At 60.1% G+C, this 121896-nt stretch overlaps 2 protein-coding genes across 3 annotated transcripts; one reads left to right on the top strand and one right to left on the bottom strand.

The window, feature by feature from the left end:
* The first annotated feature begins 14395 nt into the window (after positions 1-14395).
* On the top strand, positions 14396-21728 carry ODC1 (ornithine decarboxylase 1). Its single transcript, XM_070428675.1, has 12 exons — positions 14396-14585; positions 16802-16910; positions 16998-17134; positions 17375-17548; positions 17681-17853; positions 18106-18240; positions 18360-18441; positions 18609-18692; positions 19627-19789; positions 19870-19982; positions 20069-20283; positions 21254-21728. The coding sequence occupies exons 3-12, from the start codon at positions 17033-17035 to the stop codon at positions 21393-21395; spliced, it is 1383 nt and encodes a 460-aa protein (XP_070284776.1). The 5' UTR covers positions 14396-14585; positions 16802-16910; positions 16998-17032; the 3' UTR covers positions 21396-21728.
* A 6482-nt stretch (positions 21729-28210) lies between these two features.
* Positions 28211-95213, bottom strand: HPCAL1 (hippocalcin like 1). Of its 2 annotated transcripts, XM_070428673.1 has the most exons (5): positions 94955-95213; positions 42772-42856; positions 32219-32614; positions 30292-30397; positions 28211-28943 (listed from the first exon to the last, which is right to left on the bottom strand). In XM_070428673.1, exons 3-5 carry the CDS (start codon positions 32594-32596, stop codon positions 28846-28848), a joined length of 582 nt encoding a protein of 193 aa, XP_070284774.1. In that variant the 5' UTR covers positions 32597-32614; positions 42772-42856; positions 94955-95213; the 3' UTR covers positions 28211-28845. The 2 variants fall into 2 exon arrangements, with proteins under 2 accessions (XP_070284774.1, XP_070284775.1); XM_070428674.1 differs by lacking the exons at positions 42772-42856; positions 94955-95213 and adding an exon at positions 40589-40726.
* Between the last annotated feature and the right edge of the window lie 26683 nt (positions 95214-121896).

The raw sequence follows: 121896 nt of genomic DNA, 5'->3' as shown, positions 1-121896 counted from the left end.
TGTAAAGGGTGTCCCAAAATTCACGCAAGATTTGAATTTTGCATGAGCATTAACAACAACAACAACAACAAATAAAAGCCTAATTTTACTTGGTTTATTGAATCAGTTTCTAATATCTGTTGCCCTTTGTTTTCAATCCCTTCAATTTGATAAGCATTACCAAATACCAATTATGGCCCAGGAGCAGGGACAATGAAGACTAATGAAGACCACAGCTTTGCGTATGTGCCAGCAAAGCTGTGGAGGCCATTTACCCAATGTGCTTTTCCATACATAACCCTATTCTGTATACTTTATGAATCAATAAAAAATTTATAATTTTTAATTATAAACCTGTGTTTTCTATCAAAATTACTTCTTGCGTGAATTTTGGGACACCTTTATAAAGAAACCAGCATGATTTCCCCCATTTTAGGAGCAAGGGTTTGTTGTGTGGCTCAGAGAGGCCAAGAGACGTGCCCACGGTCACCCAGCAGGAGAAGAACAGCCAAGGTGGGGCGCACCCCCGGCTTCCCCGCCCCAGGGGGGCCGCAGAGGGCCGCCTGCCAAGCAGCACCGTCCTGGGCTGCCGGGGCAGCAGGGACTTTAGATAAAATAAAATACTGTACTGTGGGTCGCTGCATGGAAAATACGTTTACCCAGGAAAGAAAACTCAGAATCAATTTTAAAAAATAAAGACAGATACGTTTGTCAATATTAAACTATTTAGAATTGTTTATGGCCAAAGATACCTTAAACAGCGTGTCAATCTACACTAATAAAAGACAAAGATGCTAATTGACCGTACCTTCGCGAAACCCACCAGCCAATCAGAGTGACTATATGCAAATTAACCCAACCAAGATAGCAGTTAATTTGCATATACCGGCTGGGAGCGAAGACTGAAGACAACGTGGAAGCAAAGCGCTACAGAAGGGAGCAAAGTAGAGGCGGCGGAGACAGGAACGGAGCTGGGCGGCCGAGGCGGGAGTGGGAGGAGAAACCCACCAGGCGCGCAGCAGAGCGGGAGGGAAGCCTGCCTCAGCAGGTTTCGCTCCCTTCTCTGCTTCGCTCCAGCCACAGGAAGCCCTATTCTTGCAGGAGTCTTCCTGCAATGGGCCTCTAGTTGTATATATTTACAACCCAGAGAAAGAGAACCGCTTAGTATCTGTTATGAACAAAGAGTTCTTACCAATTAATGAAAGACAATCACCCAATAAAAAACGGACCAGGGATCTAGGAAAGCAATTCACAGAAGAGCAAATTCAAGCGGCGGACAAATTACAATCGTAATTTCCTTACGATTCTCGAACACTCCAGTGGGATGGACATGCAATGTATAAAGAGAGGGAGACAATTCTTCACGACTATAAAATGAGCCAACTTTAAAAAGAGCAGTAACAGCCCAGCCAGTGTGGCTCAGTGGGGATGGGGTGGCATGTTCGGGCCTTTTTCCTTGGCCCAGACCCAGGGGAAGTGCAGTGACATCTGCCGTCCCCGCAATAAAGACACACAGCGAGGCTTCTTGTCTGCTACTTGGCGAGTGGGGACGGGAGGCCCGGCTGAGCACGCTCCGTGTGGCTCGGGAGGAGTCGGGAAAACTGCTCCTGGAGCTTCTTCGCCGGACGTGGCGGTCTCACCTGGTCCCTCCTCGGGTGCTGAAATGCGGCATCTCATTGCCTCCCCACCGGGAGCCCTTCCTCGGACAGCCGCCTCCCCACCAGGCTGCTGCCCCTCCCTGACTGGTCGGTGGGCCGCGCGCCCTGCCCCCTGGACTGTGGCCTCGAGGGCACAGGTGGCAGCTCCTTCCGCTGTGGCAGCCCCAGCACCTCTGGGTGGGCTCCTGCAGCCGGGCCGCGAAGGGGACGGACGAGATGGAAGCAAAGGCCGGCACCGGCTGAGCCCGCGGGGCGCCGTTTTGTTTGGCCCAGAAGCGGTTTCCTATCGTTTCTCTGCTCCAAGTCGCAGAAACAGCCGTGAAAACGGCAGCATTTCCAACCCAACTCTGAACCGCCAATGCCACCCCCCAAAACGGGCTCCGCTTCTCCTTTTTGGTCTAGAAATTAATGTCAAAGGAAGACGAATGGCAAGAACATCACACCCTTTGAAAATAATAAATTCTCTGATCAAAGAAGAATGTTTGGTAAACTTGCCCGGAGTTAAACTAATTGGTTGGTCAAGACGTTTGAAGTTCAGAGGAGAGCGGCTCTGGGGAGACGCCATGTGAGTAATTGGCATCACGCGGCTGCGTTCCGACCCTCCTGGGGAGATGAAAGAGCCCCCCCGATCCGGGTGGAAACCTCTGCAAACTCTTCCCCAGGGAAAGAAGAGAAGAAACCAGTGTGGAGGGGTGCCTTGTCCGGGGCTGGGCCGCACAGGGGCTGCTGCCCGGCAGTGCTGGCCCTGGGGGCCCGGTCATTCTTGGGGGGCTGCCCTAGCGTGGTGAGCTGTGTGCAGCATCCCCGGCCTCTCCTCCCCAGAGCCTGGAGCTCACACCCTCCCTGTGGCACAAAAATATCTCCAGGCCACCCCGCTGAGAGACCCTACGCCTGATCTCCGGCTCTTAGCAGAGATTGGCTGTGACCTTCCATCCCGAGCCTGACGGAGGCCGGGACGGCGATTCTCCACGACTTGTCTGTGGGTTGCACTGAGTCCCAGTCCCCTCGCTCCCGTGACCTGGAACGAGGCCTTTCTTCTCTCAGAGCCTCGGTTCCCCCCCACTCGGGTGCGGGGAATGCCTCCCATGGCATGGAGGGGACTCCGTGAGCCCCGCGGGCGTGGCTAGCACATGCAGGGCTTGCTGAGCGGTGGCTGCGCTCACTGTCCACACGTCTCCTTTTACACGCGCACGGCACACGCACCGCTGCTCGCTCTCGGCACAGCTCGGAGCTCTCTCCACGGCAGGAGGGGACATTCCTCACTCCTAACAGCCTCTTGCATCCTGACAGAAGGACACGGAGGCCTGAGTCCCGTCTGTCCACTGTGCCCAGCACATGAGCCGGGGGGGGCCACGGGTCAGGCGGGGCTTCTCTCCCCACCCCGTCACAGACAGGCCGATGCAGGTGGGGTCACGGCTGTGCAGCGCCCTCCCTGACCCAGGCAGAGGGTCAGAGCCCCACGGGGACCTGATCCAGACCCTGGGCCTCGGGCTAGAAACCCTTAGACCAGCGGTTCTCAACCTGTGGGTCGAGACCATCAGAAAACACATATAGCATATCAGATATTTACATTATGATCCATAACAGTAGCAAAATTACAGTTATGAAGTAGCAACGAAAAAATTTTATGGTTGGGGGTCACCACAACATGAGGAACTGTATGAAAGGGTCGCGGCGTTAGGAAGGTTGAGAACCACTGCCTTAGGCAACCCCTAAGCCTGCCTGCCCCACAGACAGCAGCCCCAGGCTGGGGATGAGCGTGCACAGCCTGGGCCAGGCCCCCACCTTCTGGGGCAGGAGGCAGGGGCTCTCTCGGAAGGGCTGCGGGGTGGGAGCGTGGAAGGTGGGGAGACGTGGGAGGGGAGCCCAGGGGACCAGGCTCTGCCGTCCATGCTGTGTGGCCTCAGACAAGCCGCCTGACAGCACTGGCCTCGGCCCTCCTCTGCCGCACGGCCCCCTTCTGCGGGGTTGGGTGGGTTGGGCTCTGTCACCTGTGGGAGCTGATGGCCAGGTGTCCTCGAAGCGTCCGGCTCAGAGCCTCACCAGGCGGCTCCGGGCACGCTGGGGGCCCGGGAGGGTCTCATCTCTGTGGGCCACTAGGCCACAGATTTCTCTTTCTCTCTTTTCCCGTAAGAAGGGAGTTCGGTGGGAAACGCTTTCTGGAAGGGAAAATGAAGGTCCTCACACTTTGCCTCAGAGGTTCCTTGTGGGGAATCAGTGACGTCTGATGGGACAAGCACGCTCAGCGAGGAGCTGGCCAGAGCCGGTGGCACAGGGCCCTGCAGGGCCAGGGGCCTCCCTGTGGGCACCTCGCCAAGCGCCAGGATGCTCCATGGGGGGAGGGGGGTCCCCATTTTCCAGAGAGAAAACGCCACTGCTCCTGAAGTCACAGAGCATGAGCGGCAAAGCTGAGATGTGACAAGAGCGACTAGGAATTGTTGGCTCTTCACTGTTGAGAAGAAGCAGCCTGTGGGGGTGTACCCCACGTCTCCTCCAGGACCCCACTCCAGGAGTCCTTCAGGCGCCTCCTCCTCCTCCATCAGAATGCTCCCCCCACTCCCAGACCCCTCCCCAGACACGTGCTATAATTTCCACGTCTAAATGTATTTTTTATTTTTATTTTAGAGAAAGAGGGAGGGAAAGACAGGGGGAAAAAACACATCGATTTGTTGTTCCACTTATTTATGCATTCATTGGTTGATTCGTGTGTGTTTTTTTTAATTGACTTCAGAAAGGAAGGGAGAGAGAGACAGAAACACCCATGATGAGAGAGAATCATGGATCGGCTGCCTCCTGCATGTCCCCCACTGGGGCTCGAGCCCACAACCCAGGCATGTGCCCTGATGGACGGGGAATGGAACCCTGACCTCCTGGTTCATACGTCGACGTTCAACCACTGAGCCCCACCGGCTGGGCAGGTTGTTTCGTGGCTGTGCCCTGACCAGGCAACGCTGGCGTATCAGAACGATGCTCAAACCGAACGAGTTACCTGGCCAGGGCCTCAATGTACTTTTAAAATTTGCCAAGTAAATTGGGAGATTGCATGACTCCTCTGCCCGCCTTGCACTCTCTGTGCATCTAATATAGAAAAGGAAAGTAACCATGGCCTTCTTTTTCAGTGTCGGTTGCTTTCATGCATGGACGAGGCGGCCCCAGGCTATAGCCTTCACCCCACATCTCACAGGTAATGGGGGCCCCAGCAGAGAACCATCCTGAGGCCTGGCCCGTTCTGCCCACTCCCTCGCAGGGCTCCCCAGCCTGGGACGTAGCTGCACGCACGGGCGGGCTTCCGGGAGAGATGAGAGTGATCGGCCGCCCAGAGCTTTTGCGCACACAGGCCTGGTCTGAGAGCTCCATCTCTCTATTATCATCTCACTTTTTATTTTTATTTTTTTAATATATTTGTATTGATTTCAGATAGGAAGGGAGAGGAGGAGAGAGAGAGAGAAACATCAGTGATGAGGAAGAATCATTGATCGGCTGCCTCCTGCACACCCTGCACTGGGGATCAAGCCCAGAACCCAGGCATGTGCCCTTGACCGGAATCGAACCTGGGACCCTTCAGTCCTCAGGCCAACGCTCTATCCACTGAGCCACACCATTAGGGCTGCACACTTTTTAAAAGAAGGTAACTGATTCGCCAGCACCGCTCAGGGCAGGTGGAGGCGTCTTTCCTTTTTTCTTATGAAGAAAGAAGCCTAGAGCCCGGTCGGCGTGGCTCCGTGGCTGAGCGTCAACCTATGAACCAGGAGGTCACGGTTCAATTCCCGGTCAAGGGCACATGCCTGGGCTGCAGGCTCCATTCCCAGTGTGGGGCATGCAGGAGGCTGATCAATGATTCTCTCTCATCATTGATGTTTCTCTTTCCCTCTCCCTTCCTCTCTGGAATCAATAAAAATATATATTATTTTTTAAAGAAAGAAAGAAGCTTAGAGACGTGAGCTGGACGGTTTTGGGGGGGAGGTGGGTGTTTGAACTTGAACTACAATGCAGGATGGCAACACCTCATTTCTCCTTTATTTTTAATTATTTTTTAATCCTCACCCGAGGATATTTTTCCATTTATTTTTTTAAAGAGAGTGGAAAGGAAGGAAGGAAGGAAGGAAGGAAGGAAGGAAGGAAGGAAGGGGAGAGAGAGAGAGAGGGAGAGAGAAACATCGATGTGAGAGAGACACATCAATTGCTTGCCTCCTGTACACACCCAGACCAGGGCTGGGGATCGAGCCTGCAACCGAGTTACATGCCCTTCACCGGGAATTGAACCCTCAACCCTTCCGTGGGCAGGCCGGCGTTCTAACCACAGACCCACACTGGCCAGGGAAGAACATATTATAATTTTAAAAAATTATATGAATTAACCTCTGGACTTTTTTGTTAAGCTTTCTGTGACTATATCTGCCCTTGTTTCTGCTTGCATAGAAATTACATTTTTGCCTTTTCCTGCAAAACGATCTTTTATAGCCTCCTGGGTCACGGTAATAATGCTGCTACTTCTGCAGCGCCTTTTATCCGGGCTCAAAGCACTTCATAAACTTTAATTAATTCTTGCAACAAGCCCCGTGAGGGAGGTAAGTATTATTATCCCCATTTTACAGATAAGGAGAGTGAGACATGGAGAAGTTAAGTAATTTGCCGAAGGCCCCAAAGCAGTTAGTAGCTAAGTCTGAACAAGACCACAGAACACAGAGCGCCCGTCTCAGGCCTCCCTGGGCCCCCAGGCGTGATGGATGGGGAGGCCTCAATCCCTGGCAGCGCCCGTGTTAAATACATGTTGTACCGCTCCCAGGCATTATGAGGAATTATTCGGGCTGACTCATATGTTTCTCCCGTGGGTACTGGCCTATGTTCAGGTGAGCTGTGCAAAGCCTGCAGACCCACTTCTCAGCTCCGAATGCTCCCGCTCCGACATTGTCTTGGCCAGTGGAGTCCCATCCCCTCATATTTGGACTCAACCAAGCATCTGCCGTGTGCCCGGCACTGTGCCTCGCCTCTAAACGAATCCTCACGGCAACCCCATTGTTACCCCATTTTACAGATGAGGACAACTGAGTCCGGAATGGCACTTATGAGGTCACACAGCGGAACCAGGATTCCAACCAAGTTCTGACTCAAAGATGAGTGATCTTGTAGCGCAGCCAGCCGACACCCGGTGCCCAGGCCTATCACCGAAAGGGTTATCGATCCTACGATGGCATTTCCAAGGGCAACGGTAGGCGAGTAAAGAGCTTTCATTGTTTTCGTGAGGCAGGGCAGGCTGGCGGCTCCTGGTCTTGGAAGCGTGATTGGCAGGGAACGCCCGAGGCAGGTCTGGTCATAGGCGAGGGGTCAGAGAGGGCCGTGTCCCCGCAGGGGCCCTTCCGGAGGTGCGGGCAGCAGGCTCTCCGTGCCTGCCCAGCGACCCCTCTCCCCTCCCTGGCCTCGCACCCAGACGGCAAAACTCCTTCCCTCAGGCCCAGACTTTGGGATGGCTCAGGGCGCTTCCCTTCCCTCCCTCCCAGGTGACCGCTGAAGCCGGACAGGCCTGGATTTCAATTCCGGTTCTGCACTCACTTTCGGTTAACCTGGGGCCAGCACCGACCTCTTCGCGAGCCCTGGCTCCTTATCAGCAGAAGGAGCTGTGGTGGAGAGGCCTGGCCGATAGCGAGGCCCAGTGCCCCTCCTCCTCGCCCACGGAGGCCCAGTTGTGATTTGCCCAAGGGCACACCACCATTCAGCGGAGGCCGGGATCTGACCCCAAGCTTATCTGCCCAAGCCCTTCTCAGAGGAGAAAGGCGCTCCCCACCCAGGTCATGGCGACCAGCAAACCTGTTCCTGCTGCCCTTCCCGGGAGGCGGGCGGTGAAGCTGGTGTGTGCCCTGCCGGGGGCACAGCTCTGCTCACACACCGAGGCCAGAGCTCTGCCCACGTCGCCACCGCCTCCCTGAGCAGATCTTTTCCTCCCTTTGCTCTCTTTTTCCTTTTTCTTTTTTAATGTTTTTATGAATTTTAGAGAGAGGAAGGGGGAGGAAGAGAGATAGAATCATCCATGATGAGAATCATGGATCGGCTGCCTCCTGCACACCCCACACTGGGGGTCGAGCCTACACCCCGGGCATGTGCCCTGACTGGGGATCAAACCTTCTGGTTCTTCTTCGTTTTTTAAAATCTATTTTTATGGATTTCAGAGAGGAAGGGAGACAGAGATAGAAACATCAGTGAGCCCTGGCTGGCTTGGTTCAGTGGAAAGAGCGTCGGCCTGCGGGCTGAAGGGTCCCGGGTTCGATTCCAGTCAAGGGCACGTACCTCGGTTGCAGGCTCCTCCCCAGCCGGGGCCCTGGTTGGGGATATGCAGGAGGCACCCAATCAATGTGTTTTTCTCACATCCATGTTTCTCTGTCTTTCCCTCTCTCTTTCACTCTCCCTAAAAAGCAATGGAAAAATCTCCTCGGGTGAGGATTAGAAAAAAAAGAGGAAGAATCATTGATTGGCTGCCTCCTGCACGCCTCCTGCTGGGGATCGAGCCTGCAACCCGGGCCTGTGCCCTGACTGGGAATCGAACCGTGACCTCCGGTTCCTAGGTGGACATTCAGCCCCGGAGCCACACTGGCCGGGCTCCCTTCCCTTCCTTGCAGAGCTGGAGAGTCCACATCGCAAGGACCCTGGAGCTCAGGTGGGCCACCCACCTCCCGTTTCATGGAAAAGCGAGGTTCGTGGCTAAAGGGACCCAGGCAGACGGGTGCAGAGCCAGGCCAGCCACCGGCCCCTGCCTGCAGCTGGTGGTGCGTGCGGCTGCTCCCGGGGTGCAGGTCCGGGCCCTGCTGTCCTCAGCCTCGGCCGTGCACACGTGCGATGAACCCCAGGAGCCGCCTCGCCCGCGGTCTGCGGCCACAAGGCCCCTCTGTGCGCTGCGTCAGTGATGTCACCGGGAGGTGTCCGCGTGTGACTCTGCGGAGGTGGGACGGTGGCGCGCACCTCCTCTGGCTTCAGCCCCGAGGCTCGGCACCTTCCCGGGCCTTCCTTCCTGCCGTCAGTGTGCGCCTCCCGAGAGCTAATGTGTGGGTGGAGTCCATTTAGTGTAACGAGGGGGTTGGTTTTACGAGCAGGAAGAATTGCTTTTGTCCAGCAGCATGAAAAAGTGGTTTTAAAGCTAAAATTATGTCACGGGTGGCGCTCAGACGGATCATTTATGGCACCTCGCCGGGCGCTTTCTTCCGAGGCCGGAGCCGAGGGGCTCAGCCGGCTTCCGGCGCCGTCCCCACCTGCTCTGAGGCTGAGTCCTCGGGCTTCCCAGGACATCCTGAAGGGGACGCGGGGACGTGGCCCTGGCAAGCTCAGGGGGCCTCCAGAATGCAGGTGCCGCTGGGCATGTTGCCATGTGTGCCCCGACATCAGCGTTTACGGCTGGGACTGAGCGGCAGGGTCCGGGGCGGTCACCACCAGCCGCACGGCGGCTTGAGCCTCCACGAGAATGAACACTAAACGCAGTGCCAGGCGGCTTCCCCATCACTCCAGCCACATCTCCGGTGCTCAGGAGCCGCACATCAGTGCCATACGGACAGCAAAAATACAGCCACCCGGCCGCTGGGGGCCAGTGGTAGAGCATCGCCCACACAGCAAAGGGTTGAGGGTTCGATTCTCGGTCAAGGGCACGTACCTGCGTTGCAGGTTCAATCCCTGGCCCGCTCAGGGTCAGGGCACGTGTGGGAGGCAACCAATCAATGCATCTCTCTCACATCAATGTTTCTCCTCTCTCTCTTTCTTTCTTTCTCTTTCCTTTTCTCCCTCCCGTCCTCCCTTCCACTCTCTCTAAAAATCAATGATATCCCGAGATAAGGACTAACAACCTAGGGACTCAGACAATATAGTAGTGAAGGCCTGGGGTGGGGGCGGGGTGGGCTAGAGGGATAAATGGAGGAAAAAGAGGACATATGTAATACTTTCAACAAGAAAGGTTTTTTAAAAATATATCACTTTATTTCCCTTCTCCCTAAAATCGCATCCATTCTCAAGAAGGATGGCTGTGTACATGGATGTGATTTTATGCAGATGGAAGCCATGTTCTCCTGTGTGGTCCTCATTTACCCGTCACTGTAACAACATGTTAGGAAACAGTATCTAATGACGTCAGCTGATGCCTCCACGGCCACCCTTCCCTTAAATACAATTCAGGTTGTTTCCATGATAATATTTCCATATATTTGCTCACATCTCATCTGTTACCTTTTAATAAGGGGTTAGGGGAGGAGGTGAGTCTCCCACAAGTTTATGAGATCGTTCCGAAATCAATCTTTATGGCTGGTTTTGTGAATTTACTAAGGGACTCCATGAAGCTGAAAATTAAAATACAACAACATCTCAGGTTGAGGTGTTCCAGAAGAGGGAGCCCCCTGCGCAGATGCAGAGGCAGATACGAGCACTGACAAGGTTTTTGTTTGTTTTTTTAATCCTCACCTGAGGATATACATATAATTTTATGTGTTCAACTCCCCCCCCCCATCTGCCTGCTCAGGCCTGAGTGACAGGGGCAGGACATGCCAACAGCAACGTTCCATGCTATTGCGTGCGGCTGACCGACTGCTGAGGTCTCCGGGGCTGTTGTCAGCGAGGATCTGGTTGGGCTGATGGAAATGCAGGTTGAGGCCGAGCTGATTGTCTGCACAACAGAGGAGTGACCCGCGGGGGGGGGGGATGCTGCCCCAGGGGGACCCCTCGGTCCTCTGCCTCTGAGCTGGACGTATGGATGGCCCACCGGGCTGTGCTTGCCCCGGTGCCTGGCCCCTCCCCAGCTCACCCTCGCCCTGCACAAGCCTTTCCCAGCCCAGGCTTCTCCAGGAGCTGTTTCTAATCGCAGAGCAGAGCGCACGGGCCACGGAAGCACCCTGCGCAGCCACTGTCCTGGTGACCAGAACACACCAGAGCCCCAGACTGGGCTCAGCGCCCCCTGGACTGTGAGCTCGTCTCCTTCTGCTTGGCAGCTGGAGGGCCCGGCCGGCCCAGGCGCTCACAGGCTGTTTGCAGGGAGACCACAGCATCCCCTCCAGGTGTGCAGCCTCTCGGAGCCCAGGCTGCCTCACTCCAGGCCCCTGTGGCTCTGCCCAACGTGACCTCACTGCAGGCCCTTCGGACTGGGCAGGAATGCGGAGCTCGTGCCACCCCGGGCAGGGCACACTCCTTCCAGCAGCCTGGGTTGTGCAAGGCCCACTGCGTGCGGTTTCCTAGCGCTGCAGACCTGGGGCTTCCCGAAGGTGGGGCCCGCTAGGGTGGGGCTCCAGCAAAAATGGGGCAGCGGCAAAGCCAGCAGAGGTGCTGCGACATGCCGGGTCAGAGGCGGGCACCCGGAGCCCAGGAGAAAATAAAACACAACGGCGGCTTCCTGAAGTAGGAGCCTTTGATCAAAATCGAACCCAGGACCCTTCAGCCTGCGGGCCTACACTCTATCCACTGACCCAAACTGGCTAGGGCTTGGGAAGAAATTTGGTGCAGAATATGACCACAGACAGTACAAAAACCCATTTTCCAGGAAGTTCTCCATGTTGAATATTCCAGTATACCTGGATACATAAATGCTTGCTATTTCTTTCTAAGCAAATATGACTCCTTAAATTTGTAACCACCATATACCTTTATAAGCCCTTTTGTGTAAATAAATTAAGAAAAACACCTTCTTCATTAGACGTGTGGCCTCATTTTCGGGTCAAAAAATGTGGTCGGAGCTCTCTTTGTGAAGAAGTCAGAGATTCTTAGATCAGACTGCCAGAGCCTCCGTTTTCAATCAGCCCTGTCAGGCGTGAGAGCATCTTACAGAAAGATCCTGAGACCCAGACAGGGGAGCGATGCCCGGGCTTCCTGGTGAGCTGGTGCCGAGAGTAGCTGACAAAATTGCAGTTGGTCCCAGAACTTAGGTGGGGTGACTAAGGATGCGGGTCCGATGGGCAAGGTCCATGTGCTTTTTGATGGTTTGATGGATGGTTTGATGGTCACTTCCTTTACTCCTGCAGCAAACACTAACATGTCATCTCCAGCCCTGGCCCGTGTCTCCCAGTGGTTAGAGCGCCAGCCCGTGCACTGAAGGGTCTCAGGTTTGGTCCCTGGCCCGGTGGGGGCACGTGTGGGAGACAACCAATTGATGTGTCTCTCTCACATGGAAGTTTCTCTCTCTCTCACCCTCCCTGCCACTACCTCTAAATATCAATGGAAAAATATCCTCGGGTGAGGATGAACAAAACAAATAAAACAAAAAGCTTATCTCCCCGTTGCGGCAACTTCTGGGAGTTAGGAGGCGTCACAGTTAACAAGGACGCGTTGATTCCTCTCAGGAAAAAGCAGTAGGGGAGGAGAGAGTCTGCTGAAAATATGCATCTGCGTGAGGCCAGGCTTAGTCACCACGGCTTTCCATTCTCAAATCCAGGTTAGTAACCCGACTTCATGACTCAGCCCAAGGCCAAGGCCTCCGAGAGCCTGCCTGCGGGCGGCAGGGCCAGCTTTTTGGGAGCAGCGATGCCTCTGTCTCCCCATCTGAGTCAGATGCGCCATCTGGGCACAGCCTGAACTTTCACGGCCCGGCCTGGCTCAGTGCTTGAGCATCAATCTATGAACTAGGGCAGTGGTCGGCAAACCTCGGCTCTCGAGCCACATGCGGCTCTTTGGCCCCTTGAGTGTGGCTCTTCCACAAAATACCACGTGCGGGCGCACACGTACAGTGCGAAGTTGACTTAAAACTTTAAGTAAAGTTTATGAAGTTAATTTTAGGGAACGTTGTGGAGTGAAAGAAGATGTAGTGTCGAGGATTGAGAAAGTATGTTGAGATGGTTTGGACATAGAGAGAGGATGAACGAAAGGAGATGGACGAAACAAGTATACAAGACGAGTGTGGATGGGAGAGTTGGAAGGGGTCGACCTCAGTGAACGTACCTCAATCAGATTGAGGACGTTTTTAGCAAAGGCCAGCTTAGGAGTACCCTAATTAAGTTAATAACAATGTACCTATATAGTTTAAGTTTAAAAAATTTGGCTCTCAAAAGAAATTTCAATCGTTGTACTGTTGATATTTGGCTCTGTTGACTAATGAGTTTGCCAACCACTGAACTAGGAGGTCATGGTTCGATTCCCAGTCATGGCACAGGCCCAGGTTGCGGGCTCGATCCCCAGTGTGGGGTGTGCAGGAGGCAGCCGATCCATGATTCTCTCTCATCACTGATGCTTCGCTCTCTCTCCCTCTCTCCCTTCCTCTCTCTCTGAAATCAATAAAAAAAAATTTTTTTAAGTTCCTTCAGCCCCTCCCTGGGGCCAGCAGTGGGGACCGTATGCACCCATAGGTGCTGTCCTCCAATGGCGTTACCAGCTCCAGGGGCCCACCACTTGGGGAGCTCAATTCAGAAACTAGAGGCGGCTGTCGCCAGGTAGTTTCATTTCCTTGTGGCAAATAAGGAGACGGGGACTCATGTCCCAAACTCTGCTCCCTAAAGGGCGGCTTGGCCCTGGCTTTTCCAGGGTGTCCCCCCAAAAATGTATGCACACTTTCACAGCCAACAGCTCCATTTTGAAAATGACGTGGATTTTAGGAAACACTGCCTTTCGAGTTATTCCAAGTGTGTCTACACATTTCTGGGAGGAACACCCTGTATGGACCACTCGGTCAATTGCATGTTGGTTTCTTCTTTGCAGTTGGCTACACACTCAGCTGACCCAGCTCACGGCTGATGTGCAGAACCCTGCGCTGCATTGTCACACTGAGCAAGACCCGCCCGGACCCAGAGACTCATGCTACTGACGCGGGCGCACCGGCTGCGTCTTCGGGACTGTCACTTCCTGCCCGGCCTCGGCACGTGCACTCGCTGCCGGGCCTCTGGGCCTCGGTGTGCGGGCGCTTAGGTAGCCCTCCACCGGCCAACCACCCACCGCGCCGTCCGCGGGGCAGAGGGCAGCGGCGCGCCTGGTGGCTGCGGCCCGTTACCTGCCACCTCCTCTCCGGACGCGGGGCCCAGCCTCGGGCTCGATGAAGCCCCGCGTGCGTCTTCGCGTGTCCACGGCTGCCGGCCACCGGGTCGGCGGGCACCTGGATGTGTGAGACGTGGTTTCGGGGCGCAGTGGCTGGCGGGGTGGTGTGGGGGGGGCCCTCGCAGAGGGGATTGGCCGGGTGCCCCCAGCACTCTTTCCCGTCAGCGTCCCTGTCCCTTCCGGGGGAGACAGTGGCGGTCGAGTCCTTCCCAGGCCCCTTCTGCGGGAATGGAGGCGGCGGGGTCCACGTGGCCCGCCCGCGTCCGATCTCCTTTCCCTGCCCAAGGGCAGGAGGCAGCGGCTCCCGGCCCGAGGCTGAAGGTCCAGCGAGCGGCGGGCAGTCAGCGCACCGCACCGACTGAAGCAGCGCCCCCGAGGTCCCTGCGGTTTGCTGCGCGTGCGCGGACCTGCCGCAGGGCCGGAGGGCGCGAGGCCGCCGGCGGGGGCGGGGCCTGCGGGGTGTGCGCGTGCGCAGACCTGGCAGAGGGCGCGAGGCCGCCGGCGGGGGCGGGGGCGTGGCCGGCGGGGGCGTGCGCGTGCGCGGACCTGCCGCAGGGCCCAGAGCGGCGCGAGGCCGGGGGCGGACCGGGCGGCGGTGACGTTTAGCCGTCTGCGCCCCCCGCCCCTCCTCCAGGCCCCGGTTGGCCGCCGCCGCCGCGCTCCGCCCCCTCCCTCGGAGGACGCCCGGACGGAACCGATCGCAGCTGGTTTGAGCTGGTGCGTCTCCATGACGACACGCGCGGTGCTATAAGTAGCGGAGCAGCGGCGCGTCGGGCTTTGTCAGTCCCCTCAGCCTCCGCCGCCGCCGCCGCCCCTCTGCCAGCGCTCCGGCGCCACTCGGGCCGGCGGTCTCCGCGGGAGGGAGCGAGGCGGCGGGCGGCCGGGAGGGCGGCTGACGGGGGCGGCCGGCGGTCCTGCGCGCTCGGCGGCGGCAGCTCCATGGGGTCGGCGTGAGGCGTCCGGCGCTCCGAGGTGAGAGGGGCGCCGGGGGTCGGGCGGGGGCGGCCACGTGTCCCTGCGCGCCGGGCCGGGCCGGCGGTCGGAGGCCGGGACAGACCCGCGCCCGGACCTGCGAGGGACACGTGGTCGCAGAGCCGGCCGCCGGCCCCTGACCTTGTGAGCGGCTCCCGCGGGGCCCGGGTTCCCGGGGGCGCGCGCCGGCCCGGGCCCTCCCCGCGGCGCGGCCGTCCTGGCCTGGGGCCCCGCCTCGCCCCGGGCCCCGCCGACGTGGGGTTCGGAGCCGGAAGCCGCGGGGAAGCCCGTTGCTTCCTTCAGCCGCTGTTTCTCTTTAAACCCACGTGGCCCGCGGGCGGCAGGTGCCGCAGGTGTGAGCGCCCGCGCGGTTCGGGCCCCGCTCGCCCGACGCCGCGGAGACCGGGCTGCCGTTCCGCCCCGCGTTCGACGCTTGCTTTGGGTGGATTTTGCTCGGTTGGTCGGTGTGTTTCGCTCTCTGTACGGGGCGGAGGGCCCGGCGGAGAACCAGAGCGTTGCTGGGGCTGAGGGTCAGCCCGCCAGCCTGGCCCGGGAGGAAGGTCCAGCCACGGAACCGGGAGGACCCGGGGGTTTAGGAGGAGCCCGGGGTGTTCGGCCCCAGTTCAGGGCCTTGGACGTGGGAGCCCCCCCGCCCCCCGAGGCTTCCGGGAGGGCCGATTGCATCCGGGAAGCCTAAGCCCTCGGTGCCATGGGGGAGCGAAACCTCTTAGAAAAGTGGGGGAACAGAGGGTGCGTGACTTGTTCAACCTAAGGTTGCGCCGCGTTTAGCTGACGGGGCTGTGTTTTCAGTTTCTGTTGGAATCAGCCCAGGCTTCCTAGCAGGTGCCGATGGGTCCGACCTGTAGGTCACTCGGCCACCGGAGCCCTGGAGGTGTCCCTGGTCAGCCCTCTCCATCGCCAGGTGCTCAGATGAGCTTCAAAGATGCAGGAGAGCAGCGACCTATGTCAGGAAAACGTTCCAGGTTTAAGCCTGAGCATCGCCTTAGCGATAGACACTTAACAAGACCGTAATTAACGCAGGTGCCCCCGCTGCCGCCCACGAGCTGTGATTTATGTACCAGAAGCAGAGGGGTTTGCCGGCCTCAGTCCCTTGCGTGGCCCGAGGGCTGAGTCGGGAGGTTGGCAGTGCCCAACAGTCACGTTAGAGGGAGCTGGAACGAGCTCTGCCTTCAGGGGTCGGGTGGGATGGATGGCAGGCCGTCCCCCTGGGTCTCAGATGCCCGCGGCCAGAGCGAGCTGCGGCCTCGGACCCTTGCCCGGCCTCTGCCCATGCGCTGCGGGCACGGAAGCAGGTTGCACGGGGAAGCAGGCTTTCCCCGGCAGGAAGCCGGTCAGTTTCAGTAATGGCGTTCACCACGGTCATGGTTTATCAAGTCCAAGGACGGTGGCTCTGATTGTTCCGAGCTTTTTGCTTACCCATAAGTCACTCATGTTCATTTACTTAAGCAAATATTGCAGATACTAGAATGCCTGTGGGGATTCCCAGAATTGCTAATTTAGTAGCCATACTAGCCTAAGAATGCTGACTTTTCTGATCAGATACAGCCAGTATGATATATTATGTTGATTTGAAGATGCAGTTTTAAAAATATATGCCCACCCTGCACATAAAATTAGCTCATAAAATTCCCAGGAAACTTGAGAGCACCCTGTAAGTTGAGCCCTGGATGGTTTCCATTATGCCTTTTAGTTACTGGAAATGATTCTGTGTAATTTAAAGTGCTTATGGAGATGCACAGTCCTGTGTATGGGACTTCCGTGTGCTGCTCGGAGGTGTTGAGTCTGCTGTCCACAGATGCTGTAGAGCAGCGGTTCTCAACCTGTGGGTCGAGACCCCTTTGGGGGTCGAATGACCCTTTCACAGGGGTCGCCTAAGACCATCAGAAAACACATATATAATTACATATTGTTTTTGTGATTAATCACTATGCTTTAATTATGTTCAACTTGTAACAATGAAATTGGGGGTCACCACAACATGAGGAACTGTATTAAAGGGTCGCGGCATTAGGAAGGTTGAGAACCGCTGGTCTAGAGGTTTGTGGGTTCATGACTTCTACCAGGAGTAATGGGATTCCCAAACCCAGAGAGTGAGCTGTGTGGTGTCTGAGCAGCCCTGCTTCCTGGGTGGGCGGGTTAGGGCCCAGTGTGTCCACTCGATGTGTCCTAAGGGGACAGCACATCTGTGTTACCAGGCATTCCCGCAGCTGCACAGAGAGGACCCGTGTCCCGTGGACTGGGAGTTCCTGGAGAGCCGCCTCTGAACAGCAATAATTTCCTAAGTCCCGTCTCTTCATTTTCCTTGTAAGTATTCTTGGCTGCTGCACGTTAATCTTGTTGAGAATGACTAAGTATCTAAGGCTTCTGAGTGAATGTCTCCACCCTTTGCAGTGTGTTGCGTTTCAGAACATCCAGAAACCGTGAACATGAACAACGTTAGTAATGAAGAGTTTGACTGCCATTTCCTCGATGAGGGCTTTACTGCCAAGGACATCCTGGACCAGAAAATTAATGAAGTCTCTTCTTCAGTAAGTGTCTGCAGTCCACGCTGGCAGCGTCGCTGGGCAGTGCGGCAGCCGGGGAACTTCAGTGGGGTCTGGGAAGTGTGATGGAACTTAGGGTCTTGTTGGGGAATTTAGAGTTTAATTGGCTGTGGATCGTCCCAAATAATAGTGATATTCATGTCGGTGAATGAATTGAGGTGACGGGAAAGGAGGCCGTGGGTGCACTGTTTACTGCTAAGGCCTGCGTGCCCACTCTTTCTGTAGGACGACAAGGATGCCTTCTACGTTGCGGACCTGGGAGACATTCTAAAGAAACATCTGCGGTGGCTCAAAGCTCTTCCTCGGGTCACCCCCTTTTATGCAGTCAAATGCAATGACAGCAGGACCATCGTGAAGACCCTGGCTGCCATCGGGACGGGGTTTGACTGCGCCAGCAAGGTGAGCGAGACAGACGCAGCGAAGTTGTTTGCTGGGCAGTAGTTGGGGGGCGGGGCTGTGATGTGACAACTTCCCATGTTTCTGTTTCACTATTAGCTACATACGTATAGTGTAACATCTCTTCCTTTTCAGACTGAAATACAGTTGGTGCAGAGTCTTGGGGTGCCTCCAGAGAGGATCATCTATGCAAACCCTTGTAAACAAGTGTCTCAGATTAAATACGCTGCCAATAACGGAGTCCAGATGATGACTTTCGATAGCGAAGTCGAGCTGATGAAAGTCGCCAGGGCACATCCAAAGGCAAAGTGAGTTCCTCCACGAGGGCAGGGTCGGAGATGGGATCTGTATGTTGCCAAACAAGCACAGATTTCCAGTTGCTGATTTTTGTACTCCAGTCAATTATCTGTGCTGGGTCAGGGGCAGCGTGGGAAAGAGCTTAAACCCTCTTGGTTAGGAAAGCCGTGTGAGACTCACCAGAGGACCAGAGCCCCGAGGGGTCTGTGGTTAGCGTGTCCGTGGGCCGCCCTGTAACGTCGGTGTGCTCCCCGTGCTTCTAGGCTGGTGTTGCGCATTGCCACCGATGACTCCAAAGCAGTCTGTCGTCTCAGTGTTAAATTTGGTGCCACACTCAGGACCAGCAGGCTTCTTTTGGAGCGGGCCCAGGAGCTGAACATCGATGTCATCGGGGTCAGGTGAGACCGTGGTGGGATGGTTAGAGCCTAAGACAATGCAGGTTTTACAGTTTGTTCCCCACTGTGAACAGTTACCTTCAGAAATAATCAGTGGCGTGTTCTCCTTTTTATCGCCTCAGCTTTCACGTGGGCAGTGGCTGTACTGACCCTGAGACCTTCGTGCAGGCCATCTCTGATGCCCGCTGTGTCTTTGACATGGGGGTGAGTATATGTAAACCCGCGGTGTGAGGTGGGCAGGGCCGGCAGAACTAGTCTCAATTCTAGAATCGGCCTTTGGAGGAGTCCTCTCATTGCAGAGGCTGAAGCCTCCTCCATTCTTCATGACTTGTTACAGATCTCGCTGTTTGACCTAATTTTCTTGCCTCCAGGCTGAGGTTGGTTTCAACATGTACCTGCTGGACATTGGCGGTGGCTTTCCTGGATCTGAGGATGCAAAGCTTAAATTTGAGGAGGTAATTCATAGCAAAGCTGATCAGCGGTAGCTGCTTTAGCAAGTCCCCTAGTGGAGTACTTTACAACGAAAGTGTTTTAGCTGATAACCAGAGGGACTATACAAACATGAAAATAAATGTCCTGAGCGACTTTTGTGCTATTTAAAATTGTACTTAATATTCTTTGGTTTTCTAAAATATGAGTCAATTCCTAAAATGTCTTGGGAAACAAGAAATGTTGCTGTGGTGATGTGAGAACACACTGACTTTAGTACAGCAAGTGCTCACTTATGTCATTAATAGGTTCTGTGACTTTAAATGAGACAACTTAGAACAAAACAGTTGTTTTATCCTGGGCTAATGGATATACATGAGGGTTCAGCTCCTATGGCTGCTCATGTGTTACAGCAAAATGACAACATTTGAACAAAGCGACGTAATTGGGGGACCTGCTGTTCATCTTTATACCAAATGTGCTTTGCTAGAACTTGTATTTCCTCTATTAAAACATTAAGTGTTTAGTCACTTAGGAAGTTAAGCCCCATTAAATGGTGTTGAAGTTTATAAACTATCCACATAGTTGTTTGTTAAAATTATGTGAGGTTGACAGAATAGAGTTTTATCTTGTTGGCATGTATTTGCTAGATAAAAATATTTGGGGGCACTCTGATCCCTGAGTAAGTAGTAATACATTTGTTTTATCGTTTGATAAAATGGTCCCTATAACATCTTGGAGGACAGAAGGATAGCTAGAGGGGGATCCAAGGGAAACCACGGGGTTCGCAGGCTGGTTCTGAGGGGCAGTGTTTTTGCTGTTGCCCGGTGATAAGAGCCTCTGCTGAGGCTGTGCAGACCTTTTATATCACATCACGGCACTGCGCTCTCTCCACCGCCTGGTTCCCCTGATGGCTGGCTGCTCTTGTCTGTCTGTCTGTCTGTCTGTCTCACTCTGTAGATCACCAGTGTAATCAACCCAGCCCTGGACAAGTATTTTCCATCAGACTCGGGAGTGACGGTCATAGCTGAGCCGGGCAGATACTATGTTGCATCAGCTTTCACGCTTGCGGTTAATATCATTGCCAAAAAGCTGGTCTTGAAGGAACAAACGGGCTCTGACGGTAGGTATAACGGGGAAGTTGATGCACATGTAAGTGGAAGCTGGTACAAAGGTGGTCACTGAGACTGATCTTCCTCCTAGATGAGGAGGAGTCGAGCGAGAAGACCTTCATGTATTACGTGAACGACGGAGTGTACGGGTCATTTAACTGCATCCTCTACGATCATGCGCACGTGAAGCCCCTGCTGCAGAAGGTACCTCCCGTCAGTGTACTGTGTGTGCGAGGGAAGATGCTTGGTCATAATGAGTGTAACTAGGTTCGTTTCTCTCTCGAATGCAGAGGCCCAAACCAGATGAGAAGTACTACTCATCCAGCATCTGGGGACCGACCTGTGACGGCCTCGATCGCATTGTGGAGCGCTGCGGCCTGCCCGAGATGCACGTGGGGGACTGGATGCTCTTTGAGAACATGGGTGCTTACACCGTGGCTGCTGCTTCTACTTTCAATGGGTTCCAGAGGCCGACGATCTACTATGTGATGTCAGGGCCGACATGGTTAGTGACAGTGCGTGTGTGTGGCCTGATAAGAGAGACCTTGGGCGCTCTCCCTTCCAGGAGCCCTGCACCTGTCCCTCTCCCCCCTTCTTCCCCTACCGCATGCAGCTCCTAAACTCAGTTCCCACGGGACTTACTACCAGGGCAGCAGTGGGCAGCTCGTCCTGGGCTAACCCCTGGACTGGTCTCCAAGGCCCTCTTTCTGCCTTCTCGGCCCCACCCAGTCCCTCTCCTTTTGCTGCTTCTGTTCTCAGCCCTTCCTTGTCCCCAGTCCTTCCTGGTGTCAGTGTCCCCAGCTTTAGTAAATGTACTTTTTAGGGGAAAAAAGGAATAGATATCTTCTTCGATTTATGCTCACTCATCTCTCTAATTGAAAGGAATTATGTTGCTTGATTAAATAGAACGTTTTTTACGTTTATTTTCTCCCTATTAAGGGAGATGCTCTAGAACAGCGGTTCTCAACCTGTGGGTCACAACTCCTTTGGGGGTCAAACAAGACCATCGGAAAACATATATAATTACATATTGTTTTTGTGATTAATCACTATGCTTTAATTATGTTCAATTTGTTACAATGAAATTGGGGGTCACCACAACATGAGGAACTGTATTAAAGAGTCACGGCCTTAGGAAGGTTGAGAACCACTGCTCTAGAAAATTTGGAGAATACAAATGGATGGAAAAATCTCTCCAGTAATTGTGATTTGGATTTTCAGATGGTCCCCGATCCATAACCATTTTAGAAAAGTCTGGTTAAGATATTTCTGTGTGGCAGGAATATTTTAATGGATGCATGTGACCTGTGGTTTCCTTATTGCCCAAAAGGGGTTCCGGAGAAATGCTAGCTTTAGAAATACTAGGTGCTTCCTCATGACAGGGACCGAGGAAGGAAGTGGCTCATGGATAAGTTACTGGGAGCTGCTCGGTGTGGTGACTCGGGTTCCTGAATGTGCCCTTCTCTCTCTCTCAGGCAACTGATGCAGCAAATCCAGAACCGCGACTTCCCATCCGAGGCGGAGGAGGACGCTGGCGCCCTGCCTGTGTCCTGCGCCTGGGAGAGCGGGATGGAGCTCCTCCCAGCAGCCTGCGCGTCAGCCCACGTGAACGTGTAGACACCATTCCTGTAGCTGTTACGCGAGTGTAGCTTGACTTAAGGGATTTGGGGGGACCACTTAACTTAATGATTGCTAGTTTGGAATGTCTTTGTAAGTGGGGGTGGCACAGATGGAACAAGGTGGAAGGCCTAGGCGACGGGGTCACACTTACGCGTTCCTATGGAAACTATTTGAATATTTGTTTTATATGGATTTTTATTCAATTCTCAAACATGCTACCACAGAGCGCCCCTCAGCTGCCAGGCAAGCATTTGTAGCTTGTGTGTTGGCAGAACCAACCCGAGGCTTAGTGTTGTGACCTGTTTTAACAATAAAGTACCTTGGAAATTAGGCCTTGGGAGATCTTCAGTGTGTCTGTTCCACACGGCTCGCCTTGCCTGTGTTTTTACAAGTGGGAATCCATGTTTTCATTTCCCCAGAAGACTTGAGAGTTGGTGAAACTCCTCGGACATGCCTTTTCTGTTGGGCATTTGTGTCAGCTCCATGAGTCCTGCACGAAGTTTGCTGGGGATTCTGGAAGGGAGTAGTTCTAGCCCAGCCGTGGGCAAACTACGGCCTGCGGGCCAGATCCAGCCCGTCTGAAATGAATAAAACTAAAAAAAAAAAAAAGACCGTACCCTTTTATGTAATGATGTTTACTTTGGATTTATATTAGTTCACACAAACACTCCATCCATGCTTTTGTTCCGGCCCTCCGGTCCAGTTTAAGAACCCATTGTGGCCCTCGAGTCAAAAAGTTTGCCCACCCCTGTTCTAGCCCCAGGCAGCTGGAATGAGCAGGATGGATGAGCAAGGCCATGTCTCTGCAGCTGGCAGTGGCCAACGTCTACCCTCGTGGCTCAGTCTGCCCGAAGGTCCACAGGTGCTGGGACTGCAATGCCCGAAGCCCCTGGTGACTGGCCCCATGCTCCCGCCCGTCCCAGCCAGTGCCCAGGGGAGGTACATGAGGCCTTGGAGATCTGCCTGTAGACCCTGTAGACCGGGGCGTTTCCTCCCCACCTGGGCAGGCTGCGTGGGTACAAGTCAGGGATGGAGTGCACTTGGCAGTCAACTTAATAAATCCAGCAACTCTCTCTTGTCGATCTTTGCCTTCTTCTCTGACCGCTACATCCCCCCCAAAAGTAGGCCCGTGCAGAGGCGGCTGCACCCACAGCCATGCACAGGCCGCTGCACTCCGAAACAGCAGCTTCTTCACCTTCCCACTGGCCATGTTTCTTGCCTCCACCCTTCTCCATGGGTTTGGCTGGGGTCTGGGTTCAGTGAGGCTGCCGGGTGGGCCCTAGTCCACTGTGACTGGTGTCTCTTACGAAAAGAAAGCGACCCCGGGTTGTTCCCCCCGTGTGGGCCCAGCGCTCCTACTGACTGTTACGAACGTCGGTTTCTTGGGTGTGGTTCCCTCACTTCGGGCTCAGATTTTTAAAAAGAAAACAAGAACACCATTCGCAGTGGCTTACCAAAACTCCCCAGGCGTGTGCTGTGCCAACCCTGCACTCGCCGAGGGAGGACCCGGCGCCCCGGGGAGGCTGGACTCCCTCTGCTGGGCTGTGGAGCCTCAGGTCTGCTCCATGGGCACCCCAGCAGCATCTGTGGCCGGATCAGATTGCTCAGCCATTTACGCCTGTGGCGCTCTCCCCGACTTCCCAGCCTCTCCGTTCTCAGGTGGTGTGGTGTGCAGGTGAGGGCGTCTGTGAGGAGGGAGACACGTATTGCTGCCCAAACTTACCAATAGATAGATGGCATGTGAGGTCAACGTAAAACCGCGTAACCCCGTTTTATGGCAGACGCCTGTGAACACCTGGCCCAGCTTCTGGGAACCGGGCTGGGAAACTAAAGTGCTCGAAAACGGTAAGCAGCTGCTCACATCGGAGACCCCGATGCCTGGATTTCTACAGAGCGTTTTTACAGAAGAGTAAACTCCAGTTTTAACTTGTAAGTTAAGAGCCAAAGATGAAATGCGAGTGTCGTGTGACTCAGGCCGGTGGAGGGCCCACTTTGGTTAGTGAGCGCTCCGTGAGCCGTTAGCAGGACCTACTCGGATTTCCCGATTTTCCAATGCCTGCTGTCTATTTTGTTGTTAATCCTCACCCAAGGATATTTTCGCCATTGATTTTTAGAGGGAATGGAAGGGAGGGAGGGAGACGTTGATGTGCGATACATCGATTGGCTGCCTCCCGTACGTGCCCCGCGGTGGGGGGAGGTAGGGTTGGAGCTTGCAACCCTTGACCAGAATCAAAACCTTCAATCCGCAAACCAACGCTCCAAGTACTGGGCCAACCGGCTAGGGCTGCCTGCTACCCATTTAAATGTTAGCTCTGGCCACACTAAAACTCGCCTGCATCTTCCTCGGTAACGATGAAGCTCTGAGAGGTGCCGGGGCGGGGGGGGGGGGGGGGGGGCAGGCGGGGGGGGGCATTACCAGAGTGGAGGGTGACACTGCCAGTCAGAACCCCCTGGGTGCCAGCCTGGACCAGCCACTCCCCAGCCCCTGGCACCGCCTGAGTCGGCAGACAGATACCATACGTGACTGAGCTTCAACCTGAAATGACAGAAATCCTGGAGCTGAGAGTTTGCTCTCTGCCGGGCAACGGGACCGGAGCTCAGTGGAGATGAAACTGGGACCCAGTAAAGACAGGTCCCTGGAGGCCATGGCCTGTGACTGGGATTGGACACTCCCCATGTTAGATGAGCTTTAGGGAGTCATTGTAACGTGAACCGAAACCTGCTGCGCTCGGCTGCCAGGCCCTGAGCGGAAGCCTTTCTGCGGGGAGCTCTCCAACCCCGCGGCAGCCCCGCAGGCGCCTGACTCATGTTTCACGGAGCCGGGAAAACCCATGGACTCGCAGACAGAACTCACATATGGGAAGCCACCTGGAAGCTGGCCAGTGGGGAGCTGGCTTCAGCGCCAAGACCCCCTGCTGTGGGTCGATGCCCTAACCCCTCAGCCCTATGTCCCCTAAACCCGTGGTCGGTAAACTGCGGCTCGCGAGCCACATGCGGCTCTTTGGCCCCTTGAGTGTGGCTCTTCCTAAGCCTTAGGAGCACCCTAATCAAGTTAATAACAATATACCTACCTATATAGTTTAAGTTTAAAAAACTTGGCTCTCAAAAGAAATGTCAGTTGTTGTACTGTTGATATTTGGCTCTGTTGACTGATGAGTTTGCCGACCACTGCCCTAAACCCATCACTTTTTTTAATCCTCACCCAAGGATATTTTTCCATTGATTTTTTTAGGGAGAGTAGAAGAGAGAGGGAAAGACAGAGAGAAATATCAATGTGAGAGAAACACATCCATTGGTTGCCTCCTGCATGAGCCCCAACCAGGGCCCAGGTTGGGGAGGAGCCTGCAACCAAGATACGTGCCCCTGACTGGAATCGAACCCGGGACCCTTTGGTCCGAAGTCCAATGCTCTATCCACTAAGCAAAACCGTCTAGGGCTAAATCCATCGCTTTTAAATATATATATATACATTTTTATTGATTTCAGAGAAGAAGGGAGAGGGAGAGATAGAAACACCAATGATGAAAGAGAATCATTGATCGGCTGCCTCCTGCACACCCCTCACTGGGGAGTCAAGCCCGCAACCCCGGGCCTGTGCTCTGATGCGGAATCGAACCCTGACCTCCTGGGTCATAGGTCGACGCTCACCACTGACCCACGCTGGCCAGCCCCTCAGCCTCTTGTTTTGCAGCTGGGATGCAGGCCAAAGAGGCCAAGTGATTCGAGTCAAGCAAGGCAGCTAATCAGGAGGGCCTGGGAGGAAATAGGTCCCCGCTGCCCTGGCCATTTGCTGAAGAAGAAAACCCGAGGCTGGAATGAGGCCCTTTCTGCGTCCCCCCCAGCGGGGACGGGGCTCCAGTCCTTGCCGTACCCCAGCCTCACCCCAGCCCAGGGCGGCGGCAGCGGGTGGCCAGGGCACCTGTGGCTCCCAGCCCTGTGGGGTTGGCACCGTGAGCTGTGGTCATGCGTGGGCTCGGGCTGCACTGACCCCGCTGAGTCCAGCCTGGCAGTGACCAGGCCCCCCACGGTCCCACCCCCGAGCTGGAGGCTGGTGCATGTGCACCTGGCGGGTCATTAGCGGGAGGTCAGGGATGCTCTGGGCTCCGGGCGGAGTGAGCACCTGGGAATCCCTGCTGCTGTCCTGGGCCCAGAAGGATTTTCCCATCCTGACTCCAGATGAGGAGGGTCAGGTCGTGAGGGGACAGTCTGTGCCTCTGGCCACAGGGGTCACCGAGGTGGAGCCTGAGTCCAGGTGACCTTCCTCGGGCTGTGGTCTCAGTGTGAGCAGGGGTCTCAGGGCCTCTGAGCCGGCCGAGCTCAGGGGGCCTGAGCTGGACTGAGGTCAGCCATTGGCATGACCCTCATGTGCCCTTGCCCTGGGGGTGCCTGGGAGCTGCCCCTCCAGTGTCTGACCGGCCCGGACTGTGCAGGCTCAGCCCCAAGGCTGACACGTGGGGCTGCCAGACCCAGCAAGTCAGCACGTGAAATATCACCAGACACGTGCACGCTGGAAGGTCATTTGTTGTTTCTCTGAAATTCAATTTATTCGGGCGCCTATTGCCCAGGCCTCTGAGTCCAGGGTACCAGGCGCCCAGCCTCACATTCCGGAGGCTGGGTCACTCCGGAAACACCAGGCTCTGGGAGGCCTTAGGGATGCAGACATCCTAGCCCGGGAGGCCCTCCCGGCCACAGCCACCAGGGGGCAGCAGCGCCCAGCGCCCGAGCTCCTCTGCAGGTGGGGCCCTGACCCAGTTCCCAGGTCACCCAGTCCCTCAGCAAACGCTGGCGGAGCCGATGGGGACAGGGCTGTGGGGACAGGGCTGTGGCCTGGCTCAGAGGGAGATCCAGGGCTTGAGGAAGGGGCTCCCGCAGCCTGTCCCCAAACCAGGCTGCTCCCAGAAACTCCTCCTGAGCCCGACAGGGGAAGACCCCCAGCCCAGCCCGTGAACAGCTCCTGGGGCCCTGCAGCCTGTGCCTGCGGCCCCTGCCTGTCGGGAGTGGGCGATGCCCCCAGTCACCTCCTGAAGTGCCCACAGGGCCCGCAGCCCTGGGCTCTGCTCACAGCCGCCCCGCCCTGGCGTGCACAGGTGGGTGCTGTGGGAAGGGAAGGGTGCTGCCTTCACCCATCCTCCCCACCCCCCACCCACGGAGCTGGCCCTGAGGCCAGGGTCCAGGTCCACCCCCATGACCAGTGTCGCCTGCTTCCCATCTCTGCACGTCTCCATCCGAGCACTTCCCACACTGGGACTGCCCCACCGGGTGCCGGGTCCTAACCCTGGCTCTGACCTCACATCCACAGGAGCAGGGGCCACCCCAATGCCAGGCCCAGGTCAGTGCCCCTGGCTCCCAGAGTCCTGTCTGGCTAGTGGGACAGGGAGGGCCTTGTCCAGGGTCAGGGAGCCAAGCTGGGACGTGTGTGCCAGGCCCATGTGGGTGCATTTCAGGCAGGGACAGTGGGTGGGCCACACACTGACTCACTGGTCCGTTCACTCACTCACCGCTGAGCAGCTGGTTCTGCCCGCCTGGCCCTGCGGAGCAGCGCATGGGCGGCTGGGAGAGTGTAGGGGTACCGAGGGAGGACGGGGACAGCTCCTGGAGGAAGGGCACTGCACGGAGTCTTAGGAATGACCCGGCGTGGAAGGGGGGTGGGAGGAGAAGAGGCTATGGGGGTAGAGATGGTGATGGAGAGAGACTTGGGTGGTGGACACATAACAATATACAGATGGTGTGTTACAGAATCATACACCTGAAACCTGTATAATTTCATTAACAATGTCACCCCAATAAATTCGGTAATAAAATAGTAATTTAAAAACAAAAGGAATGGCCTGGCATACGGGTGAGATGAAGTTCGAGGCCACGGTCAGCCGCCATTGGGGCCAGGGGCAGGGCGGTGCCCACAGCAGGGGCAAACCTGGGCTGGCTGATGGCTGGGGGGCAGAGGTGTGGGTTCCCCCACCCCACCCACCGGGAACGAGCTGCGAGGGCTGCCACTAAAGGCAGCCGCACACTCGTCCCCAGGAGCCACCCACCTGCCCACGACCCAGGCCACGTACGTCCTCTGGACCCTCCACGCCGATTCTCTGCACAGGATGTGCCTGGAGGTGCGTCTGCGACACCCCATGCAAGACAGACACACTTCACACTGGGCCCGTCCCACAGCCGCGCCCCACACTCAGCCACAGACCACATCTCCTGTCCCTCCAAACACAGACACCCCCAACCGCACAGACTGCACACGCCCAGGAAGGGGCGCTGCTGGGGCCGCAGATGGCCTGGCTGCCTTAGTCCTGATTCTGCCATCGACGTCCCGGGACCGAGTGAGCCCGGGGAGGGCCCGGCTGGAGCCGGTGATGGTCTGTGGGGCAGGGCCCGTCCCTCCCGGCTCCTCCACCTGCAGGAACCTCAGGCCCTTGTAAACTGAAGTGCGCGGGAGCCGGTCAGCCACGTGGGGGAGGAGTGCGCGGGCGGCCAGGGCAGCGGTGCCACGCGTGTGTGCGGGAGACAATGGCCTCCTCCTCTGGGTGCGCCCTCCGGCCACCTTGCTGATTACACCACAGGGTGGGGGAGGCGGGAGGCGGGGGGGCAGTGTCCCCGGCAAACCTGCCAAGAACAGGCCTCTCTTATTCCCACCAGCGCTTCTCGGACCAGGCGGAGGCTGAAGAGCAGGCTGTGCAGATTTGTAGACACAGCGACAACTACAGGGACACGAGGGGTGAGTTTTACCAACAGCGGTGGGGCGCTGGGCTCACCCTCCCGAGGGCGCGAGCGGGAGGGCAGCGGGCTGGGGCTCTCAGGGGCCAACACACGACTCGGAGGATTCTGTTTATTTGATCATTTTAATACAGGAAACGCCGGGCCGGCCACAGGACACCCCTGACACAGACCCTGCATTCCTGGGGGGGCCTCCCCGCAGCGGGCGCGCATGCATTCCTCGGACACGGGCGGGTTGGGCATAAATACCACAAGAGAACCGGCTCGGGAGGATCACAGGCCACGAGGGAACCACGCTCAGAGGCAATCGAGGCGTTAAATACGGGACCTACACGTGACACTTCACATCACAGTACGGGTAAGGACACACGACAGGGAAGGCGACCGCGGCACAGACGTGCGTGTGGCTTCGGCTGAGAGAAGACGAGCTGGGTGCTGCCATGCATGGAGGCCGCCTCCTCGCTGCTCCCGTCCTCCCTCCCCATCACCTGCCATCACAAACACACCCGGCCTGCGCCACCTTCAGAGTCCCACTGAGTCCTCGTGGGTCCCGGGCTCCCAGCGGCCATGCGAGCCCTGGACACGGGCGGGAGGGTGGGGGGAGGCCAGGCGGAGGGGGCGCGGCTGCAGGGGCCAGGTGAGTATGGGGCCACCTGGCCCGGCCGGGGTAGCAGGGATGATGGAGGAGGCATCCGCTGTTGCGAGCAAAGCTTAACCGGGGCGGGCGCCGGGCTCAGAACTGGCTGGCGCTGCTGGGGTCGCACTGCAGCAGCCGCACGATGGACGGGTCGCTCTTGGCACCTTTGATGAACTCCTCCAGGGACAGCTTGCCTGGGGGAGGGGGGGGGGCGGGAGTCAGCGGTGCTCGCGGGCTTTCCCTCCTGAGCACGGGGACCCCTCAGCCACCCCCTGGGCCGTGTGAGCCTCGCAAGGCCGGACGCCATCCCGGTGCCGCTTGCTTCGTGGGCGTTTCGGGAAAACCCTTTTGCTTCCCCTGCTCACGGCTGACGGGCACACCCAGTGTGGCCACATGCATGGCCCGTGGCGATTTCAATCCTTTAGAGTCGCCCCACGCTTTACCTAAGGAAGGTGTGACTTGTCCAGAAAACACAGGGCCTCTGCCTCTCACCCGTAACCGAGCCAGGGCTGGGGGGCCTGAAGCAGCGCCCCCAGGGTGACTGCCCACGGGGGGCGGCCTGGCCCAGGGTGACTGCCCACGGCAGGGCGGCCTGGCCCAGGGTGACTGCCCACGGGGGGGCGGCCTGGCCCAGGGTGACTGCCCACGGGGGCGGCCCGGCCCAGGGTGACTGTGCACGGGGTGGCCCGGCCCAGGGTGACCGCCCACGGGGGCGGCCCGGCCCAGGGTGACCGCCCACGGGGGCGGCCCGGCCCAGGGTGACTGCCCACGGGGTGGCATGGCCCAGATCACTGCCCACAGTAGGTGCTTCTGGCCCATCTGCCCCTGGGGTGGGTGGGGACTGGTGACACGTGCGCCGCCCCGCGCAGACGCAGACGTGGTGGGCAGGACAGGGTTTGAAGCAGACACTGTCGGAGCCTGTGCTGCGCTCTGCTGCCACCAGGGGGAGGAGACTGGGGGGGTCGAGGGAGAGGAGGGAGGTTCATGAGGGGCTTTAGGAGCTCGGCCCGTGCCCAGCGTGTGCCCAGCGCTGAGGAGCAGTCAGCCGCCAACCTCTCCGCCTCAGGGACTTCAGTGCATAGCGGGGCCAGGGGGACAGCCGTCGCAAGGCCCCTGGCAGGACTGACGGGAGGAGGCGCTGGAGGGGTTCGGCCCAGGCCTGGTCCGGGGGCCCATCTCAGTTAGGGGGCTTCTGCCAGGAAGCCAGAGCGGCTACAGTGACAGGTCCGGCTGTGGGCCGGGCGCCGCCTGTCCAGCGGAGAGGGCCCCCAGCAGGGGCAGGCCGGCCGGCCCCACAGAGACTAACAGCGTCAGGCTGGGGTGTGGGGGGGCGGGGATCCTTCAGCACGCGGGCCACGCCCACAAGGCTGCTCGTGTCCCCATTTTAGAAGCTCGGACACCAGGGCTCAGGGGTGCAGCCACAGGTGTGAGGACAGGGCGGGGCACAGCCCCACGACCCGGACCTGCCCCCGGCTCTCCCCCAGCCCAGCGGAGGGCGGGTGCCTGGGGGACACGCTGCAGGGGAGGGACCCGGCGCCTCACCGTCGTTGTTGGTGTCCATCTGCCTGAAGATCTTGTCCGTCCGTTTCTCCGGAGTGGACTCATCCTCCGGCATCTTCATCACCGAGGACACCATCTTGTAAATAGCCTGCAAGGGCACATGGGGGCGTGAGCTCAGATTCCGGAACATTCCTGGGCACTGGGGCAGGAGTGAGCTCCCGTCCAGCCCACACCTCGGCACGGAGAGGGGGGATGCTCGCCGGCCCCCGGGACCCCCAGCTGGAGGCACGGCCCCGCCACTCGCGGCACCCGGCTGGGGATCACGGGTGGGGAGTCGGGCAAAGGGAGCCGGACACGGTGATGGTCAGAAGAGGGGGGCCGCCTGGGGGGAGGTGCCCAGCAGGCGCATGAGGGAGCCTTCGGGGGGCTGGGAGCACCCGTAGCTCCCCGAGGGGGTGACGCAGGCCGGTCTGTACACACAGCTGGGAGCGTCTCACTGCGATGGCTGGACCTCAGTTCAGAATAGACTCCGCCCTGAGCCCCGGAGAACCACAGGGCCAGCCCAGCCGGGAGAGCTGGGGCGGGGGTGCACCAGTCGCCAGCAGGATGGAGGACCCCGCCTCAGGCACTGCCATCGAGGGCTCAGCCCCAGGGTCCCGCCGGGCAGGGGCCGTGCGTGTGAGTGTGTGTGTGTGTGTGTGTGAAGGGCCTCAATCAGGCCACTGACCAGACTCATCAGTCACGTGCCGGGGCGGGCACATGTGGGCTCGGTGCCTGTTCCTGAGCCTGCGCTGTGTGTTCTGTGTGGAACCAACTACAGGGGACCTGGGTGGCCACACCTTTGCTCACGGAGCCCTGAGGGCCGTGGGTGAAGAGCGCCTCTTCCGGGACGTCTAGACCTGAATCTGCGGGGGGGGGGGTCTGATGGCGGGCCTGGCCCTGAGGGCCCTCTGGCTGCACATGGCTAGGCACCGGGAAAGCCAGCACACGCGGTCCCTCCGGAACCGCCACGCCACAGAGCCCTCGACGGCGCGAACGCAGAGCTCGGCCTCTCACAGGTGCGGCCGCTGATGTCCGTCTACCTCACAAGTGCACGTTCCTGGGGGCACTGCCAGCTGCTGGGGCCCCTCAAACCGGGCTCACAACTGTCAAGGGTCCCCTGAATCACTCAACGCTCAGCTGCTGATTCTCAGGAAACCTCCTCCGGGCCTCAGCCTGTGGGGCGTGCAGGGAGTGGCCCTCCTAAGGGCTGTGGGACCCAGCTGATGGCCAGCACTGACTCGCCCTTAAAGTGACAGCTGCTCACTTTCAGGAGGGCACACCAGAGGGGCAGGCACCACCTGGACAAAAATGCCTGCACGCTGGGGCTGGGGCGGGGGGGGGGGGGGGGGGGGGCGCGGGACACACAGAGCCCTGCCTGATGGTGGGCCTGGCCCTGAGGACTCTCAGCCTCTCCCCAGGCCCCTCCTACCTGCACCATTTCCAGCATCTCCCCTGGCCCCTCCCACCTGCACCATCTCAGCATCTCCCCTGGCCGCTCCCACCTGCACCATCTCAGCATCTCCCCAGGCCGCTCCCACCTGCACCATCTCCAGCATCTCCCCTGGCCCCTCCCACCTGCACCATCTCAGCATATCCCCTGGCCCCTCCCACCTGCCCATCTCAGCATCTCCCCTGGCCCCTCCCACCTGCACCATCTCCAGCATCTCCCCTGGCCCCTCCCACCTGCCCATCTCAGCATCTCCCCTGGCCCCTCCCACCTGCACAATCTCCAGCATCTCCCCTGGCCCCTCCCACCTGCCCATCTCAGCATCCCCCCTGGTCCTCCCACCTGCCCATCTCAGCATCTCCCCTGGTCCTCCCACCTGCCCATCTCAGCATCTCCCCTGGCCCCTCCCACCTGCACCATCTCAGCATATCCCCTGGTCCTCCCACCTGCCCATCTCAGCATCCCCCCAACCCCTCCCACCTGCACGATCTCCAGCATCTCGCTGCGGCTGATGTAGCCGTTGCCGTCCAGGTCGTACATGCTGAAGGCCCACTTGAGCTTCTGCTCCAGTTTGCCCCGGGAGGTGACGCTCAGCGCGATGATGAACTCCCGGAAGTCGATGGTGCCGTCGCCGTTGGTGTCGAAGGTGCGGAAGACGTGCTCGGCGAACTTGGAGGCGTCGCCGTAGGGGAAGAAGTTGGCGTAGATCTTCTTGAACTCCTCCACGGTCAGGTGGCCGGTGGGGCAGTCCTTGAGGAAGCCCTTGTACCACTCCTGCAGCTCGTGGTCCGTGAACTCCGTGTTCTCCCGCAGGTCCTGCAGCACCTCGGGCCGCAGCTTGCTGTTCTGCTTGCCCATGGCGGCGGGCGGCTACACCTGCGGGACAGGGCTCTGCTGGGGACACCGGCAGGGCCTGGCTCCCCCCCCCTCCAGCCACCCAGCGGGCAGGGACTGTCCCCTGTGGGCCCTGCACCCAGGGCTGGAGGGGGCCTAGTCCAGGAGGCACTGTTCCTTCTCTTCCTGGCACACGCCGGACCACACTGCCCAGGCCCGGGCGGCCCGGTGGGCGGGGACTGTGTTCTGGCGATGGAGGGAGCATGGAGTGGTCCCTCCACTTCCGGGCCTGGCTCTCGGCCACTCTTCCAGGGAGGACAGGGGCCCCTGGGGCACAGGCCCGAGTCTTCCTCACACGGCTCAACCAGGCTTGTCACCTGACCACGCCCCTTTCTCCATCTCCTGAGAAGGCTCCGAATTACCCCGTTTGGGGTGCTCGGGGGGAGCCATGCTCTGCTCACAGCAAACACTCATTCTTCCCTGATCCCCCCTGAGCTGACGGAAGGGAGCCGCCTGAGCCCTGGATGACTGTGTGGAGAACGTGGCCCTGGAGCCTGGAAATGCCCTGGACTGTTAAGCAGGGAGATTTGGGCCGTCTGTGCCAGCAGTTAAGCAGCCCCTCAACCGGCAGTCGGGTGACTACGCCCCCATCTCCAAGGGGGGGCCTGTGGGGATCTGGGCAAGGGAACGACAGGCCCAGAGGAAGTGGGTGCAGAGCCAACATGGGAGTTACAGGGAGGCCTGCTCTCCTACAGAGCCCCAGCCTGCTTCCCGGCCCGCCAGCCTCAGCCCACATCACTGGAGGACCTTTCTCTGGAGAAACTGACCCACCCTTGTACCCCCTCCCACGATAAGACCTTTAACTACACTACATTTGGGGTCCTCCACAAAGCTGGCCACCCTATCAGCTGCTGCTCTTTTTGTTAAAAAAAATGATAAGGTATAGTCACAGAGCGTGAATGTGGATCATCTTTGGGCATCTCGAATAAACTGAACAAATCCTATATAATAAAAGGCTAATATGCAAATCAACTGAACAGCGGAACGACCAGTCGCTATGGCACGCGCTGACCACCAGGGGGCAGGCACTCAACACAGGAGCTGCCCCCTGGTGGTCAGTGTGCTCCCACAGGGGGAGCGCTGCTCAGCCACAAGCTGGGCTGACAGCTGGAGAGCACAGTGGCCCGCAGGGAGCGGGCCTAAGCCATCAGTTGGACATCCCCTGAGGGCTCCCGAACTGTGAGACACACACCTGCCCCGCCCCCCCCCAAGTGCATGAATGTCGTGCACCGGGCCTCTAGTATTTATTAAGAACATATTTCAAAACCACCACCATCCTGGGGTTGGGGGCGGGGGTGGGGAAGGGGGAACAGAGGCATCGGGCATGAGTCCTGTTTCAAAGCACTTATCAGGCTCGAGCACACAGCAAGTCTCACACTGGTCCATTCGGGCAGCAAATGAACTAACAGCAACTTACTAACCGCAGCCACCATTCGCCAAGCGCGCATGCTGTGCCGGGCGGTGAGGGCAGACCCTTTACAAACGGTGACACTGACGCCCAGGGGGCACTAGGCAACCTGCTCAGGGCCCCACAGCCCATGCCGCTGGGATGTGAACGCTGGTGCGTCTGAGCTTGACCACTGAGCTCCACCATGGGCCCTGGACCCTGGGCCCTGGGAGGCGGGCAGGGCAGGCCTGGCACGTCCGGCCATGAGAGCAGCAGCTGGGAGGCAATGAGTGATGTGCTCAGGAAACGAAAAAGATTAATTTTATTTTGGAGAAAAACTATCAAGAAATTATGGACGACGCGGAGACCCTGCTGCTCTGACCTCGGGCGCCCACCTCCGCCTGTGTGATGTCTGACCAGGCCCATGTAAAGCCATTTTTAAAGCCGGCAACTTTAATTCTATTAGAAAGTTCAAGCCCGCGGGTGTTCTCAGAGGTTGAGCATTGACCTATGAACCAGGAGGTCACGGTTCGATGCCCGGTCAGGGCACATGCCCGGGTTGTGGGCTCGATCCCCAGTAGGGGACGTGCAGGAAGCAGCTAATCAGTGATTCTCTCTTATCAATGATGTTTCTCTCTCTCCCTCTCCCTTCCTCTCTGAAATCAATAAAAATATATATTTTTTAAAAAAACAACAACTGGATGATGAGGACGTTAAAAGGCCTCTGGAGGTTTGACACCCCCCCCCCCCCCAAGGCCACCTCTAGGGGGCAGGGTACACTGAAGATTCCAGGCGCTGGGGAGGCAATGCCATCTCATCTCAGAGGCAAAGCGCTGAGGCCATTGTGGGCATGCGCTGTGCGCAGCAGGTGGGCTGTGAAGTGTGAGGGTCCCTGGGCGGAGGGAAGGCACCAGGGCGCCCCCGGCCGGTGTCCACCTTGCTCCCTGGCCATCCACCCTGCTCCCAGGACAGGTCCGCTCGCCGGCCTTCCCACTGTGACGTGCACGGAGCGGGAAGTGGAGCCCATGAGCGCCTGGCCCAGCCCACGCGCTCCGGCATCGCCAGGCCGGCCACGGTGCTTGCCAGGCTCGGCTGGCACAGGTCCTAAGAACCACACTTCCCGCCTCTCCTGAGGCTCTCGGCGAAGCAGGCGGCCTCGCGGGGACAGTGGGACCTGCATGCATGGTGACCCGCTGCCAATGAAGCCAGGGAACCAACTGTATGGATAGGCTGGCTGGCGGGGCAGACAGCAGACAGAAAGCAAGCTTTTCTGCAAAGCCAGCGCCAACACCTTGTTACCCAACAGAAATGGCCCCCTGGGCAGAGGCTCCCGGGGAAGAGGAGGCTGCCTGCACTGGCCCCTCGTTCCTCCAGGTGAGGAGGGGGAGGCGCCTGCCCGCAGCCCGGCTGCCAGCGCAGCTGCTCAGAGGAAGGGCCGCGCCCAGGGCGGGGGCAGCGAGCTGGGGAGGTCAGGCTGCAGTGACGCGGGGCGGACACCAGAGGGCGCAGCGGGGACGAGCTTCCCAGGGCCTGAGCTGGAGGCCCCATCTCCCTGCTTCCTGACCCCGTCCCCGCCACGCCTCACGGCCCAGTGGCTGCCTCAGTTTCTCCATCTATAAGCTAGATCTGTCCAGTACAGTAACCACCACTCCCGTGCGGCCCATCTGGACCCGTAGATGGGCCCTGAGGGTAAAATACACACTGGATGTGGACGGCTTTAGGAGGAAGACGATGTACGACATCTCACGGATAATTTTTCCATCCTGCTTACATGTGAAATGAAACATGGTGTCCTGTGAGGCACAGTGGGCTCCGTTACTCGGTTGGTAACATTCATCTCACCTGTTTCTTTTTATGTGTTTAAATGTGTCTATGGGAAAGTCAACCTCACACGTGCAGGTGGCACTGTACTTCTCCTGGCTGCTCGGCCCTGAGGACCCCTGGGACACGCTGTGCATGGATCTGGGGCCGCCAAAGGGACCTTCTAGTTCTCCGGTCGTCAGCATCCGGCTGGCGGCCGTGCAGCCCTGACCCGGCTGGGAGTGTCCTTGTTTACTTCTCTCCTCGTGCCCTTGAGGGAGAGATAATGGTGTTTGCATTTCCCAATGGTGCGAGTCCCACCAGTTTCTATTTTCAGCAGCTTCAAGAACGCTGCCAGGGGCCAGCTGCAGCGGGAACCCAGGTCCATCCTGGCTGTGGCTGGGGGCATGGGGTGTGAGGCATGGGGTATGGGGTGTGGGGCGTGGGGCATGGGGTGTGGGGCGTGGGGTATGGGGTGTGGGGCGTGGGGCATGGGGTGTGGGGCGTGGGGCATGGGGTGTGGGGCGTGGGGCATGGGGTGTGGGGCATGAGGCAGAGGGGCAGGGGCTGCAGGAAGGGTCGTCCCTGCCCTCCTCCGAGGGTGAACTGGCAAAGCCGGATGATGGGGAAGGAAGAGGTCAGAGGCTCTGGAGCCCACGGTGCAGGTGTGCCTAGATCCAGATCCCCCGCTGACCGGGAGCCATTCCCAAGGGCTTCCTGAAACCCTGTTGCATCATCACAGTCTCACTGGCGGGATGGGCTCCAGGCCAGTGACCTGGGGTTGAGAAATCCAACGGAAAACCCTCCTGACTTCTGTGCGCATCCCCAGCAGCTTAAAGTCCCCATGACTCCCCAAAGTTTAGAAAATAAATCAAAGGAGGGAGGGAGGAGAAGAGGGAGGGGAAGGGAGGGAAGGGAAGAGAGGGAGGGGGAAGGAGGGGAAAAAGAATGGAGGGAAGGGGTGGGGGGAGGGGGAAAAGGGAAGGGAAGGGAGGGGGAGAAGCATGGAGGGAGGGGGAGGAGGGAGGAAGAGAAGGATGGAAGGAAGTGGAGGGAGTGATGCAGGTCAAGCGAGGCACAGGATCCCTCCCGCTTAGCCATCCTCCCTTTCCACTCACCGGAGGCTGAAGTGCCCTGACTGAGGCTGGGAAAGGAAAGAAAAACCCCTAAGGGAATGCTCTTTCCTTGCAGGCAGGGCTCATGCCGCAGGAAGAGGACCTGTGGGCCACCCCCCCCACCCCTCTGCCTCGGAGACACCAGTCCCTGCACGTGGCTCCTTGCCTCAGTGCCCCGCAAACTCCTACTCACCCACCAAAGCCCAACTCAAATGCCACCTCCTCCGGGAGGCTCTTTACTTTGCCTCCCAGCCACATTTCCTTAGCCTATTTCCATGAAGGCCTCAGTCTCTGTGATGCATTTACTGTTTCCCTGTGAGCTCCTGGAGGAAAGGGAATACTGCCTCATCGGTGCCAGCAGGAGAACCTGCTAAGCCTGTTCCAGCCCCCGGGCCTCACGTGGCCGCTCCCTGCACCCGGGTTTCCTCCCCTGAGGACCTGCAAGGCCACAGCCTCCGCTTCAGGCCCCGGAGCCTTCCTGGGGAGGCCGCCCCTGGGGAGCCACCTGGCACAGCATCGGACCTCGTGCCGGCCCTCGGCCTCGTCAGAGCGGCTCTCCCCCTGGCACCATGTACATGGATCTGTGGGCCGCCTGCCTCCCTGTGTTCGCTGTGTCCCCGCAGTGCCCGGAGCAGGGCCTGGCACATCAGTGCTCGGCAAACATGCGCGAAAGAACGGCTTTTTTTTTCCTCATTGATTTCAGAGGAAGGGAGAGGGAGACAGAAACATCAATGATGAGAGACTCACTGATCGGCTGCCTCCTGCACGCCCCCCACTGGGCAACCCGGGCCTGTGCCCTGACCAGGAATCCAACTGTGATCTCCTGGTTCATAGGTCGAAGCTCAACCCCTGAGCCACCCCGGCCGGGCGAACTGAGCATTTGAAAGAAATCTCAGCAGTCCCGGCAGGCTGGTCACTGCACCGAAGGCAGGGGCTACTCAACATCTCCGGCCCCTCCCCGGCCCCTCCATGGATGTCCCCCCACGTGGGCAGCCCTGGCTCAGGGTGCGTGTCACGAGTGGAGATGTCGGACGCCAGCCCCGCCACGTTGGAGTCCCACGGGCTTCGGCACGACTCAGGGGCCAGCCACTGTGGGACAGAGCCCGGCGGACGGCAGAGCCTGGGTCCCGGCTGCGCTCCTGCCGGATGGGAGCCGCAGCCCTGCCCGGGACAAGTGCTCCCAGCGGGAGGGGGGCGGACTGCAGTGCCCAACGCCCCTGGAGCGGGCACAGTGGGTGCAGTGGTTGGGGGCGCCCGGCAGGGTTCAGGCTCGGTGCTCCATCCAGACCAAGCCCCTCTGCTCCCCCCACACGGGACCAGACGCAGCTCCGGGCTGGGTGGTGGCCCTGCACAGAGGGGCTCACCCTGGGCAGCAGGCGCCCGGCTAGAGGCCCAGCCCAGGGCTCCTCCCAGCCCCTCTCCCGCCCCAGCCTTTCAGTCTTGGCGCTCTCTCTCTCTCTCTCTCTCTCTCAATTGATTTCAGAGAGGAAAGGAGAGGGAGAGTAAGATAGAAACATCAGTGATGAGAGAGAAACACTGATTGGCTGCCTCCTGCACTCCCCACACTGGGGACCGAGCCCACAACCCGGGCCTGTGCCCTTGACTGGAATCGAACCCGGGACTCTTCAGTCTGAAGGTTGACACTCTATCCACTGAGCCACACCAGCTAGGGCTCGGCTGTCTCTTAACGTCTCTGGGCCTCAGTTTCCTTGACGGTAAAATGGGAATAAAGGTCTGTACCTGTTGATTTCACAGCGTAGCCGTGAGGAGAGAGAAATGGAGGCTGTGAAAGGACTTGGACAAATTTAAAGCACCAGATACAGAGGGCTGACCCCAGCGTTTATGATAAAATGGCCCAGGGCTGCTTAATGGGCTTAATCCTCAATTGGTGTCAGACAGAGGCCCGGACACAGGCGGGCGAGGGAGAGGGGGGCCAGTGACATTCCGGCTCTCACAGAGGAAATGAGGGATGGATGGAAGGAACCCGGCGGCCTCGGCGGGGCGGGCCCTCCGCCAGCTCGCAGGCTGCAGCCGACGCTCCGGGTGCTGCCTGGTTGTTGGCCCAGGGACACCCTGACCGCCAGCCCCCAGGGGGTGGCCTCTCAGGGGAGGGCCTTCCCACCACTCCCAGGTGCAGCGACCAGGACTCGGGGAATTTCCTTAGAGAAAACGGCATGAGCCATGTTTACCACTCACTCACTCATTCACTCCACAGCCACTTCGCACACTCATTCATTCCACAGCCACTTTACACACTCACTCACTCATTCCACAGCCACTTCACACACTCACTCACTCACTCCACAGCCACTTCACACACTCATTCATTCCACAGCCACTTTACACACTCATTCATTCCACAGCCACTTCACACACTCACTCATTCATTCCACAGCCACTTCGCACACTCACTCACTCATTCCACAGCCACTTCACACACTCACTCACTCACTCCACAGCCACTTCACACACTCATTCATTCCACAGCCACTTTACACACTCATTCATTCCACAGCCACTTCGCACACTCACTCACTCATTCCACAGCCACTTTGCACACTCGCCGAGCTGCACAGGGATTTTATGCACGGGGACCGTGAGGTGTAAAAGGGACCGCTGTGGGCCTGACGTGAAGAAGGCGTGGCGGAGTCAGAGCCAGAGATCGGGGACAACGTTCGCGTGGACAAGGCCACACCCCGGGGAGCCGCCGTGCGCCAGGAGGTGTGAGGTGGGGAAGCAGCGTGGCTGGGCAGGGCTGGCTTAGGGGGCCCTGGCAGGAGAGGGGGCAGGCCAGGCTCCAACTTATCCTGGGAGGCAGGGAGCTCAGGACAGCGTCTTGGCCTCAGTGATTCTCAGGCCGGAGTTTCTGGGGGACCACTCCCAGCTGACGCCAGTCCCGGCCACACAGCTCTGGGCCTGTCACCTCCAGGCATCCCCCTGAGCAGCGACAGGACTCGCAGTGTGACAGCAGAGACCAGGACTGACCGCAGGGACAAATGGGTAGATGAACAAATGCATTAGGGAGGGCAGGGAGTGGAAGCATGCCATCAGCCCAGCGACTTGGTCTAACCCCTGGACGGGCAGTTCCAGTTCGTCAGGTCTTCGTCCACAAACACCGGGAAAAGGGCCGTGAGTCCGGCCAGTGCGGCTCCGTGGCTGAGCGCTGACCTATGAACCAGGGGTCACAGTTTGATTCCCGGTCGGGACACATGTCCAGGTTGCGGGCTCCATCCCCAGTGTGGGGCCTGCAGGCGGCAGCCGATCAGTGAGTCTCATCATTGATGTTTCTCTCTCTCTCTTCCTTCCTCTCTCTGAAATCAATAAAGACTTTTTTTTTAAAGTGCCTGTGGATTCTCTTTTAGGGAAAGGCGGAGGGCGGAAGGACAGCGCCGTGGGGCAGGGCGAGGAGTGGCGTCTGGAGAGCAGGTAAGAACTGGCTGCTACTAGGACATCGGCCACTTCCCCTTCAGAACGGAGTCGCGGCCTGGTGATCTCGGCCGTCACTTTCCTCGTCTGTGCAGTATGACTCTGGACAACGAGGCCCGAAGCGCCCTCAAGCCCACACAAGGTCTTAGGGTCTCTGCGTGGACCCCAGGGCAGCTTCCATGCGGCTGGGAATGATCCCTCCCCCCAGGACCTCGGTTGGCAGATCACCTGCTTAGCCGTCTCCCAGTGGACGGTGGAAAGCTGAGTGCTGCCAGGTTCCTGCTTCAGCGATGATTAAAGCTTCAATTCATGGGCCCAAATGAACCACTGAGGTCTGGCCACATTCTAAGATATCCTGGATAGAAACTGTAAGAAATGTCATCTATAATAATATAAGGATAATATGCTAATTAGACCAGATGTCACTCCAGACGTCATTCCGGACATCCTTCCTGACGAAGCTGGGGCTGGAGGAAAGCCCAGGTGCTGGTGCCTGCCAGTGGCCGGAGGGAAGCCTGGGTCCCGGGTGCCAGAGGGAAGCCGGGGCCAGCAGCAGGGGAAGGAAGGCCTACTCTTGCACCAATTTCATGCATCGGGCCTCTCGTTATAAATGTTAGACTTAAGAGGTATTTTAAAGACACGCATGGCCCCCTGGGTTCTGTGTCCACTGACAACGGGCTCCGTCCGCCGGGCAAGGTCCACTCTGCGAGGGGCTGCCCCTGGCCGGCCGCGCCCCTGGCGGGAGGCTGCCCAAATGCCTGTCTGGTATCGCTTATGGCTCAGCACACGCACCCAAACACATTTCCTTTTGTGTTTTTAAACTTGGAAGAAAACTTCCAGTGAATCATCTCATGCTTTTGATTCATGTTTAATGTCTGGGGAAGAAATAAAAACAGTACGTCATTCCCAATAAGAAAGGCATCGGCCAGGCTGAAAGGTCAGGCGCACGAAGGGCCACAGGCCGGCCGCCGCGGTGGCCTCAGCAGCCACAGTCCTCAGCTGTCGTTAAAGGGGCGCTTTTAGCAGGAGTGAAGACGGCTCATAAAAGCTGCCTTTGCCACTTTTAGGAGCCACAGCACCAGGAGCCCTAGGTTCTGCAGGGCCAGGGGGCCACCGCACAAGCTCACACACAGGAAGAGCGAGTCAGCACATCCATGAGCACCTACTAAGAGCACTCTCGGTGCTGAGCGCTGGGACACACAGTGTGAGAGGCCCTCACAGCGCCTGCGGTCTATTGGGGAGGCCAGGCCTGGACTTCCTCTTCTCTGCGCCCAGGTGGCTCCTGCTGGCGCCGGCACTGTGCTGGGGGCAGAGGCGGGCGGGGGGGCGGGGGGACAGGGCCGAGGGGACTGTGGGTTCCAGGACAAACCGATGGACTCTGGTGTTCAGGCTGGGGCCCAGGTCCCCCCCTCACCCTTCACCCCAAGGACCTGGTGCTGAGTTCCATGAACCCAGGGCCCGGCTGGGAATAATCCCACACCAAGGAGCTGGCGCCTGCCGCTCGGGAAGGACACGGGAAGGACACGGGAAGGACACGGGAAAGACATGGGAAGGAGACGGGAAGGACACGGGAAGGACATGGGAAGGACATGGGAAGGACACGGGAAGGACATGGGAAGGACATGGGAACTGATAACAGGAAGGAAGTCGGGAGGAGGAGGAGGATCCGGCTGCTGTGGGGGCTCCTTGCAGACAAAACCCCTGCCCCAGCGCCTCCAGGCCCCGCGGAGCCCTATCTTGGGAGCCGGCCTTCCTCGCCAGGCCCAGGTCTCCGAGCTCCATCGAGACTCCCAGGCCCAGAGGGTCTCCACCTGCGCAGCGTTTCCTGGAGGACCCCCCGCGGTCCCAGCACAGCCCACAGAGTGAACACTGACTGTGGAGCGTGTTCCCAGTGCACAGCTCCTGAGCTAAACCTCTGCACGGGCTCTGACCGGTCCTCAGGACAGAACATGTGGGGTCCGGGTGCTCCCAGAAGCCTGGGCCCCGCGCCTGGGACCGTGCTGGCGGCCTTGGGAAGTGAGAAGGGTCGGGGTGGGCTGGACCCGAGGGCCCCTGACCCAGGTGCCAGCAAGCAGCTCGACTGCGAGGACATCGCTTCATCGCTCATTCATTCACTCATTCATGTGCAGCCTCCCTCTGTCCCCGCCCCTGGGCACTGAGCAAAGACCCGCTGGCAGTGACAGATGAGAATGCCAAGTCAAGTCACGTGTGCCCAGTGTGTGTGCACATGTGCGCACCAGCCTTCGGCCCACAATGCCCGTCACAGCCCGTCACGCAGGACCCTGTGGCTGAGGGTTGCCTGGACGCCCACAGGAAGCGATACTGCAAAGTCAGCCTGAGTCATCCTAAAAGCACCCGTCCACCCCCCCCCCCACCGCCCTCAGGCCCGCAGGCCTCCCAGAGTGACTTACCCAAGGCCGAGCGGAGGTGGAGACAGAGCAGGGTCAGAGCCTCGGGGGCTGGTTCCCGTCCTCGCCGGGGCCACTAGACCATGCCCTGGAAGGGAGGACCAACAGGTCACTCGGGTGCGGACCCGGCCCAGAGCCCATGCCGCTCCCTCCTGATGCTTCCGTGGCCAGTGGGGGGACCACGGCTTTCACAAGTCCCACTCGAAGTACAGAAAACCTGGCTCCTGGCCCGTCCAGCGTTCAGGGCAGGGGCCATGGCCCGTGCACCTCCTGCCCCAGAAGGGAGGGACGCCACCCCAGTACTGACGCGAGAAGTCCCCCATGAGGCAGGGCCACCCTGGGGTGGGGCTGGAGCCAGAGCTGGGCGTGGCCTGTGGCCTCGGTCGGCCACCCAGGTCCAAGAGCTGCAGCAACACTGAGTGCTGCAGCCCGTCACTCAGGCGCCTGCGGCCACGCCTACCTGCCTGACCCTCGGGGTCACTGTGAGGGCCCCTGGCACAGGGTGGGTCGCAGGACATCCACTCCAGCTGTGGTCCCACAAGCCACGAATGACCAGAAGGCATCACGACCAACATGCTCAGTGACCGGCTCAGTGACGGGAGAGCACCTGTGGCCACGTGGACACCTTCTACCCCAGGCCATCCTGCCTCCCTAGACGCACATCACCCCGGCTCAGTTTCCCAGACAGAGCAGGGGGCGCCCTGAACCCCTCGGAGGAAGCGGGCGCGGGACACCAGGAGACCAGGCCTCCTCGAGGGAGGGAGGAGGGGCCGCCATGCCCGAGGCCCTGAAGGCCCTGGCTCCCAGGCTGCATGGGAAGGGCCATTAACTCGAATTGCAAATTTCCCCCTGGCTCTGCCGCTAAGCCACAGGGGCTCCGCAGCCAGCTCCCGGTGACAGATAAAGATTACAGTCATTGCATCAAGTAGCAGAAGTCATTATGCAGAAATAACTGTGCTGAATTATGGCTGGTGGCTCCTCATTTCTGTCTGGCGATGGTCACACAAATGGTCCAGGAGAGCAGCTGGGAGGAGGCCCCGTGATGCAAACAGACCTGCTGGGCCCCCTGGGGGCTCTCCAGCACATCCCCCTTCCTCCCAGCACCTGGGGGAGGAGATATAAGAGACAAAGCCCTGGGAGGGCCACACCCCCAAAGTCACCCCACAGGGGCCCTGCCCTGGACCCCCTTGGAGGCCCACTTCACACACCATTTTCTCCCCGGGGGCCCTTCCTTCACCCCCACCCCCACCCCCAGGCCTTTGTTCATGTCAGGCCTAAGGCACCTTCCTCTCTGAGGTTTGGGGTCTCTGCACTTCCTCCCCAGCACAGAACTGGGCCCTGGGAGCGCAGGGCGGGAGCAGAGGGGGCTGTGTGGCCGACCGCCCGGGTTCAAGTCCTGGCGCAATTATGTCCTAGCCGTGTGACCAGCTCATTACTTCCTAGCACACAAAATGGAGATGTTAATCCTGCCTCGTTCACGAGTTCTTGTAAAGATTAAATGAGCTCATGCACAGAAAGAGGCTTGGCACATCAAACTCTAAATGTCAGCGATGACTGAACACAGAGCCAGGCCTCCACAGCGGCTGTGGGGTCCAAGCCCACCCGAGAGACACAGCCGCCGGCGCTGGCACGAGAAGCAACAGGCAACCCAAATAAAGAAACACAGCTGGTGCCCGGCCGGCCGGCTCAGGGGCTGAGCATCGACCTAGGAACCAGAAGGTCACAGGGTTCGATTCCTGGTCAGGGCACATGCCCGGGTTGCGGGCTCGATCCCCAGCAGGGCGCATGCAGGAGGCAGCGATCCATGATTCTCTCTCATTGAAAGGGTGAGGGCTATGCCCTCCATCTTGCCTGTATCCTCCATGTTGGGGCCACGTGCGGCCTTCTTCCCGGAAGCCCAGGCCTCTGCAGGCCACGCCCGGATTTTAAACTAACCAATGACAATCAAGGGAAGGGCGCGCCATAGATATGACCACGTCCTGTGTAACAGGACCCGGCTTGCGCCTGGCCAATCGGCAGAGCACAGTCCTTTCTCCTCCCCTTACTCCGACCCCCCCCCCCATATAACCGGTCTCTGGGAGGGGTTGGCTCTCTCTTGGCTGGTGGATGGAGAGCTCAAGTTAGCTTGAAATACAGATTCTTATGCTTTTGCATCGGATTGGATGGCTCCCTGATGTGGTTTCTTGGGAATCTTGAAATCTGGGCATAACACTCATCATTGATGTTTCTCTCTCTCCCTCTCCCTCTCCCTTCCTCTCTGAAATCAATAAAATATCTACTTAAAAATATATTTTTTTAAAAAACAACGACTTAAGACTGTAAAAACTCTTAGAAGAAAACAGGGACAAATCCATGGCCTTGGATTTGGCAGTGGAGCCTTAGGTATGACACCAAAAGCCCAAACAACCAAAAAAAGATAAATGGGATTTCACTCAGGTTTAAACTTGTGCTTCAAAGAACACAGTCAAGAATACGAACACACAAGTACAAAATGGGTGGAAAATGTATCTAATAAGGGGCTTGTATCTAGAATATACTGTATAAAGAACTCTTTATATATGTGTGTGTACGTATATATATATTTAATTGATTTCAGGCAGAAAGGGGGCTGCGTGTCCTGCGTGTCGCTGGGTGTGGGGTCCACAGAGCACCGCGTGGACGCCAAGAAGGGCAGGTGAGAGCGCCCGGCTGCAGCGTCACGAAGGGGGCCTGCTGGACCATGGCCAGCCTCGGGTCCCCCGGGCACCGGGCACCAGCCACCACACTCCCGACGCCCTGCAGTGCGCAGGCCTCTGTCGCTCCCACGTCCACTCCCGGGACCAGCGTATTGGAGCTCCTGTTGCCAAAGGGACCTACCATCTCCATCCGCTCTGCTAAGCTGTTGGGCCTGTTTGCTAAAGGTGACCACCCCCACGACCCAGAATTCAACTCCCTGATCTGCGCCCAACAGAAACATGGACCCACGTCCACCAAAGCCACGTGCAAGGATGCTCACGGCCTCACGGCTGGGGACAGCCCCTCGGGAACTGTGCCGATGTCCGTCTGCAGCAGACGGATACACAGGCCGCAGCGTCCGTCCAGGGGGCGGCCTCCACACACGAGGCTGCCTCGGTGCGATCCATCCGCAGAGGATGCAGCCAGGAAAGCGGACGCTGGCGAGGAGAGCGAGGCGGCGGCCACCCGGGTGGGGCGGGACTAGGAAGGGTCGTGGGGCCTCTGGGTGCTGGTTAGCAGGTTTGCTCGTTTGTGAGAATTTAACAAGCTGAACACTATAGCGTGAGCACGTCGATGCACTCAAGTTCAGCTTCAACAAGACATTAAGGACAGGGAGGCACCCCCCTCGTCCCTGCCCACCCGGGCCGCCCGCTGAGGATGGTGGTTCGGAGCCCATGTTCTATGAAGCACAGCCCTTGTGGAAGGGGCGGGGGACCAGAGTGGACACCCGGACTCCACAAAATGTGCCTGGAAACAGGTGTCCGGGGCGGGGGGTGAAGGTGGGCATCTGGGGCTGGGAGGGGGGTGAAGGTGGGCGTCCGGGGCTGGGGAGGGGGGTGAAGGTGGGCATCCGGGGCTGGGGAGGGGGGTGAAGGTGGGCGTTCGGGGTGGGGCGGGGGGTGAAGGTGGGCGTTCGGGGCTGGGGAGGGGGGTGAAGGTGGGCGTTCGGGGCTGGGGCGGGGGGTGAAGGTGGGCGTCCGGGGCGGGGGTGAAGGTGGGCGTCCGGGGCTGGGGAGGGGGGTGAAGGTGGGCGTTCGGGGCGGGGGGGCAGTGAAGGCTCTCCTGCCTGAACCACTTTCTCAGGAGCCCACAGCGCGGAGCCCAGCTGCCCGTCTGGGATGAAGGGATGTCTCTGAAAACAGATAAATTATTCATTCCCCACAAGTGAGCAGCAGCCGCTTCCCGCACCGGCTGCCGCACCACAAACACCTAAAGGCTCGGTGAATCCTACCAGCCACAGGCTTTGGGGGGGCAGACACCGGGGTCCGCCGTCGCCCCCCACGGACAGCGCTGGCCGTGACCTGCCCATTGCCCCGTCCTGCATCGAGGGAAACCAGCACCGCGTCCGATGGAAAGTCACAGCCGCCCGCCCGGCAGAGGCGGGGAGACGGGGGGAGCACCCCGTGTACCCCGAGAGGCTCGGCCCCCAGGAGCCGCCAGCACTCGCAGCCTCCCTCGTGCTCCCTCCAGGGTCGCATCCCCTTCCAGGTCAGGGACGCAAGCCTGGCGCCGGGACACTGCGTGTCTGGGCGGTGCCTGGAGCTGAGGTCACGGGAGGAAGGGCTCAGGCCTGGGGTCACCCCGATCAATGCCCGCTCGGCTGGCTCCACAGCGGGCAGCCACGTCAGGGGCAGCACGTCAGGGGCAGCCACGTCAGGGGCAGCCACGTCAGCGACAGCGCCTCTCCAATGGGTTTGTTTGTTTGTTAATATATTTCTTATTGATCTCAGAGAGGAAGGGAGAGGGAGAGGGAGAAACATCAACGATGAGAGAGAATCATGGACCGGCTGCCTCCTGCACGCCCCGCTCTGGGGATGGAGCCCGCAACCCGGGCCTGTGCCCTGACCGGGAATCTAACCGTGACCTCCTGGTTCCTAGGTCCACGCTCAACCACTGAGCCACGCCAGCCGGGCACACTCTGTGCCTTTGAATGAAACACGGTGCCCGCCTCCCTGCTCTCCTGGAGGGCAGCCTGGTGCAGAGCCACCCTCCCCTGCACTCAGCGCGGCCGCTGGGTGGGCAGCTCCCGGAGCAGGACAGGGCCCCTATGCCAGCACCCTGCGCCCCATAAAACCGACAGCCCTGCAGGAAGCGCGAACCGCCAGGCGGGGGCCGAGAGTCACCATGACACGAGGGGCCAACACCGCCAGGAGCAGACCGAGGGCGCGCCTGTGTGGGGAGCCACCGGCGGCGACTTTTTAATTGTATTTCTTTTGCCCTGTATCTTGCCAGCTCTCTGGTAGGATGTTGCGTAACTCTCCTAATTAAATGCGTGCTTTGGCAGCCTTGTCCCCGGGGCTCTGGCACTCTGCCCCACTGACCCGAGGACACGCCGGGGCTCAGGGGAAGACCCAGGTCACCCTGAAGGAAGGAAGGAGGGGGGGCCTGAGGGCAGGGGCAGGCTCCTGGGACAGCCAGTCAGGAGACGGGGGCTCCATGGCCTGTCCACCTGGGTTTCCCAGAGGCCCTGGGGCACACAGACCTCGAGGAGAAAAGCATAGAAAGTCCACTCGGCAGGAGCCCAGGCGAGGGGGGTAGAGGGGGCTGGGAGTCCCCAAGGGCCCTGGTCTGAAGGTTCACCCAGATAAGCTCCTTGGGGACACAATGGAGAGGGGTCGCAGTGCCAGGCTGGGCCGTCACGGAGTGAGGGCACCACAAACCCGCGGGAGGGAGGGCACCACAACCCATGGGGGTGAGGGCACCACAAACCCGTGGGCGCTGCCGGCCGGGCCAGGGCTCCCAGCCACCCAGGGCCGGGCCGCAGGCTGAGGACCAGGCGGGAAGAAAGTCCGCTTCTCAAAGCTGGGGGGGTAGGGGGGTGGGCTGAGCGAGCAAGGGCCTCAGGTCCTGGGGTGTCCAGCTCTAGCCCCAGCAGGGCCCCAGCCTGGAGCCCAGGACACGGGCGGGAAGACCGAGGAACCCCCGTACCCCAGAATAAAGACATCTTTTGTCCTTGGCTTAGAAGTCCGAATCGGAAAAGCCCCCGACGCCGGCTCCGCGCGGCACCCATCTCCGGCTTCCAGGAAGGTGCTGTGCTGGTCACTTTAGAGCACTTTACATTTAATTTTTCTATTAACAAGCCCGATGAGGACGAGGATAGCTGAAGGCCTCGCCGCCTCGTGCCTTATTCATGCAGCAGCAGCGTGGGGAGCGGGGGAGCTGCCGCAGGCCCGCCCGTCGGCCCCTCCATCCTGGCCTCAGTTTCCCCGACTCTCACCCCAGGCGGGGGACCTTCCCCATCTGTCTGCTGGGCCGGCCACAGGCCCCTCTCCTGCCCAGGGTCCCCTCGGCGCTCAGGCCTGGCAGCGGCTGTGGCTCTGAGCCGCGATGTCGCACCGTCCAACACCTGCTGCCCTGGAGGTCAGGCCGCCCAAGGGAGAGGGCGACACTCCCTTTCCGGGCCCTGAGCACTGACCGCCCACTGCGGGGGGCACTGAGGGGACGGGGTGCCAGAGGCCCCCACACCTGGGGGTGACAGCCAGGGCCTGGCCGTGGGGACTGCCTGGCAGGGCGAGGCCGGGTGTTCCCCGCTGCCCCGCGGCCTCACAAGATGAGCAGGGCGGCCTCAGAGGGTCCGAGGCCTCAGAAAGGAAGAGGCCGAGGGAGAGCCTGGCCTGGAGATGCGGGAAGAGGACGCAGCCTCTGCATGGCCCCCTCCCCCGGACCCCTCTCCACAGACAGGATGCTGGGCAGGGCTGAGGGCAGGCGGGGGGTTAGCACCGGGCTTCCGGCCGGGATCACCGGCACCTGCACCCACCCGGGAGCTCCCGGGCCTCAGAGCCCAGGAGGCACCGCGTTCACGGGACACAGAGCCGCCGAGGGAGCAGGTGCCGGGTTTGCTAAGAGGAGCTCTTTGCCGAGGAGTGGTACCCGGTCAGGCCTGGGCGGGGGTGGCCCAGCTCCAGGGGCCGGTGGGTAGTCAGATGCTCTCCCTTCCAACCCTGCAGCCACCAGACTGAGACTCAACCCTGCAGACCCGCCACTGTCTGGCCCGCCTCCCCGTCCCGGGCCCACCTCGGCCACCCCGGCCTGCGTCCCTGCTCTGCCAACCGCTCCACGGCATCTCACGGGCACCAGTGCGCCTGGGGTCCCCACAGGCCTGGGGGCAGCCCCATAATACGTCCAATTCAGTTACAGCCTCAGATGGGCTCCACCTGACAGGCGAGGAGCCCGAGGCCGCGGTGGGAACTGGAGCCCGTCCTCCCACGACGGGGCTGCGTGCCCCGTGCGAGCCCTCAGACCCCAGAACCGGGCACCACTCAACAGAGGAATGTACCCCGGGGTCTTCACCATCAGAGAGGCTCCTGCTGCTCCTATTGGGGGCCCTGAGTCACACCCCCTGGCAGGTCCTGTGTCCCTCGACAGGCTAGTGCTGGTGGTCACCTCCCTGTCCGGAGCCTGACCTCAGAGTCCAGGCGTCACAGGTCAGCTGTCCGAGGGCCACCCCTCCCGGGAGCCTCCTCCTGCCAGCGCCCACCAACTGCCCCTCCGAGACGGCCCAGCGCTGCCCGCGGGACCACAGATGGGACCAATTCACAAAACAGGCCAGAACCGAACCAGGCCGCACTCCTAACCAGTCCCCAGGCCCCCTCCCCGGTTTCATACATGCACTGTGGGCTCACGTGTGCACACCCACGCTGCCCGCCCTCCACCACACCCCGCCCTCCCCTGCTCTAGAACTGCAGGACCCAGGCTGGGAGGACCGGCTGGGAGGACCGGCTGGGAGGACCGGCTGGGAGGACCGGCTGGAGGCCTGGAGTGGGAGCTGTCACTGCCGAGGGAAGGAGCTCCAGGAAGGAGAGCAGGACAACGGCCCTCCCCTCGTTTACTGGGCTGCCTCCCCGGCCCCAGGCCTTTGGGTCCCACTTGGGCAGAATGCAGAACACAGCCCGAGGCCGGCCACCCGGGCCCTGGCCCACGGCTGCTTGCAGATAAGCGGAGGCCACGCGGAGATAAGGGCTATATATAGCAGGGAGCCCAGCCTCCCACAATGTCAAGCACGTTTCACGCAGCGAAAAGGTTTCAAGGACACACTGGGGTGGCCGAATGAGGCCACAGCCGCTCCCCTTTTCAAAACCCTGAGCTGAACGCCGTCAAGTGTAACGAGTCCGGGCCTGGTTGGATTCGGGCTTCTTTAGTCCCGTTTGGCTTTTCCTGGGCCTCCAAACACCGCACGTTCATCGCTATCTGAATGGGGAATGTGTGACAGGGCCCCACAAAGCTGGCTGGCTCCACCACCACCTCCTCCAGGGAGGCCTCAGGCCGCGCCCAGGCTCCCACTACACCAGCTGGCACCCCCCGCCCTAGCAGAGCCTGCGTGAGAGCCCCTCCCTCTGCCCTGGAGTCTAGGGGTGGGGTGGGTCCCCCAGTTGTTGAACTCGCTCCTGGCACCAGGAGGGGGCTTACAAGGCTTGTCAGACGGAACTGAACTATGAGGCAAGAGGGAGGCCACGGGCACTTGTATCTCCTTAAATCGGCCACAAACAAAGGCAGGTTTATCAACGCCCTACCTGCCTCGTGTGTAGGTCAGATTCCCATTCCTTCGAGTCTTAGAAGCGTGGTTGCCTCACACAGTCCCGGCCCGGCGTCGGGTGGGAGACAAAACCGAAGACCCCGTGCAGGCCCAGACCCGCTGCAGCTTCACCCCCACATGCGATCACCCTCGCCCCCAGCAGAGTCTAGCTGACCTCCTCCTCCAGCTGACCTCGTGGGGGTGGGTGAGGGCAGGGCCAGGCGGGCAGGGGTGGGTGAGGGCAGGGGGCTGAGCACCCTCTTTCTGCATGAAATCCCCTCCCTGAGGGTCCGTAGGCGAGAGCTCACCTCCTGGGTGCGGGTGGCAGGCACCGGGGCTTACACCTGCCTCATGTCGGTGCTGGGGGAGCACAGCTCCCGCTTCCCGCAGCAGCAGATAGCCCCCCCGCCCCCGGGCCGCTCCAGGCAGAAGCACAGGATGCACAGGGCAAGCAGCCCCCCTCACCCGGCTCAGCCTCAGCCTCAGGGACTGGGGAGCAGGAAGGCAGGGCCCTCAGGGCTGAGAGGCATCCTGAGGCCGTGATTCTCCGGAAACTGCGTGGCCCCCTAACCCAGAGAGAATGTCCCCTGGGGAGAGGAAAGAGCAGCTGGCATGGGGCTGCTGAGGCCGCGAAGCGTGAGCCCGAGGAAATAACCCCCGACGGGGAGGCTGGGCACGGAGTCGGCATGGAGTTCTGTGGCTGCGGAAGCTGAGTGAGACGGCTCCCCCTTCCTGGCCCCTAGGGGAAGGGCTCCCCCTTCCTGGCCCCAGGAGCCCAGGGGAAGGGCCCCCTGCAGCAGGCAGCCAGGACTGCAGCGCGTCCTCGGGTAAGAGGCCGGCGGGCGGGCAGCCTCCGTCCTGTCCTCGGGCTTCGCCGTCCAGGGAAGAGCCGCTGGCACCAGCCCGGGATGTGCTTTGGGGAGAATCCAGTCCTTAGACTTTCCTCCGCCTCCTCTCCCCACGCGGGACAGATGCTGGCAAAGAAATGAGGCCAGTTGTGGCAATGGCTTCCAGCAGATATAATCGAATTACCTATTTCTGAATTCTGCGAGCACTGAACGCTGTAATGCGATTCCTGAAATGTCATTTGGAGCCGCTGGTGCAGGCGGCGAGCTGCTCAGTAAACACATCATCATTCAAACCCGTCACACCCGCTGACCCCGAGCCCTGTGCCCGGAACGGGGCTGAGGCCGGCCATGCAGGTGAGGACACCACGGCTGGGCAGGGCCGAGGACACGGTCCAGGGGAGGCAGCGAGGAGTAATACTGACCGGACCGGGGAGGTGTGAGGCTGGGGAAGGGCGAGGGCCGCCGAGCTCGGGGGAGGAGCGCTCACGGCTCCTGGGGGGTCAGAGGCTCCCAGGGAGCCCATAGGCGTCTCCAACGCGCCACTGACCGCTTGGCTAAATGCCAGGCCTGCGCTGAGCCCTGGGCACGGAGGGGAGAGCTCTAGTCTAGTGATTGCGCACCTGTGGGCACATGCACAAACACACATGTGCACGATGTACCCTGACATAAATGCATGTGTGCATACAGACACACATGCACACACAGACATAAACACAAGGGCATCCATGTACACATGTGCACAGAGACACACAAATGTGCGCGCAAACGTGTGTGTCCATACACACGAGGGCATCCGTGTACACGCACATGTACATCCGGACACACACACGTGCATGTACACATGTGCACAGCAGAGTCCCAGCTGCGCAGGAAGTAAAGGGGAGGGGGAAGGGCCGAGGACAGCCGGGCCCCAGCGCCGCAGCCTCGCCGCCTGCTCCAGCGGCGGAAAGGGGATCCCGCAGGTGGCCAGGCTGCCACAGGCACAGCGTTACAAGAGAACATGCGAGGCCTCGCCTCCTCCATCCCCACGGCTCACCTTTCCTTCCTGCAGGAGCGCGGGCTCGCTCGGTGAGGAGATGGAGGGCACAGTAGCGACCCCCTCCCGTCCTCCCCCCACTGGGAGCTGGTGCTGCACTCCCAGCGTCTCCCCGAGGAAGTGAACCCCGAGGACCCCGGTCCGCCCCTCTGGGGAGCAGGGCCTGGGGCACTCGAAGCCCTGCCTGTTGTCACACTCCCCGCCCCAGGTGCTGGCCCCACCTGATGGCCCCAGCGCCCACCCAGCCACCTGCCATGACTCCTCCCCTGCCTGGTCCTCCCAATCCGTGGCAGCCACCTCCCTCCCAGGCTACCCGGCATGGGTGCCAGCCTGCGGCGCTTCTCCCCAGGGCAGCACCCAGCCAGTGCTCAACCCCAGTCGGTGGCAGCAGAGGCCCTGACCTGCCACCGACCAGCAGGGTGACCTGGAGCACATGCCTTCGCCGCTCTGAGCCTCAGTTTGCTAGTTACAAGAGAGGACACCCCCGTTCCTGGGGTTCCTGTGAGAATCAATGAGCTAATGTAGAGGGAAGCATGCGGCCAGCTCTCAGAGCCGTAAAGGGGGGAGGCTGCTGTCAAAAGGGAAGTCGCTGTAAGAGAAACGCCAGCCTTCAGGGTGAGAGTGTAGAGGGTACAACACGAGGGGCCTTGGCATGATGTTAGCATGCGGACAGAGCTGAGGAGACCGTTCGTGATGGCTGGTGACCACCCATCATCTCGAGCCCCCGGACATGACGGGGCTCACACCACCGCCGAGAGGCCAGACCCTTTGCTGGGCGTTCTCCCTGCCAATCATTTGAAGGCAATTAGGGAGACAGTCCCACCTGAGAGATGCAACCGTGCTCCGGGGGTCCCCACGCCGGCTCCCCAGGGCAGTCCCCCCCGCCCCGACCGAGGGTTATGGGAACAGCGTGCCCGCCCACAGCTGCCCACCTCACTCCCCTGCACCCGGCTCATGGAGAGACCAGCTGTAATGAAAAGTGCATCTAAGACAGTTGCCCGGCCGGCGTGGCTCAGCAGCTGAGTTCGACCTATGAACCAGGAGGTCACGGTTTAATGCCTGGTCAGGGCACAGGCCCGGGTTGCGGGCTCCATCCCCAGTGGGGGGCGTGCAGGAGGCAGCCGATCAGTGATTCTCTCTCATCATTGATGTTCTTTCTCCCTCTCCCTTTCTCTCTCAAATCAATAAAAATATATTTTTAAAAATGCAAGGCTGGAAAGGAAGGAAGAAAAGAAGGGAGGAAGGGAGGGAGGGAGGGAGGGAGGAAGAAGGGAGAAGACCTCCCGGAACCTTCTGGAATGTGCACGGGCTGGGCCCTCACGTCAGGAGGGCGGCCACTGTTCTGTCGCAGGGATTTGTGCTCCAAAGGAGAGTCTGAAAGGGTCCGAGTTGTTGGGTTTTGCTTCCGTCTCTCAGCCTCACGGCGGACACGCAGGGACCCTGTGCCCAAGTCTCTCATGAGAGGGGCGGCCCATCCCCTCCGCCCTCGGCCCGGCCCCGAGTCCTGGGAGCGAACGGCCAGTGTCCCGGACAAGGCTCTGCACCCGAAACCCGCCCACCCAGCAGCTCAGCGCAGCCCCTTCCAGGGACGCCACCCATCACCCTCCACCCCGTGGGGTTGGGGGTGTAAGGGGTCCCCCTCCAGCCACGCGCTCTGCAAGGCCCTGCCTGCCCCGGGACCAGGAGCCTCGTTCCCGCCCAGCACCCCAACCCGAGCTCTGGGGGCGCGTCAGCCTGAACGAGCAAATGAAGAGGGAGTGATGGCGCTGCCCAGCCACAGGTCAGCCAGGGGTGCGAGGAAGGGGGTACAACGCAAATTCAGGGTCCCCCAAGCTGCGGGAAGGGGTGCCCCATGTGCACTAACGCGTCCGTAAATCATCAATTCGCCGCCTGCCACCGGGGTCCCAGGACTCGGGAGGGGCTGGGCTGACGGGTGCCTGCGGGCAGGAGGGACTGACTCGGTCCAGGGAACGGAAGTGCGGGCTGCGGTTCCTGTGGGTTTGGAGGGCGAGGCCGCCAGCCGTGGGCCAGGCAGGTGTGGGTTGGGCACGGGGCTTCCTTCCTCTGCTCTGGTCTCGCCGGGAGGGCCGCCTGGGGAGGGCCAGCGGGAGGTGCCCCCCGTGTGGCTCAGGGCTCCCCAGGGGCGGCAGGAGGGTGCCCCCTGCGGCTCCATGACCCCGCTGCTGCGTGAAGGCAGGATAGGCTGTGGCCGCGGCCGCAGGGCCCACGAGGAAAGCAGGTGCGGGCAGCCCCGCTGCCTCCTGCAGAAGGCCCGGCACCCCATCACCCGGCCGGGGGGAAGCCTGGAGCCCCTTGCCGCCAGCCCACCCCTCTGCCCCGCAGCCTCCACTGTAGGCCCCGGGGGACGGGGACACAGGTGGCTCTCCAGGCGGCTGCGCTGACCTGCGCCCTCGCGCTCCTCGCAGTTCTATGCACAGAGCAGGTGGCCCCGCTCTCCTGGCAACGCGACACTGCACGCCCTCCGCTCATCAAGGGACCAATCATTGCGACCAAGGCCTCCGCAGCCAGAAACTAAAGCCGGACACTTCCTTCTCCCACAAGTCCCTGTGGCCAAAGAGCGAGGCCCCTTCACCGGGGCCGCCCACAGGAGGCTGGACAGGAGGAGGCGGGGAAGGCCTAGGGCAGGGCCATCGCCACGGTCATGGCCAGCCCCTCCCAGGCAGAGCCGGGTCGTGGGCCGGAGGGCGGCCAGCTTTCCCTTTCTGCCCACAACACACGCTCCCTCCTCAGAACCGGCCGCGATTTCATCACCGGAAGCCAGGCGCCTTCGCGTTCTTACTGCTGCCGGGATGGACCATGGGGAGAGAAACACCATTTCTTGATTTTCTTCTCGACACGGCCAGTGGGGAAACAGCGAACGTAAATGGGTTCTGTCCGCAAGCACCGCTCGGGGAGGGCAGGTGGGGATGCTTCCCGCCGCCCTGACTCCCTGGAGGGGAGCTAATGGAGATGCCAGAGGCCTGTCTGCTTGTCCAGCACCAGCCCTGGACGCAGCAGCACCTGCGGCTGCCCCCACACGCCTCCCTCCCACTCCACTGGGTCAGCGGGTCGGCATCACTCCACGGAAGGGCTCACATCACACACTCACACCGTGAGGAGGAGGAAGGAAGGAGCCCGCCGGTGTGGCTCCGTGGTTGAGCGTCGACCTAGGAACCAGGAGGTCACGGTTCGATTCCTGGTCAGGGCACAGGCCTGGGCTGTGGGCTCCATCCCCAGTGCGGGGTGTGCAGGAGGCAGCCGACCCATGATCCTCTCTCATCATGGATGTTTCTATCTCTCTCTCCCTTCCTCTCTGACATCAATACAAACATATTTTTTTTAAAAAAGAAGAGAAGGAAACACAAGATTATAAGAAAAATGCACGGAGCAGAAGGAACACGATCTAAGATGTAGGTACAGGCCTGGCGGGGCCGGGGTGTGACTTCATCACCTGGCTGTCACTCCTCTCAGCCGTCCCCTCCCCACTGCCCAGCCTCCCGTGTGCCCAGCACACCTGTCCGTCCCTCCCGGCCACCCCCCAGCAGGAGCAGCCCTGTGTTGGACGGCTTTAGGGATGAGGACACGCACGAGGGCTGTGGGTGGGGGGCAGTGAAGGTGGGAGCCCCACGTGGTCAGGGCAGAGCTGCACCCGGTGGAAGTGGGCAGCTGAGGCCCCGGGGGGCGCTAGGAGAAGGCAAGGGGTGTCCAGTCGTCCACCCCTCACTTCACGCCAACGCCAGGTGCTCTTCTCGACCGGCCCAGCCCCGGTGGGGTGGCCACGGGCACAGACTGGCTATAGAGCCGGGCAGACCTGGGCCCCCTCCGACCTCGTGCTCTGGACCGGCTCTCTGCCTCTCTGTGTGGCTGCAGGACCGAGAGGACGGGGTGAGCGGAGCGTCCCGCTGTCCCCACCTCCCCAGCCCACACCCGGCGTCCAGCTCCTCAGCCCGTCCTTGGGGGCCCGGCTCAAAGCCACCCCTGAATCCCACTGGCGAGAGGGGCACTCCTGCTGGGAGCCGTTCCATCCTTGCTGCTTGACACAGTCGCTGCAGGGAAGAAACGTCTGCACAGCATATGTTTCAAGGGACCTGGCATATATAGGATACTGTTCTTAATGTGTTTGCTCCCCTTAGCACTATGTGTTTTAACCAAGGTCACCTCTGTGAGAAAGGTTGTTTCCCCAGGTGGGGATTTTCCCCTGAAGTTAGGGATGGGAGTGAAACCCCTTAACTAAGTGCCAGGCGGGTAGTTAATCACTTTAACTACAAACAATCACGCTTAAGCTACATAATCTTTACTCCCTGGAATGGAGATAAGAAACACCCTAACCTTTGGAATAGAGATTGATAGGATTGGAATCAACTGGTATAAATACAGATGTAACAAGACAACAGACACAGAACCTAGAAACACAGAACCTAGAAACACAGAACCTAGAGGCAGAACCTAGAGACAGAACCTAGCAAGAGAACATGGCAAAAGATCCTGGACAGAACCTGGCAACAGAACTTGGCTGGAGAACCTAGACAGAACACGGCAGGAGAACCTGGATAGAACCTGGCTGGAGATCCTGGCTAGAGGAACCTGGCTATGCTGATCAACTGAATGCTGGCTCTGTGTCCTTCCTTCTTCACTGACTCCATCCACACCTTTGGGAACCCCTGGACCCGCTGGGGTTGGACCCCAGCACGCTCCCACCCTGGACTTGCAGCTGGGTGTCCTTAGGCAAGTCACCTGACCTTGCTGGGCGTCAATTCACGGTAAAAGGCGGTCATACCTGTCTCCCGGGTCACTGCCAGACAGAAGAGCAACTGAATGAAGGTACAAACAAGTCAACAGACGGGGCGGGCACAGAGCAAGCAGGCGGGGGTGAGCAGTTATCAGTTCAACCTGTCACCAGGGACGCGCGTGGGAGCATGGCGTGCGCTCTCTCCCACAGCACGGGCCCGGGGCTCGGGGCAGGATGCACGCCAATGAGGGTGGGAGGCGGGAGGGGGAGCCGGCCTCCGCAGGACCCAACACATCGCAGGGTCCAGAGCTGACCTCCCCAGCCCCAGGGCCCGACGCCAAACCGGGGGTCCCAGGGATGCGAGGACGGCACTGGCCTCGCGCCCCCGTCCTCCCCCTCCTCCAGGTCTGTCTGTCTCCATCAGCATCCCTGTCCCCGCCCTGCCTTGGCCTGTCTCTCCCCCTCCGCACGCTGGGCGAGCAGGGCAGGGCCTCGGGCTGGGCTGTGAAGTCAGGCTTCCTCCACACCTGGTTCTCTTGCCGCTCTAGGCAGGGCAGCTCCTGAGGGAGTTACCCGTTCACGACTAAGGTTCACGACCAATGTTCCGGGAAGAGCACGCGCCCTCCAGGCGGGCTCGGCTCAGTGGACAGGGCATCGGCCCGCAGACTGAGGGTCCTGGGTTCGATTCCGGTCAAGGGCACGTACCTCGGTTGCAGGCTCGATCCCCGGCCCTGGTCAGGGTGTGTGTGGGAGGCAACCCACCCATGTGTCTCTCTCACATCAATGTTTCTCTCCCTCTGTCTCTCCCCCTCCTTTTCACTCTTTCTAAAAATCAGTGGGAAAATATCCTCGGGTGAGGATTAACAACAGAAATTTTTGAAAGAGTAAATGTTCTAATATATCACAAACACAGCGAACACCAGGGCCCTTGCACGCCGAGTCCCCATCCAGTTCTCCACGCGCGGAGCCAATGCAGAATCCAGAAACGGCTTCTGAGGAGCTAGCACCCTGCCTGCTGGACGGTGGGGCCGTGGGGGGAACGTGAGCCCTGGACCTGGCGCTGATCCCACACCTGGGCCTCCGGCCGCACAGCCAGCCCCGGGAGCCTCGGTTTACTCCTCCGTACAAGGAGGACACGGGTGCCTCGGAAACAGCTCGGTGAGTGAACTTGAAAGGCGCAGCCCTGGCCCCGGCCTTCACTGGGCGCGGCCGGCCTCCGTTTCCGCCGAGAGAAGAGATTGTAGGTTCTGCTCAAGTGAGCAGAGAAGTGGCCACTTAGAGCGCAGGGGAGGACGAAGGCCCCGGAGGCCCCGGGGGCCTTTCTGCCTGGCAGGCAGGGGCGCTCAGGAAACCCACGTGGAATGCAGCAAGGATCCGTGGCGGGCTGCAGGGCTGCTCGGGGAAGCAGAGCGGACTTCCGCGGGGCCTGAAAGCGCTGAAAGCGGTTTGCGAGTGGGAGCTCCAGGGAGAATCCCTGAGGACTGATTAAGCAATAAAATTGCACAATGTCGGAACGTGCTGATGCTGGGGAGTGAGCACCCTGTCACGGGAGGAATGCAAGCCCAGAGCAGATGAGAGATCGCTTCACAAAACTCTAGTAAAAAGGATCCAGGCCTGGGGTGCGGGTGGGGGGGGGCGGGGGGGGGGCAGGGAGGTGTGTCAGGGACACAAGGTGAGATTCAGGGACCCGGGACCACGGAGGTGAGTCGGGAACCCGGGCCCACGGAGGTGAGTCGGGAGGGAAGGGAACAAGGAGCAGCAGACAACGGACGAATGAGGACGTCTTGCCTCCGGTAACTGCCGCCTTCACTGAGGTTAATAAACACTGAAATCGATTCCTTAATTTGGTGGAAACGAAGCCGCTTCTCGGAGCTCTCGGTGCAGCCAGGAGGCTGGCTCACGCTGGGGATGAGGCCAGGCTGCCGGCCCGCGCGGCCCGCGTAACCTCACACCACAAAGATCCGGATTTCCTGGGGGGAGGCCAGAATTCGGAGCATTCTTAAAGAGACACGAGGTTTCTGCGTTGATAGATGCAAACTAAGAGGGTTAAGAGGTGCGTCTCGCCCGGCCGGCGTGGCTCAGGGGTTGAGCGTCGACCTGTGAACCAGGAGGTTGCGGTTCGCTTCCCGGTCAGAGCACTTGCCCAGGTTTCGGGCTTGATCCCCAGTGTGGGGCGTGCAGGAGGCAGCCAATCCATGATTCTCTCTCATCATGATGTTTCTATCTCTCCTCTCCCTTCTGCTCTGAAATCAATAAATATATATAAATAAAGAAGTCCATCTCACTGCAGCTGAACTCCATCACGGACCCAGCCCCTGCGCCCGCACCTGCTGGTTCAGCAGCCGACAAGGAACGGAATGAACGGGACATGGCCGAAGGGGTGAGCGGCTGGCCTTCCCTGGGGGCCCCGGGTCCCCCTGCCACACCGCTCCCCACATCCTCATAATTACCCTCTCCGTCTGAAATACAGTTTGCTAAGTCAGGGCCCTGTCTGAATCGGGGAGGACACAGGAGTCGGGGGTGGGGAGCTCAAACCAAGCGGAGGTGGCCCGTGCTTGGTGCCAGGCACCTGGGGAACCCAGGGCCCGGAGGAGGCCTCCGGGAATTCCCAACCGCCCCGGACAGGGACAAGCGCTGGGACAGGGACAAGCCCACAGCGCCAGGGGAAGGCAGTGACCAAGGTGTGTTCAAACCTGTAGGGAGCCCAGGCCAGAAGGACCTGGCATGTAGGTGCTCCCTTGAAGGAAGAGACACCCCTAATCAGACCCTGGACCCCCAGGGGAGCCCCAGGTCCCTCCACGAGGGGTGGTAGGCGTGGCCATCGGCAGCCTGTTTTCCTCGCCCACCCGCAGGTCAGGTCTCAGGTCGCTGAGCACACTTCATTCCTAACAGGATGGCGGTGGCCCCAGCCATCACCAGCTGGGGGAGCTGTCCTGGGAGGCCCTGTCCCCGCCCTGTGCGGTCCTGACCCGGCGGAGCCTGGCACCGAGGAGGGGCTCCGAGGGCAGAAGGACAGAGCCGTGAACTTGGGAGCAGGCTGACCTGGATCAGGTCAAGGCTCCAACCACAGCCAGCACCTGGGCAGGGCTCTGGCCGTGGAGGTGGATGCCGTAACGCTGGCTCCACTTATCTCGGACACTCTGTTCCTCTGAGGACGGAAACAGCCTGCCCGGCTCCACAAGCAGATAAAATCCCTCAGAAATAGTCTGGGGGGGGGGGGGTGAGAGCGAGAGGAACACACGTGGGAGATGGAATGTGGGAGTGTCATCGGTGTGGTCCCGACCCAACCACCCGACCGACAGGGGAGGCAGAGAGGGGAGGGGGGTGGGGGTTAAGCCAGGGGAGGGGGGGCGTAGTGCCGAAGATAGGGTCCGAGTAGTTCTGCTGGGTGGCAAGGACGGCACCCAATCAGCCTAGATGAGCCCCTGGGTGGAGTCTGGTTCTGGGGAGCTGCCCAGGCATCCCAGTGGGGACACTCCTGACGGATCACTCACACGCACCTGCTCCAGACACGGCACCCCCAAGGGTATCTGGAGGTTTGTGTTGTTTAACCGTCTCTGGGAGACAGAACTGTCTCCTGATCCAAAAGGAAAAATGCTACGGGGCGGGCGGGGGGGGGAGGCGGTGCTGGGAAGTGGGGAGGGGAGGGCAGGGGACAAGCCAGCTGTGGGGTGAGGGAGCCCTCCTCCCGGACGCCAAAGGCTGTCAGGTTGATGACAGGCTCCCTGTCCCCTGGGTAAGCCCAGGACGAGGATTCATGCATCCGCCATATCCCAGAGCTCCAGCCTGGCCTCTGCCCCGCCTGACCCCCCACCCCACCCCCACCCCGTCTGCAGCACCGCGCAGAAACCCTGGGGAGGCCGGCCTTGCCCCCACACCCCCTGCACCCCACCTCCTCTGGGAGAGAGGCACAGATGGAACGGAGCTGCTGCCTGCCCAGGAAGCCGTGGCCCTGCTCTGACCCCAGGTCTCAGGCCCCAGGCATGGCACACACATGCGCACACATGGGCACGCACCCCCTTTGGAGCACACACGCAGACTTGCCCGCACACTCACACGTGCTCCCGGTGGTTTGCACACAGGCCATCTGTGTGCTCCATCTTCCCAAACGTGGCCACACGTGCTCAGGGGTCGCCCCTCTGCGGGGAGGGAGGGTTCCAGGTCAGTGACGTGTTTTCTAGTCTCTACATTTTCTAAATGTTCTACAGGGAACGTGCATGTCCCAGAAAAAGCTCAGGCACCCAGTTCCTAAACGTCCACGGCAAGTGGTATGTAGCATCTGAGAGGGACCCAAACACATTAACCGCGTTTGATCCACATAACAGCTCAGCACAGGGCCCCCTCCATGTCGCAACGGAACAAGCCAAGGATGAGAGACGACGCAGCTGCCCAAGGCCAGAGCTATACACGCCCCGACCCCGGACACAGATCTTCACTCCTGGGAAAAGAATCCTCCGGCATTTCCCAGAGAGGGGCGGGGGGGGGGGGGGGGGGAGGAAGAGAGAGAGAGCGAGCTGGGGGAGAGGGAAGGGGGAGATGTGTTCACGTGGCGTGCGGGAAGCCCGTCTTACTCATCTGATTATAAAATATTTCTGAGCCGGCAGATGGTACAATAGCGGCTGCAGATGCCCCAATAGCTTGATGTCTTTGCACAGGGCTCCATTTCAGGGACCTGGCGAGTGACAGCCAAGAAGCTGCTCTGAGTTCCATGGAGACAACAACTGTGCAATTTAAGAGACGCCGTGCAAGGCCTCCGCTCCACGGATGCGCCTCCATTCGCGCTTGCGAGACGAGAGCGGGCCTTCGCTGATCCCAGGACCCGGCGGCGCCTGCCCAGGGACCTGGCTCTGTTACATAATTCATCCTGGGCTCAGAGGCACGGCTCTCCCTTCAGACCCAGCCAGCGAGGCTGTGGAGGGCGTGAACATCAAAGCTGGCTCCCCAGTCCTCCCAGATCAAAGCCGCAGGGCGGACGGGTTCACGCACTCAGTCTTCCGCACGCACGGCTGGTTCTGCCGTCTCGGGTTTTGTTTACTTTTTAATAAGGGACCCTTCGTGCCTGGTCGTCAACAGCTCAGTCGCCTCGTTAAAAGGCAGCAGCGGGCCTAGCGGGTTTGGCTCAGTGGCAGGAGCATCTGCCATCGGATTGAAGGGTCCCGGGTTCGATTCTGGTCAAGGGCACAGGCCCAGGTTGTGGGCTCCATCCCCAGTGGGGGGCGTGCAGGAGGCAGCCAATCCATGATTCTCTCTCATCACTGATGTTTCTGTCTCTCTCTCCCTCTCCCTTCCTCTCTGGAATCAATTTAAAAAAATAAATAAATAAAAGGCAGCAACAGGCCAGGGCCCCGTGCAGAGGCTCGCGGGGTCTGCACTCAAAAACCTGGTGCCCGGCGCGCTCCGTGACCCAGGGGACTTCCCGGAGGCGCCGGCTGGCGGGCTTCCTCTGGAGTTACCTGCTGAGGAAGAGGGTGGCCGTGGCCAGGGTCCCACCTGCACTGGTGACACGGAGAGACCGCATCTGTCTCCTCTGGTCGCTCCTCTGCCCTCTTACCTCTGACTCTGCATGCCCTGCGTGGCCAATCCGTGTCCCCCGGCAAGGATGGTCCGTTCCAGCCAGGCCACGCTGAGCTGGCAGGGCCACGCTCCCTCCGAGGTCTGCAGTCCGAGGCGGCTGCAGCTGGCAAGCCCATTCACCAGAGGCCCCCACCAAAGCCACTCCTCACCCTGCAAATGCTGTGACGTCCAGGTCCAGAAACCTCCAAAGTCAGAGCAAAAGAAGGGAAAATCCCGAGAACAGGAGGAAGAGCTTACATGGAAGTCTGCAGGCAGAGGCAATGGTGGCTCACCTACTCGTTAACCTGGTGGCCCACCCTCCAAACAGCGGGGGAGATACGGTGCCATCAGCCCTTCACACACTAGTGCGAATTAGCACCCGGCTGCATGCATCTTGCCCCACAAGAGAACAACGGCTGCCAGGATGGGCCTTCTTGGTGAAGGAGCAGGGTAAGAAGGAATAGAGTAGGAAGTGTGATGTGTTTTAGGGGTGGGACAGGCCTCCGTGGGTGCTGCAGTGGGCGTCTCAGGGAACTGCAGTCTTTGGCAGGATGGGCACACTAGGGAACAGGGTGCAAAGAGGAACAAAAAGGGGCAAATGTGTCCCTTGTCCTAAAACTCTGCCACCCTCAACCGCCCCGCCCTGCAGTCAGGGAGAAGGAATCCGGTCCTCCTCCTACCCCCTGTCCTTCATGGGGCCTGGTCGGGAGACCACGCTTCTGCCACGCGGCTCAGCCACACCCCGGCTTGACATCAGCCTGCCCATAAGTGGGACGGGGAAGTGGGTGGGGAGAGACGCAAAGGGCCGCTTCCACACCACAGCCTTGGATTCCAGCCATGAGGCCACGGGGCAGACAGACGGAGAGACTCCAGGCCATGAGGCCGCGGGGCGGACAGACGGAGAGACTCCAGGCCATGAGGCCGCGGGGCGGACAGACGGAGAGACTCCAGGCCATGAGGCCGCGGGGCGGACAGACGGAGAGACTCCAGGCCATGAGGCCGCGGGCGGACAGACGGAGAGACTCCAGGCCATGAGGCCACGGGGCGGACAGACGGAGAGACTCGGCAGAGGCGGGGCCAGGGCGACCCGGCCAGCCACGGGGCGGGGCCTGGGGAGGGCGGCCGGGAACACTTTGTGCCTCTCGGTGCCTGGTGACAACACACAACTCAGAGCCATAGGAAGGACTTCAACACGCTGGCTCTCCACAGTCAGAGGCCTGCGCACAGCTGCTCCTCGTGTCTGGAACGGGCGCACCCCGATTCCTTCCCGCACCACAGGCCGGCGTCCTCCACGCCCAGACAAGCGTGCCTGCCGGCTGGGGTCTTAGTCCCTCGCGGAACTCCCCGGGGTTTGTCCCGGGGGCTCTGTTAGGTTTTAAAATACGTTTTTATTGATTTTAGAGAGGAAGGGTGAGGGAGAGATAGAGACATCAATGATGAGAGAGAATCATTGATCAGCTGCCTCCTGCACACCCCCCACTGGGGATGGAGCCCTCAACCTGGGCAGGTGCCCTGACCGGGAATCGAACCGTGACCTCCTGGGACATGGGTCAGTGCTCAACCACTGAGCCACACTGGCCGGGTGGCTCTATGACTGTGTCTGCCCTCCCCACCAGGCCATGGGCCAGCGCCCGCAGCTCATGGAATCCCAGCCCGCAGCTCTCTGGCCTGGCACACACGCAACAGGGCCGTGGCGTTCCGGGGGCGCCTTCCAGAGCAGGCAGTGAGCCCCCTGGAGCCGGACAGCGCAGGCCCCGTCCCCACGCTCACAGCACGGCGAGTGCCTGGCTCCTCAGCAGCAATGAAAATCCTGTCCTAAATCTTATGAACTCGCATCTACACGAAAGACAGCGCAACTTTGAAACAAAGGACCCCCAAAACATTAAACTTCTGGGTCTTTTCCAAATATTAGGGTTTTCCCAGGGCAATCCCTGGTGTTGCCTTTAAGATAGCGACCTCCTAGAGGAGGCGGGGCCCAGGGCAGCCTGTGCTCCATCTGCCCCTCCCACCCCTCAGCACAAGGCCACCTGCTCCCCGGTAGGCTTCTGCAGGCTTCCGGCACCTTCCATGTATCTGGGAGAGGGTTCCTGCCCCCACCCCACAGCCACAGCAGAGAAGGCGGGCAGCACCCTGGAGTTCAGTCTGGCACAGGCTGCAGTATCAACCTACGCCCCGGGGAGTTAAATCGGCTTTAAGAGGACCCGCCCGCCCAGCACACAGGCTAAAGCAAAGGCTGAAACAGCCTCAGGTGCAAAGATGCTCAAATGAACTTTATATGCAGTTCATTACACACCCAACACAGCGTCTAGAATTCATAACAGGTGTGTGTGTGTGGCGGGGAACCTGGCCCAGAGAAGGGTAGTCTGAGGGTTAATTTCATGAAATCCTCAGGATTATAAAGGCTCTTTCCCACCTAGAGGCAAGTGCACAGGACAGGGCCCCCTGTGGGTGGGGGGATGGGAGGGGGGAGAGGGCTCCGGGCAGCCGGCTGGCTCAGAGCAGTCCCGGCACACTGGGCCCGGCTAGAATCCTTAGAGGTCAGACCCAGTCCCCAAGCCTCCCCGGCAGCGAAGTGACAGCATTGAAGTCCAGCTTTGGGAGGGACAGGCTGGAGGCTGGAGCCCAGCCCTGCCGGGGACGGGCTGCGTGGTCCCCAGGTCAGCCCCCTCTGAGCCTGCATCTCCGCGGGACAAAGGGGTGCCGCCCCCCAAAGGCCTGCCCAGGCCCACGTACAGGTCACCTCCTCCACTGCTGCCGTGACGCTCCGTGTTATCTGACATTGAAGGGCGTTAGCAGGACACGGCTCTGCGGTCCCGGCAAAACATGCTCCTATCACGACTGTGGCGCAGTCCTAGCCGCAGGCCCCGGGGCAGGACAGCCAGGCCTCCCGCCCGCGGTCGCACCTGCAGACCCACACGGAGGTATGAACACCTCCCTGTTCAAGTGAGGAAACTGGGCTCAGAGAGGTTAAACCACTGCTCCAAAGCCACACAGCCGGCTAGGGGGTGAAATTTCATACTCAGGCGGGGGGGGGGGGGGGGGCGGGGGAGGGGTAAGGGGGAGGGGGCAGTGCACGTGCACCGCCCCCCCACATTTCCATTTGATTCCCAACTTTCTCAAAGGCCGCGGTGGGAGAAGCAGTGAGTCACGTGCCCACAGGTGTCACCAGGTCATCCCAGCACCAGGAAGCCCAGATCGTCCGGGATCCCTGCCCTGGGGGGGCAGAAGGAAGTGTCTTCCCTCCCTCATCCCCAGCCCTTAGTCCCCACCTGTCAAGCCACACTCTGAGGACAGAGAGAGAGGGGAGCAATCCAGCCCTGGGGGGTGCGAGGAGACCCAGGCCCTCAGTGGTGCTGGCTCCTGTTTCACAGCCGCTACTGAGCCCCCTGCCCCTGCCCCATCCATCGGAGCGTAGCGAGCTGAACCGGCAGCTCCGTACCTCGATTCCCCACCTGAGAACACGGATGACAGCACCTGTGTCATGGTGCTGTTCGTTTCTAAACTTTCTTGCAAAAAAAATTCCAATATGGACAGAGACGAGCATGATGAATGACGAGCATGATGAATGACGGAGCCGTCCCCAGCTTCGGGCGCCCCCACCTCGTCCCTCTGTGCTGCGCTCACGGCCCCCACCCATGTCTCCCTGGAAACCTGCCGTCGGTGGTGGCCTGGAGGGTAGAGATGGCACAGGCGATGCAGCTGGGCACCGGCAGCTGGCACGCGGCGAGCACTCAACAATGGCCTCTTCCCTGCGGTTACCGAGCACGTGAGCCAACACGGCCACTTCGGCCGCACGGAGCCGGGTGCGGGCAGGTGGCCCAACATCACAGCCCCCGCCCCGGGAGCCCCTGCCGGTGCCCAGCGACGCCAGCGGCACCTCCTGCATCTGCACCCCAACCCTACCGAGTAGGAATTACACCCCTTTACAGACGGGGAAACCGAGCCTCAAAAAGATGAAGCAACCTGTTCCATAAAATACACAAATATCCAGGCCTGTCTGATTCCAAAGCTCGCACTCCGTGCCCTTATGTTGCCCCCCGGCCGGCCCCCACCCCCCTCACCCCAGTAACTGGGCAAAATACTGTCCACTATGACTGGTTCTTTCTTTTTGTTTTTAAAGTATGCACGTCCGTGGTTTCTAGTATATTCACAAGGTTGTACAGCCATCACTGCTCTCTAATTCAGAGCATCTCATCACCCCGAGAAGAAGCCCCACACCCCTTAGCAGGCACGCCCACCCCTCCTCCCCGCCATCCCTGGCACCGGGGATCCACTTCCTGTCCCGGGAGATGCGCCTCGCTCGTCGGGCCGTTCTGCACCCAGGGCCTCCGTGTCCGGCCTCTGTCACTGCGCCTCATGTTTCAGGGTTCCCCGTGCGGACGCTGAGCCAGCACGCAGTCCCCCTCGTGGTGAATAATGCCCCACCGTGGGGCGGAGCGCGCTCCGTTTACCCGTGTGTCAGTGGGCGGACACGAGGACTTCCCCTTTTGCCCATATGCATCACGCTGCTGTGAACAGCTGGGAACAAGTTTTTGCACGGACGTGTTTCTGTTCTCTCGGGTGTATGCCTGGCAACGGAACTGCTGAGTCGTAGTGAAACTGTTTGCTTAATTGTTCAAGGAACGGCCAAGGTGGCTTCCCAGAGTGGCTGCACCTCGTGCATCGTCATCAGAGAGCTCTGACTCCACCCCTTCGCCAGCACTTACTGTCCACCTTGTTCATCCTGGCCACCCCGGCGCGGGAAGTACCCACGTGTAGGATGCACGCCCATCGCTCACTCTGTCCTTCGTGAAATCTCACGGCTCCTCACAGCATCCACATAAAGCGTGTGTGTGTGGGGGGGGGGGGGGTACATTTCGCAGGTGAGGGACCCGTGGGTTCGGAGGACAGGAATAACCCGACAGCGAGGCGCCTCAATCCCACAGACACCAGAAGCACCGGGTACAGGCCTGGCTCAGCTTCTCCTCCGGCCTGGCCGACCTGACCCTGAAGTCCTGCGAGGGACTGAGAGGGACTGAGGAGGAACCCTGACCTTCACCCTGACCGCGGTGAGGGTAACAGAGTTCAGCACTTAGACGTCACTCCACCCCGACCGGGTCTGGGATGCGCCTCTCGAACAGACAGCCGTCCATGCCGCCTGCGACTGACAGGATTACCGATGCTCCCTCCCCTTTCCTGAAATAGTAAATCCCTCCCCAGCCCCAGGTGGCCAGCGGCACCGTGACACAGATGAACCGCTGCCGCCGGGCTGGCCTGTCCCCTGAGCGCGGGCCGTGCCCCTCCGAGGACGGCCTGACCAGCACTGGGCGCGACTGGACACACAGCTAGAGGGACAGTCCCTTCCCGGCTTCCAAAGGCCAGAGGACAGGGACGGAGCCGGGAGCCAGGGCCTCTCCTCATACCAGCTGTGCAGCCCTGAGCACGTTTCTCAACCTCTCTGAGCCCCAGGCATCGCAGCTGCACATCAGCGAAGAACCACCTGCAACACCAGCCTCACAGGCGGCGGTGAGGAGTGCGCAGAACACGAGAGCAATGCGAAGACGACCAAGTGGGCACGTCGCTATGGTCTTGGCGGCGGGCGGTGCAGTGGAGTATTTCCAGGTGACAGTATTTTTGTCCTTTAAAAAGGGTCATCAGGACAAACAATTTAGGTACAATCCTATATAATAGAGCTAATATGCTAATTAGACCGGATGGCAGAACGACCTTCCGGAACAACCAGTGGGTGGGGCTGGGCCAAGGGCCGAGACCCTTGCACGAATTTTGTGCATCGGGCCTCTAGTTTCACAATAAGCAGCAAAAGCTTTAGAAAGGTGCATATTCCTAACCGATGGGCAATTCTAAGAATTTATCCCGAGGCAAGTCACACAGCTTAGGAGGGGTGGGAGAATATGAGAATGTTCATCCCAGTGTGTGGTAAACTGTGAGACTCAAAATATCCACTGTCCCTGGGCGGGGGGGGGGGGGGGGGGGGGGGGCGCGGGGGAGAAGAGATCAGAGACGCTTCCCACCGCACCCAGCAGGTTTTCTTTAGTCGATAAAATTTGAAGGGGATTGACAGTGGTGATGTCAGTTCCCACTTCTGAGCAGAAGCGTACAGCACCATCATGTTGTACCACCATCGTTTTTCTTTCTGCCACGAGACCTGCAAGGTCACCAGGGCTGCTGCCAGCCTGGATCCCAGAGGGACAAGGGCACAGAGCAGGGCCACAGCCAACAGTCTATGGTCATATAACTTGAGTGAGAAAGAAACCTATGATGTTGCAAACCATGAAGATTTGAGGGGCTGGGGGGGGGGGTCATTTGTTACTGGAGCATAACCTAGCTGACTGATACACAACCACGTTCCTAATAATGCAAACCGGCAAACAACCTACACAGTTAGCTAAATATGTGTTTGTTACGACAGATATACACATATGTACGTATCTCTACAACAGAATGCCAATGAAATGCCTATGTTGGCATAGCAAAGCATTCTCAATATGCTGCTAACTTTAAAAAGCAGAATGTACAATTAGTCTCCAGAATATTAAAAAACCGTAAGTCAATAAGGAAAGGATAATCTGCATCCCCTACACACCACCAAAAATAAATGGGCAAAGGAAATGAACGTGCAGTTCCCAGCGGAGGAAACCAGAAAAGACAATAGACGCTGACGAGGTGTTCCCCTGGCTAGAACGCAGGAAAGCACAAATCGAAACAACCCCGAGATACTATTTCACACTCATCAGATAAAGGCGTTAGGATGGTAACGCCTGGCCCTGGCCGGTTTGAATCTGTGGGTAGAGTGTCAGCCTGCAGACTGAAGGGTCCCAGGGTCAGTTCCGGTCAAGGGCACGCATGTCCGTTGCAGGCCGGATCTCCCGCCCTGGTCGGGCGTGTCTCTCTCACATCGATGTTTCTCTCTGTGTGTCTCAACCTCCCCCCCTTCCACTCTTTCTAAAAATCAATGGAAAAATATCCTCAGGTGAGGATTAACAAAAGAAAAAAAAATGGTAACAAGTGCTGTAGAAACGTGGGGAAAAGGAACTGGTTTATCCTTGTAGCAGGGAGAATAAACCTGGAGATCAACTTAGTGTCCAACAGTGACCGTGAGCATGAGCATGAGGTAGGATCCAGCAATGCCACTGCTCGACAGGCTCTCTGCAGGGACCCTCCAGTGCACTTGTGTTGGTTAGCTAGCTGTGTACACTTCGCCGGGTCAAACAGCAGGTTCTCTGGGTCACGGATCTAGGGGCAGCTGAGTGGGTGCCTCTGGCTCAGGGCTTCTCATGAGGTCCTGTTTGGGCTGCTGTTCAGGGCTGCGGTCTCATCTGATGGCTCGGCTGGGATGGGTGTGTGCAGATCTGCTCCAAAGCTCACTCACACGTTGTCGGCAGCCTCCCCACGGGGCTGCCTCCCCGCACCTCAGCGGCTTCCTCCAGGACAAGTGACCCAAGAGGCAGCGAGAGAGAATGCCCAGGATGGAAGCCACAGTCTTCTCATTACCTAATATCAAAGGGATGGCCCATCCTTCTGCTGTTTTCTATTGGTTTTCAAGTCAATATGTCCAGTCCACACCCTAGGGGCGGGGATTACACAGGGTAGACAAACCCCCAGGCTGCCTTCCAGGAGAATCCAATGTCATGACAGCATTGTGTAGTGCCGAGAACAAGGGAACGACCTAACTGCATGTAACTCAGGAAATGGGAACATGGGGGCTGACCAACATAATGAAACTCTATGAGCAGTCAACAAAAGAGAGAAATGCGGAGAGCCATATCTACCTACCAACACGATAAAGCTCAACACCATGCTAAACAAGGTGTCAAAGGCACACGATATGAATAGCAAGCGTCATTATAATTTATGAGCACATCTAACCCAGAAAAACGAATGTTCTGTTTCAGGCTATAACCATGTTGGTAGGAACACAACAGGCCCGGGAAGGACCCCCACTCCCTGGGCGGAGAGCTCCCGGGAAGGAGCGAGCGGAGGGAAGGAGAGGTGGCCTGGGTCTGTCATGTCCACAGGTCTTTCTAGAACAATCGATCACAATCAAATGAAAATATGATCTTCTTTTACTAAACAGACACATTTCTATGACATGTATCTATGAAGTCCGGACACAGAGGACCACCTTTCATTCCTTTGAGACTGAAGATGTTCTGGGTGGCGTTGTGTCTGTTTACCTAGGTGTCCGGACTTCGTGGACACCTGTGTGTAGACAGAGTGAGTCTCAGGGGTGCACGACAGAAGGCTGGCAAGAGAAATATGGGGGGCAGGGTGGTTAGGGGCACTGTTTCCTTCTTCTTTGCTCGTCTGTGTTGTCTAATCTTACCAAAGTGATGCAGAATTTTTGTGTAAACAAAAAAAAAAACTTCTTCCAAAATTAAGTCAAGCTCAAAGGCAAATCAGGATGGCTGAACACCGGGGAAGGTTTGGGGTGAAGGGAGGAGTACACCTGCCTCCTTTTTTTTTTTTTAATATATTTTATTTTTATTTTTATAATATATTTTATTGATTTTTTTACAGAGAGGAAGGGAGAGGAATAGAGAGTTAGAAACATTGATCAGCTGCCTCCTGCACACCCTCTACTGGGGATGTCCCTGCAACCAAGGTACATGCCCTTGATGGGAATCGAACCTGGGACCCTTCAATCTGCAGGCCGTCGCTCTATCCACTGAGCCAAACCGGCTAGGGCTACATCTGCCTCCTTAAGAAGACGAGACACTGGGCCCAGGAGGCCCACCTGCCCCTGTGTGTGGCCAGGTGAGGTGCACCTGCATCAGACCCCGGGAGCTGAAGGAAGGAGGCTGCTGAGACTGATGTGCTGGCTCCCTTAACCTCCAGCTCAGGCAGACCCGACCTCGCCCTCTCCCCCCGAGCCTTCCCCTGCCGAGGGTTCACAGAGAGCAGGGTGGGAGGCAGAAACCCACCCAGCTCCCAGAGCGCAGGCACAGGCATCTACAATTCATTGTGACCACGGATCCAAGCTCCTCTCTACTGCCCAGGGCCTACTGTGAAAACGCATTGCTTTTATCACAGGAGAACAAATACACTTTAAAAAGAGAAGTACCTCGCCCAGCCGGCCCCGCTCAGTGGTTGAGCGTTGACCTAGGAACCAGGAGGTCAAGGTTTGATTCCCAGTCAGTGCACAGGCCCAGGTTGTGGGCTTGATCCCCAGTGTGGGGCCTGCAGGAGGCAGCCGATCAATGATTCTCTCATCACTGATGTTTCTCTCTCTCTCCCTCTCCCTTCCTCTCTGAAATAAAAAATATATAATAAAAAATTTTTAAAAAAAGATGAACCGTGTCCAGCATGGCCAGGGGTGAACCTGAGGTGAGGGGTGAAGGATTAAAGAAGACAGACAAGAGGATAAAGCTGGGGCCGGGTGGGACGCTGCTCTCTGATGGAGAGTCAGGCCACAGCCTGCAAGCTGAGTCTTCATTTTATAGCCAGATTCCATGAGGCAAAATACGTAATGGCGTGGTCAAGATGTTTACAACACCCTCATGGGTTTCAAATATACTCAGTTACATGCACTGAACTCCATCAAGCCCACATCACTCAGCCTCCTGGAACCACAGGTTTGGACCATAAGGTCAAGTCACAACCATAGCCTTCGGCTGTCACTGTGCGGGGACTTGCACGTGGCTTTGCCACGAGAGGACCGTGCCCTCTCATTAGTCCCAGGCTTCAACCTGTCCAAACGCTGTAGCTCAGTGGTTCTCAACCTTCTGGCCCTTTAAATACAGTTCCTCATGTGGTGACCCAACCATAACATTATTTTCGTTGCTACTTCATAACTGTCATGTTGCCACTGTTATGAATCGTCATGTAAATATCTGATATGCAGGATGGTCTTAGGCGACCACAGGTTGAGAACCGCTGCTGTAGCCGCTCTCCACAAAAAGGACCTTTGTCCGCACCCACAGCGCCCAAGCCCAGCGTGACCCAGTCATACAGGGACCTCCACGCCCCTGTATCCAGTCACCGTTCAGCCCTCCCTCGGAGCCCGCCGCTCCACCAGGCCTCGGCCTCGACCTCGGCCTCCGTCCTGGCTCCAGCCTGGTCAGCTTAGCAAGAACCCCCCTCCCCCCGGATGTCTGGTCCCCCTGAATCCCGGGTCCCGGTCCTCCTCCCCCACCTGAGATGTAGGGGTCCTTGGCCTCCTCTAGCAACAGTCCTGTCGGGCAGGGTCGGCTCACCCCCAACCCCTGATGGCCCCTCAGTGATTTTCCACCCACTGAAGCCGGCATCCTGCTCCCTGGCTGCGAACCCCCACTTGGCTTGCCACACGCTCTCCCTGTGGCTCTCCCTGTGGAAATCGTCCTGAAAGAAGTGCCCCCACCATTGAACAGTGTCAGAATAACAAGGGGCACAGGGGCCACCCCCCCCCCCCCAGCAGGAGCTGCCGAAGGAAGGGGAGGGAAGGAGGGAGGGAGGGAGGGAGGGATAAGAGGGGCTCGGGTGGTGGGTGGGACGGGGACTGGAGGGAGGAGGGCGGCTGCAGAGAAGCCAGACACCTGTAGGCCGATGGGACTCGAACAGACACTTAAACGAAGGTCGGAAGGTCGGAGAACTGGATGGACTTCAGGCCCCTGTAACGCAGCCTTAACCAGAAGGAGGAGGTCGATGCTCAGGAGACAAGAAGAAAATAGAAGCAGAAAGGTCAGCTGGAGGGTGCCTGGGGGAAGCAGGGAGGTGGCCGGGCTCCGGTCCAGCGCTGCCTCTAACTCTGCGGCCGCGGCAGGTCACTTCCCCGGGAACCGCCCTGTCACCGTCCGCAGCGGCAGGAAGGGCGGGGAGAGGAGATAAGGAAGCAGGCGCTGGGCACAAACAAGGGAAGCCAAGCACCGCCCGGCACCGCCTGGCTCCCGGCACCGCGGGCCAGACCAGCCCTCGGAACTAAACGCCGAGCTCACCAGGCTGTTAGGCCGAAGACCCAGTTTCAGAAGCCCGTCCAGCTCCTGGCGGCCAGCACTCTCTCTCGGGGCGGGTCAGCGGGTGACAGGCATCCTCCTCTCCCACCGGTACCCTGGCTGACGGCCGAGCGAACCCCTGGACCCTCAGCCTCCAGCACCTGCCATCTCCCGTCAGCTCCCAAAGCTGTGGTTGTCCCCCTAAAGCTAGTCCCCGGGCTGATATCCACCAGGCTCCGGGGAGGGACAGCTGAGCCCATGGCCCTGCCTGTGGCCTGGAACAAGCCTCCAGGCTGGCAGCTCCGTCTTCAAAGTGACCACTGTGGACAGCCAACCGAGGACCAATGCCCGTCCCCTGGTCACACCAGGGAGCCCCGGCTGCCGGGCCCCCCAAGCTGCCTTCCCCCAGCCATGCTCTGGGCGTCCAGGACAGTTCTCAGGGACAGGGGACAGGCCGCCTGGCCTCAGTGACCGCTAGTGAATGCATGTGGAGTCAGGAAGGGGCTGGGTTCACAGGCCAGAGAAGGTGAGTGCTGGGAGGAACCGAGGATGGCAGAGGCTGCTGGTCTCAAACTTCCTGATAAGGATTTCAAAACGAAACCTACCCGGGCCCTCCATACAGTGCAGACGCGGGGGACGCACTCAGTTCTCCCCAGTTATGTCGGGCCTCTCCCCTCCCCAGGGCCTCTCCCTTCCTCAGCGGCTCCCCCACAGAGCAGGCAACAAGGGCGGCTCACCCCAGCCCTGGACCCGCCTGGAGAGGAGCCGGCACTGGGTGACAGCACAACCAGAAGCCCAAGGGCGTGAAGTACAACAGGTGCCACTGGCCACCTCCCGTCCGACACAGGTGACGCGAGCTTCCGCACCCAGCCCGGCGAAGGCACGGGGCACGCTCGGCCGGGGCCACCACGACGTGTGTTTATTTCCGAGTCCACAGAAGCAAAGACGCCCGCCAGAGGGGGTGTGAGGGGTGGGAGCAGCCAGAGGTAACAGAGCCTCAAACCCAGGAGGAGACAGAACCCGGTCCGAACTCCGTGACCTCACGCACGTCGGAGTGAAGGGCACACGGCCTCGGACCCTGAGTGCGGACCGGCCTGGAGAGCACCCCTGAAAGGCAGGGCGTCCCTCTGCTCGGCCACGGCCGTGATGCAGCCTGACACCGTCACTGGGAGTGCGTTTCCTCCCGGGGAAAGTCACTTCTGTGTCCCTTCGGCCACAAAGAACTCCTGAGTGTCTCTGGGCTTCGGAAATGGTGTGGGGGCCACAGGGGACACGGGGGAGGGCAGCCTGCGTGGAGGACCGGCAGTGGGGGAGGCACCTCCTTTTCTTAAGGCTCCCGCCACGGCCCTGCGTCCACCAGGTGTCCAGGACACCCCCCATGTCAAGGTCCTGAACCTTCCTCATGGCGCAAAGCCCTTTCCCACGTGAGGGAACATCGTCACAGGACCCCGGGGTTCGGCCACGGACCCTCCTGGGGGCCAGTCATCTGCCACCAGTCACGGGCAGAGATGCATCCACCGCGGGGGGGGGGGGGGGGGGGGCGCTTTCACACTCCCGGGCGCAAACAGCCCCTGGCGGCTCCCAGGCCTTCGAAGTCTCCTCCCCTCCCCCTGACCCTCCCTACCCCCCCCCACACCCCACATCCCCGCATCCGGGTGCAGAGAGTGAATGGGCGGGGCAGCAGCGGATCTTGGGCGACACATCTTCCTGCCACGCTGTGCCAGGCTGCACCAGACACCTGAATCCCACACAGGCTGCCCTTCAGGGCGGAGGACCCCGGCGAAGTCGCTTGGCCATCCTCCTCGGCATACCACGGGGCCTGGGCCAGAACCACCCGGACCGCTTGGGGACAGAGACGGCCTCCCCCGGAGTCCATCGCCAATGAAGCTGCTGAGGCCCAGGCGGGCAATGAAGAGCTACGGGCCTGGTGTTCACCATAAAGCACCCACGTGCAACATAAATATAGCAAGTCATTAGCGGCCACACCACCTGCAGAGGGTGCGGGCTGGCTCGGAACAGTGCATCCTCCCCGCACAGGGCAGGGCTCCCGCCAACGCCCCATCCCGGGGCCGGTGAGCGTGCCCACACCCACGATGGGCTGGGAGGCAGCTCAGAATAAAGACAAACCAGAAAACACACCCTGGAGCCCCAGCGCTAATCGGAGAGCGAATGTGGATGCTGAACCGTCGTCGACAGAACTCGTCTGATCCCCGTGACAGCCTCACTGGGCCGGCTCACTTCCCCGCGAGGAGGCCGAGGGTCTGAGGAGATGGGCAGCCTGCGTGGCTCACAGGCCACGAAGCCGAGAGCCAGGGTCCAACCCACCACAGCCACCTGGGGAGCAGCTTTGTGCCTTTGGGGGTAACAGAACTAGAACCCACACCAGACACATGAAGGTCCGTCTAACGCAGGTGGTTGCAGAGCACGTCTCCAGCCCTGAGGCACGCGGCACCACAGAGAAGGGGAGCCGGAGCCCAGGTCACGCAGGCCACAGCCAGGAGGCGGCCATGGCCAGGAGGCAGCCACGGCCAGGAGGCGGCCACAGCCAGGAGGCGGCCACAGCCTGGAGGCGGCCACGGCCTGGAGGCGGCCACAGCCAGGAGGCGGCCACGGCCAGGAGGCGGCCACAGCCAGGAGGCGGCCACGGCCTGGAGGCGGCCACAGCCAGGAAGCAGCCACAGCCGGAGGGGCGCGGGGCCACCGGGAGGATGTGCCCGGCTCAGGCCCTGGGCACGCTCGTCTCCGGGGAGGATCCCGCTAAGACATGGGGTCCCCTGCTAAAGTGGGGTCAGCCCCATGTGCTCCGGCCACCCGGACAAGGAGCGCTCAAATAGCCTGGAAAGAAGGGCCCCAGAGACGCTGGTGCCAGGGCTGGGCAAGGAGACGGCTAAGACAACGGGCTGGAGGCGGGGAAACGCCCCCACGGCCGTCCAAGCCGCGGGGCCCGGGGTGGGTGCGGGTGAGCGGCGCGGTGGCTGGCGGCCCAGGCTGGAGCCTGCAGAGTCTGTCCGAAGCCCCGGCCAACTGCTAAGTGCGCGGGCAGGGGGAGGGCAGCGTTCTAGAAAAGCCCAAATCTGTGTCAAGTGACACTGCCCCAGTGTCCCCATGGAAGAAGCCACACGTCTCGCGTATGTAGGTAGGAGAGCTGCTGCTGGAGGCGGGGGGGGGGGGGCGGGTAGCGGGACACAAGCCCCTCACGCGGGCCCAGCAGGCATCGGCCAGCCTCCCCCGTCCCATCCTCTCCTCTGGGTCACCCTGACCCACCCTGACCCCGGGCACGCCTCCCTCACTGCACAGGTGAGGACACCGCAGCTGGGACACTGAGGCGGGAGGTGGGGGCCCAAGTGTCCAGCCGGCCCCACCGGACCAGGACCCCTGCCCCTAGAGTGGCCAGTCACGGCTCTCCAAGCAGGACCCACACAGGGGTCTCCCCACCTGCTCAGGAGCCTGAGGGTGACGAGGAGGAGGCTGCGGGGGGCCTCCTTCAACACACCCTGAAACCCACCTCCCCTCCCAGCGCCGTGCTGGGCTGATCCGCCAGCACCGCCCCGACCCCCCCGCTAGTGGCCCTGGGAGGTGAGGGAGACCCCCTCTGCTTTGAGAAGCGACCCCAAGAGAGTGTGGCTGAGCCTTTACAGCCCGAGTGAGACTGGCCGTGACCTGTCCTCCGTGAGGGCTGCTTCCCTCCGTTCAGAGCCGTTCAGGGAGCACCTGGCAGGTGACCGGTACCACGACGGGGCCCGGCCACTGCAGGGAGGGCAGAGGGCGGCCCTCCCTCGGCGACATCCATCTCCGTCTCCGACGGCAGGGCTCTGCGTTCCCCAGGGCCTCCCGTCCAGGCGGACGCTAGGCCGGCTCTGCCAAGGGTTAAAGGTCAGGGCAATGACCTATTTCCCGCACGGAGCTTTAAAGCTCCCCATCTGCTTCATGATGCCCAACCCCCGCCTCCCTCCGCCCCTGCCCACCCCCAGCAGAAAAAGGCAGTGGGATCTCGGAGTACAGCCCCACAGAGGCACTAATTAGCCCCAATTCGGCAGGACCAGGGGCAGGGACAGTGCCAGGGGGCCCTGCGCAGCCAGCCTGGCCTCCTCCCAGCCAGGAGGGCAGAGGCACTGCAGCCCCAGCTCGGGGCACCTAGAACCCGTGCTAGTTAGGAAGCTCCCCGCGCAGACATCCCAGGACCGCATGGCGGCTCCGGGCCTGGCGGGAACTGAGGCCTGGGCAGCCAGGCGCTGGCCCTCAGGTCTCAGGGCCCAGCTCTGAGCAGCCCTCTGAGGAAGCGGGTGCAGGAAAGCCAGCTCAGCCCAGCTCAGGAGCCTGCACCCCTCCTGGGGCGGCCACCTCAGAGCCTGAGACCTCCGGCAGGCCCCAGCGGAACCCCAGCTTCCACATCTGTAAGACAAGTATGGCCCAGAGAAGAGCTCGGAGAGAAGGTGCCGGTGGCAGCTGACGGGCTAGCAGTGTCATCGGAGGGGAGCGGGGCTGTCTCCCCTGCTGCTGCACGAGAGGATGAGGGACAGGAGGAAGCTTTATTTCCGTGGAGTTACCCCCTGGGTTTCCAAAGCCCCATCTCCCTCAGTCCAGTCCCAGACGAAGTTCTGTGGAGCTAAATCCAAGCCGGGTCCAGTCCAGCACCAGGCCAGCTGCAGGCCATGAGCCCACTGCGTGCGGCCCACACGGCCGTGGGCTTAGAGGCCAAAGCAAGAGGGCACGCCCGAGCCCCGAGCCCCGAGCCCCGAGCCCCGAGCTTCCCAAGAGGAACCAAGAGAGTGAACTCCCTCCTTGGGGGATTACGTGTCCCCACGTTGCCAAGCGCACGCAGTGGCCACATCCATTCTGGCCAAGGACCTCTGCTCCCAGGTGTGACTGACAGCAAGCACCTTCCCTGGTCTCCCCAACTTCACTGGGCGTCCTTCCACCTCCCCTCTGTTGGATCCCTGGGGAGAGGGGCACTGCAGCGTCCTGGTGAAGTGCCCGCGTGGCATGTCGGTAAGGCCTCCCTCCCCCTTTGCTCCTTCCCTGTCACTAATAACCAGCGAACCACAACGGTATCATTAGCGCTCAGAGGTCACCCTAACGACCCCTCTACACACACACATACACCCCAAAGAAAACAAACAGGGCCTGGGCTGGTTACCCACCGGCTGTGAGCCAAGACGATAAAGACCTCTATTTCCACCAAAGTCGGTGACAGGTACGGCAAGACCAAGCAGGCCACAAGCCCGCAGGCCAACCAGCAATCCCAAAACTCAGGGCGGCGACTTCTGACATGTGCTAGATGTCTGTGACGCTCCTGGGAAACTGAGGCAGGGAGGCAGTGGCTCTTCTGAACCCAGACCAGACTGCAGAGAGTCCCAGCCCAGCCGGAGAAAGGCCGCCGGAGCTGGAGCCAAGCCCAGGAGGAATTTCTGAATCGCAGACCGCTCGCTGGATAGTACCGTCACCATGGCAACCAAAGTCTTAACAACTTTGGCATTTCCACAACCCTGAATCGGTCCAGTCCTCAAAATTAACATTACAATGAAATGGTATTTGCATTCTAATTTATTTTAATTTGCTTTTACATAACAACAGAGTGAGCGAGTTCTTAGGAGAGGGGGCCCTTCACGGCAAGGTGAAAGCAAGTAATTTAAAGCTCTTGCGTTTGGGAGAATTCTTCACTGACTGGAAGCACGATTTGCTAGTCCTCCTTTTTCTCTGAGACGACGGCAGGCCCTCCTGCCTGCTGAGAGTCACTGTGGACTCCGTGCCTCACGTTGTAACATTAAAGATGCGAATGCTTTGAGTGCACGAGCACAAGGTGTGCGAGGGGGGGCACGGGTTTTGGTTTGGGGGTTGGTTTTCCATGGACGCATCCCCGCGCCTAGAAGAAACCTGGCAAAGAGTAGGCACTGAGGACCCACCTGCTGAGCGATGATGCGTGGGCTGGGAATCCCTTGGGCTAACGCTCCCATCGGGGCTCCGGTGCGACCAGCACCCCGGACAGTGGACAGTGCCCGTTACCTGAGTGCTTACTATTTTCCTTACAAGTGAGGATGGTTCCTGCCTAGAGAGGGGGCACACTTCTGGGCTGGTAAAGATAAGGGGTGCCAGTGGGAGGGGAGGGGTCTCACCTGGCAACCAACCCCTGTGACTGCCTCAGGCAGGCGCGCTCGCACACACACCCCATTCCACTGAACATCCACTGCTGCCGGGCCAGTTACAGTCCTGAGGCAAAGCCCCACGCGGACAGGGGGACGAACAGGAACGTGGCTGGTCTGTCGACGGGGAAGAAAGACGTGTGTTTTTCAATGCTATTCCCCCCCACCCCCCACCCACAGCTGCTGTACCAGGACGGCCGAGGTCAGGAGCACGGGCTCAGGCAGGGAACAGGGATCCGCGGGCAGGAGGAGCCCTGCTGCTTCTAGAAGGCTGTGGGGTGCTCACCAGGTGTGGGAGAGTGGGGAGCGGGGCTTAGTGATTCCCAGAAGGAACAGCCTGTGCAAAGGCCCAGAGGACCCAAAGGGTGACAGGAGCTGCCAATCAGCGAGTTCAGCCGTCAGGTGGGGGGAGAGGAGTGTGATGAGCAGTAAGGCGCCACGGGGAGGGCTTTCAGGCCACGCTTAGCATGTGGACTCTGTTCTGGCAGCGAGGGCCTGAGAGCATTGGGCAGTGTGAGCGAGTACATCTGAGAAGGCTCACGCTGGGTCCGTGTGGGGAATGGGGCTGGGGGACAGGGGTGCCGGAGACCCCTGGGAACGGACAGTAATGTGGGCAGGTGACAGTGAGTGCAGCACAGGCTGCGATGGGTCTGGGGATCTTATCTTTGTTTTTTCCTTTTTTTTTTTTAAGTGCTTTCAGAAAGGAAGGGAGGGGGAGAGAGAGACAGAAACACCAGTGATGAGAGAGAATCATGGATTGGCTGCCTCCTGCACGCCCCACACTGGGGATCGAGCCCGCAACCCAGGCCTGTGCCCTGACCGGGAATCGAACCGTGACCTCCTGGTTCATGGGTCAGTGCTCAACCCCTGAGCCACGCCGGCCGGCTGGGATCTAATCTTAATGACTAACCCAGAGACCAGTTAGACAGGACGGAGGGAGGGAGAGCTGAGCAGGGGCCAGAATGTCAGCCAGGCCTGGGTCTGTCACGGGGACTTGGGAACACGTGGGCTATTCGGTTTGGATATTCCATCAACACGAGACCCAAAGGCAGCAGCTGAGACAAGGCGGGGTTTTCTTTGTGCCCGGGGCTCGGCAGTGGCTCAAGAACGCCACCAGAAACCACGTCTCCTGCTCCACCGGCCTTACCACGTGAATCCAGCCGCGAGGTTACGGCCGGCTGCCCTACTTCCAGAAGGACATCTGCTTTCCAGGCAGGGCCGAGGACCGGGCCGGGAGCCTGTGCCTGGGACTCAGCTGCTTACTCAGGGCGGAGCTGGGACGGGAGAGCAGGCAGCCGCCTCGAAGGAACGCCTCACTGCGTTCTCCCGGCCGGAGGGCGAAGCCGTCAGTCGTCCCGCCTCTGAGCAGAGGGGCCCCGACGTGCTGTTCCCGATCCCGCTGTCCTCCTGCCCAGCTTCCACGCGGCTGACTCCCCGTTTCTTCCCAGCCTTTCTTTGCTCAGATGCCCCCCTCTCATGAGGCTTTCTCTGACCACCCTGTTGATGATTCATCCTCACCCATCCCCTGTCTGATACTCCCACCCTTCACTCATTTATTTTTTTCCAGGCTTATCACCTCCTAAGTATTACTACATTGGCCCTACATTATCGACCTATTTAGCTCACTGTCTGTTGGTCCCAGCTAGAAACAGAAGCCCAGCGATGGCAGGATTCTGCCTAGCCAGTGGTCAGCAAACTGCGGCTCACAAGCCACATGCGGCTCTTTGGGCCCTTGAGTGTGGCTCTTCCACAAAATACCACGTGCGGGTGCGCATGTACAGTGCGATTGAAACTTCGTGGCAGATGCCCTAACTGGTTTGGTTCAGTGGGTAGAGCGTCGGCCTGCGGACTCAAGGGTCCCAGGTTCGATTCTGGTCAAGGGCATGTACCTTGGCTGCGGGCATATCCCCAGTAGGGGGTGCGCAGGAGGCAGCTGATCGATGTTTCTGACTCTCTATCCCTCTCCCTTCCTCTCTGTAAAAAATCAATAAAATATATTTTTAAAAAAAGAAAGAAAGAAACTTCGTGGCAGAAGTCGGTATTTTGTGGAAGAGCCACACTCAAGGGGCCAAAGAGCCGCATGTGGCTTGCGAGCCGCAGTTTGCCGACCACTGGCCTAGGTCATTCTTTTTATATATATCCTAGTATATATTTATTCTAGAGAGGAAGGGAGAGGAAGAGAGAGATAGAAACATCAGTGATGAGAGAGAATCACTGACTGGCTGCCTCCTGCACACCCCACACTGGGGATCGAGCCCGCGACCCCGGCCTGTGCCCTCCTGGTTCATAGGTAGATGCTCGACCACTGCCGGCTGCCTGGATCAATCTTAACACAGAGTCGGCACACAGGAGGCGCTATGTGAGTGAGTGAGTGAGTGAGTGGAGCTTTGCCGACTTGGGGATCCTCTTCCCAGCCCCAGTCTCTGCTTAAACAGCGACTATTCAACACAGAGTCACCACCCCTGGGAGGCCCCAGCTGGGAGGAGAGAGGAGACCCCTGTGGGGAGGTGATGGGCTGTGGAGCCTGGGCAGCAGTGTACCAGGAAAAGCAGGGGGGGCAGAGCAGGCCCGGGGGGCTTCCTGGTGGAGGCAATCCCTGAGCAAGGCTGGGAGCCCGGAGGGCGATGTGGGAGGGTGCAAGGAGCCAGAGAACCTGAGGCAGGAGGGTCAGCACGTGTCCCCCTCCTCCAATAATGGCGCGAGAATCACGATTCGTTCTTTCCCACACCACCCACTACGGGGAGCACTCTGCAGGCGCAGGTCAAGTGAACAAGTCCCTGAGAGTTTCACACCCAAGTCCCCACCCCACCCCCCTGCTACAGGGGACCACCCCTTGGCTGTAACCCCGGGGCGGGTTTAGGGGAGCTGCTTGCTAAGCACAGGCTCTGACTGGAGCTAAGCTGACTGTATCTGACAAGTGCTTGTCATGGAGCAGAAAGTCCCAGGCCCAGCACACAGCAGCCGGCCCTCCCCCGCCTGGCAGGCAGAAGGCGCTGTGGGGGGGATGGCTGAGCAATAGGAATGTTAACCCGTTTCCTTTTGGGGTTAACCGAGGGCGCTGGCGAAGGAGATGGTGCCGGGGTGAGGCATCGCAGAGTATCCCGGAGTCTCCCGGCTGCTCTAGTGAGTCCTGCCGGCGGCTGTCATTCCCATTCCACAGACCAGGACGCACAGGGCGGTGCCAGGCGCTCAGCGCGGTGCCGGGCGGGGCCCTGGGCCCTGCGTGGGGAAGGCAGTGCCTCGGGGAGGGGAGAGGACAGGGGCAGGGTCACAGAGGTGCCTTTTCCTTTAGAAAGAAGTCTGATCACTGACCGTCAGACAGTGCGCAGTCAGCCCTGCACCAAGAAGAGATATCTCACCCTGGTCAGTGTGGCTCAGTGGTAGAGCATCGGCCTGCAGACTGAAGGGCCCCGGGTTCGATTCCTGGTCAGGGCACAGGCCCAGGTTGCATACAGGAGGCAGCCAATCAATGATTCTCTCTCAACATTGATGTTTCTCGCTCTCTCCCTTCCTCTCTGAAATCAATAAAAATGCATTAAAAAAATAAGAACAGACCAACGAAACAGTCGGTATAGCACCCCTCCAGCAAGGCCCGGCCTTCACCCCACGGACTGCAAGGGATCCTCAGCCAAGGGTGGCTGGGGGCACACTGGGAGCAGGTCAGCCCATGGCCCTCCTTGGGTTCCGCTGTTTGCTTGGGTCACAACCACAGTACAAGTTGTATGAGGGCGGGGCCCCCCGATAATCTGGTTCACCGTGTGTCCCCAGAGCAGGCGTGGTCTGTGCCACGCAACCGCTGGCCTACGCGGGCTGGGCATCGCACACTGACGGGAGCGTGCGGCTTTGCGAGCAGAGTTTGTTCCGGTTGTGTTCTGGGTAGGCGTTCCCTCGATGCCTGTGAGTGTTCTGGCGAGAGGTGGGGGCGGGGGGGGGGGCAGTTAATAATTGAGCAAACAGAGCAGAGGGCACAATTATGTCAGAAACCACTCCAAGTCAACGAACACAGACGACCTTGTTTAGAAAATGGAACCGGCGCACAGAACTTCAGGGAGACCACGTAGCGGAGGCTCGTTCCTTTTGCGGGGCACCTGGCAGACCCGGGCACCGCAGGACGCGCCCGCAGGGACGCGCCCGGGCGCCATGGCAACCTACCTGTTTCCAGCAGCAGAACTGCCCTCCTGCTTCTCCGGGGAGCCCTGCAAACACCTGAGGACCGGCTTTCAGTTCCTGAACACTGGGGCCATATTCGCTTTTTAAAACATGGTTTCCTTAGGATGAAGCTCCTGGAATCACTTATGGGATGAGTATGGGATGTTGCTGACAGTTACGTTTCTTCCTTTCTTTTACTTATTTATCTGTTTACTTTTGTTCATCCTCACGGGAGGAGATTTTTCCCATTGCTTTTCAGAGGGAGGGAGGAAGAAAGGGGAGAGAGAAACATGGATGTGAGAGAGGCACATCAACTGGTGGCCCCCACCCCCCGGTGCCCCGATGGGGGACGGGGAGCACACCGCCACTGGGAATCGTGCCCGAGACCTTCATATAACGACGCGATTTTTTTAAAAAAATTCGAATCCCAAAAGCTATAAGCAATCACTGAGCCCGTAGCAAAGGCAGCCTCGGGGTTTCGGTTTATAGCAATATTATTTGCCTGGAGAGACAGCCCGGTCCCCAAGCACCTCTCTCCTTCGCTTGCCCTGAAATGAATCTTCCCTATTAGCCAGTTTCTCTGACGGCTGGCCTCGCTCTCATGACTTCCTGCCTCCGACTCCCTCGCTGGGACGCAGGCAGGTTAAATCCCTGAAAAACGACGGGAGAACAGCCTGGGGAGCCTTTGGAGGGATGCCACCGAGTCAGCAATGGCTCCCTCGAGAGCTCAGAGGGCCCTGCTTCTCAGCCAGTGAATAAGGACCGTCTGCCCGATGTCGTCAGCCCACGGTCAGCCCAAAGGTCAATGCCAGCCCAATATGGACTCCAGGTCAGAAGCAGCAGCAGCACCGGGATGCGAGAAGGATCGCTCCCGGGGGTCCTCCAACTCACAGGAGCTAAGGACCAGCCGTCTCGCCCTCAAGGGTCGGGAAGGAAGGGCCGGATGGGGAACAGAAAACGTTACTTTCAAAAAGGGAGCTGAAGGCCCGGCCAGCAGCTCAGTGGTTGGAGCGTCATCCTCATACACCAAGGCTGCAGGTTTGATCCCCGGTCAGGACACACAAGCGTCAACCAGAGTGCGTGCATAAGCAGGACAACAAATCGATGCCCCACCCCCTTCCTCCTCCTCTCTCTCCCCATTCCCCTCGCTCTCAGATCAATCAATCAATAAAAAGGGAGCTGAAAAGCATCACCTGCTGGACAAACAATAAGGAGATGAGTCCTGGAACAGGGCCACGGCGTGACACTGGTGATGAGAAAAGACGGATGCAGGGGCAGCTGGGCTCGGACACCCCGTCACCTCAGGGACATACACAAGGTTAACCCAGCCTGAGCCAGGAAGGCCCCTTCCAGGGCAAGAAGCCAAGAAAATGCCCGGATTCAAGCACAGGAAAAAGAAGAAACACAGTCTCGCCCGTATACTAACTCCACCCTCCGCCATGTTGAAATGGTGAGTTTCTTGGGAGACACGGAACGTTTTTCTTTATATCCCTGTTAATGGGATTGCTCAGTATTGAATTCAGATGAGATTAACAAATTGCAATGATGCACAAAGAAATCCTAATGATGCATCATGATACATTCCCACTCCTTCAACCACCGCAAGCATGGAATGTGCGGTTCCAGCCAGTCTGACTGCAAAGGGAGTTGGCTAAGCAAACAGAGAGTAAACGAGGTTATCAGAGGCATGTGCTCTTGGATTCCTTTTAAAAGCCTTTTTTTTACCCTGAGTGCAAACGTAATGCATGCCCATCGGTGAACATTTGGAATTTAGAGGAAGACGAGAAAGCAGGACGGAGAAGCCCCTCGTGACCCCACCAGACTCCACCGCTGCCAGCCGTTCCGTCTCCTCCCTTCCCGTCCATTTCCTCCCAAATGGAACTGAAACGAAGCTGCGTTTCCTTCTCAGCTCCCTACTTTGGAGAAATGTTTGAATTACTTATTTTCAACTCCTTTCGCAAGTTCCTACTCGCCTGCTCTGACACGTGTCCTCCTGTCATGGAATCCTTAGTAAGTTATGAAAGAGACCAACTGGAGGCGGAACCTGGCCCGGCGTTGGCATGAGCACTTACACTTCTGTCCGAAAAGAATACAGGGCTGTGTCTTCCACAACACTCCCTAGTTCCGACTTCTTTTTTCTCTAACTCACACGGAGTCAAAACAAGAAGTTCAGCCCACCGGCTTCTTCGGTCCTCAGCGCTGAGACCTCCCAGGAAGAACAGAATTGCATCAGCCCCCGGGGAGGGCCACGCCTCGGGCTGGGGTTTCTGGCCAGTGTCCTCTTAAGGCGCTGCAAGCAGCTTCCGCAGATGGCCCGGCTCTCCGGCCCCAAGCGAGCCCCACCGGCCCCCTGTGCTCCCACAGCGCATGGCCCCCCGACAGCCATGCCCCCCCTCCCCCCAGCACTCACCTCCTTCATACCACGAGCCCATCTCTCGATCTCGGGTGCCTCAGCACACAGCACCACTCCCGGCCCAGGGAATTGTAAGAAGGTGCTGCATGGACGGGTGGGCGGATGAAACACACAGAGTTCACCACCATGACTTCAGGACCCTCTACTCCTTCCGTCTAATCTGAGCCCACTAATTGGTTCCTCAGTATTATCCGTTTCTTCTGACTTACAATGCCGGCTCTTAAGGCAGCAGTTGCTAAGGCATCTGTGCTTTCTAGGAGGTGCGTTTTCTCTGCAGTCAGCTTAGCCAGGAAAACGCTCTCTGTGCTTTAGGCTGGATGCCCCCTACAACTCAAGTGCACATTTTTAACCATCGGTCCTGCGGTGTCGAGCTGACAGAATCTGGAGGTTGTCTAGCCCTAAGCTCCGTCTGACAAATGAGGAAACTGAGATGGAGAAAAAAAGCCACCCAGGTCACGAGAAAGCCAGACACTAATGGCGGTCACTCCGCCAACCCTCGAGCCTGCGTGGCTCCCCGACCGCTGTCCTGCAGTTTTATTGTGTAAGACACCCGCCGCCAGCATGAGCACAGAGCAGCCCTACTGCGCTGACTCCCAGCACACCCGCGCTGCAAAGCAAGCCCCTCTGCTCAGGGGCCAGACCCAAGCAGACAAGCCAAGTCCTGCTCCCTCCGTCTTTCGGTTCTGCTCAGGCCCCCACCAGACCGGTGGGGGGCACCGCTCTGGTAACAGTGACCCTGACTCAGTCCACTGCTTCAAATGTTCATTTCTTCCTGAGATGCCCTCACAGACAAACCAGAAAGCATGTTTACCAGCTCTCTGGGCATCCCTTAGCCCAGTCAAGTTGACATAAAACTAACCACCAGAGCTGGGATTCTCCAAGAATCTTCCAGATCATTCTCATGAGGCCACTTTTCAGAGTAACATTCTATCATCTACCCATTTGGGTTCCCTACCTTACTGGTCATCCCCTCGTTACCCCCCTAACAGTAGTGCCCTGCACCATCCCACCCTTGGCAACAAAGAGCTAATTCAGCATCAATGGGCTCTGTGATGCCACGCACAAAGGTTGGAAAGGAATGCTGAGACTTGGTGATGACGATGGTAGCGGTGATGATGGTGATGGTGGTGATAGGGGTGATGGTAATGGTGACAGTAGTTGGTGATGGTGATGTAATGGTGACAATGGTAATGATGGCTGTAGTGGTGATGGTGACAGAGGTGATGGTAATGGTAATGGTGACAGTAGTTGGTGATGGTGGTGATGGTGATAGAGGTGATGGTAATGGTAATGGTGACAGTAGTTGGTGATGGTGATGATGGTGATAGAGATTATGGTAATGGTAATGGTGACAGTAGTTGGTGATGGTGATGGTGATGATGGTGATAGAGATTATGGTAATGGTAATGATGACAGTAGTTGGTGATGGTGATGGTGATGATGGTGATAGAGATTATGGTAATGGTAATGGTGACAGTAGTTGTGATGGTGATGGTGATGATGGTGATAGAGGTGATGGTAATGGTAATGGTGACAGTAGTTGGTGATGGTGATGGTGATGATGGTGATAGAGATTATGGTAATGGTAATGGTGACAGTAGTTGGTGATGGTGATGGTGGTAATGGTGATAGAGATTATGGTAATGGTAATGGTGACAGTAGTTGGTGATGGTGATGGTGATGATGGTGATAGAGATTATGGTAATGGTAATGGTGACAGTAGTTGGTGATGGTGATGGTGATGATGGTGATAGAGGTGATGGTAATGGTAATGGTGACGGTAGTTGGTGATGGTGATGGTGACGATGACTGTAATATAATGATGGTGATGGTGATTATGGTTGTGATGGTGATGATGGAGATGGTGACGGTGCTGATAGTAATGGTGACGGTGATAATGAGAAAAAGGGTGAAGGTGAGGATGTGGTTGCACTGGGAAGCCAGTAGCTGGCCCACAAGATACAGGGGGAGGAGCTGTGGGCCACAGTGAGACCGCTGCTCGGCTCGGGGCCCTGCAGAGAACCTGGAATTCGTTGCCTGTGCTGCATCTCCCCGCGCCCACTCCCACCCACAAGGTGAAATAATCCCCGATGCAGAGCGTCACCTCACAGCCAGCTCTGGGACACGCAGCCCGGCCTTCCTCCTTTTAGGTCAGGCCAGAGACATCACCAGGAACATACGCCAATGAAAGCAGCGATTCCTCATCCAGTCTTCAGAGAACGTGGGTCACACTTGCCCAAGGCCCGGCCTCACCCTCCGCCTGAGGCCGCTTCTGCTTTTTCTTTTTAATCCTCACGGGAGGATATTTTTCCACTGACTTTTAGAGAGAGTGGAAGGGAGAGGAAGAGACAGGTGGAAACATCGATGTGAGAGACACATCAATTGGTTGCCTCCCACATGCCCCCAACCAGGGCCCATGCCCCTGACCAGGACCGGGAGCCTGCAACCAAGGTACATGCCCTTGACCGGAATCGAACCCAGGACCCTTCAGTCCGCAGGCCGACGCTCTATCCACTGAGCCAAACCGGCCAGGGCTGAGGCCTTCTTTACTTACTGGGAAGAAGAAAGAAGTCCAAGTGGCCGGCACGTTCTCCGGCCCCTGGTGACTGACCAGGCTGCGTCAGGCATGAGACTGGCACCGCCCGACTGAAGAATTTGTAAGAAAGCCTGGTTCCCGCCACCGCCACCCCACGCTCCGGCGAGGGGAGAGGGAGCCACCACCCCACCCGCCTCGGTCCTGCGTGGGGCAGGCTTTTCTGGACATCCACGCTCACTCTGCCGGGGTGACTCTCCAGCCACATAAACACAGAAAGCGGCACAATGTGGAAAACGACATTTTTAAACCCTAGTGATTGATTCTCTCACTTCCCTCCACACGCGGATCACCGTGCAGCCGCGAGAAAGGATGGGAGTGACAGGGAAGGGCGGGGAGCTGTGGTCAATTCCATTTTCTGGAAACGTCTGTTAAATGCACAGGAAGGAAGCAGAATCCTGAGCATTTTGCTGCCCCGGGGGGGAGGGGGGGGGCGGGTGAGGGGAACACTATGATCTACAGGCCGCTGCACAGAATCGAATTCTGCCAACGTCCCCAGGAGTCCCACAGCCACAGGCACCCTAGTGCACGTGCACCCGAACTCAATACACACCTTCCAAGCACTCCAGGTGGGAGGGGAGGGGGTCCCGGCCTCCTTAAGTCTCATCTCTTTGTACATGCCCCCTCCCCCCAAGTTCATGGTCACCGTGGCTTCTTCAAGGAACCAGAGAGATGCTTCTCAGAAGACATGAGCTGGGACAACCCAAAATGGCAGCTCCCCAAACTCCAAATCGTGACCCCCCCCACTGGCACCCTTCCAGGAGCCTGGCACACCCACTCAGACCGCACGCCTTGCACTGCAGCCTGCGTCAAAACATGCCTAAAACACCTGAGTTTGAAAAGAAAAACTTGAGCAGCAGAGGACGCACTGAAGGTGGGCACACTCCGTGGTATATAAATTGCATCTCAATAAAGCTGTTAGTTAAAAACACCTTCTTTAAGGATGAGTAGGAGGTTAACAGATGAATCTGGGAGGGAGGGAGGGAGGCAGTGCCGCCCGAGCCCCTGTCCCCACTCCCTCCAGACACCTGCTCTCATCCTGGGTGTCAGCTTGGCCCATGTTCCTCCTGGAGTCCCGGTCGGGGGGCGGGGGGGGGGGGGGGGGAGCGCACGGCTGTTTGATGCTCTCCCCACCCCCAGTCCAAGATCCACGCCCCCTCAGGAGGGAGGAGGCCTGTGCCCAGCCCTCCAGGCCCAGGGAGGAACAGGCACAGAGCGGGGCTCAGAGGGACAGAATGAACCTGGGGGTGGTGGACAGGGAGCGAGATGACAACCTGTTTCAAACACTGACCCAACCGCAGCAGGGCTGCAGCCCAGGGTGAGCAGGCTTTGCTCCCAGGAGGGACGGCGTGGGGAGGGGAGGGGGGAGGGATGGGGAGGGGCAGCGCCATGGAGGGGACCCATTAGATGAGGGGAAAGAGCACAAACACTCTCAGATCTCTAGCTGGGAGGAGCTGGGAGGAGCTGGGAGGAGCTGGGAGCCAGCGCCAACAGGCAGAAGGGGGGTTTTGGTGATGGGGGCGGTGTGGCTCTGCGTGTCCGTGCGTCCCAGAGGATGGAGGAAGGGGGTGGGTGTTGGGTCTGAGCATTGGGACAGCTCAGGCTTGCTCACCTGACTTAGCACGGCCCCCAGCTCAGGGGCACCCCCCTTGCTAAGGGGCACACAGAGCAAGGGAAGGGTCTGGCGGGCAGTGGGGTGCAGAGGCAATCAGGGGAGACTTCCGGAGGGGAGCCAGGAACCCCCACAGCCTTCTTCCTGTCTGCGGAACATGGCAGCTTTATCCACGGAGGAAGCACTGAACAGTCCTGAGCGTTCCTTAGCCAAGGGCCAGAGACTCATCCCTCACTCTCCCACTTCCCGTCCAGGAGGCAGGAGGGGCTGTGCTGGCCGGTACTGCAGCTCGGGCTCTCTGAGTGCAGGGAAGGCGCAGCCCTGGGTGAGCAAGTGGGGGGGGGGGGGGGGGAGGAGCATGAAAAGAGCCCAAGACGGCACCTTCGGCCTGCGGTGGGCAAGGAGGCTGAGCAGCAGGAGAGCCCGCTCGCTGGGGAGGCGGCTGCAGTTGTCAGGCCTCGGAAATGCAGAGGGATGAAGCTTTGCCTCAGAAACTCAATTAGACCTGAAAGGACACAGCAGGACGGGCCTCGGAGAGGATGGACTGTGCCTTCGGGTGATTAAAACAGAATTCCTGAGGCCTGCACCTGGCTCACCAGGGCCCAAGCAGCGCACCACCTGTCAAATGGTACTGATGGCCTGACGGGAGCCTCAAGCCTCACGCCACGAGGTTCCAACGCTGGGATCTGAAAGAAACCATCTCCCCGCGGGCCAGTGGCACCGAGAGACGGCAAAGCCCGCTCCGCGATCTCCGGATACAATTACCCTCTGTCATCCCCTAATTAGAAACCCAACCCAAAGGGCCACATGAGATGCCAGCTGTGCAGCCTGCCATGTGGGCATGAACACGCGAAGGAAACCCAACCAGAGGCTGGCGAATGGTGCGTCCCCACGCGGAGCACCAGGACAGCGCCCTCCTTCCCCTCGCAATGGCACCAGGTGCTACAAACCAGCAAACGGCGCATAATCCCCCATCAAGTCTGGGCTGGCAGCTCGGAAAGCGGCGGCCTTACCCCACCGCCAACAGCATGATTTAGGGCCGTCTGGAATGCGAAGTCCTAAAGCAGACCTGATCCCAGTGCAGATAACACTTCAGCGGCCAAGCAGCTGACTTTTGGTGCCAAGTGCGCTCTGGGAATGAGCGTGAGTACCCTGGATTGGCACGGGTTCATGAGTCGGTGCTGGGAACTCGGCACTTTACCACCAATGAGTGGCAGCACCAGGTCTTAGGCTAAGTTTGGGGGCAGGACCACGGGAGTAAGGAGGGCACGGATACTCCACACGGTCTTTTATGTGAAGGGCAACCCTCGGAACGGTGCACGCGGGGCCCCGGAGGCAGTGGGTGCAGCCCCGGAGACAACACTGCCGCTTCGCCAGGACGGAGCTCCATCCGCAGCAGCGCCAGGGAGAAGTGTGGCCGGTGTGTGCGGCCGGGGAGGCCGGCCCTGGCCCCTCTTGGAGCTCTCGCTCTGCACAGCCCGGTGGCCAGAAGGGGGCATGCGGTAAATTCCGAAGGAATCTGCCCCAGCTTTTATTCCTGTCCGTCTCTCTCCAGGAGGGACTGCTGGGAATGAATGGACGGGTTGGCTAGAGTTTGGGCAAACCTCTGTTCTTCTGGGGTTTTGACTAATTCTTGTTTCTCAGGTCAGAGGAGATTCCAGGCACCCGATTCCCATAGCCAAGCCTCCCGAGCGATTAGGGCACACTGACGTCTATTTCCCACCCGACAGAAAGCGTCACGGGCCAGGCTGGCGCTCGGCTCCCGGCGAGCAGGAGGCAGAGCCCCGGGCCTTCTCTCGGCACGTTATTCAATAAAACCTCAAGAGCTCAGTAATTACAGGCACTTTCCAAAGCCGAGCAGAAACTGAACCAGGCCAAAATACTGGTTTGCGTGAGACAAGGGGCTGGTTTTAACGGGGGGGGGGGGGGGGGGAGGGAGATAACCCAGCTTTTGGTCTGTCTTCTGAGAAAGCCAGACAGATTTTTAAAAAATACTATTACTGAACCTGGTTATGGGGCAGAGAGGATTCAGATCCCTCTCTGCTAGGATATAAAATCCCTTTACCAAGCAGGTGGCAGCCTACGTGTGGCCCTGACCCCAAGCAGGGGGAGGAGTTCGCTTACTCTGTCCCCCCGACATGCCATCGCTCTGAGAGCTCAGAGCTTCCGTCCCCGGGAAGACAAGTCAGAGGAACCAACCCGGAGTTTGCTGTGCTGGGTCGTGAAAGCCTGCAGAGGGCTCCAGCCACCGCTCCCCACCCCCCCACCAGCACACCTGCAGGAGGCCGTGGCCACCGTTCCAGCGCCCCTGCCCATGCCACGCCAGCTCCATTTTGAGAGCCTCGTGCACCGTGAGGCTGGCTGCTCCCCTGGTGAGAGGTTATTTTGGTGTTCAGACTGGGCAGGGTCCTGCGAGGAAGGAACCACAGCACAGGGAGGGCAGGAATCGCTGGCCCTGGCAGAAGGCAGCTGCCAGATGGCCCTGCTGGGCCGGAGCAAGCGCTTCGGTGCTGTGGGCAGGACTCTGAGGGTGCCTGGTGGGCAGCGCAGCGTGCACACTCACTGCAGTTCAGTGGTGCAAGGAGCAGGTGGCAAAGCTAAATGTTGTTTAAATTAAGGTGTGGGACTAGGATGCAGGATCCCACAGGAACCCTCAGCCTCCTGCGAGGCTGATGGGAGGGGGAGGGTGGGAGGGTGGGGTGGGGCGGGAGGGTGTCCACCCTGGCAAACACCCTCCTCTAGGGGGAACAGGCCCAGCCAGATGCCCGGGGCGCCATCAACCTGCACCTGCACCTGCGGGGAGCGCCCCTTGCATCCATGGCTGTCAGATTCCGCGAGCTGCACTCCCCGAGGACTAGGCACTTGTTGAACAAAAGGGCTCCTCACAGCGGCTGCCTCGCCCCGGAGAAGCGCCCCCACTCGGCGCCAAGGCCTTCGTGGCTGGAACAGGGCCAGCGTCCACGCTGCTCGCTCCTGCTCACTCCTGCTCCTGCTGCTGCAGGCGCCCCGGAGGTGCGACGAAGAGGAGGCGGCGGCGCCCCCAAACTTTCTCCAATCTCCGTGCTTCGCGGTTAAGTTAGGGCCGGGAGAGAGGCGCAAAACGCGCACAGGGGGGGATGTAAGCGCCCCACCCAGGATAAAGGGGAAAAAGGTTTAAAAAAGAAACTCCGATCCCATGAACGCAGCACCTACTGGCGCCAGGCACCGGGCCAGGCGCTGCCTCCAGTGCGTTCTCCTGGACCTGTCACCGCAGACCCCGAGGGACCAGCTGCCCCAATTTGACAGAGAAGCGACTCACAGCCCAGGGAGGTGGCGTGTCCGCAGGGCGCGTGCGGGTCCCGGCGATGCCAGGCTCCTGGCTCGGAAACAGCTCGGTCCGCCGCCCCCCCGCCCCCGCCCGGGAAGGAGGAAGCAGACGGCCCTCCCCCGGTCCGAACGCACAGGCGACCCACGTGGGCCGCGCGGACCTGCGGGGTTAGTGGGGCTGCCCCCCAGGCCCTTGCCCGCCCCCGGGACCCCAGCGGTCCCCCGGCGGCTCGGGGCTCCGCATTGCGCGGGGCAGGCGGGCACCGGGCTCCGAGCGCGGGGCTGGACCGCCCACGCCCACCCGCCACTCCAGCCCCACGCACAGCCGCTCCCACTCGGCACCCGCCCCGCACCTGTCCCCACCGGCAACTGTCCCCGACACACAATCCACAAATGCCCCCCAAAATGTGTGCACACGGATCCCCACGAGGAAACGCCACTCCAGGGCACACCACCGTCCCCGGTTCCCACGACTCCAGCGCACAGAGAAACGCAGGAACCCCCCCAACACACCCACACGCACGGACATGCTTACACACTCACATGCTTACACACTCACATGCACATGCTTACACACTCACACGTAGCGAGCCAGTGTGTGTGAGCGTGCGACACGCGCGTACCCCCCCCCCAGCCCGCACCCCCCGAGCCCCGCAGCCCGCCGCTTCCCTACCTGCTCCAGGGCAGGACGCGTCCCCCGGCTTCCCGAGCCCAAGTTGGGCGCCGCCGCGCGGGGGTAGGCGCCGGCCGCCGCCCGGGACTAGCGCGCTGAGGCCGGGAAGGGTGGCTAGGAGCGCGGGCCTCCTCGCGCCCGCAGCCGCCGCACCGGCCCGGAGCTCATCGCCGTCCGGAAAAACAAAAGGAAGCCGGCAGCGAGGGAGGGAGCGAGCCGGAGGCACCCGCCCGTCCGCCGCCCGCAGACGCCGCGGCCCGCCTGCCAGCCCCGGGAAGGAAGGGACGCGAGGGCGGGGCCCGGAGGGGCGGCGAGGGGCGGGGCGAGGGGCCGGGGGCGGGGCGCGCGGCCGGGGGCGGGGCTCGTTTTCCGCGGACCCGCCTCGGCCACGCCCCCAAGTGAGCCCCGCCCTCCGACCGCCGCTCCGGCCACGCCCCCGCTGGCCGCTCGGCGCGGGACCCCTGCTCCGGTCCCCGCTGGCCCCCAGCTCCTCCAGCGCACTCTCGGCGGAGCGGCGCCCTGGCCCAGCCCCAGCCCCAGCCGCAGCCCCGCGTGGATTTAAGGCGGGGGCGGGGGAGGGGGAGCCGAGCACTGGTCCCACCCCCCGAACCCGTGGCCTCTGGCCTGCGGGTGTGGGAGAGGCCGGGAGGCGGCGCCCAGGAGGAGCCGGCCCCCGCCCGTTCCCCGCCTCCCGCCTCCCGAGGTCCCTGCAGGAAGTGCGGCCTGGGTGGCCCAGAGGGGAAGAGGCCGAGTCGTCCCGGGCGTCGCCAGGCACCTCTGACCCCGCCTGCCCCCTCCCGCCGCCGCCTGCCCCGAGAGCAGACACCACCGACCTTCCGCGCCTCCTCGAGGGAGGGAACCCGCGTGCGGAGGAGGGGTCTGCACGGCTCCGGTGACTTCGATCACTCCGGGCCGTTTGCGCAGGCCCCTGAGGCTCCTGGCCTCGGCTCCCTCCTACAACACGGGGAGGAAGAGGAGGAGGAGGAAGAGGAGGAGGAGGAGGAGGAGGAAGACGGGGAGGAGGACCGGGAGGAGGAGGAGGAGCGGGCTTCCTCGCGCCCTCCCCTCCCCGACGCCTGTGGGTCTCTAGAGGAAGGGGCTTGGCTGACAGCTCAGTCCCGGGCACAGGTGGCCTCGGGTCCCAGGGAGAGCAGACCGTGTCCCCCGGACTCCCTCCATCCTCTGCCCGTGGCACCTGCGTAGGAGGCAGTAACGGGGACTTCTCGCCCAGCAGCTCCGGAATCGAAAATCAGGGCCTTAGAAGAGCAAATATATCCACACTCCACCACTCCCACCACCACCCACCCAACCACCCCAAGCGAGGTAACCACAGAAACAGCCAGAAATGCGGAGCTGGGCCTTGGCGTTAGGCAGACAAACTGGCTTCCTGGCGTCTCCAGGGGAAAACTCAAATCCTCCTCCACCAAATCGGGGCGCGGGGCTCCCACTCCAGGAGGCTGCCCCCGAAACGGTGGAGGGCGACTCCCAGGGGGGTTGATGGGGCCTGGCAGGCACGGAGGTCCGAGCCCAGAACCCTGTCTCTTGGGGCAGAGGGCAAAGCCACACCCACAGTGGTGATGCCACATGGAGCCAGCTCTGGCTCCGTTCTCAACAGCCGGAGGCCAAAGTCATGGAGTGGGCTTCCTGTGGGTATCCAGGCAGAGGGTGGGTTCCCGGTGAGGGGCCCTGGGTCAGATGCCCAGACCACGCCCAGCAGCCAGGCGGCGGCAGATCCTGGGTTAGCGGCTGCGTGGGGAAGGGGGGGTGGTTTAGGTTCTGATGTGGTCACGTGTCTGACCCCACTGCAGTGCAGGTTGGCGGGTGTGGGGAAAGGGGCCCCCCAGGTGCTCTGGAACCTCGCATCTTCCAGTTAGAGACCCACTACCCTCCAGGGCCCCCGAACCTCCACTGGCCCCGGGAGGTCCAGCCAGCGGCCCAGGGGTCAGTAGGAGCCCAGCCCAGAGAGGGCACACATCACTTCTGCCCACATCCACTGACCAGAGTTAGTCACGGGGCCCCTGGATGCAAGGGGTCTGGGAACTGCCAGACGAAAGCAGCCGCTTTGGTGAGCTCATCACATCACGGTGTCTGTCCCACAGAAACGGGGCCCCTTCTTCCACGCTCAGTCGCAGGGCAACGGATGCCCCCACAAAGCTTATGATGGTCACCTGCACACCCTGACCACCTGCAAACGCAGCTCCTGGGAGAGGGTCAGGAAAGCCTCACAGAGCAGGTGGCCGTCTTGCTGGGCCTTAAAAGCAAGGAGGAGGGGAGGCATGGCAGATGCAGGCAGAGGCAGGGCGGGCGGTGAGAAAGCTCAGGGAGAGAGCACAGACACAGACTGAGCCTGTTCCTGGACCTCGTGTCTCCCACGGACTTCCGCACCTGGCCTGCGGGGCTGTTCCCTCCCCTGGCCTGGCTTCCCCCCTCTCCCCAGCCCTCTGGAGCCTACCTAGCCCTCGAGGCTCAGTTGAGCTCTCAACTAGCCCTCTGGCCTCCCAGCTCACATGTGCTTCTCCCTCTCTGAGTGTCTGAAGAAGGCATGTGTCTGCCGTACCTCAGCTTGTGAGATGCAACCTGCTCTCTTCCTTCTGTGTCTACGGCACCTGCAGGACCAGGACCGTAAACCCTGGTGAAGCTTCGTGGAGGGAGGGCGGATAGCGGTCACTCACTAAGTACTCGGGCATTTAACAAACTAGAGCCAATAAGAAAGCAAAGTCGGGGTCAGGTATCAGATTCGTTTCCGGGGGCTGTCGTCACAAAGCACCGCCGGCTGAGTGGCTTCAAGGACAGGCATTTATTGTCTTAGAGTCCTGCAGGCTGCAAGTCCACGGCCACGGTGTCGGCAGGGCTGGCTCCTTCCGGGGGCCGTAAGGAAGAGTCTGGGCCGGGCCTTCCCCGGCTTCTGTCACTGCGGGTGCTGCCAGGCTTGTGCACGGCTGTCTCCAGCCGCATTTCACATGGCCTTCCCTCCGTGGGTGTCTGTCTCTGAGTTCAAATTCCCCTTCTTATGAGGACACCAGTTGCATGGATTCGAGCCCACCCCTCCCTCAACGCTCTCTCCCTAACACGATCATCCGTGAGCACCTATTTCCAAATAAGATCACCTCCATCGGCACCAGAGGTTAGGCCTTCACCATCTTGTTGGGGGAACAGTTGGACACATCATGGGCGCCATACCACACAAACAATCCGTCTTCCACACGATGGCTGCAGGAACCGAAAGGTGGGAACAACTGATTGTTCTTAATCACAATCATATCTGCCTTCGTTTTCTGAGGCCCTTTGACCTCTGCCACTTCCTCTGTGCTTGAAAGTATCCCCACACGTTACAGATGAGGACACCTATGCTTGGAGAAGTGAGATGTGCAGGTCACATATCAGGATCAGTGACAACAGGTCTAAAAGCCAGATTCAGTGTCGCTAGGCTGGGCCCACTCGGGCTTGGGAAAAAGCAGTGTGGCACTCTGATGAACTTGAGTGTGTACCCTACTAGGGAGGGCTTTCCAATCGGCATCGTCTAGCTCCCAGAGGTTTGAGGAAGTGGGGGCCAGCTTGCTTCCAGGTCCACTTTTGCTTCTGTCCCTGTTTCATTTGTCGTTACAGCGGGGACAAGGGTGGCTTCTGGGAATAGAGGAGGCGATTTTCCTTAGGGCAGAGGCGGCACCTCTGGCTGCCTGCCCTGCCCCTGACCCCAGAGGCTCAAAGCAGAGGACCAGCCACAGAAAACGCTGGAAGGAATCACTGGATCCCGCCTGGAGTCAGAGGTGGGGACATCGGGTCACTAGGCCATCTTGCTTATACCTGAGGACCACCCGTGTTCGTGGCCCGCGTGTTACCCAGGAAGTGTCACTCAGAGGCACACTCTGATGGGTCCCCTTCCTCCTCCATCCTGGGGAGCTCCAGGGCATCAAGAAAAACTAGTGTCCCTTCTCCTAGAGCAGCCGTGGGCAAACTACTGCCCGCGGGCCGGATCTGGCCCGTTTGAAATGAATAAAACTAAAAAAAAAAAGACCGTACCCTTTTATGTAATGATGTTTACTTTGAATTTATATTAGTTTACACAAACACTCCATCCATGCTTTTGTTCCGGCCCTCCGGTCCAGTTTAAGAACCCACTGTGGCCCTCGAGTCAAAAAGTTTGCCCACCCCTGGCCTAGAGCCACTGTTGCGGGTGGCATTGTACCCCCCCCCCCCCCAGATTCATTCCTGGAAGCCCTCACCCCCAGAGGGCCTGTTGGGACTTTTAGGAGGAGATCAATAGTAAATGATGTCACAAGGGTGGGGCCCTAGTCCCATAGGATTGGTGGCCTTACAGGAAAGGAAGAGAGAATTCGATCTCTCTCTCTCTCTCTCTCCACAGAGGCCATGCGAGGACAAAGGAAGGCAGCGCCCTGCCAGCCGGGCAGAGTCCTCACAGATTCCGAAGCAGCCGGCACCTAGATCGTGGGCTTCCAGCCTCCGGGGCTGTGAGGAATCCATGTCTCTTGCTTCAGGCCCCTCCAGCCTGAGGCGCCCTGTGGTGGCAGCGGAGCTAAGATACATACATGCCTGTGCATCCTCATCTGCTGCCCCCACCTGCCCCGCTGCCCCTCTCCAATCTCAAGGCTGGGGTCCCTGACCCTGTGCTCAGGACTAGCCTTTTGAGGACCCTCTCTTGTTCCTTGAGACCCTGCCCTCCTGTCCCTGCTCCCTGACCGGGCCTCTAGGGAGCAGGGTGAGAGTGTGGCAGGGGTGACAGGGCGCCTGGCTTGCCGGTGAGGGCTCGGGGTCTAGACTCGTCTCTGGCCGCCAGAAGAAAGTGAGCCGGGTTCCAGGTCAGGTCGCCCGGAGGCAGGGCCCAGCGCCTGCAGCCAGTCGCATCAGGACCCTGGGGCGGCCCTTAAATCCGTCTGGGCCTCTTGAACCACCTGGGATGGCTGAGAGGCTTAAACGGGTGACACCGGGCATGCGCACATTCCAGCCTAGCTCATTCTCTGCAGCAGCCCCAGCCAAGCCCCACGCAGGCTTCTGACGTCCTCATGTGTAAAATGTGGATGTCAAGGTCTCCCTTGGACTCAAGGAGGCAGTCACTGTGGCTTGAGAGATGCTCCCTCAGTGATAAGCACATCACCTTCCTCTTCAGCGACTGGTTAGGACAGACGTTTAAAGGAAACCAGCCCAGTGACTCTGTCAGGAGACGTGGGCTCTGGCACTTGGTAGCTGTGTCTCCTGAACAAGATTCATCCTTCAGTGAAGGAATCTGTGGGGGGTACAATTCCACTCACCTAACCGCTCTGTGTCCTCAGGAACGCTCGGCGCTCAGAGCGGGTGGAGGGGCTCAGAGGTGCCAGGAACGGGAGTGGCTTGTGTGCCACTGAAGTGCACGCCTGGGGCTGCAGGAAGGAGGCTCTGCACGAGGTGGCCGGGCTGGGCCAGGCTGGACGAGGCCCCTGGGCAGATGTGCGGTGCTGGTTGCACAGCTGGATGGACAAGGGCCTGTGTCCGTGCCCTGCATGACCCGTGCATAACGTGTTTGCCCAGTGCAAGAGGGGGCCCCTCGCCAGCAGCCTGCCAGCCCCCTGCGGGAGCCCCCCAGCCCGGGGCCCTGCACACCAGGCCGACGCCTTTCCGTAGCGCTGGACCGGCCCAGACACTGGCTGCACGTCCCTTATGCTAAAGGGTGCCCCAAAATTCACACAAGATTTGAATTCTGCGTGAGCATTAACAACAACAACAAATAAAAGCCTAATTTTGCTTTTTATTGAATCAGATTCTAATATCTGTTGCCCTTTGATTTCAATCCCTTCAATTTGATAAGCATCACCAAGTACCAATGATGGCCCAGGAGCAGGGACAATGAAGACCACGGCTTTGCGTCTGTGCCAGCAAAGCCGTGGAGGCCATTTACCCGATGTGCTGTTCCATACATAACCCTATGCTGTATACTTTATGAATCAATAAAAAATTTACAGTTTTTGATTATAAACCTGTGTTTTCTATCAAAATTACTTCTTGCGTGAATTTTGGGACACCCTTCACATCACAAACCCAAAGCCAAACCCGTTTCAAACCAGTTCCAACCGGAAAAGGCCACTTGCCCTTCCGGCTCCACTCCTGCCGGCTCCTCTCCCGGGAAACAGCCCCGGGCGCCTGAGAAACCCGCCCGTGCCCTGAGCGGGGCAGCAGGGGAGGGTCTGCCCGACACAGGCCCGGACTCGTGGCCGAAGTCACTCCGCAGCCTGTGCGTCTCTCCATCAGTAGCGCACCGCCCAGACTCCAGCAGAGAAGACGCCAACCCCGTGCGGAGACCCGTGTGTTGAGAGAAGGACACAGGTGAAACCCGTGTGGACGAGACGGTCCACGTAACCCAGGATGCAGGAAACGTTAAACCTCCCCCTGCCACCAACCTCAGCACCATGACTGAGATACCCCGCAATCGCTTTTCCCTAAGCCTTTGAAACGCAGTGTGCGCCCTGCGCTTCCAGCCCTCTTCAGCTCCGACTCGCCGCAGTGCCGGTGCGTAACACCACACGCTGTGTCTGGGGGGTGCAGAGGTGGGCCAGTGGGTCCGACTGCAGTGTGTACCCCAGTCCCGCAGCCTCTGCCAAGGGCTCGCCCAGCACCCCATCACAGGGGAGTCTGCGTTCAGTTCAGTGCTCACAGGAACACTCTCTTGGAATTCGCCCTTCATCGTTTCACGGGTATTTCATCACACACCGTCTCGGTAAGAACAAGCATAATGAACATAAACGGATGGGGGAACATCACTGGCTGCCAGGTGGCCGGGCACCCCACACGCACCAGCCGAGGACACCGGCGCCCCAGGGCGACGCAGGGCCGGTCGGAGGCGTCCTGTGGAAGCTGTCGGGGGCTGCAGGCACCGGGTAAGCAGACCCTCCGGTCACCAGGGGCCCCTGGAGCCCCGAGAGGGCTGAAGGGTCTACGCGCCCAGGTCACCTTCATTTCTTCGGTGAACCTTGGAGCTTGGGAAGGCTGTGTGCTCAGACTCAGAAGAGCTTAGCTCACTCTAATTGGGTTCCTGGCCCTGGAGAGGCGGGCAGCCCAGGGTGCAGATGAGTTCTCCTCCCCGGGGGCCATCGTGTGGGCGCTGTACCCCAAAGCACCTCCGACCGGGGGGCAGGGGGTTAAACACCAGACATTTGTCCTCTCCCATTTCCAGAGCCCAGAGGTCCGGGATCAGGGTGTCAGCGGGGTGGCGTGTCCTGACACCCTGTCTCCCAATCTCCTCTTTTTTAAATAAGTTGTTATTGATTCCAGAGAGGAAGGGAGAGGGAGAGAGATAGAAACATCAGTGATGAGAGAGAATCATCGATCGGCTGCCTCCTGCACGCCCCCTACTGGGGAGGGAGCCCGCAACCCAGGCCTGTGCCCTTGACTGGAATTGAACCCGGGACCCTTCAGCCCGCAGGCTGTGGACGCTCTATCCACTGAGCCAAACTGCCTAGGGCGCAATCCCCGCTTCTTGTGAGGACACCAGTCCTGCTGGGTCAGGGCCCGTTCACCTCATCACCTCTGTAAGCCCGTCTCCAAGGACAGCCACATTCTGAGGCCGGGGGTTAGGTCTTCGTTGCCTGGGTTTGGAGGGGACAGCATTCAACCCGAGCAGGAAGGATGGGCGCCTTCTCCAAACGGGAGACCGGGGTGGGGGGTGGGGAGAGCCCTTCCAGGCGGGCCCTGCCCCGCGGGTGCTGGCGGGTGAGTAGGAGTGCTCCTGGCAGACGGGGCGGCTGGGAGCTGTGCTCTGTGAAGAGGAGAGGCGAGGACCACGGCCATTCAGTGTGTGAACTCGGGGTCAACCAGGAGTCCCCCTCCTTTCAGAATGGGCCCCTGGGTCCCCCCCACCAGCCTGGCCCTCCCTCTCAGAACAGAGGGCTTGGGAGGTCAGGCCCTCAGCACTCAACACGTCGCCAAGGCACACACCCACGTTGGCACTGCTCAGCGGGAGGGTGGCTGGGGTGCAATGTGGCCTTGGGCGTGGAAAGTTCACTCAGCTGGAAAGAGCAAAAGGAAGTTGGAAAAAGAATTGAGCCCAGCCCCAACCACAGGAGCGATAACCGGTGGGCGAGGCCACTGGGCCTTTTGGAAAATATGAATCCACCGTCGGGGGGTGGGGGGAGAGAAAGCAGGGAGGTGTGTGCGAAGGGAGGTGTGGGGTCGGGCCCCGGGTGACAGTGCCCGTCCCCTTAACAGAACCTTCCCCAGGAGCACAGCTGTCTCCTCCCGTCCCCTTTGCTGAGCGGCCTGACTCCGATTCCTGGGAAGAAAAAGGCAGGTGACAAAGCGAGGCTCCTCTGATCTGAGCCGCGACACAGAAGCACTGGCAGGAAGCAGAGGGCGTGTACACACACACACACACACACACACTTCCCACAGCCGGAGATGGCAGCCTCGCAGGCCCTAGATAGGGGTGCGTGGGCAGGGCTGGCCTGAGGAAGGCGTTGGCACCAAAGGGGGCTGGCTGGCATGACCCGTCTGCCAGGTGGAGCCAGGCAGCCCTAATGGGCTTGGTCCCTGGGCATTTTCCTCCTGGAGAAGCACCCAAAAGCCCAGGCAATGCCCCCGTGGGCGGCCCCCCAAGCCTGGAGCAGAGGCTGACCCTCTGTTTCACCGCGGACAGACTGAGGCCTGGAGAGAGGATGTGCCCCGGGTCCCTCGGCCGATCGACCCAAGCTCCCTCCACGCTGTCTGCAGGCCTGTCCTCGCCCCTGTGCCGTGTGCCCAGGCCTGGGGTCCGAGGACTCTGGTTGCACAGGGGCACCTGCAGGAGGTGCTGGCAGGAGCGGGTCCTCCTTGCTGCCAGGCTGCTGAGAACCCGGACGCAGGAAGACCAACGTGAAAGGCACAGAGTCATGAGTGGCACAGAGCTTACAGCTTCCAAGCCGCTCCCTCCGCCCCACACTCGGCCTCGCCCTGGATCCTGTGGGGTCTGCGGTGGAATCAGCGCCCCCGGGCGGAGGAGGGGACCAGGTCCAGAGGAAGGAAGTGATTTGCCCAGAGCTCCGAGGGCCTGGTGTGGCAGAGCCCTCAAAGGCTTGCACCCAGCTCCAAGTTCAAAGCTGCCCTCAGCGTCTGCACGTCGCACCTCCCGGCTTTTAGGCCGCGGCCAGGGCTGGGCCTCGGCCAGCATCCCCAGACCCTTTCCAGGCTTCAAATTTCTGAGGACCCCCCAGAGGCTCTGTGTATGAGGGTATCTTTATCAATAGTCACTGTGCTAGAAATTAAAGCTTTAAAACTTCAGCAATATTGTTATTAATCACTTAAAAATAGTAAGTCCAGCCCACATTACCATAACATTTTAAATGGGAAAAAAACACCCTATCTTTTCTAAAAACAGAAAGTCTGTAGTGAGAAGTTGGCATTCTTTCACATTTTCATAAATATCGTTAATGTCTGGCTTGATAGAAGATTCTGCATTTAACAAATAATGAACCGGTTATTAGTAATGGGTTATGATTGTTACATGCTTCTGCATCGAATCCATTACAACAGTGCCCACGCCTGGAAATCGCCGCCGTACATTCACGAGAGAAAGAATCATAGAAGCGAGTAGCGTCTTAGTCCTTCCTCGTGTGCTTTGCAATTGCAACTGGTGGTCCGCCCCGCTCCTCTGCTGGTTTGCAGTTCATTACAGGTGCTCTTTCCGGGGGTGGCTCCGTGCACTCAGGGGCACTGTAGTGCATGGTCACTGTCGGAAGACTCTGCTCTCAGCAGAAGGGCCTGCACACATTAGCTGAACCGAAAACGGAGCCAAGGCAGGAGAGGGGGGGCTGGGCGGAGGGGGGCACAGGGGCTGGGCTGAGTGGGGACACCAAGGAAGCCAGCCTGCAGACGGCAGGAAGAGCATCCAGCCCCGCCCGCTCACCACCTGGGCAGCCCCTGCCCACCCCTCCCGGGGGCTCCAGGCTGCTGGCGCAGGGACAAGCTGGGTCGCTGGCTCAGCCTCCCACCTGGCTGTGGCCGCCTAGAGGGACAAAGAGGGTCTTTTCCATTCTGGTAGCCCCGCCGCCCGCCAGCAGGACCTGCCGCCCAGCTGATGGTCAGAGGTAGGAGAAAGGAGGCTTTGACAGGGAGGAAACCTGAGTTCCCAAGCCCTCTTGCCAGAGCAGCTGGAGGGCAGCGCGGGAGAGGGGCGCGCAGGGCAGCTGGCCGGCGGCAGCGCCAGGGCGAAACTCTACACAGAGGGAGTCTGTTGGCAGCTCATCGAGGCCCCTGAAGATCAGCTGTGCCCCAGCGGGCAGGGCGCCTCGCTCTGCAAGAGGTGCTGTCTGAGGTCCTGCGCTAAAGCCAACTTGGGAGCGTGTGGTCCCTGGAAAGCGCCGCGATGCCCTCCGCCCGGTGATGCCCTCAGGTGGCGCTGACCTAGCCTCTCCGGCCTGAACGCAGCTCCCGGCCTCTCCCAGCGGCTGGGAGTCTTTCTCATGCTCGGCACGGGCACCTCGTGAGGGTTGGCGGAGTTGCTCCTTTAAGCGCATCAGGAAACGTGTACCTAGAGGAGCTGCAAGGTGACGGCGCTGCCCCGTGCAGGTTAATCTGTGCTGAGAACCGGGGCCCCGGCGGCCTCCGCGGGTTTTTCTATCTCAGGTTTTCTTCCGGTGGAGCCCACGGGGGTACTTGTAGTCGAGGCGGCTGGATGTTCGGGATTCTCGGCAAGCCTGGACGGGCTGGGAGCAGCCACTGTGCCCTCTGAGTCCAGGGCACGTGGGAAGCCGGGGAGAGAGGCCGGCACACGAGGAACAGCAGAGACCGCGGAGCAGGTGCAGGCTCAGCCAAGGTGGGTCCTATTTGCTCTAGATTTCTTCCAGAGGCAACCACAAGGCCTTCCGAACGCTCTCCTCACCCTAGCTTGTGTGGCTCAGTGGATAGAGCATCGGCCTGCAGACTGAAGGGTCCCGGGTTCGATTCCAGCCAAGGGCACATGCCTGGGTGGCTGGCTTGATCCCCAGTGTGGGGCGTGCAGGAGGCAGCCGATCAATGATTCTCTCTCATCATTGATGTTTCCATCTCCTTCCCTCTCCCTTCCTCTCTGAGATCAATTAAAACATGTATTTTTTTAAAAGACGCTTCTCTTCTGCCGTGTCCGGGCTTGTTCAGCGATGACTTCGTTCGCCCGGGTATCTCCAAGCAGCCTCTCGAGTTGTCAGGGTTTGTAAACTTTCCATTGTAAGCGTTCGGTCAGAAGGAATCAGCTGGTGTCTGATTTAACCAGAAAAGCCACAGGAGCCTATGATTGATGGTTAACAAACGTTTTTCTAGAAAAATCCAGGACATAGTAGGTGGGTGGAGGCCTCGGGCCAGGGATCCAGGTCTCTAGGTCCCCAACCCAGTCCGACTTTCCCAGGTGCTGCTGCCATGTTTGCATCAATGCCCCCCCAAGCTGCATCCCCAGCACCTCCCGTGAGCAGCCAAAATGTGCAGGCTGTGCCGGGAGGTGACACAGCCGAAGAGAGGAGAGGAGACGGGCGGGGAAGAGGGAATGCCGGGCGGGCGGGGGTGACTTGCCGGTGGGAAGGCATTGCACGGGCCCTGAGAAACACAGGGTTGCTTAACAGGCCATCATTCATGCGGCTCCGACGGCACCTCTCTCTGGCTGGTGGAAGCTGTGTGCTCCTGGGAACGTAACGGAGCAATAGCCGTTTTAATGACACCCCTCCCAGACTGTGCCCCTCCCCCCTGGGTGCTGGGTGGCTAGGTGTGCCCTCCAACATGGGCACGACCCGTCCTCCTGAGTGGCTGTGAGCTGCAGCCTGGGGGACTCCCTTTCCCTTTTCCTCCACGGCTTCCGAGTGATGTCCCCGGGGTGGGTACACTGAGGCAGGGCGCGCACTCACACACACACACACACACACACACACACGCCACAGCCCAGCAAACAGCTCCCCCCAGAGCATGTGTCAAGGGGAAGCCCGCAGCTCCCACATCTCCCTTCTGGTCCAGCCGGTGCCCCCAGTGCATCAGCATCAGGGCCGTGAGCCGGCGGCTCCCTCACCCCGCTGGGCTGGGGCTCACCCACTGCCGTGGGCAGCAGCCCTGCCAATTAGGGGAGAGGGAAGCCGTCCTGGAGGCAGCAGCCTGCTTGGCTGCAGCAGGAGGGCCTCCTAGCACAGAAGGTCCTGTCACTTGTTTGCCTGAAACGCTCCAGCGGCTCCGTCTTGCTCCGAGCCCAACTCCCTGCCACGGTCCGCACGCTGCACAGCTGGCCCCGCTCGCTCAGCTCCAGCCTCTGCTCCGTGACTTCCCCCCACACGGCCTCCTCAGGGCCTTTGCACGCGCTGCTCCTCCTGCCGCAGTGCCTTCCGCAGGCGTGCGCACCTGCCTGTGTGCTCAGAGGAGACACCCGTCTGCCCTGCAGAGCCAGCAACACCACCCTGCCCCCCGACACCTGCCTTACTTTCCCCGTAGCCCTTGTACTAGCTGACATAGTATGTGTGTTATTTGTCTATTGATTTCTTTTTCTTTAATGTTTTTATTGATTTTTAGAGAGAGAGAGGAAAAGAGAGGGAGAGAGAGAGGGAAATATCATTGATGAGAGAGAATCACTGGTCAGCTGCCTCCTGCATATCCCCCACTGGGGATGTGCCCAGACCAGGAATCGAACCCGTGACGCCCTGGTTCCTGGGTTGACGCTCAGCCGCTGAGCCACACCAGCAGGGCTGTCGATTGACTTCTTGCCCCTCCCTCAATGCACGGATTAACACTAACAATGAAAGTAGTGACCGGGTTTATTAGGCACCTGCTGTATGCCGGGCACTGTGGCAGACTTGGTAGCCATGAGGGACTGAGGAGACAGCCCCCATCCCCACCAGCCCCCATTCCCGGGGGACGGAGGGGGTGGGGGCCCACATGTTTCCCTGGCTCCGGCACCGAAACCCGGGGCCTCGGACACATCACGGCCCCCTGGAACAGTGTTCCTGGCTGGAGGAGCCGCATGGAGCAGCAGGGCTCCGTGGGCCGTTCCCCCGCCTGCCGCGGCCACGAAAATGACAGGCACAGGAGAGCGGCTCTGCCTCGCGTGGCCCTCGTTTCGTTGCTCCCATTAATTTCTACTGTATTTTTAACCTCCTCCGATGCCCTCAATTGTTTCCTCATTTTCATCCTCGTTTCCATCGCGCCCGGGGACCGGGGACCTAATTTTAGCGAAGGTCACCGCCGCGCTCTGGGGCCGCCCCCCTTCGCGACACAGACGCTTTGGCAGTTTCTGCTCCTGCTGGGTGGCGGCCGGGCTCCGGGCGGGGCCACAGCGGGCCCTGTACCTGGCGAGGACGCGCTCAGCCGCCCCCGGGGAGTCCGGGCTGGTGGACGCTGGCCTGGGTGCATTTGGAAAGACCTGAAGCTACAAGAGGCCTGACTGACCGGTCGCTGCCCAGCCTCCTGGCCGTCTCGGGGAAGCCGGGCCCAGAGAGGGGCGTTGCATGAACAGGCCAGGACTCAGCTAAAACCCGCCCGTGACCCGAGAGTCAGGTCAAGAAGAACGGAAGTGGGGTCACGCCCTGTGGGAGCACCCCAGCATCCACAGCAAACCAAACACCCCCGTTTAATCATCGGGAAACACAGCACCCACCTTCACTCTGCAGGCTGCGGCCGGCTCAGGGCCGGGCGTGGCCGTGACTCCATCGGCCCAGGCCTGGGCCGACCTTCGCTGGTAAGGCTGCCTGTCACTGAGAATTTCCTGGAAACACGAGGTGGAGTCACCGGTGCCCTTGGTTGACCTGCTTCCCGAGATGCTTGTGTCCAAAGGGGAGGCCACCTGAGTGGATGCAAAACACAAGGGGGTGTTAGGGGGCTCCCACGGGGAAGCCTTGAGGGCACTGGGTTCATCACGTGGCCATTGGGCTGGAATGTGGACTTGCTCACCTACAATCTAGCCCCGCCCAGGCCCCTCGGTAAGCCCCACACGGGGGGGGGGGGGGGGGGGGGGGTGGCGTGAGGACTAGGAACTCACAGTCCCAAACCTCCCTCCCGGGCCCCTGGGCTATCCTCGCCCTCCCCCAGCCCATCCAGGACCTTTCGCGCCCACAGCAGCCTCCTGGCCTGCAGACCAGAGTCCCCGCCTCTCGCTCCCTCTGTGCTGCCAGCAGCCTGATCCACAGCCGTGAGTGGCCGTGTGTGCAAACAGTGGTTGGTCCCCAAGGCCAGGGCCCTGCAAGCCATCAGACTGGCCTTTTTTTCTTTTTCTTTTTAAATATATTTTTATTGATTTCAGAGAGGATGGGAGATGCAGAGGGAGAGAAACATCAATGATGAGACCGAATCATTGATCGGCTGCCTCCTGCACGCCCCCTACTGGGAATGGAGCCTGCAACCCGGGCCCGTGCCCCGACTGGGAATCGAACTGTGGCCTCCTGGTTCATAGGTCCTCGCTCAACCACTGAGCCACGCCGGCCGGGCCGGGCTGGGCTTTTCCTTGTTGGAGACATGGAAGAGGCAGGAGGCAGCCATCCCCCGGAAGCTCTCCAGGCTCAGGGGTCTTGGGGGCAGCACCCTCCTGGGTGTAGCCTGGAAGAGAGCGCCTGGGCCCCGCGGACGAGGGCGGTGAAGGGCCAGCTTCCCAGGAAGGGCCAGCATCCAGCAGCCCCTCCGTGTGCCGCCAGGCTCTGCTCAGACACTGCTCATCCGCCCCGCGTCTGACCCGGGGTGAGGGGCGGGGAGGGCCTGGCCTGGAACGCTTCTCTTCTGCTCCCTCCAGGCTCCCAGCACCCCCTTCTCTTCTGCTCCCTCCAGGCTCCCAGCACCCCCTTCTCTTCTGTTCCCTCCAGGCTCCCAGCACCCCCTTCTCTTCTGTTCCCTCCAGGCTCCCAGCACCCCCTTCTCTTCTGCTCCCTCCAGGCTTCCAGCACCCCCTCCTCTTCTGCTCCCTCCAGATCTGCTCCTGTCAGTGGACACAGCAGGGGGTGCTCCGGGGTAGCCCAGAGGAAGATGGGCTCCGAGGGGGCCGCAGCCAGGAACTCCAGCTTGTCCCAGGGCAGCTCCTCAGCAGGGAGGGGGCCCCACGCCTCTCTCCAAGCTCCCGGCACCCCCTCCTCTCAGCCCTGCTCCTCCCCAGGGAGGTGCTGACCCAGCTGCCATGGTGCCTCTGAGTCCCTTCTTCCTGCAAAACCTCTGCTCAGCCCTCTACTCCCTGACCCAGATGTTTTCATGTGTGTGTGTGTGCACACGGTGAATGTGTGTGCACATGAATGGTGCGTATGTGCATGTGTGTGCATGCATGTAGATGTATGTAAGCGTGTGCGTGGGTGAATGTGTGTGTGGATGGGTGTGCATGGGTGAACGTGCATGTGCGTAGATGTGTTGCATGGGTGTGAGTGTGTAGATGTGTTTGTATGAGTGCATGTGTGTATATATGGGTGAACACATGTGCATGTATATAGATGTGTGTGCATATGGGTGTGCATGTGTGTAGATGGATGTGCTACGCATGTGTGATAGCTATAGCTGCCCTCCCAGCGCCTAGCCGGGCACCCTGGCTGCACACACACAGGCTGATGGATGTCCCGGGAGGCGAAGTGCCAGCTTGGACACGAGGACGCTCAGGCTCAGGGACGTCAAGGAACCTGCCGCAGACCCCGGGCCTCATCCCCTTCGCCCCCTGGAGACTTCCTGCCGTGGGACACGGGCCGGGGGGCGGGGGCTGGTGAGTGTGTCACACAGATGTGCGCTGCTGTCACCACGCCTGGCGCTGCCCGGGTCCCTGCAGCTGCCTGCCGGGCTGTGAAACCCCGTCTGCGTGTGAGTCCGGGGGCACGTGAGGCTACTCCTCTGGGACGGGCGCTCGGCCTCCCGCAACCCCTTCCCCCAAGAAAGCGGGGCTCCTCGGGCAGGGCCTGCTGCCCTCCCCCCCGCGCTCCCTGCAGGCCCCCCAGCTCTGTGTCCAGGCACAAGGTGCCTCCCCCACTCCACCAGCACCCCGAGCCTGCCCACTGCTTCTCCCCTCTGTGCTGGGGCCCCTCGCTCCCCCCGCAGGGGCAGGGCCACAGCAGGTGAAGGACACAGGGGGCTCTGAATGCTTCTCAAAGGCAGCCAGTCCCCATGGTCCCCTTCAGAGGGTCAGTGTGAAGCCGGCCCCCAGGGACCCTCCCAGGGACACCCACCGCGTGGGGAGGACGCGGTGGACAACTCTGCCTGTGACCGCACTTCCCTGCGTGGCCTCCCCCGGCACCCGGCCACTCCCGCAGCTCAGCGGCCTCCTCGCTTTGCACCGGCCTTGGAGCCTGTGAGAGCTCTGGGCCTTCCCTTCGCTATTTTTCCTTCCACTTGAGAGAGAATCAAGTGGGTGTGGAATGCAGCCTGAGCACCTTGGGGTGGGGGTGTGTGGGGGGGGACGCTTGGAGGAAGCACGCCCCCCACCAGGGAGCCGGCCTCGAAGGGGCCCTGCCCCCGGGGTCACCGGAGACACAGAGCTGGGCGGGGGTGGGGTGGGGTGGGGTGGGGGGGGGGGGGCTTCAGGAGACTTTATGGGAACTGACCACCGAGTACAGCTCATTCGGGGACCAAAATGTCTCATCGGGCGGCTCTGCTGTCCCGCAAATTACACCCCCTCCCCGCCAGCCCCCCACCCCAGGCCTGTAGAAAGACCTGGCCCGAGGCCTGGGGGCACTGTCACTGAGCCACCCCTTCCCTCCGCATCCTCCAGGCCTTGCTTCCTCTGCAAGGCGGGAGGGGGGCGGGGCTGGCACGGCGCCCCCATGGAAGCCAGACACTCAGGCCTCTCGGGACCCAGGACAGGACAGACAAGGGAGCCGTAGGAAAACCAACACCACAGCGCAGCCACGGCGGGAGGGGCCGGGGGCCAGAGTGGCACAGACCAGGCGCGGTGCCATCACTGACGCAGCCGCGCATGCTCATGAGAAATGGGGGGGCCCGTTCGAGGTGGTGCAGCTTCTGGGTGTCCCTGCCACCGATTCTGGGAGACCCTGTGGAGTCCCCCCTGAGCCCAGGGAGGGAGTGGAACAGAGACCTCAACCCTCTGGGATGCCACAGGGGTCCCCGAGTCTGCGCTCCTGCAGGGGCGGAGGAGAGCTCTGGGCCAGGCCCTCAAAACACCCCGCCTCCTGCAGCCTCAGGCGCAGGCCAGGAGCAGCAGTGAAGGGGGGAGGGTGGCCACGCTTGTCACCCCACCCGCCATCCAGGGGGACAGCGCTTTGCTGCTCAGAAGCTGCTCGAAGGACTGACCAGCCTCCTGTCTGTCCAGACCCTGCGGCTGTGGGAGCGGAGCCACGGGGCCCGGAGACCATCTCACGGCTCCCTGCCCTTCCTCGGGGCCCGGAGGAGGGGGCCTGCCCAGGTCAGTGTTGCGGTGTCTGAGAGTCAAGTCAGACGGCTGGTTTCCTCCATCACAAGGTTCCACAGGCCCCTCCGCAGGCCCTGAGCCAGGTCAGCCCTGGAGGAGCCCGGCCCGGGGCGGGCAGCGGCTGGCTCCGCGCACGCGGAGGAGGAACAAGCAGAGCAGCACCAAGGTCAGGCCCGGCGCAGGGCGGAGGAGGGTCTGCCCAGCTCTGCCCAGCTCTGCCCAGCACCAGCTGGGTGGCCTTGGGCAAGGGGACACTCCTGCCTGAGAAATGGGAGGACAGCCAACGCTGCCCGCCAGGTCAGAGGCGACGGAAGCCCCGCCCAGGGCCACGCATGTAGCGCGCAGCGGGCACCTTTGTGTCCCCGGGCGGGGGGGGTGTGTGTGTAGGGGGTGTACACAGAGCTCAGGAGGCGGCGGGCTGCCCCACACGTTCCCGCTGGCCGGCTCTCCCTCAAGCAGGTGCAAGGGCAGGAGTTCGGGTGGTCACAGGGCCGCTGTGGACGGTGGGGGCAGCTGAGGAGGTGGGATGGCGCGTTATCCCCAGGCAGCTGCTGTCCAGCATCCAGCTCCCCCGCTGGGTGTTTCCACAGATCTGCGCACAGCGCCAACAGGAACAGGACGCTCCGGTCCACCCCCTCACCACGGCCACCGCCACCGGCCACAGAAGAGAGAGGGGAAGGGACAGACCTGCTCTTCCCTCCGGCGCGGGCCCCAGCGCCCAGGCCTCAACGCCGGCCCCGCCTCTCCCTCTGCTGGCAGAATCGAATCGTCTCCAATCAAATGGTTCCGCTGCACAGGCCCCGGCTGCCGGCAACATTATCTGCAAAGAGAATTGTCTATGTATTTGGGGAATAAAACTAGAAAGCACTTGATTTGATCAATGGCCCCACTGGAGGCATTTTCAGACGCGCATGCAGCCGCAGCCCAACAACAAACATGTCAAAGACAGAAGAAAGCAAGCGTCACGCTGCCTGTGAGTCATGGCTCTGTGCTTCCCAGGACGCGCCTGGGGGTCCATCCCGGAGCCACGCGTGACTCCCGCACCACGCGGCCCTTCCCTGAGCTCAGCCAGGACCACGTGCGCACACAGGCCCCATCACACGGCGGCGGGACCCCCCTCCCATGACAGACAGCGTCCCAGGCACCATAACACCCCAGCAGGCTCCCGTCCCCTCCCCCCCAGGGCGTCCTGGATCTAGAACACCCGTCTGGTGGCCCATGGGTGCGACGGGACCGTAGTTAGTGGACGAGGCTGGAAAGGAGGGAGGGAGGGGCACCTGCTGATGTCTGGCCTGATCAGGGTGCTGGACGTCTGCTTTCGGGTGAAGATGGGTCCCCAGCAGTGAGGGATGGGGGCAGGTCAGGACCAGTGGGGCCATCTGCGGAGGGGCCTGTGGTGGACCCCAGGGGCCACAGGGGAAGTAGATGGCCGGAGCTGCAAGGGGCCCGGGAGGATGGAGAGGGGAGGGTGGGTGGGCAGGGACGTGCCGTCAGGCTCTGCAAAGGCCAGGCTGAGCAGAACCCACCTGAGGCAAAGGGCAGGGCGGCTCCTCCCCCCACCCCCATTCTGTGTGCTGGCCTTTGGTCCCCCCTTAAGCCGAACCCCTTCAAGTCAGCTGGGCTGTAGCAGAAGCCATCGTGGCACTCCTTTCGGACCAGGTAACTCAGAATCCTAGCTGGGGTTTAGGGAGTGAAAGCGGGTCTCGTCCTGGGACTTGTACGCGGCCCGCACTGACGGCTGTTGGCTGAGCACGCGCCTGACCCCCGCCTCAGCCTCCCGTGTGTGAAACGCCTCCGATCGGATATAACTCAGGGGGTGTCCAGGGCAAGAGGGCGGGCCTCACTTTGTAAACTTCAAGCACTTCCCCGGCGTCACAAGTCACTGCCGTGTCCTGCGGCCCGCGTGATGGGGAGGACGGAGAGCGGTGATGGGGGACTTCCCACCCTTTCCTCTCAGAGACAGTGAGCGAGCGAGGAGCCCCTCGGAAGCGTCTGCTGGTGGCCCGGAGCAGGGGCGCTCCGTCTGCCTCATGTTCCCCGAGAAGCCGCATGTCGCACCCTCACCTCCCGGGACAGCCCCTCAGTCCTTCTGGCGCCTGGGCATGGGACCTCCAGCCGCAGGTCCAGGGGCTGGCCCACCATCCCGTCCCGCAGCCAGAACCCGGCTGCCTAGCGGGGGCCTGGGCCCCCACGTGCTCCTGGACCCCGGAACCAGCGAGCCTTCCTGCACGGCCCCTGGCCCAGCCATCGTCCCACGGACGCTCGCCCAGGAGGAGTGTCTGGCCACACACAGGGAAGGCCTGCGTCCCCAGAGCTGAGTCCCCTCGCTCCAGGGCCAAGTCTCCATGGACCCCACCACCCGGGCGTGCGTCCCGCCAGCCGTTCCCAGGAAAGCAGGCGCAGTCTGGCCTTCCTGCCCGCGGACAGGAAGCAGCGGGGGACGCCCACACAGAGTGGTGTTTCCTGAGAGTTTGATAGCGAGTCTGCAGGCCCCGCTGGCGAGTGAGCCTGACGATCCTGCTTCCCCGTGACCTCGGTGACCCGGCTCCGCCTGGCAAGCTGGATGCCCCCTCCCCCCCCCCACCCCCCCCCCCCCCCCCCCCCCCCCCCCCCCGCCAGCACAGCTTCGGCCTTGACCCTCCTGCAGTCAGACCCCTCCCACCCAACTCTGCTCTGCCACATGGCTATTGAGCTAGGCTTCATTCGTGTCAGGTTCCCCGCTTGCCAGGGTGGGTTCTAGCTTCGATAGAAGCTTCCATTCCGACTCTCCCTTTCCTGCTCGGGGTCTGGCTGAAGGCCCAGCTTCTCCTGGGCCCCCGGGAGGGGGGGCGGGGGACACCCCGTGCACACACCTCAGCCTCCTTGCCCCGCCCCACTTCCCCCACACAGCTCATCATCTATCACGTCCTCATTCAGTCTCTGTCCCCCACAATGTGAGCTCCACAGGGCAGGGAGGCGGCCTGGGACCTTGTAGGAACCCCAAGACACTCACCGGAGGCCTCTGCAGAGCTCCGGCCAATGACACCCCATCATCACCCCAAGGCTCACAGGCCCGCAGGTCCCATGGCCTCATAGGGCTTGACTCCACCCTCCACTGTGGGCTGTGCCTTCCGTCTCCCCACACACACCTTGACCTTGAAGCTCCCGCTGCCCTTTGCCTTTGAGCTCCCGGGGCTGAGTATGGCCACATGTGTTGCATGCCACTGTGTGCAAAGCACCCTCCGTGGGCCTCCCTCGAGGACCAGGGGGGTGACCCTTCTGCATAGACGAAACCTCTGGGCTCCGGAGGCCCCCGGCTTCGCCCCGGCTCCCGAGTCCTGCGCCCTCACAGCTCTGGGGCCTCGCCACCCGAGGCAGCCCCGGGGGCACTGGCGTGTCCCCATTCACAAAAAGTGCTTCCTCGGCGTGAGCCCAGCCGGCCTCCCTGTGTCCGTCCGACCCCAGAACCACGGCGCACACCCCGGCGGCTCCTGCGAGCATCCCCTCTCGGCCTAACGTTCCCAGTCCCGCCAGCTGGTTCCCTGTGACCCGGCCGACCCTCTGGCCAGCCCGAGGGGCAGGAAGGAGGGCGTTTCTGGTCCGGGTTTTAGGAGGGGCCCGGAGACTCCGGTGAAACTGCCTCATGGCAACCGGGGCAGAGCCTCACTCTGCAGCCACATGTGTGAAGCTCCACACGTCAGCACCCACCCCGCACCCCAAGGTCGGGGGGAAGGAGGCAGGAATGAGGGTCGGCGCTCATGTGCGTGTGGGTGCAGCTCTGCTGGGGACAAACTAGGAGAACGATGGCCTGTTGGGGGCCGGGCCTCAGTTTCCCCCCAAGGCCTCCCGCACCGGGCAGGTCATTTCCAGAGGAAGACGGAGCCGGCCCCACTCAGGCCTTTGGGGCTCTGCCCGTGAGAGGGGTGGAAGCACCCCAATGGTGGGCTCCTGGTTGCCCCCCCATCCTCCAGCTCCCCACTGAGGCCCCATCCCCTCTTCCTGGTCCTACTTCCCCTCAGCGCCTGGAGTCACAGCCTGGGGCCCCTTGGGGAGCCCGGGACAGGGGACCCCAGAGCCCACAGCTCAGAGGCTGCGCCGTGTGGACTCAGGCCCAGCCCGGCTGCCTGCTTCTGGGGTCCTAGGACCCCCCCCCCCTTTCTGGATGCATCTGACTCCAGCCTAAGCAGCCGGCAGGGGCAAAGCTGGAGGGGCCTCCCGGCTCCCCCTGAACTCACGTCCACACCCCAGGGCAGAGGTTGGGCGGGGCAGGACCCGCCCCAGGCCACCAGGCGGGTTCAGAACAACCGTGGTTTGTGTTTCCCAGGAAGGCCAGCCACCTCCCCGCCTCCCCGAGGCAGTCCCCGGCCTCTCCACGGACCAGAAGATAAAGCGCCAGCTGGTCCTGGGTAAACACCGTGACCCCAGTGAGGTCTGTGCACCAGCAGCTTCCTCAGGGGAGGAGGGGCCCCGGCCTGCCCCCCACGCAGACCCCAGCCCAGCTCTGGGCAGCGGCCCTCCCCCAGGGTCCTGGGAGTGACTGTCTCTGAGAAGGACGGTCCAGTCTTGGTTCTCACCTTGGCTGTGCGTTAAAACCACTGGGAATTACAAGCACAGCCCCAGCCCGGCGGGTGTGGCTCAGGGTGGAGCTTCGTGCACCCAGGCACCAAGGGGTCACACGTCCGATTCCGGTCAAGGGCACACGCGCGGGTTTCGGGCTCGATCCCCAGTAGGGGGCATGCAGGGGGCAGCCGATCCATTTTCCTCTCTCATCATTAATGTTTCCATCTCTCCCTCTCCCTTCCTCTCTCCCTCTCAAATCAATAAAAACATTTTTTTCAAAAAGGACCGGCCCCAGGCCCAGGGCACTGACTTGAAAGACCCCGGTGGCTCCAATGCCAGCCAGGCTGACCCCCACGGAGCCGAGTAAGGACACCCCAGGTTATAGGAGCCCCGTCACCGCACCGGAGCCAGGCGGCCAGTGGGTAGCGTGTTCCCCGGTCGGTGGGTGAACAACCAGCCACAGAGTCCGCAGGTCCCCGCGGGCTCCATCACCCAGAGGGCTCGGCGGGGATGGCTCCGGGTTGGCCTGGACGCACCAGCAGGGAGGCTCACACCCACAAGGAGTCATAAGCACAACTCCTGCAGTGGAGACGGAGTGGACGCCCTCCCGGGGGGTGGAAGTGTTACCACCGCAGCGAGCTCCGTCATACCAACAACAGAACGAGCGCGGAGGGGAGGCCACACATGACACACGTGACCATCCGGGCTGCTTCACCAGGCAGCTGCCGCGTCACACTCCCCCGGGAACCACCCGTCCCGGGGAACCTGCAGGTCCCTGGGAGAAGCGGTCCAACGAGAGGGGGAGGTGGGCGCTGGGCAGTGAAGTGGGGGGTGACACAGGGGAGGCGCTTGCCTGTCAGTCCAGCCTGGGAGAAAGGTCATTGGCGAGGGGCTCGATCCTCCTTGGGACCTCACTCCCCATCACCGCCTGCCAGGCCGGTTACCCGGAACTGGGATGGCTCGGGGGCTGGCGAGGCCTTCTTCCCCGCGGCCAGCCTCCCCCAGGCGCGTGGGCGCAAGGCCGCCCTCATTCAATGTCTCTCCACTCAATTAGAGTTTTCCTGTCCAACAGAACGTTTGATTAAAAGGCCTGATGATAAGCGAGTCCCAAGCACTAATGATGGTGTTTAAGAGAGCGACACACAGTTTAGAGAAACCCACCTCCATCTAGTTTAAGCAGAAAAGGGATTTACCGGCTCGCGATGCGAAGACGCCCAGGAGTGACGTGGGACGCAGACACGGCTGGTGGGGCTCCGATGAGGCCCTGGCTCTTGTGGCAGGTGCAGGCCGCTACTCTCACCCTCCTGACGGCAAAGGGCCCCCCTGCACGTCCCGGCTCCCATCACCTCAACCGGCCGGGGAGAGAGGCGTGCCCGGCCCCCCTCGCCAGCAAGGGGCAGCGCTCCAGGTGGCTCCCGCCCAGCCTGACCCAGGGATGGGGGTCCAGATGGCCAGGCCTGGAACCCCTCAGGGCGGGGGGGAGCGTCTGAACAGGCCTGGCACTCTTCTCCAGAGCCGCCTGGCACCCGCCGCGGGGTCGGGGGCTGCGCCCAACATCCACCCAGCAGAGGGCTGGCTCCTTCCGGGGGAGCACAGGTTCCCTCAGAAGGAAACGCAGCCGTCACGTGGCACCGGGTCCATCCGGGGCCAGAGGCGAGGCCCGGGAGCACTCGCTGAGCTTCCTCCCCAGCCAGCCGGTGTCCGGCCCGGGCTGCCTCCCGCACACGCCCGCCGAGGCCTGGCCACCAGACCGAGGCCGCAGACGCACAAGAAAGTCTAGGACCCCAGCAGCTGCTGGCCAGCAGGACAGACGCTGGGAGACTGGCACGGAGCTGTGTGAAGGTCACACCGTCCCCGGGGAGTGGAAGTGGTGGCACAGGCCCGATGTGTGGCTGCAGCGGGCTCTCTCCGGCACGCCCGGCTCCCCAGGCGTCCCCAGCTCCCCAGGCGTCCCCGGCTCGAGCAGAGCAGGCTCACTGGCCCCTGGTCCCAGCGGCACGGACACCCCCTGAAGGGACTCTGTTTGCCCGCCAACAGGTCGCCATTCTGCCATTTGTCGGCTGACGGGGGACCAGCCTGCACAGGCCTGGGAGAGCCCGGAACGCCCCTCTCATCTGCATGTCTCCCCCTCGCAGGGCCCTTGGCGGGCAGTCCGCCCACTGGAGTCCAGCTTCAAAGAGGGGTGAGTGGAGAGGTGGGGGGCCCCCACCAGAGGCAGGGCCGTGATTCACCCGCCATCCCCCAGCGCGAGCCGTCATCAATAATGGATCAAATCCGGACGCGGTGATTCAGGGAGTCAAATATAGCAGGCCACTCAGCATCGGCGACAAAATGAGATGAAAGGGTTCACTGCTTCGAACGAAGAGGCAGACAGAATGGAGCTGAGAGAGAGAAGGGGAGAGAGAATGAGAGAGAGAGAGAGAGAGAGAGGGAGAGAGAAGGAGAGAGAGAAAGAGAAGGGGAGAGAGAAGGAGAGAGAGAGAAAGAGAAAGAGGAGGAGAGAGAGAGAAGGAGAGAGAGAAGGAGAGAGAGAGAGAAAGGAGAGAGAGAAGGAGAGAGAGTGCGAGCCAGGGCCCCACCTCGAGGTACACTAACTGAAGACTCGAGTCCCCCAGCCCTGCGAGGTGACCACCCAGGCTGCTGGGACACCGGCAGCAGACAGGTCTGCACCCAGGATGCTGGGAAGAGGGAGCCGAGGGCGGGTGCGTTGCGGACTGGCAATAGCACGGCCCTCTGCTTGCAGGGACGTAAATAATTCAATGTCGTCTCAGGAAAGTGGTTTAAATGTCATTCTAGAGAAAGTAAATGGGTTCATCCAAACTCGCCAACACACAAACACGAAGCTCCCCAAAGCAGCCTTCCGGCCACGCCCTGGGGAGCCTCGGTCGCTGTGGCCTCCCTGTCGCAACTTGGCTCTAAGCGCAGTGAAAGCAAAAGCAGTGCCCCCCAAGTCCTCTGAGCAAAACCCTGCAGCGCAGCCACGTGCCTGGGGGTCTGCGAGCACAGCCTCCCCCGTCGCCCTGGCCATCACCACGCTGTCACTGTCGCTGTCGTAGTTGCTGCAGCGTGTGACCCAGTCTTGGAACCTGGTGGTGAAGTTCTCTATTTTGTTTTCCCTCCTTAAGGTCACCTGCTTTTTCTTGGCCCCTTGCATTTCCATATAAATTTTAGAATCGACTTGTTTTTACACACACGCGCACGCACCTGCACACGAGCACACATACATGCACATGCACACGCACACCCTCCCCACCACCGCCTCCTAGATCTGCTCACACTGCATTGTGAACGCCTGTCCGTCACCAGCTGCTGCAGACAAGGGGAGCCGCCCGGATCCAGGTTGGAGGTGCAGTGGGGGCAGGGGTGCTATGCAGAGGCAGGGAAGCCATCAGCACCCTGAGGTGGGGCACCAAGGTGGCCCACTGCTGCACCCAGGGCCACTGCTGCCCCCGAGCTGCCACCCGGGGCACAGTTCTTATATCCTTGCCACTGGGAGGGTGAATTGTGTCACCATATGTGGGAAAACGCCTATTGTCTTCACTAGCAGAGAGGTATGGACAGAGAACCCGGAAGGCTGGTGACCCTTGAAGCCCTAGCAAGGTCAGAGCTGTGCACCCAGTTAGTCCAGACAATGGTAGCTGGAGCCACTTCCCCACCAGATAGTCATGTAAATCCTTATTGATAAGTTAGTCTGTGTGTTACTGGAACTTGCCTGCCTAAGGGCTATGGGTGGATCCCAAACCAATAAAAGGTTGGTGCGGCCTGAGCACCAGTGGAAGTCCTTCTTGAGTTGGACTTACCCGCCTGGCCCCCCAATATTTCCAAATTATCTCTCGTCTCTTCTTTTTCATTTGTGTGCGGCTCCTCTTCCAGATCCTGAACCCTGCACCACGCGGGACGTGGAGGGAAACATTTACCACAGCCGTAGGATTAGCATGCTAAAATCCTTGCTCAGCCAGTGTGGCTCAGGGGTTGAGCATTGACCTATGAACCAGGAGGTCATGGTTCAATTCCCAGTCAAGACACATGCCTGGGTTGTGGGCTTGATCCCCAGCGGGCGGCATGCAGGAGGCAGCTGATCAATGATCTCTCTCATCATTGATGTTTCTTTTTAAATCCTCACCCGAGGATATTTTTCCATTGATTTTTAGAGAGAGTGGAGGAGAGAGGGAAAGAGAGAGAAACATTGATGTGAGAGAAACACATCGATTGGTTGCCTCCTGCACGCCCCTGACCCAGGCCAGGGAGGAGCCTGCAACTGAAGTACGTGCCCTTGCTGGAATCGAACCCAGGACCCTTCAGTCTGCAGGCCGACGCTCTATCCATTGAGCCACACCGGCCAGATAATCGTCAGTGTTCTTTTTCCCCTCCCTCTTCCTTCCTTTCTAAAATCCATTTTCTTTTAATGATAATAAATGAACCTCCTGACTCTAGGGCCATGCACAGCAGAATCTCATCTGACTGGTTCAATTCCATGTCCTCAGAGCCCATAGGGGGCCTGGCACTATAACAGGTGCTGGATACACGTTTGCTGAATGAAGAAATATTGTGACTTCCCCGTACATGAAGCAGAGCCGGTCCGCCCGGGCACGGACTGAAGCATAAAGCCAGCTCTGAGCAGGCTGGGCCTGGGGTGGCTGCCCAGAACTTCCCAGCCCAACATCACCCGAAACAGCACACGGAGGAAGAGCCACGGGCCTGGGGTGAGCTGAGTGTGAGGGGCTGCGGGACATCCCACAGGCCGTTGGCTAGGAGGCTCTGCAACTCAGGGCAGACTGTCACACGCAAACCCATGGAAAGATTTTTGTTCACCAAAGTGAAATATCACAGCAGCTCACGCAACCAAGCGTGAACCAGTAGCCCTTCGCGCAGCTTAAGTTAACAGACGCGTGCGGCATGCGGCTCTCCGCGTCAGAGTCCCGTCCCGAGAGGTTCCGAGGTCCTTGCGAGAAGAATCGGGCTTTGTCGCAAGTGACGCGTGTGGAGGAAGCAGATCCCGTGAGCCTGCTCAGCTTGCGGGACGACCCTCGGGGCCGCGTCCTCACCTGCCCACACACACGTCCTCCGGGACTGACTCGGAATCGAGGCCTTCATGATTTCATGGCTCGGAATCGTC

The sequence above is a fragment of the Myotis yumanensis genome, unplaced genomic scaffold (assembly GCF_028538775.1).
Source record: "Myotis yumanensis isolate MYYU_CA2020_CCGP unplaced genomic scaffold, mMyoYum1.0.hap1 SCAF_11, whole genome shotgun sequence".
In the NCBI taxonomy this organism is placed as follows: domain Eukaryota; kingdom Metazoa; phylum Chordata; class Mammalia; order Chiroptera; family Vespertilionidae; genus Myotis; species Myotis yumanensis.
The sequence above is the reverse complement of the archived record's forward strand: the minus strand, read 5'-3'. Positions and strand labels throughout refer to the sequence as shown.

What these genes read in the sequence shown, in the direction of transcription:
- ODC1 (XM_070428675.1), top strand. Translation starts at nt 17,033, where the DNA reads ATGAACAACGTTAGTAATGAAGAGTTTGACTGCCATTTCCTCGATGAG. An exon ending in TTAATGAAGTCTCTTCTTCA is followed by an intron (nt 17,135 to 17,374) that starts GTAAGTGTCTGC and finishes CTCTTTCTGTAG; the next exon opens with GACGACAAGGATGCCTTCTA. An exon ending in GTGATGTCAGGGCCGACATG is followed by an intron (nt 20,284 to 21,253) that starts GTTAGTGACAGT and finishes TCTCTCTCTCAG; the next exon opens with GCAACTGATGCAGCAAATCC.
- HPCAL1 (XM_070428673.1), bottom strand. Translation starts at nt 32,596, where the DNA reads ATGGGCAAGCAGAACAGCAAGCTGCGGCCCGAGGTGCTGCAGGACCTG. An exon ending in AGATGCTGGAGATCGTGCAG is followed by an intron (nt 30,398 to 32,218) that starts GTGGGAGGGGTT and finishes GTGCCCTTGCAG; the next exon opens with GCTATTTACAAGATGGTGTC. An exon ending in GATGGACACCAACAACGACG is followed by an intron (nt 28,944 to 30,291) that starts GTGAGGCGCCGG and finishes CCCCTCCCCCAG; the next exon opens with GCAAGCTGTCCCTGGAGGAG.